Source organism: Haliotis cracherodii, unplaced genomic scaffold (assembly GCF_022045235.1).
Source record: "Haliotis cracherodii isolate W230 unplaced genomic scaffold, xgHalCrac1.p SCAF_1, whole genome shotgun sequence".
NCBI lineage: Eukaryota > Metazoa > Mollusca > Gastropoda > Lepetellida > Haliotidae > Haliotis > Haliotis cracherodii.
In genome coordinates, this window is record NW_027266264.1 from 41,305,045 (window position 1) to 41,449,223 (window position 144,179).

Sequence of the window (144,179 nt, forward strand, 5' to 3'; positions counted from 1 at the left end):
AAGACGAAATCCCCTGCTGTTTCCTCCATCCATGATTAAAGACTACAGCCCTTAGTAAAGAAAAAAAGCTCTTCTTCTTCTTCATCAGAGCCTTCATGAAGTTGATTACCTCCATGAATCCAATATCATAATTATCCACAAAGGGGTCTACGAAGTCAGATTCTACAGCTCAGAAGAAAGATACTTACACACGGCCCTCCACCTCTGTGTAGCCTCAGATGTTCAGGCTCAGTCCTTCGTACAACCTCAGACAATCGCGCAGATTCCTGCGTTCGTGCAGCCTGTGTTCTACACGCAGGACTTATTACCTACATCGTCCCTGCACGCAGCCTACTCCTCCAATGTCATTTTCTGAAAAGACCTCTCATGTTTCTCATCATTGCTCACAGCTCCTAACCCCAATGCTTCTTAACTCCATCAAGATGAGGATGTTTTTGAGCCAGAATAATATATCTCCAGTCGAAGAAATATCCCTCCATTTATGATGACAATGAATTAATGGATTGGATAATGGATAGATTCCCCATCTCCTCCCCTTCTAGGGATTCTTCCCTCGCTGATACTTATTGTATCAAGGGCCAAGATATTGACACATTAACAATCCCACCGCTTAAGCCGATCTCCCAGATAGCAAAGAACCTAGATGCTTCTTTTTCTGAGGCTACAATGACTGAGGGACTACAAACTCCTAGCTTCATCCTAAAAAACTTCTCATGCATGGCATGTCAGCATTTCTCTGAGCTCCAGAAATTGATGAAGACAATACTGTCACGCAGACACTACGAGCAAGACTTATCGGGTATGATAAGAGGCTATCTCAGCTGGATACAACTGCCAGACATTCCTTCAATGGCCTTGCTTTGTCACGCTCCATCAATGAAGCAATGTTAAATGATTTGAAGAATCGTCAGACTGACCAAGAGAAGATATTTCAATCGGCAGTGGTCGTTCAGAAGAAAAGTTTATTTCTGAAGACATCAACTCTGCCTCAGCTGGACTCGCTCTACTTTATTGCCAGGATAGGGAATTCACCTTGTTGTGATCTTTATACTAAGCCAGTTCTGCATCCATATTTGACGTCCTTATTCGCAGTGTCAACAAAGTTGTCCAGGACTAAAGGATCAAATGTTAATCAAGTCAGTTCAGACTATGAATTCTATGTATAAACAATATATGCAGAGGACACAGTTCTAAAATCATTTTTCATAAACTACAAGGCAGACCACGTGCTCAGTCCAGTTGTGGCCGAGGATCCAGGGGATCCAATGCCTATGGCTGAAAGGGTGCTGTTGAACAACTTGGAACTTCCACCCCCAGCTGTTAAAGTACAACAGTAGTCTGCAGGTGGAAGGCTCGCAAGTTACTGGAAAAATTGTGACCTGGGTCCACTTGCACAAAGCGATCTTAGCGCTACAATTATTGCAAATCCTTAAGATCGCGATCTTAGGCTTCGGACACAATCGTCATTCACTTGCACAAAGCGATTGTAGGCTAAGATCATTGTAAGCTACAATCAAAACTTACAATTGGTCCGCACCAATCTTAAGTAGCTAAGATCGTTCTAGTCCCTAAATAAACTTGACAAAATGGCGTGCAAGACTTGGTCAGTTTCACATAAATAATCTGCTTTATGTTCAAACATTGCCTCTTTTTCTTGTTAAACTTTATAATTCGAATCAACACTATAACAACATGAAGAACGTACAACAGATTTAACATCAGAAATATTGTTAATTACCATAGTTAAACACGTAACTATCGAGTCGATAGCTAAAAGGAATATTCCCATCCAACTCAATGCTGAAACAATGTGAAACAACATACCTTTTCACTAAACAAGGGAAGGATAACAACCTAAGTTGTCCCGCAAGCGATTTGTAACGTCTGTGACCTTTTCGATAAATCAAGGGCAACTAATCTCAGTTTATACTCTAGATGGGAGTGGTTTCCCTTTGTTTTAAGCCCGTAGAGTACGATCTACCTTACCCAGTGTATCAATTTTGTTGAATCGACGAGCTCCCCCTATATTTCTTTAGGGTCACATTTGTGTCAGTTATTTTGTCTATAGTTTGTCATTAAATTAATCTTGAATAAATACAAGCTGAAGAGCAAATCATACATGTTTAAATCTAAAATCAAATGGGAAGGGGACGAGCGGTTAAATGTCAGAATTTAAAAGAAACAAAATACAAGTATTCATCAAACAAGCAAATATACATGATGAAACATTTGATTTTTTTGCAAAAAATCCCATAAATAGCAAAAACAAAATCAACACTTCTTTTTTAAAATATATGAAAAAAATTTAATACCCAGTGAATATATATAAACAATTGCTTTCTCGAAACATTATTCATTATTCTTATTTCCCGTCTATGCAATTTTGAAAGTACCCGTCTTTCTGTGTTTTGAAATGGTAGTCATAACATCTTTTGTTGTAGCAACGAAATGAAAACATGAAGGATATAAATTATTTAGCATTTTACGAAAAGCTCCCCCAAATAGATGACGACATTGCATTTACTCGTTATGTTTTTAGGAAATATTATTATTTATTTTAATTTTCATAATATTTGTGTTACTAAATAATGTATTTATTCGTATTTCAATACTTTGAATAAAAACATGAGTAGGTATTTCTCTTGTTGAAATAGAAAACAATTCCTAAATCACGACAGTATTAATGCCGACAAGAATATATGCCTTCATTCTAGTAATCGTTTCCTTCAAATAATTGGGACCTTTCTTGAAACTGTTCAAAGTGCGTTGGAGGGAGGTATGTGTTGTGTGTCGTTACCGGTTCCACTTATGGTATCCGCAGCAAACTATGTGCGTTTACAGACAACTGTAGACAGGAGTCGAGTTTAAAATATTCGTCCTCCACCGTTGAAGATTTCAATCTTAGCTAAGATCACGATCTTAACTCCAAGCCGTCTTACAATCGCGCTAAGATCGTTTTGTGCAAGGTCGAATAGGACAATTGTGTGGTGAATGTAAAGTTGATTGTAGCCGCCTAAGATCGATTGTAACTAAGATTGTTCCGTGCAAGTGGGCCCTGGACCTGGATGACCCATTTATCTCTCACATTCTCAAGAAAGGGACCGCCTCAGTGGTCTAGTGGTAGAGCGGAAGGTCCGGGATTCGATCCCAAGCCACGTCATACCAAAAGACGTTAAAAGATGGTACTTGTTGTTAACCAGTCTGGCCCTGGGCATTAAGGGGCTTAAACAAGGACTGGTTGGCTCGGAGACAGTATACTGTGTCTGTGTGGGGTATTCAGGTTAAATTGTGGCATGGTATCTCAGTGAGCTGGCACTATAAATCGGCATCAGTCCGCACTAGTACAAGCAGCCACACACACACACATACATACACACGTGCATGCATGTAGCTATATAATTGCTATAATCTTGGACGTTAAACCCAATTTTACCTCACCTCACGAAGAAGGGTTACAATCTAGCCATACGCAAGGACCACCCCCTCCCTCTTTCTCCACTAATTGTTCAGTATTTCAAGTTTCATTTATTCTACAACGTTCAAAATCTATCATCAAAAGCCTGACAAGTTAAGAATGATCAACTTACCACAACAAAAGTACATGATTATCTCGTAAGCATCGACCTTCATGATGCTTACCTTCATGTCCTCATTCACTGAGCCTCTAGGAATTACTTTTCCTATACTAAGGGCAACATTACCAATGGACAGTCCTGCCCTGTGAAGTCCAATGGTTGCTTATATGGGTGAGTAAAGCAATCATGGCTTTTCGGCGCAACAGGATCTATTGCACGACAGAATTCAAGCTCATCAATTAGTAGAGCTACTCAAACATCAACTTAACTTCATTTTGAAATTTCTGGTGTACCCGCCGTGATATTGCTGGAATATTGCTAAAAGTGGCGTAAAACCATACTCACTCACTCATTTTGAAATTATTAACCCAAGTAGGATGGTTAATCAACTATCAGAGATTAGATCTTCAACCGTCCTAAGATCTCAAGATCCTAGGCATAATATATCTGATGGGGCAGAAGGATCGGTGGATCAAAATTCAGCATTTTCCAGCGGCTATTCCCAAACGGATTTCAGTCAACCAATGGCAAGTGACATTAGGGCTACTCACGACTGCCCATTTGTTGACAGTATGTGGCAGACTACATCTCGTCCCATTCAGAGGTTGCTGAAACCGTTCTTAAACCATCAACAACAGTAGACTGGTTCGCAATCAGGTTCAACAGACAGATAGCAACCTTTGTTTCCTTAGTACCAGACTCATATGCTTGGGCCAACGACGCACTGGCAATATCATGACTTCATGTACATGTATGCCTTCCCTCAACCAGCACTGCTACCCCTGATATTACAGAAGAGCATGCATACAAGAACCTGCAACTGCTTTGCATTGTGCCCTATTGGCAGGTGAGAACATGCTATCCAGACTTCTTCTTCTTCATTACAGGAAAACCAACTCTAAAGCTCCTGAACTTGTCAAATCTTCTCCTACATTCTCATTCAAAGCATGTTCATCCAAGACCGGATCTTAACAAGCTTCATGCATGGAGCATATTACAAACAGTCTCACAAGATGAGGATACCTGACCAGCGCACCTAAGGTTCTTTCCTCAGCCCTCTGCAGATCTATGAGGAATTTATATGATGACAAATGGAAGAGTTTTGACCAGTTCACAAGATCTAAAGGATACACAGCATCTAAAGCTACTTCACCACAGGTATCCTATTTCTTGTGTCATCTACGGAGCAATAGAAATCTTCAAGGGTTCAGCTTTAGGCACTTACTTGCCAGCTATGAGCTCCATCAAACTTAGTAAAGTTCCCTAATTGATAGCCCTGTTAAGATCTTACAGAATTGAGGATCAACAAAAGTAATTTAGAGCAATGGTTATGAAGTATTAGGACAGGCTGACTTCGAACATCTGACACAATAGACCTTATTTCTTCTGCCACTAGCCACGACAGCCAGAATGTCAGAGACACATGAGATCGACTTTAGTCAAATCTGCCCATCTCAGCTTGAGGTGGGATTTCATCGCAAAGAATCAGCTTCCTGGGCAACCAGATAGACAATTTCATGTCATGGTGTTCTCATCCATTCTGGGATCAGAGGACATTTAGTAGTTGCACAGAAAGTAACAGTACCACCAGAAGATAGACTACAGCTACACTTACACACAATCACGTTGACTTGATGTCAGGTTACTGTTCCTTATCCACAGATCTAAGGTGTATATTCCATTGTTTTACTACCTATTTCAGAGCATGGGTGATAACGACTGTGTTAAGTTGATGTTCTTCTCTTAATCTTAATCTTAATCTATAATCGTTTCAAAGCAAACTGGAATTATTTCTATGCAAGCCTCATCAAACCAACGAAATCATAAGATCTGCTCCTTTTTAACCAAAAAGGAAGTGGTACCCCACCATAGACAGAAGAGGATCCAACCTAATGTCTAACCCATGGGGTTTACAGAACAGGTCACGACTGAATCACACAAGCAGGTGGGACACACAGCCAGCTGTGAGATTCAAACAATTAGTAGGAGTCAGGATAAGGTAAAAAATATAATTCATACTTATCCTGACTCAACCGCTAGAGTACCCTCCCAGCTGATCTCCCCTGATTTGTTTTCAGACCTTTAAATAGGAAAATGTAGATAGTGATGAGCCAACCCAAAGGTCAGGTGGTTCGGGTGTGCCTACACTGGACAGAGGTGCGTTCAGGTAGGATGTTTTTTTATGTTCTCTGGGAACACAGCACAGGAAGTTCCCACCACTTTTCAGAAATAAGAAGAGATAAGCAATTAGTATGAGTCAGGATAACTATAAATGGTATTTTACCCTCAAATGTATTTTTTGAATAGCATTTTAGTGGATTATGTTATAATGTAATCTTAGTAAACAACTAAAAGAAAGATGTGTGTCAAGTGGAGACGTGTGTGTGTTTGTTCTGAATTCTGCATTTGGCACTTTCTCTTGTTTTCAAAAATGTAAATATATGTTATGTGATTATTTTAATCCTTTAAATTGTACCCAAGCATGATTGAGCTTCACTATAAGTAGATATATATTGGTGAAGTTAACAACCATCGGATTTGCTAAATAATACCTATATATAAGTTAAAGTGTGGATGGGTGTCTAATTTAAAAAACTCTTATATGGTAAAAATGATTTATGTCTTTCCTGTCGCATTACACAAAGGCTTTTCACTTGCATTATAAACTATAGTTAGAGTGCTTTAATGTAGGTATCTGAAGACACTGACATCACTACAGAACATAACCGAATTCATCTTTTTATGTTAAAGCATAAGTATGAACTAAGCCGTCCCTGCAAGTCCTTGTGTATTGTCATGTTTCTTCATATGATTATCGCTGATACATTCTGTATAGTCCTTTGACAGTTACCACGGTTACGTCTTCATTCATGTTAACACAAATTATCAAGAGAAAAGGGTGGACAAAGCAAACAAGATTGTGGTTAAGTGGTTCAATATGTAATTATGTTAAACACTGATCCAGCTATACAATTCATCAAGTTTCAGTAATAGCATCAAGTTCATCTTTGTGTTTCCGGTGTATGCATGGCTATATGTCTGCGCAGGTCACTGTTCCCGCGGAAGATCTTGGCACACACTCTGCATGAGTACAGCTTGTCATTGGAGTGGGTTAGCAGATGTGTCTTCAGGTTGCTCCGCTGACTGAAGGACTTCTCACAGCGTGGACATGAGTGACCGGATAAACTCTGTAGATATACAAAGAAACAATACTAATGAAAAGCGAAATATTTACATGTTGATAAAAACCTCATTAATCAATACTTGTAAAGCGGTCTAGCTATCTAACTTGTCAGTCGCCATTTTGAAAAAGTGAGAATATGGCTTAATGCCGCTTTTAGCAATATTCCAGCAATATCATGGCATGGCACACCAGTAATGGGCTTCACACTGAACCCATGTGGGGAATTGACGCCGGATCTTGGACTTGACGAGCAAATGCTTTTACAACTAGGCTACCCCACCGACCGCTTTTTGAAAAGAATCAGTCCACTGGAAATTGATTTCTATCTGATGTATGCAGTATGGGACCATTATACACAGTTTCAGTATAGGATTGCTTTATTAGGTCTGTGGAAAGGTATTAATTATCATTAATAATGACTAGCTATATTGAATCTCTGCATAATGGCCTCATGCTGCCTACATCGGATAGCAAAAAATTCCATCGCACCTGTCTACGATAGACAGTATTTGAATAAAGGTCAGCTTGAACGGTTGACTATCAGTCCTGACAACTGACACACAATTGCAAAAATTTGCCATTCCACAGATTGTAACTGTTACCATAAATCACTACTTTGCAACTTTCCACCATTTGGCGGAATCGTGTAAGATGAATTTGCAGCAACATGGTTTGCAGTTTGTATATATTTCACCTGCATATGAAGAGCCTTGTGAACAGCAAGTGTACGGGACTGACAGAAGCCCTTTCCACACTCCATGCACTTGAAAGGTTTCTCTTTGGAGTGGATATACCTGAAAAGCAACAGTTGAAAGCATGAATCTCTCTCTGGAACATTGTCCAGGAAGTCGTATTAAGAGAAATGAAATCCCAAATCCAGAATATGTTAGGAGTTATGTAAGTTAAGTTAAAAGCATAGTAAAAACCCTTATATCTTGAGCAGGAATATGGATTCATATATGTCCAGAATGCAAAAATAGGATATTGCATGTGATTGGAATTACAATAGATTTTGCTTGGTTGCAATGTATACAAACACTTAAATGGTGTAAATACTAGGGCTGGTCAAAACGTTCTAAGCCTGACTAACTTTCAACTATGGGCCATAACAAAGTGAACTGGTCAATGTAGTACATTGTTTGAGTAGTTCATTGCAAGTGTATTTGGTCTGAGGCCGTTTGTGTACTAGTGACAGCCAGTTGAACATGATAGGGGTCCAAATGGACATAGAAATGAAAAGAACTGAGCAGTCATCAAGTTTTTGACTTGTGAGAAAAGTACTCGCCAAGACATTCATGACACAAGTATATTGAGATAAGTGCCCTAGCTATTCCACTGTTACACGTTGGGCAGCTATGTTTAAGACTGGCAACATTCCACTTCTCCGGCACCAAAGAAGTTCAAGTCTTCAAGATTAGTGAAGAAATTTATGACCACTGTATTCTGGGATGCAAAGTGTTTGATCCTTGCAGATAACTCAAGATGTCAAAAGACAATTACCGGTGCATACTATGCTGATTTGCCTCATCCTTCGCCTAAGAGAATCAATCAAATAAAAGCAGTGAGGAATGCAGACTGTGGAATCATTACAATGACTTTTCTCACACCTCTCAACTTGCAAAGGCTGCTGTGCAACAATGTGGGGTCGAAAAGCTTCCTCTCCCTCCATACTCGCCAGACCTGGCACCAATGCATGCAAATATAAAGTCCCATGCCTGTTAAGGTAGCAATGCTTCAGAAACTTTCAGTTATATAACCATATCAAAATCTGAATGATGACCTTGACATGATAAATGCATTAATACTTTTTGAGAAATTGCACTGTATTTGCTAATTATTTAGTGTCTTTGATAACATTAAAAAGCCCAGATTTTCCTGATTTAATTCCAAATTTTGTGACCACATGTGACCTTGACCTTAAAAGAAGGTAAGAAAATCATATAATAATAACATTATCAGAGGTGTATCGGGAGTGAAGTCTCTGACACCTGTCATGTCCGTGATTGAGGAAACAATTTGTGGAAGCGGAGCTCATTTGAGCAAAACGCATTACACAACTCGAAGGTGGGATACAACGGACCCCTCAACGAGCCAACCCATGATATAAGGCAGGCAAGTTGGGTTTTTTTCCACAGTCAAGCATAATTAGCGTTTTCAAGAATGTATGGGGACAATTTTTTTTTTTTCTATACAATCCCTTACCATCAGTCTGAGCTGCTCCCTGTCACACATACCTTTATTTCACGTTTTAAACAGAGATACAACCTTTCAATGAGATAAGTATACCTTAATCTAAACAAGGTCGTATTAATTAGGAGATAGACATTACGTCCGTTCCAGTTCGTGGCAGGTGCAGTTCGGTCCTCCACAAATCTATATTCTCTGAAAACCAAATGCACCGAATAACATCTGGTATACACATACTGGTTTACAACACGCCTGGGAGTCCATAGCGATTAATAGGGGTTAGTATCGAGACATGGAGAATGAGAATAAGACTTTCTCCCGCCCACGATGCACACAAGAGATCAGCCATGTTTGAGTGTATACCCCGTGGGACCGAGGCACAGGGGTGAGTTATCGACTCATGGAGACATTTATAGTGCTTTACAGTGAAGCGAGTCTGAGTTCAGTTGTGCTTCTCACACATTGTCAGTTGTTGTTATCAGGTGACATAGAGCTTAACCCGAGAACTACAAGCCAAACCAAAATCCAAGATGGCATTTCAGGGAAAGATGTGATTTTACACAAACTTCGAACGATGAAAGGTAAACTGTCCAGAGAAAGAGAGACATTAAAGCGGATACCAGGATGATAAACAGGTGTGTGAATAAGATACAGATTGACATCCATAATATGCCAGCAGCAAATACTACGCCTCGATCTTAACGCTGTTGTTGAACGAATAGATGGTACTGAAAATAACTCAGTTCCAGTTGACCAAACTTCATATGGAGATCTGACAAGAAACGTGCAAGACAATGAAGATGTGTTGACAAATTGGAGCAATACAGTCAAATGCAGAATATCTTGCTTTATTGAATTATAGAGAAGGCACCTTGGTGTTGATGACATTGATTTATTTACAGACAAGGTGTAGCTTATTCTTATTCTTATTCATTATTTGCTTTAGCTCAATAGTCAAGAAGATTAAAGTGATTGGTCTACATCCACAACTGAGTGAGAATGGCTGTGGGGTAGTTAACGACCTTACTAAAACACAGAGAAAGGTACTAAAGAACCTGCGACTCAACAATAAGAGAGACTATTATAACAAGTATGAAATACTCATATCCCCCGCCAATATGACATGTCCGGTTGTGTGCAATGCATTAGCTCCTGTGAACTAACAACGCGTGTCGGTCCGACGTTGATTTATGAATAATTTGCATACTCGTATATGCAAGGGACCGACGTATGGTTCTCAGTAGGAAGTGACAACTTGGAGACGATGGCTTGCGGTACTGTTTTACTTTATACATGTAGATATAAACATACAAAAGACACTATGTGCCAGGTCAGCACATAGTGGTTGTGGTTGTTGTCTTGGTGCCCCGGAGCACCCAGCCTAACCCTAGCTAGGCTAAGGGTAAGACCTTTCTTCTTCTTCTCTCTATCTCCTCTGGACCAAGGCTTATATAGCCAAGGTCACCTGACATTTAGTAAGTAATAAATATAAATGTAAACAGTAAATCATCAGTGACATACTTGCACATCCTGTTCAGGATGGCAGACGGTCGATGTACACAAAAATGGGGATTAACAAATAGGATTAGCATCTAATAAATAACAGCAATTAAGTGTTTCAAGGCATATAGATGTCATGGCTTCAGGGTAATGAGCCTTTGCAATCAAATGTTCTTCAGACAATGGATTTCGTAAATCAGTCGCTATGACAGAACTATGATCACTGGACCTTTTTGTGAATGGCCTGATTGCAGCACTAAAGAAAGTTATTACTGGTGTTGTTTTGCCATCTGAAGTTGATGATAGAATACGTAACTGTATTTGAAATGGATATGTAACATATGGATGAACAACTTCTTTATTACAATTAGGAGCGACGTTTAGGTGTAGGTTCTAACACTGTTATCAAGCAAGTGAAGTACAGAGTATGGTTGACAAGAATAAATACAGAATAGGAGGCAGTGTTTATACAGTTGAGTAAGTTGTTCCCTCCGTTACGTGAAGCTTGGACCCCAAGCTTACATGAGTCCAAATTGATATGTGTGAACTTTATCACCCAGGAAAACAACCATGCAAATGTGATCAAAATCAGTTATATGAAATCCTTGTGCAACAAATATATCTATGCAATGGCGGTATGAAAGTGATCATCTAGCCAATTTGAATTAGTGCCAGTTTGAAAACTATGTGATCTTTGTAATTTGCAATTTCACTACACGTTAATTTCCGCTTTGCACAGATTCAATAAATATATCACTGAAGGTTCTTTGAATTCAGGAGTCTGGCTTGGCGGTGCGACTCAGTACCGAATAATGATAATGATTAATGTCATAAAAAGTACAAATTAAACATCTCAGCAAATATTTCGCATAAAGAAATTTGAAACCAGGAGTCTAGCTTTACCGTGTGACTCAAACGGTACTTGTGGGTACTATTGCCCTTTTAAGTACAATGGGTGCTCTTCCCGTGTCTTTGACGGAGCTTGCCCAGATATTGTGGGTGCGATGCCCAAGAAAAAAAATAAAAATCCTTAATTCCGACATCAAAACTCTGAAATGCTGAATACTGATGTGCTGTTAATTACTTAATACTGACATACAATAAACATATGTGTAGGGGTGGCTCACCCAAGAATATCCCTAATCTGAATTCAAAGTCCTAGACAATACATTCAGTTTTGTACCAGAATGTGCACATTAATTACTTGTAACAAATGACAAATTTTGTCGTTTAGATTTTTGAAATTACGAGTCGAGCTTTAAGGTGTGACTCGATAACCCTACAGCTTAGGTTCGTCTGGGCCCTAGCTGCAACTATATGTCTGGCGTGGCCTGGAGACATTTCAAAGATTCCCTACACAATAACTTCAAAGATCTAGCTTGACTAAAGATGTAATTTGGAGTATGTTGCACATATACAAAACAGAATTTTGGAAAGACACATTTTGGCATTAATATACTGGCTTTGATTAATCATACCTGGTTGCACTATTCAACAGTCACACAATATATATCCTTGATTGTGTCCATGTAAGTAAACACAAATTAGTAAGTCCCCATGAGATATCTTGTACACAGTGTCCATCTTGTAGGTGCCCGTGAGGCGGTTTCTGTATTTATGCAGGGTCTGCATGAAGATGGCTGTGGTCGGGTCTCTGTGGGATAGGCGTGTAAACTTCTTTTCTTAGGTCATGTGCAGGAACGACATCTTAAAGGGGAAGTCTTAGCAGTGTCGAGCAGGGAAGGTTTGGGATCGGAGAACTTGTTCTTGATTGGAGAGGTTCTTGTTTTTTCTTCAATTTTGTTAAAGGCCATTTCTTTGCTCTTGGTGATTGGCCTCCAGGAAGGTAGTATATCCTTTTAATAAGAGACTGTCACTTCCTACAGTTTTGTGAACCATATGCCATGCTGCAAAGAGGTACAGGAAAGGACAGACTAAGAAGTCTGTCATACCCGATAGCTCCACCAAATTAACAACGCGTGTCTGTCCGACGTCGATTAATGAACAATTTGCATACTCGTATATGCAAGGGACCGACGTATGGTTCTCAGTAGGAAGTGACAACTTGGAGACGATGGCTTGCGGTATATACAGTTATACTTTATACATGTTGATATATACATACAAAAGACACCATGTGCCTGGTCAGCACATAGTGGTAGTGGTTGTTGTCTAAGTACCCCGGAGCACCCAGCCTAACCCTAGCTAGGCTAAGGGTAAGACCTTTCTTTTCTCCTTCCTAATCTCCTCTGGACCAAGGCTTATATAGCCAAGGTCACCTGACATTTAGTAAGTAATAAATATAAATGTAAACAGTAAATCATCAGTGACATACTTGCACATCCTGTTCAAGATGGCAGACGGTCGATGTACACAAAAATGGGGATTAACAAATAGGATTAGCCTCTGATAAATAACAGCAATTAAGTGTTTCAAGGCATATAGATGTCATGGCTCCAGGGTAATGAGCCTTTGCAATCAAATGTTCTTCAGACAATGGATGTCCTAAATCAGTCGCTATGACAGAACTATGATCACTGGACCTTTTTGTGAATGGCCTGATTGCAGCACTAAAGAAAGTTATTACTGGTGTTGTTTTGCCATCTGAAGTTGATGATAGAATACGTAACTGTATTTGAAATGGATATGTAACATATGGATGAACAACTTCTTTATTACAATTAGGAGCGACGTTTAGGTGTAGGTTCTAACACTGTTATCAAGCAAGTGAAGTACAGAGTATGGTTGACAAGAATAAATACAGAATAGGAGGCAGTGTTTATACAGTTGAGTAAGTTTAAGATCAGTTACACTGTTGTATTTGTAATGAGTTGTGTTATTACTTAAACAATAATCAGAGAAGTAAGGGAGTTCTTGCTTTGCTTAGAGATCATTGAGAGCAGGTGTCACCATGAGGTGGGTGTACTGAGAAGTACAGCACCAATCATCTGATGATCAGTAGTAGACTGGAGTCTGGAATGCTACAGCACTGGCATGATCAGTAAACAACAAGTCCAATGTAGCTCCAAGAGTTGGAGAGTGAATGAGTTGGAGTCATTTTCCGCATGTAGCAGGACATGCCTTTTGTTGACGGGAGAGTATGTTGCAGGGCGTGGAGTCATCCCACAGATGACATCCTTACCTTGTCAGCTTGCTGACGGGGTTAACCTCTTTGGTCATGTGGACAAGGCGTCCGACCTCAGATCAGAAGGTCCGTGGTTCAAATCCCATCACAGGACATGGAAATTTTATGGCCGCTACACGCACATAAAAGAAATCTTCAAGTTTCAGTTTTTCACTCATCACAGTTGAAATCCCCAGTAACTAGGACATGTTCACATTTATGATGCTTGGAGAGATCCTGAAGTTTCTGCATGAAGTTAGTAAGTGAATACGTCCATGACACTTTTGGAGGAACATACACACAAGCAATGCAGAACTTGCCAACAAGAAAGGAAATGTATTCAATACTGCGAGATGTAATGTGCCAAGTTTGGTGAAGAAATATCATACGGTTTTCAAGATCTGCTCCGGAAACGAGGACTACCACCATTTTCAGTCTAAGTCAAAGTTGTTGCCATGGAAACTCGAAAAATATAATTTTAAATATTAAAGGCTATTTTATTGGTAAGATTGCTGTGTATATTATCCTCGACAAGAACTTTTTTGGTGTGGAAAAAGATTCTTGTCGCATGTGTATATATCCATCTCGATGGATCAACAAGGTATGTCAATGAGACATGTATTAGTATAATTCTTGTGAATACCCTACCTCTACTACATCATAGCCATAAATTCCTGTTTTGTGCAGTAACAACAAAACAATTGAGTACAATCAAATGTTTATTATATACAATACTTGGCATAAAATTCGGGGGCTGACTCGGTGTTGGAAAGATAACTTACGCTGCTAGTGAGTAGTATAAAAAGGCAGCCCTGCGGGTTGCATAAGTGAATTTGAAATATATATGAAAATGACTTAGAACCCTGCGGGTAGATCTAAAAAGATAAAATGAAAATATGTAGAAAGGGTGATACCCTGGGGGTATGAGTGAAAAGGAAAATTCTCTGGGGGCTGCGAGCCATATAATGATAGTTTACAGAATGATTGGCTTGCAAAGCCCCTTCCGAGCCAGCCCCTTGGTGGAGATGGGGATGGACGGAGGGTCGTAATGACAGCTGAGAGAACAATGGAAACAGCTGAACGACATTGAGGCTCTTGTTAATATAGGAAAACAAAATGACGTCACATCCGTAGTACTGCGCATGCCCAGGGAAAAATATATTGCATTCTGGGATAGAAAATAGTAACTTGATACAGAGAAGAAATGTCATCGTTCACAGACGATTCTGAATGATAAATGACAACTGCAAATAAATGGAAAAACCTTATGTAGGTGACAAATATATACATCTGTTGTGTAGACATCAATGTTAATAATAGGTGAAAGGATATGTTGATCACTGCACAAACAAAAATATAACATTAACATTTTGTGCAGTGACAACAAAACAATTGAGTACGATCAAATGTTTATTATATACAATACTTAGCATAAGATTCAGGGGCTGACTCGGTGTTGGAAAGATAACTTATGCTGCTGGTAAGTAGTATAAAAAGGCAGCCCTGCGGGTTGCATAAGTGAATTTGAAATATATATGAAAATGATTGCGGGTAGATCTAAAAAGATAAAATGAAAATATGTAGAAAGGGTGATACCCTGCGGGTATAAGTGAAAAGGAAAATACTTTGGGGGGCGCAAGCCATATTATGATAGTTTACAGAATGATTGGCTTGCAAAGCCCAAAACGAGGTAAAAAACCGAGAGCCCCCAAAGTGATAAGAAAGTATAAAATGAGTGAAGATGATAATGGTAAATATATACATATGAGAATTAAATACTGAATCCAGTGAGTTATAACATCGAAGTAATGTCACAGAACTAGATTGAACGGTGTCAGGAAGCACTGATGAGTGTTAGTAGCACCGATAGGAATAACAGTTCAGTCATGTGACTTGAGGCATTTGATTAGAAGCAGAATAATGTAAGTCATAACACACACGTTGGTCAAGCCTCTAATGGAAGAAAGAGTCACTCATAGAATAATGCTTGTTGGGCTTCCTTAGTGTCTCTTCTGGTGTTCTGATGTATCTGGTGAAACAGTCTGAATTTCACCTGCCCAATGTTAATCCATTGATCTCCCACACTTGCACTAGCAGCTGTAGTTGCTGCACCAATGTGGAATGAATGTCCAGAATAAGCACTGGATTCTAGCCTGCCCTGGTGAGAGAAAATGTTCAGCCGGGACAAGAAGACAGTTCTAGTTGCAGCTCTAGAGTTGATTCCATGAAAGAGGATCACTGGATTTTGCTCAGTTCAACTTCCTAACTTGAAGCCATGTCATACAGGTCATGTAGGACACCCAGTCTTAGATGTAGCGAACAACGCTAGTTGCATACCCTATTGAAGGGATCTGTTTGGAAGCTTTAAGGTTAGGATGCACTATGTTGTGTCTGTTCAAATTGCACATCACTCACTGTTAGATGTACATCTGGATCAAACGACGAGGCACAAGTAAATTTTCCACGACGGAGAAATCCAAAATAGGCAGTTATGCACATACATTGCATAGCCAGATCATTGATATATCCAAACACGCCTACTTGTAACTGAGCCACTAGTTTACATAAAACACTGTAAGTAATAGGCAAGCGCTACTTTGTAGATATCGATTGCATTTCTTGTAACCTCCAAATAAAGTCTGTAGTCTGTGTACAGCTCCTGAAGATACATCGTCAAAAAGGGTCTTGATACCAGCTTGGGGGTACATGAACTCGATACCGGCCAGATAAATCCACAGTGTCATGTTTCAGTTTTAGCACTCCAAAAAAACAATGGGCTACGAAATATTGTATATAGTCTCACTTAGGGTGAGAGGATGAACTGGATTCACAGGTTGCTGACCATGCTGAATTTCAACAGAAAAATTACATAGCACATGGAGCCTGTAGTGTATGCAGGTTTAGTACCCTGACTGATAGCTGCTGCCACATGATGTCTGAGCTGGGTGGGCACTGTTCCGGCAGTACATCTGCCTGCGGCACCACTGCGGAATTCACCATGTGGAACGGAGATAGAGAATCAGCAAGTTCGTTGTGTATTCCGGGTACATGTTGAGCTAACAGAACAAAATTATTCTAGCTGCCGTCCTAGTCAGTGTTCTCATCAAAGCCATAATCTTCCTGCATTGTTGATCGACCTTTAATAATTAACACGCTGGCCTGGTTGTCGCAATGAAATAGCACTCGTCTCTGTGTCCACTAATATCCACAAAGTTTAGCAGCAACCATGATTGGATACAGCTCCATGAATGCCCTGGATTCGTGCTCCAGGAATGGCCATTTCTCTGCAAACCAGGCCCCATTGAATATGTTGAAGTATCCACCATGGCCAACCGTTGCAGCAGCGTCAGTATATCGGTTCATGTGTAAGGCGGATGTCATTTCAACATCATGAAATACTGCTATGCCATTCCACTGTGAGAGGAAAGGGTTCCACATGCGAAAGTCGATTCGAAGGTCTTGAGGCAGCTGAATATGATGATGCAGTTGGCTACTTTGGTTGATAGTCAGTAAGGTAGGACACAAAGGATCTTCAGGGGGATCACACGACAAGCAAATTTTAAGGATAGGTGTTCCTTGCGGGTATGGAATTGGAAACTGGTGGCTGTGCCGGACCCGGGCCCTGCCAGCCTGCGAGAATAGGGATACCCTGCGGGTATAGGGGTGGAAAGGGAGCAGATCATTACCGAATTGAAGGAGAGGTGTACCCTGAGGGAATGGAATTGGAAACTGGTGGCTGCGCCAGACCAGGGCCTACCGGCCTGCGAGAATGGGGATACCCTGCGGGTATAGGGGTGTAAAGGGAACAGATTATTATGGAATTGAGGGATAGGCGTACCCTGCGGGTATGGAATTGGAAACTGGTGGCTGCGCCGGACCAGGGCCGTGCCGGCCTGTGAGAATAAGGATACCCTGCGGGTATGGGGGTGTAAAGGGATCAGATTATTATGGAAGTACCCTGCGGGTATGGAGTTGGAAACTGAATACGTTGAAATTGAATATGTTGAAGTATCCACCATGGCCAACCGTTGCAGCAGCGTCAGTATATCGGTTCATGTGTAAGGCGGATGTCATTTCAACATCATGAAATACTGCTATGCCATTCCACTGTGAGAGGAAAGGGTTCCACATGCGAAAGTCGATTCGAAGGTCTTGAGGCAGCTGAATATGATGATGCAGTTGGCTACTTTGGTTGATAGTCAGTAAGGTAGGACACAAAGGATCTTCAGGGGGATCACACGACAAGCAAATTTTAAGGATAGGTGTTCCTTCCTTATGGAATTGAGGGATAGGCGTACCCTGCGGGTATGGAATTGGAAACTGGTGGCTGTGCCGGACCCGGGCCCTGCCAGCCTGCGAGAATAGGGATACCCTGCGGGTATAGGGGTGGAAAGGGAGCAGATCATTACCGAATTGAAGGAGAGGTGTACCCTGAGGGAATGGAATTGGAAACTGGTGGCTGCGCCAGACCAGGGCCTACCGGCCTGCGAGAATGGGGATACCCTGCGGGTATAGGGGTGTAAAGGGAACAGATTATTATGGAATTGAGGGATAGGCGTACCCTGCGGGTATGGAATTGGAAAACTGGTGGCTGCGACGGACCAGGGCCGTGCTGGCCTGCGAGAATAGGGATACCCTGCGGGTATAGAGGTGGAAAGGGATCAGATTATTATGGAAGTACCCGGCGGGTATGGAATTGGAAACTGGTGGCTGCACCAGACCAGGGCCATACCGGCCTGCGAGAATAGGGATACCCTGCGGGCATAGGGGTGGAAAGGCATCAGATTATTATGGAAGTACCCGGCGGGTATGCAATTGGAAAACTGGTGGCTGCGCCGGACCAGGGCCGTGCCGGCCTGCGAGAATAGGGATACCCTGCGGAAAAGTGGAAAGGGATCAGATTATTATGGAAGTTGAAAGACTGTAAAAATCTGACACTGTGTCTAAATTTCCTGATTTGGCAGAAGAAGCAAGGCTAGATTGACATATTACCTTGTATCTCAGTTAAGAGTGAATGAAATGTGTGTATGTGTGGCCGTGAATCCGAGGGTATGTCCCTGTTTAGCTGTCTGGGAAAATCTCTACTTGCTCCTGTGGCTTGTCTTGACTCCTCTCTGGGTTGTCATTTTCACTGGTGGTGGTAAATGTACTTGTAGGAGGTTGTAATTGTTGTCCCAAGGTCATGACGATAGACTTCAGTTCAGCGATCTCCCTGTAATGAAACACTGTCACTGTGTTTTCTGTAACACTAGCAGAATTATCAGAGCAAAGTCCTGTGAATTGTCTCTCTGCAGCAGCACATCACTGCCTTGATCTTGACTGACTGGATCGGTTTGAGGGATCGTAGTGGTGGCGACCGTGCTGTTGGTGCCTGTCATCACCCTCATATTTCAATTAAACTGCATTAATGTCCGTCTGGACCAGAAAGTGGGCACATTGACACCCATGTCTGGCAGCCGTTGTCGATTATCAGCAGCTGTCAAAAAGGAGAGCTTCTGTTACATTCCTGTGAGAGGAAACAGGGCTAGACGCTTCGTCACGATCGTCGCCATTGTTGTTTTCATGCAGGTCACAGGTCGTATCCTGGTTAATCCTTCATGTTGATGGCGATCTGGCTGAAATTGTCATCTGTGAGCAACAAACAGTTGTACTGCATACACAACAGGATAGCAAAGGATTGTGTAGATTTCCTTGAAGGACCGTGATTCGTAGTGACAGCTGAGGGAACAATGGAAACAGCTGAACGACATTGAGGCTCTTGTACACACTCTACCAAATATATTGCATTCTGGGATAGAAAATAGTAACTTGATACAGAGAAGAAATGTCATCGTTCACAGACGATTCTGAATGATAAATGACAACTGCAAATAAATGGAAAAACCTTATGTAGGTGACAAATATATACATCTGTTGTGTAGACATCAATGTTAATATAAGGTGAAAGGATATGTTGATCACTGCACAAACAAAAATATAAAATTAACATTTATGCTGAGAACCACACTACAAATTTTTAATAAATTTTCAAAAGACGTCCTCTTCACTGCCAACATATCTAATAGTTGTGAGGGAGAGACGCCACTGCACATGCGCGAGGCGGGAATCACCTCACTTCTTTCCTGTGTGTCCAGATGATAACAAGGAAATATTTTTGTTGCATACATCTGTACACATGATTGCTGTTCCACACTTACAAGCCACACTAGACCATCTCAAGCAGTGAGCAGCTCTACAAGCAGAGAACAGGGGTATAAGAAGGCTGAAGTTTGTGGGATGAGGACTTCATCCCCAAAACAGACGCCTGTCTGTTCAGGTTGTGGGCAACATCAGATCCCTGGTGACCCTCACCATAGATGCCTATCATGCAAGAAAAGCAATTGCACGCAAAAATCAAGGTGCAATTATTGTCAACCTTTGTCTAAGGAGAAGTTGAAAAACTTTCTAAGGCATGGCACAATGACCCTGATTATAAGACGAACACTAGAGCGTCGGCAAAATATTCATCTGCTTCATGTAAGAAAGTGATTAAGTTCATTGTGAAACCTAAAGATAATCACAAGGGTAACAAGCGAGTGTCGCGCGAGGACGCCGTCTCGCCTTCTGAGGAGAAGAGATCTCGTCGCTCATCCCAATCTCCCAATATAGTGAAGGAGCCAATGTACCTTTCTGGTTTTAATATTACCAGTCATGTACATCCGGAAGCAACTTGTAAGGTGGATAATCTAGGCTTGGAAGAAGCAACCGATTTCCACTCTATGCCACGCTCCCCCTTTATCATAAAATTAGTTCACGGAAAAAAATAACCAATTCAATGTCTGTAATGATTGACAAATACGTTTGTCAATCATTACAGACATTGAATTGGTTAAAAGAATCCGTCGCACAACACAAGATTCAAAAGAGATCTAAGGCTGAATATGACAGGGCATCCTCACACAGCAGACATGCACAGAGTCAAGCTGAATCAGATTATTATGAGGACGGTAGGAGAGTCATAAAAAGAGATCGAAAATCTCACAGATTCCCTCCCTACCACGCACATCATAGGGTAGATCGTGAATCAGGGACATTGCATTGCAGTATGCACAGAAATACACACAAGTCACCCTCTAGCCACTATGATAGACGTACTGACAAAGCTCGTGCAAATCAGGATAGAATTCCTAAGCGTGCGCCATCCCATATTGTCACACAGTCCAGTTATACGGGCGGGGAAAGTGAAGTGGATGTTACATCACAATCATACAGTTACAGAGCACGTGATTCCCGCGCCGCTAGCCTTAAATCAGATGACTGGGATTACTCTACCCCCAGCCATATGTCCTACCCCCAGCGCAGCCTGAGTAGGGGCTGCACTGGTTCTTCATGCAATGGGGACTCTACTACGGGGGATAGTTACAAACCAAATAATTATTCCATTAAAGATATCATTGCCGAACTTTATAATCTGATGCCGGCCTTAAAACCAGATAACAAGGACAAAACGGCTGCCAAACCCTTGTTAGAACGTGCTGGGTATGAAGAACCTGTCAGCAAGACTGAAGAATTCTTACCTTTCCCTGTCCGTCATATATTGATGACGTCATCAAATCAATCGAAGCATCATTGAATGCTTCATCGGCGCATAATATCAGACTTGGTATGCCAGCTATTAATAAAAGTGCTTACAGGACACATGATGCCCCCTTCGCACAACAGCCTAGTATTGATGAAGACTTCTACGATCGACGAAACCTAACACCAGGATGCACATTGACATGGCCAAAATCAGGGAATTTGACTAGTCATCCATCCCACTGGACCCCGATTCCATCTATCAGGACGAAAGTTAATTGCAGCAGAAGTAGCCATACGAAAACTACTTTCAAAGAGAGTCAGACACCACTCACAGATTCTACTCCCCAGTATTCCTGATACCGAAGAAGAATTCTTCAGAGATGCAATTAATCATAGATCTATAGGTCCTAAACAAAGATTATCTGGAAAATCTCCAGTTCCAGATGGAATCTATCAAGAAGTTGAAGAATGCCTTAAGGAAAGCAGATTGGATGACAAGCATACACCTCCAAGACGCCTATCTTCACGTTCCCATCCATCCAAGTCATCGTCGTTATCTGCGCTTCGCAATCAACGGTCAGAGATACCAGTTCAGGGTACTTCCATTCGGCATATCCATCACCCCATGGCTATTCACCAGGATCACCAATCCCATCATCAGATTCGCCCATATAAAGCTCATAAGGCTACACAGATATATAGTCGATTTCAGGACAAATCGCAAATCAGATTAAATACAGTGTGCCTTATTCAACTACTAACACACTTAGGTTTCCTGGTTCACCCTCAAAAATCAGAATTAGTACCCACACAGGACATCACCTACATAGGCGCAAGATTTCTATTCAACAAAGGCATAGTAGCGTCTCCAGAGGACAGATATTCAAGAGTAGAAGACATGATATCAAGCACACTCGATCAGCCCATCAAATCAAGACGCTGGTGGATGTCTTGCCTCAGCACGCTCACCTCTATCCAAGATCTAACCGAGGCAGACTACAGTTACGTCCCCTGCAAAATTGGATGAATACCACCAAAATCTAGAGCTGGAAGCCTTCATCCAACCCCCACAAGTTCGAATCTCAGAAGCAAGATTGTCTGCACGACTCGTCAGTAAAGATTGCTACAAACAACTCAACCGGGGTTGCTTACATACAGCACCAGGTGGCACAAAGTCTCAGCCTTTATTGAAGGACGCTACACATTTATTTGCCTTGGTAGACTCAGTGAGTTGCAGGATCGAAGCAAGACATATACCAGGCAAGTTAAATATCCTAGCAGATTACCTATCCCGGAAAAACAAGATACTACCCACGGAATGGTCACTACATCCCAAAATATTCAAATGGATAACCTTCCTATGGGATACTCGAAACCTAGATCTATTCTCCACATGTCTCAACAACAATCTACCAGTCTACGTCAGCCTTGTACGAGACCCGCTAGCTCTCCAGGTCGATGCTCTATCTATGAACTGGGAGGGAATGTTTGCTTACACATTTCCCCCATGGGCTCTTCTAGACAGAGTGAAGAAAATAGAAGAGACAGACTGTGTCATAATTCTCATAGCCCCGGCATGGCCAAACAGGGCTTGGTTTCCAAGGTTACTACACCTCCTTGAGGAAGAACCTCTGAAACTCCCGGTACGTCACGATTTACTGATACAACCGAAAAAGGACATGTTTTACGGCCGCCTCAACAATCTCCACCTTCACGCTTGGAAGTTATCTCGAAAAAGGTGCAAGCCGCCGGTTACTCTAAATCAGCTGCATGAAGAGTGGCAAGCTCATGGCAACCAGCATCATCTGCCCTATTCAATAACAGATGGGACAAGTTCGTCGAGTGGAGAATAAGAAATTATTTAGGCAAGGAGATAACGATACCTATCGTTGCTGAATTCTTGCTCTATCTCAGAAACGACAAGAGATTACGACATGGCACTATCAAAGGCTATAGATCTGCCCTGGCATCAGTGTTACAACACGATGGCCTATCTATAGGTACACACCCAGTACTGAATCGACTCATGAAGTCTTTTGCACTGGAAGATATTAAAACACCACGTATATTTCCAAAATGGGTCTATCAATAGTATTGTCAGCATTGATGAAACCACCTTATGAACCCAGGAGTAGTGCGACATTAATATTAGTTTCCAGGAACACCGCCTTTCTCCTAGCCATGGCCACTGCAGCTCGTTTATCAGAATTACACGCTATTGACATTTCCACTGTAACTCATACCCAAGAATGGAAATCAGTGTTGTTCAGATCACTTCCAGATTCTATTGCCAAAAACCAGTCGTCAACCTTTGGCCCACTCGGACACAGGAAATATACAATACCAGCCTTAAGTAAAAGTGTGGACTATCCAAACAGATTACTTTGTCCCATAAGAGCCTTGAGATACTTCATTACAGCAACTCAACCCCACAGAAAGCAGAGAAAACACCTTTTCATCTCTTGCAAGCCCTCGTCAGAAAAGGACATAACCAAGGGTACTGTAGCGGGATGGCTCAGATCGGTTATTGCAGATAACTATAGACTGGCACAAGTCTCCACACCAACTTGGGGAAGCTGCAGGCCTCACAAGATCAGAGCCCTTGCAACAAGTCTAGCCACATCGTATACTGTCTCCATTGAACAAGTCGTAGCTAGCTGCCAGTGGAAGTCCCATAACACGTTCTCAAACTTTTACTTACGAGACATACAGACCGATCTGGATGGACTATACACACTGGGACCCTTGGTGGCAGCCCAGGTGATAGTCTCCAAGTATCCTTGTTCCCCCCTCTTCTCGGGAATTGGAGAAAGAGGTGGTGTGTGTGTGTGTGTGTGTGTGTGTGTGTGTGTGTGTGTGTGTGTGTGTGTGTGTGTGTGTGTGTGTGTGTGTGAAGATTTCAGAATACCTTATGAACTCAGGGTAAGTTGACCTTTGTACTTAGTTTGCTATTGGATAGTAGACAAGTCAAGTGGTAACACTGAAATCATAGATCGAAAGGATACAAGTGATATACGGTTTCTACATGATAATCTAGTATGTATGATGTACTACCACTGGAAGTGACTTCATGGGAGACCTCACGACTGGATTAACATCAAACATACATTAAATATCACTATCCAAAAGAGCATAACGGAAAACTACATCAAAAGGTGATATGAGATCATAGAAGACATATAACGCAAACGAGGTCATTGAATGACAACCGGAAGTGACGTCACAGGTGATGTCATCACCGGAACTGACGTCATAATATGTCTAAGTATCACATTTGTGGCTAAATATGTGTATATTATATCCATGATATGACGTGTTTTCTCTATGTCTAGCCTCGAAAGTAGGATATTAGACATATTCCGTCTGGTCCCTTTTGTTTACAATCCTTGTATTCCCACTTCACAAAGCCAAATATCTAAGGGATGCTAGATACCAGATCCCACCGGTCCCTATGGTGTATACTGGCTATGATGTAATAGAGGTAGGGTATTCACAAGAATTATCTAACAATAGTTATCTTTGTGTATAATTCTAAGAATACTACCTCTATTACATGAGGAATTAATCCCTCCCACCTCCCCAAATATCTGCATCTAGTTGATGAGGATCATGGGTTGAAAGAAGTGAGGTGATTCAATCCTTGCGCATGCGCAATGGCCTCTCTGGTGAGGGATAGGGTTTCCCACACAACTATTAAATATGTTGGCAGTGAAGAGGACGTCTGTTGAAAATTTATTAAAAATTTGTAGTGTGGAATTTATGGTTATGATGTAATAGAGGTAGTATTCTTAGAATTATACACAATGATAACTATTGTTAGATATTGCTTGAAACACTGCGAGATTTAAAACAAAAGTTTGGTGATCTTTACATCCTACTTGGTGGCTATTTAAATGGGTGAACAGGATCATTGCCAGAAGTGGTTGATGATGATGTTGCCCATCGACTTGGAATACAAGATTTTTCAGAATTATGTGACAGTGTGAATGTTAAACCGTCCTCCTGTGATCGTAGTGAACAAGTATGGGAAAACATTACTTAATGTTCGCACTGCTTTGAGTTGGTTCCTATTTAATGGTCGCTGTGGTACTGACGTCGGGATAGGTGACTTCACATTGTTCCCAGGCCAGAATCTGTATACATGCCACTCACTTGTACTGTTCACTCAGGTGACCACATCACACCCATCCCTTGTGACCATGATGCACGTGGACCAGGTGACAGTTACCTTTAGGTTCTACTACACCAAATCAGAACTAGTTTGGACAGTGCTTTTTTCGTAGGGAGCCTTCAGTGCAGATAGAGAGATATCTGCAGGCTGTGATTGGAGGATATTCTGTAAGATTTTTTTGTCTTTCAAATGTACATCCATCCAGTTATTAAAACTGACCATGTTTTTCTATATTTAGTACTGTCTTTTTCAACATGATGACTTATGCTGAATGTGACCACAGCTATTTTCAAGTAGGCGACATTTGGTGCGAAACTGGGGGTGGTGTGTTTAGCTTCCTGTACTTGGAAAAGGAGCTGACTAAGCTAGTCATTTTTTAATTTTTTATTGCTGCTCTAAGGCCAAACTGAGCACACACCTACATGTAATAGCTGTTGAATGCTTAGTTATTTTAAAAAAAAATATAACGTTACTATAGAAGTCTATGGGAAAACATTTGGTTGTGTGTAACCTTTATGTGTGGAGCGAGGACAGGGCAGCTATGTTTAAAGACCTGTTACTCTCAGTCGACTCTGTATCCAGGCTAACTGTACTTAATTAATCTATTCGAATTCACTGGATGAAGCAGTACAGTTATTTAGTGTTATATAATGTGTTCTGCAGATTGTTTGAAAATAAGTAAATATAGTTTTGCTCTTAAGCAACCTTGGTTTGATAAGGAATGTGTTTTGTTTTAATAATTTGTTTATTTTGTCAGAGCATTTACACAATTTTGCATAACAATATATTCAAAGAAATAAAGCATTACAGCTTGACCAGAGCTTATAAAAGTAAACTATATTACAATTAGTGATGGAAGTGTACTTTGTTAACTTATAAAATTCAGTGAGCTCCTGTGTAAATTGAAATGTTGGTGGATAGGTTTAAAGGATTGTTATTTTTCAAAAAATAACCGAAGGAGCATTTTCTTTGGATATTGTTACCAGGCTTTGCATTTTGTGCGATATCCAAATTTCCATGTCACGCCAGATGGAGCTCACTTTGTTGCATTCCCAAAATATATGTTTAACATCTACTGTTTCATTAGAACAGTAGCTGCGAACAGTACTGTCTACAAGGTAGAAACAATTTTATGCATAACAACTTCTTTAATAATATAAAAAGCTGTTTACAGTATTAGAGAAGTTGTTATTCATAAAACTGTGTCTACCTTGTCATCCGTCAACTTCTAAGTAATGCCTTTGAAAAAACAAAATAATACTGTATATGTATCCCATTTTATTAAAAAGACAGTTTGTTGGCAATATATGATGTAAAATTTGATACTGGAACCATTGAAGTTTAGTCACGTTCGTGCAACTGAACAGGATAGAATATTGATACTCTTCCTGTTTTGTTCTTCAATATCGTGTCCAAGTTCATACTTCCATTTAGCAAAATGTTGTTTGTTGGTACAGATGATACATATACTAGTATATGAAATGGTAAAAAGGGAAACTGTAGGATAATGGCAAATGTTGGCTTTGACAGTATTGATTAACAGCGCGTAGAACAAATGTGTAAAATTAAAAAGTTGGTTTTCACATTTAAAGGTTTTGAATGACAAGAATTGTCTGTTATTATCTAGAAGATCAATAATGAAACATCCCTTTTACACACCATTTTTGATCAAATATACTGGTATTTCCTATTTTTATGTTCTCGTTGTGCCATATATATTGTGCTGGAATACCCTTATAATTTCTACTATCGAAGTTGATCTTATCTGTGAATTTTCAACAGGCCTTAATAACGTCATTGTGGTATACATTTTTTATTTTGGTTATCGTTTGTAATCGTTATGTCTTGCAGGTAATTTCAAAAACATTATGGGGTCCAGAACAAGGTATATTTACCATATTTGACGTAATAAGCACCCAGGGTGCTCTCAAAATTAGAAACAGGGGGCTCTTATAAGAATATACTTAGGGTGAAAAAAAAACAGTTGAAAAATCGTAAATTTCTGGGTTTATGTACCTGAAATGATACAAAAGCGTATTATACACGACAGATATATTTTTCCAGAATTTAATTGCCCATAAGTAAGGGTGCATTTTACACACGGTTGCGTATTATACACGAATAAATAAATCTTGTGTACATTGATCAATAGGAAGAGGTGCTAATAGGGATTGTTCACTTGCAATTATATTAGCAAATATCACCTAGGGCGCTTATTAGAGCAGGGCGCTTATTACGTCGAATATGGTATATAGAATAATTGACACCACTTTGATATTGATTTGATGGTCCACTTACCATTGATATTTTTTTGCACATGTATTAATTCTAGTATTTTGGGACATTTTATATTTCAATCTGATGTTTACATATAATTTGACTTCTCTAAATTTTGTCAGGTTTACCTCCTCAAATGGATGAGAAACATTTCTTATCATTACTGCTAGTATTTCAGCACATAGTATAAAGATATAGGGAGAAAGTGAGGATCACCTTGTCGGCAACCCTAGATAATTTTAAAAATGGAGATCCAAAGCCATCAACTGGTACAGATGATTGAATTTCATTGTAAAAGCTTTTTAATCCATATTTTTATTGAAATTCCAAAACCAAAAAATGTTTAATGTATTCTATGAATTCCCAATCAACTGTATCAAATGCCTTCTCAACATCTAGAAGTGATAATGAACCTGGTATCTGTTTGGTATCGGTGTAGTCTAGTAGATCAAAGATTTGTCTTGTTATTTTACCAATGTATTTTTCAGCCATAACTGATCCTTTTTTTCCCTAGTTAATCAGGAGGTGTAACACAGATTTTACCCTTTGTGATATTTTATAGACTACTGATAGCAAGTTTATTGGTCGCCAGTTTATTCGAGTGTTGCTTTGGGGTTTTTCCTTATGGGATACAGGCTATTAGTCTATAGTGTCTGAAACACAACAGAGTAAACTGAGAGCCTTAAGGGCCAGCAAATTTCAAAAACTCTAGGCCCAAACATTTTAGTAGCTGAACATCAATAATATCACAGTAACCTCTCCAGGAGTACATTCATAGTTGTAACATTCAATTTTATTGGATAGAAGTTGGTTTCATTCATACTCATGACATGTTTAAAATCCTTCGTGAAGATTCAGTGTATTTTAAGAATATATATATATCTGCCGTGAAGATGTGGGATAGAATAAGAGGTAGCTAAAGCAGGGAGACATATCCTTGTAATATAAATTACAAACAAAACCAGTTCCCAGAGAGTGTTGTGATAGATGAAGCCTCCATTTATCAAGGAAATAATTGTAAAACATCTTTGTTACTACATGTCATACACCATTTGAAAGGTCTAAGCCTACTGTTCAAAATTTGAAAGTTATGTTTATCAAGTTAATTAAATAATGCAGTAATAACTTAATTAAGTTCGTTTTTAACATTAAATCTAACACATTCATAACGTCCAGATAAGGCACCAAGAAAGCGAACATTTTGGCGATTTTCGTAAATTTTAAGATTTCATAATACAGCTATAAACTAACATTATTTTGTTATTTTCATTGTTAAAGTAATTGGAACATGATGATAAAAAGAATTTTAAGTACAATCTATCATCACATATTTCCTGATAATAGTGGCTTTCCACTCTCGAAAATACCGGGAAATGCCTCAAAGTTTTGTATAAATAGTACGTGCGAAGATTCATTTGATGTTTGGTATCGTTAGAAAGCTCTGAACATCAATAATACTACAGTAACCTCGCCAGGAGTGTATTCGTAGTTGTAACATGCGACTTTATTTGATAGAAATTGGTTTCTAATGACGCTTTTGCCACCGTCCTCATGTATGATTTATTTCATATTTAGACGAAAGTTTTTGGTTAAATTGTGTTATTTTGATCGTTTAAATTATGGAACTTCGTGGACATATCGTGGTAAGCAACGACCTGTGACAAATATTTCTCATGCATATATTTTGGCATTAAACATCGTGTCGGAGCCTAAAAATCGAGGCTACAAATGCCAAGTTGTCATTCAACTTACATTACATGATCGCACAAAAAGGTGGAAATAATAACTAAGATGTATTTGTCTGGCATTTTTAGGAAATATGTTTGTTAATTTAATATATTACTTTTTAAAATGTATTTACTATTTGCTTGAAACGTCTATATATTACTCCTTTACATGTTCGATATGGAATCGTTGTCGAAGCATGTGTCCCGAATTATTTGTTTTTCAATAACAGTGTAGGCATAGTTCACAATTTTAAATCTATTAATAAATTTATGAAAAATTGAAATGAAATACGCATTTTCTGACATTGTGGTATATTAAATAAATGACCGATATGACAGGTAGGATCATGAAACTATATGTTATTTTGTATTTTATTTGACGGTGTGGTCGGTACATCGCAGGCCGGTGTTAAAAGAGTTAAGGAGCGGAGAACTTTGAAGTTGGACCCCGTTTCACTAAGCAAACTGGTATTGACAATTGTCCATTATTGTAAGCGTCATTTAAGGATTTTGTTAGACATTTCCCAAGGTCATATTCCAGAAAGAACCGAGGTTTCCGGATATTTGAAGTCCGTATAAGCGGGGCATGACTGTATTCTGTTTATTTTAGGTATTTGTGACTTTGAATATTATGCGCAGGAAAAAATTACACCGTACCCCTTCAGCGAAGTCCGGCAAATGAACGGGTGATGAGAAACTTCGTCAGTATACAAATTCAAAATTTGAGATAAAAAAATCACCAGACATGTTGATTTACTGTTTAAATTGTATTTTTTGTTCAGCTAGGCATCGTTTTATATCCAGGGATTAAGATTACCTTGTGTATTTTCTCGTAAACTAAGCCGGACACAGCAATCAGCTGTACACACGTTTTCTTGGAATCTACCAGTGATTTGGTCAAGACACACCCAATGATATAATTTTACAGGATTTTAAATGCAACGATCGGCAAAGGTTGTATGTGAAACTATTTTTTTATCAGGAATAATATATTCCAATATCTTGTTAATTTAGATGCAGCTTTTACTAAACATATTTAAAATAATAATAACCCTAAGCGAAGCAGCTGATCGCTATTGCCGGGTATTATTTTTTACATGGAACCAGTCTGACCAGTCACCATCAAGGATCCCATGCACGTGATCGCGTGATCGCGAGAATTACGTGTTGACATAGAATCGTCCAACAAAAACAAATATGACTTAACGATTCAAAGTATGGCATTTATGATATATGTATCCATTCTCTGTCAACTTAAGTTCGTTTCAAGGCGTCAATAGTGGTAATCTGACCGTGGTTGCTGTAAATAACGGCGAGTTGTGCGATCTTCCGATCACTTCACACACGATTTCGCCGAAATTAATTAAAACAATATTAAAAGGAATTTTGAATAAAATTAATGAAATAAGTTACAAACAAAAGTCCAGATATACAAGGAACACTTTTTATAGCCAGACGGTGTAATAACATGAATAATTAGCGAACTTCAGTATGGATTTGTTGACATGGTGTTTCCGGTGTTACGTGCTCACAGTAATGTCTTTCCATGGGGGAAAAAACATCAAACTCATTAATTTGTGTATAATGCGCACCCCCTTCTACACAGCTGTGTTTTTTGGAAAAAAAGTGGCACTATTCTCAAGAAAATACGGTAAGGCTTACTGATGAATTTACGCCAATTTGATCTGAATTGTCCCCAATAAGCACCCACTCTTTCTGTCTTTTTTTAAGAGCCCTGGGCGCTCAATGGGTCGAATACGGTATAGACTTTTACTTCTTTTAATATATCATCTTGTGATTCAATCATTCTGCCATATTCCTGTTCTATTTTGTTTATGGATTTATTTAGATAGTTTCTTGTTTCCAAACTTAAGAAATAATTTGTTGTTTTTTTCCCCCTGTTCCATCCATTGTGCTATCCAAATATGTTTTATTCATGTATGGGAGGCCAAATCATTTAACAGTGTTGTGGTAAATGTACAAAATGAAGTATAAACATAACATTAAAAACATTTAAATGAAGAGACATAACATTGTGAAAAGTGAAAGCTACGCTTGCCCAGGAATTTCATGCGCTTGGATTACATCAAAAATTACCATCTAGAAATGGTCGCGTTATTAGATTTGAAAAAAGAAATTGTACTCCAAAGGACTGTCCAAAGGAATATGTACATGGCCTGGTAAATATATACCGGTATAGTCCGATGCGACATGACAGGACAGGGCGTCACATCACATCACAACATGAATGTTGCACACCAAACATAAAGCATATATGACTCAAAAATGAGCATAAATGTTTCACACCCACACACATGGCTACATACACCCACACTTTGGGAAATGGCGACCTCGCCATTAAATAGTGGCAGTGTATAATTACATCCTCACACCCAGACACTTTGTTTTACAACAAACTGCCCATCTGTCATCCACTTTGGCTTTGTTCGGGTTCGTCCAACTCCCCGAGGTTGTGGCTGTGGAGTTGACGGTCCTGAGCCAGGGATAGTACTGGTTGGTGCAGTTGGTGCTGGTGTGGCTGGTGAAACTACTGGTGACACTTGCAAATGGCGGGCTAATTGGTGGCAGTGCTGACACTGGGGATGATACCGACACTGGAGAAGGAGAACTCTCAATATCCATGTTGGTTGTTGAGATCTCCAGTGTTGTGTCAGTACTTGTGTCCTTAAGCTCGCCAGAAGATGGTGTTGAAACAGAAGTAGTAGTAGTCGTCGTCGTTGATGTCGATGGTGTGCGCCGTGGCCTGGGTATGGGCTGACCATTCGTACCAATGGGAAGGAGTAGATTACGGTGAAGTACACGACATTCTCTGGTTCCTTCCTTATGAACTTTAAACACAGGAATGTCGGCATGAGGTTGAGAATCAACCACGTTATACTCCTCTTCCCACCGGTTAGCCAGTTTTTTTTCCTACGTATGTTGACGTTACGCACCAATACAACGTCACCAACCTTGATTGTGGCTCCGCGTGCCTTAAGATTATAGGCTTTGCGTTGTTTAGCTGAGCCCTTTCAAGGTTTGCAGCTGCAAGCTCATATGCAGTGTGTAATTTGCGCTCTAGATCAGCAGCAAACTGCGTATAAGCTGGTGATGAAATATTGGCCAGTGATGTACCAAAAGCAGTGTCAACAGGCAGCCTAGGTTGTCTGCCAAACATGAGGAAGTAGGGAGTGAACCCCATTGACTCATGGAGGGAACAGTTATAGGCATGAACTAAGTGAGAAAGGTGATCTTTCCACTTTGCCTTTTGCTGCTCCTCCAGAGTGCCGAGCATCCCTAAGAGCGTCCGATTAAACCGCTCACATAAACCATTACCCATTGAATGATATGGAGTGGTCCACGTTTTGAGAATACCCAATATGCTGCACACCTGTTTGATGATATCACTCTCAAAGTTCCGGCCTTGATCAGAGTGCAACTTCTCTGGAATGCCATAGTGAACAATGAAGTGATCAAACAGTACTTTGGCTGTAGTACGTGCCGTTTGGTTGTGAGTGGGAATGGCAACAGCATATTTGGTGAAATGGTCCGTAATGACCAGGATATTCTCATAACCACCAGAGGAGGGCTCCAAGCTGAGATAGTCCATGCACACCAACTCCATAGTTTGAGTGGTTTGGATGCTAACTAATGGTGCACGCTCAGTTTGGTTAGGAGCTTTACGAAGTATACACCTCTGGCAGCAGCGAATCCTTTTCTCCACATCCGTGATCATTCCCGGCCAGTAAAACCGTGTCCGAAGAGCCACGGTCCTGTCCCTACCAAGATGTCCCATGCCATCATGTAGATGGGTAATGACCTCATCTCTTTAAGACTGCTACACCATCTGAAAATTGTTGCCTGTGGAGAAGGCCATCTTTGACAGTAAGTGAGTCCCACTGCCTGAGAATGGATGCAGTGTCCCGGTCCATGGATTTGAGAGCCTCCTTGGTTGGACGCGTATCATTACGGTTGAGGTCCAAAATCGAACAGATTGAGGAATCAGCTTGCTGATATGTTCTCATCTGTTGGCTAGCGACAACGTCAGAAGGTTCCTTACCATCGACTGCCAACGCCTCCTGATTGAGGGAGAGTGTCTCCACGGCACATGATGAGATGAGTTGCCCATTACAGAGAGCAGACACACTTTGAATGTTCATGGACTCACGCGGCAACCTGGATCAAGATTCCTTGCACCCGGAACATACTCAAGGGAGAAGTCATAAGTAGCAAGTTCTGCGAGCCATTGATGCCCAGTTGCATCCAACTTAGCAGAAGTTAGGACATACGTGAGGGGATTATTGTCAGTCTTTACAGTGAATGAGTTGCCATACAAGTAATCATGAAACTTCTTGGTGACAGCCCATTTTAGAGCCAAAAACTCTAACTTATGAGCAGGGTAATTGCGCTCGGCTTTGCTGAGACTGCGACTTGCATAGGCAATCACTCGCCTTTGATTGTCTTGGGATTGGTACAGTACTGCACCCAAGCCATACCCACTTGCATCGATGTGCAATTCAAAGGGCAGAGTGAAATCAGCAAAAGGCAAAACGGGGGCACAAGAAAGCATAGTAATAAGCTCACTGAAAGCTGACTGTTGAGCATCCCCCCATACAAATGGTTGGTTTGACTTGATCTTGCGCTTGGATCTCCCACCATGTCCAGCAAGCAAACTGGTTAGTGGCTTTGCAACTTTAGCGTAGTCTGGAACAAAATGTCTAAAGTAGCCGGAGAATCCAAGAAAACGACGAACATCTTCGACATTACGTGGAATTGGCCAGGTCTTCAAAACTTCAATCTTCTCAGGGTCTGTTTTTATACCCTTCTTGGAGATTATGTGACCTAGGTACTTAACGGAGGTCTGCAAGAATTGGCATTTTGACGGCTTTAGCTTGAGCCCGTTCTTGCGCAATCTTTGAAAGTGCTCGTAATCTCTCAAGATGCTCATCAAAGGTCTTAGAAAACACAATGATGTCATCGAGATAAATGAGGCATTGGAGAAGATGAATGTCGCCCATACACCTCTCCATCAGGCGTTGGAAAGTAGCGGGAGCATTTGTCAGTCCAAAGGGCATAGAGTTACACCCGTAAAACCCAAGTGGGCCAACAGTAAAGGTAGTACGGGCCTTGTGCTCCTCATCCACTTTGACTTGCCAATATCCACTCTTAAGGTCAAGACAAGAGAAGTATTTTGCCCCATGTAAAGCATCAAGAGTTTCCTCTATCCTTGGTAGAGTGTATGAATCTCGAATTGTGAGACTGTTCAATTGTTCAGAAGCGCAGACTCGAGTCATGTTTGCGAACCAGGACAACAGGCGAGGCATATGGACTAGCAGATGGACGGATAACTTTAGCATCTAACATCTGCTTTATATGGTCCTTGACCTCTTGATACATAGAGGGTGGAATACGTCTATGTCTTTCCTTAAATGGAGTCTCATCTGTGAGTTCTATTCGATGGGTGACCAAGTCAGTATGTCCCATGTCCATATCAGACTTGCTAAACACATCGTCAAACTCATTCAGTAGAGAGTGCAATTGAGTTATTTCATCTGGAGTGTGATTATCACCCAGAGAGTGCAGTTCAAATAACTGTTTGGGTAGTTTGGTAGGTACAGAGCCAGTATTACTGACGCGATCCTCAGGGGATAAGCCGTCCAACACAGCAACTTGTTCCAAATGACAAAGTACTGTTTTGGCTGGAATTGTAACAGCCTTGGAGGACGGGTTAGCGACCTCAACCTTGACCCTTTTTGTTGAGTGGGTAGACTGAAACCCAACAATGCCAGTTATTAGGGTAAGTGAACCAGGAAGAACGGACTGTGTGGCGCAAAACTCCATACCAATCTGTGGAGCACAACCCCTGCAAATACCTGTTATAATCTGGTTGCAAGACGGGGGTATAGTTATAGATTTAGTTGTCCACACATTCTCAGTTCGGTTCAGGTCATTCCAACACCTACTGAGCCACTGAATAGCCATGGTCCAAGGAGAAGAACTCCTAGATACCCTGTCACCAGGGTTGCTTTCACAAGAAGCACGCAGGACATTGGTCCCGAGGATAAGAGGTACCCTAGAGGTGAAGTCAGTAGTGGGCACCACAAGAATGAGTGCGGGTACCTCCACTACTTGACCCATGAAGTCAGGGGGTATAGCAATAGTAGCCTCAACATACCCCAAATAGGCTAACTTGGCTGCCCCAGCTCCATGCACCTCTAGTAATGAGCTGATTTGGTGGAGTGGCAAGTGAGGGAGGTAAGCTCTGTAGAAGTTTTCAGGGATATTGGTGACCATTGAACCAGTATCAAAACTTCACAGGCATGCTCCTCTACCTTCACATGCGCAATGTTTGGGTGCCCAACTAAAATGAAGGCACCTTTCGTTGAGCACTTTGGTTAGAGTCCTCAGACCGCTCCATAACTGGGACTCTTAGAAGTTTAAAGCAGGGCAATGCTGGTGATCCCTTTTAAACCCTGGGCTTCCACGATCAAAACAGAAAACTGATGATTGTTGTGGAGGGGGTTTATCATCGACCTGCTTTACTAAAGGTTTATTTGTCTGGGCACCTTTGAAGGGAGCTTGGCCTTCACTCCTTGTGGGTGGTTTGTAAGAGGAGGCTTGAGCAGACCTGAGCTCAAGAGAATGAACTTTGTCCCCGATAGACTTTAGACTCTTATCAAGGTCTTTAACCCTAGAGAGCACATCCTCCATCTCCCGACCACATGGTACAGGAGTGGTAATGGGACACTGATGTGCCTCCTTAGGGGTAAGCAGTTCCTCCTCCACCCGACGTACAGCAAGCAGCAGTTGGCTGTACTTGTCAAAGTGATGATGAGTTGCCTGCTTCAAAGCATCCTGGGACAACCCCATCCAGAAACGGCTTCTAAGCAAGGTCATGGCAGCATTTGGTGGGAGCATTACTGAGACTTCGATCTTTGAGATCAAGTCACGAAGTCTACAACTCCAAGCTGCAGCAGACTCATTTATTTCCTAGCGAGCTGTGTAAAAGCGCATCACATTGCCAAAGACAATATCCAACTGCTCTAATGCAGAATTGTCTCAAGGGTTGTCTCAGCAGGGAAGCCACTGAGAAGATCTGCAGCAGAACCCTTAGCTGCTGTCCGCATGGCATTGAATATGGCAGTCTCAGAGTGAGCATTTTCACGTCGACACCCCAATATTTCAAGGCGCCACTGACTATATTTCACATCACCCTTTGCCCTATCCCCTGAAAATGTTGACAACCGGGGACTTGATGCATTGATTATTGGCATGTACGAGGTGTGTGATATGGGCATAGTTGAATGCGGAGTTGCCAGGAACTGACTAGGCTGAGCAGTTGGAGTGTACCCAGGGTATAGAATGGGCACAGGTACATGTCTGTTGGGCCAAACCTCATTTGGTGCCCCAGTCGCACGTATAATGACACGCGACTGCTGTGAGTAAGGGGTTGATGAACCCTGGGGTTGATTATAGCTAAAGAGTGACCCGTAGGGCCTAGGCAAAAATTTCGGCAATTCTATCCTAGGGCTAGGGTCTTGTGGGGGTATTGTCCGCTGGGAAGGCTCCATGGGTGACCATACATCAGGGAACAACCCTTTGGCTATCCACAGGAGGTGGAGGTAGATGCGGCCAAAAAAACGTATCTCCAGACCCAAAATCAGCTACAAAAGTGGTCTGAGGTGGATGTGGATTAGCGTCATCTGCTAGAAGGGAGAGTAAACTAGGGCTGAAACGATATACCGGGACACCGATGCATCGCGATTCACTCCATACGATTCGGTGTGCGATTTGTGAGGTGCTGTATCTCGATTTTTCACGATACGTTTTTTCAAAGACGTATATACGTACGTCTTTTTTGGGTTTGTAAATAAACTTTTATCACAGATATGTTTTAAATGTGTTTTAACTCTTTCAACACCGTAGGCCAGTAAACCGGCCAAGAAGCATCGAGTCCCCAGGCACCGTAGGCCGGTTAACCAGCCAAGCCGTAGTCACGTCAAAATAGTATATAGTTTTAAGAACATACCTGTCATACCATTCATTTATTAAATCTATCACATCTCACAATGTCTGAAATACGTATTCTCTTCCAATTTATCATTTTTTATCTATAGATTAAAAAGTTATTCCCCATTTCCCGCAATGTCATTGAAAATATAATTCTCGGAAACACTTCGACAACGGGTGCACATCGAACATATCAAAAAGCAAAACAAAGACGTCTCAAGCAAATCGTTAAATATATTATACAAAGTGATAAATAAAATCAACAAAAATATATCTAAAAGTGGTCAAACTTACAGCTTAGTTATTATTTCCATCTTTTCATGCAATCGTGTGTAATGTTAGTCAAATGACATCTCGGCTTTCGGCGCCTCGAATTCTCAGCTCGGACACGATGTTCAATGCCAAAATATATGCCTAAAAATTCTTTGTCACAGCTTTTAACCTAACATGATACATCCACAAAGCTCAATATTTTTAATATAGATCGCGATTACCTGCTTAAAATGTTCAGAATAACACGATTTAACCAAAATATTTCGTAAAAATCTTAAATTCATCGTACACGAGCATTTGTTATTTGATTGCCTGCCTCAGGTCACGTGCTCAAATTTGACCAATCATGAACCTTGTAGCAGATTCGGCAAGAAAGCGTCATTAAAATCCATTTGTTATCCAATTGAAATCTAATGTTATAGCTACGAAAAGACTCCAGGAAATGTTACGAGCGTGGAGATGAAAAAACAAGCTTTCTAGCGATGTGTCATATGTCAGTCTTTGACGAACGTGTTATTCATACGAAGCTTTCGAAAACGGAGGTATTTCTTAATGTAACTGAGCAAACAGCCGCTGTTATCTGGAAATGAGTGAAAACAGTTACTATTCATATTTCTTTTTAAAATAATTTTCCAATTACGTAAACAATGAAAATAAAAAAGAAATGATAAGCAGATCTTTTGAAATTTTATATTTGCCCCAAATCAACAAATTTTCGCTTCCATGGTCCTTAATTTGGATGTTATGAATGTGTTAACTCACATTTTTTTAATTTACAACGAACTTAATTAAGTTGTCAATACATTATTTAAATAATGTGATAAACATAACTTTCATATTTATAAACACTAGGATTAGACCTTTCAAATGGTGCATAACATGGCTGTTGCTATAGATACTTGTTTTTAACTGTTTCTTTGCCTTTATACATGAAAATGGCACATCATTAGTTACTGGACACTGGTACATTTAGTATTTACTCCTACCATCTACGCAGAACTCATAAATATGTAGGACTGTTACTTTTGTGTTTGCTAGCCATTACATGGAAATGGCAGATGATTCATTAAGTTGAAATACTCATTACAGTATATATTTTATGACTCATGAACATTCATTCAATTTCATTTAATTTTTCATTTTAATAAATTAAGTTTTATTCATTTATCTCTTGTCTTCTCTTGTCACTATGTGTATCATAGTGTATCGAGATACTTATCGAATCGTGATGTAAGTATCGAGATACGTATCGTATCGTGACCTAGGTGTATCATTGCAGCCCTAGAGTAAACTAGTACGGACTAAGGGATCAAGCTGATGGATGAAATCCACAACCTGATCAACCTGTGATCTAACATCACTGTCCGACTGAGCCATGATGTGTATGATAATACAAGTATGACAAACCTCCAAAAAGGCAACAAGGATCCTATACGTTGGGACCCAACAACAATATTATGAACCGAGGCAATCACAAAGTGCAAAAACTCCTAAGTATTAGGAAACCAAGTGCAGGGCTCCTACAAAAGCAAGGATACAAGATGGACTATGGTGTGATATGGGTAGACTTACAACTGAGGGGAACTAACCACTACCCCAGGTAAGCAGCAAAGTTCAATAGCAATGCAAGTAGCCGAACAACAATCAGGATGTGGTCACCTGAAGGACAACTTATGCATGCACTGAGGTCAGGTAAAATGAAACACTAGCCAGATGATCCCAATGGAAATGAAATAATCAAGCAAGCAAAGGCTACTGGGTGAGACTAACCTGGCAACAACTACAACACCAGATTCAAGCAGTAACTGCAAGTACTACAGACCAGACAACCACTGGAAATAAGTCAAGATGCAGCAACAACTGAGTTGTACATACAGAAAGTAAATGTAACAGTAGATACTGACTGAACTCCACTGTCACATATGTAACTTACATATGAGGGGAAACTATACAAATATCTCACATCACAGATATACTGTTACTTGAGATAATAGATATGCAATTGAGGGAAATACTGAGGACATAATCACTGATTGTGTTCAGATATTTCAAACAGAAGATCTAATATGACTGATGATAGTGATGAAGCCTATAATGGGATATGGTATACGATGAAATGAAGAAACAACACAAGACAAGACAAAATACCTATGGTAAACATGTTAGTGGTTTGCTGAAGAGAGATATGTCCACAGGAAAGACAGCAGGAACAGCATGGAAAAAGAAGTACTGAGGATAGAGTCTGGCACAGGTAAAGTAAGAAGGGTATCAATGCAAATATCAAAAGTACCGGGTATTGACAGAAAATATATCAAGTAAAAAAAAAAACTTTGGATTTTGAAATTGAATTGTTTAAGTTAATTTTAAATAATTTCAAATATAAATTTGGAATCAAAGTCAAATAATTACCAGCTACACTTAATATTAACCTGAAATTTTGATCAGTGGTGAAATTTTGAATAGATATGAACTCCAATTAATTTTTCAGAATAACTTGTCAGTGAGATGAAAATGAATCTATACTATATATATATAGTTTAAATAAACACTGTAGACATAGAAATGTGGTAGAAATAGAATTTGTACTATAATCAATACTCTGTAAAAGTCAATGTGATTATAAATTTCTGAATTTGTGAAACACAAAAATCAAAAGTTAAAAGGTCCATACACTTCATGAAACAGTATGATGAATGAACTATTCATCCAAGAAAGTGTATAAGATGTCCTTTGAAACTGCATGAACTGTTGTATATTCAATTCCATCTGATGAATGATGAACTGCCTCTTCTCACTGTACAAGTGATGATGCTGATGAAACTAACAGCCCCACATTGGGCGCCATTTTGTAGCCGGGTGTGGTGTGATGTGTCCAGCCACTGGGCTGCCAGTCAAAACATGAGGCAGTTCTTGGATGATGATGATATTTAATTCTTTGTAGTAGATGGTGGGAGGGAAGCTGTAAAGAAGAGTCCTCCCTCCATAAAGAGTTCATGCAGAATTGTTATAATTTAACTTAAGCCAAAAAGGAAAAAGATTAATTTATAAGGATACATTGGGTAGCACATGGTTGAAGACCATGTGCTTAATTAATATTACACAAAATGTGTGAGCTGGCAAATATTTAGATATAACAAATTAAATAATAATGCAATTAAATATATTTTACTTTAATGAAAAGCTGTGGTACCCTTACTATGAATATATTTGTTTCCAAAGCAGGATGGAAAGAGATAAGAATATTGAAATGTTTCTCACCTGTAAAGAAGAGTCCTCCCTCCATAAAGAGTTCATGCAGAATGCATGAGTAGGGCAGGTGAGAAAGGATGTTTAAAGAAGTGGACCAAAGGGCCAATCAGAAGAAAGGTAGCATCTGACAGGTATTAAAAGGAAGTCAAGATGCTTCAGTCACATTAAGTGGTGGACATATCTAAAAATAGATAGGGGGAAGTCCAGGTGAAGCTGGAGAAATTACAGAGGCTGCAAAAGGGTATCAGGGTTGGTGTTAGTTGGCTGACATTCAACTGCAGACAAGGACAACATATAATGAACACAGAATGAAGTGATGGTGATAATAGGTGAACATGTATATATGTATATAATGAATACTAGGGGGTTATAAGTGGGTGGTACTTATGTGGCTATAACTCATTAAGAGTTAGCACCACCACCCGGCTACACTCGGCAAGTACAACACTGGTGAAAGCACGCAGGTTCCAAATGGATTGGTCTAGAGCGCAGAAAAAACAACAACGACAAAAACAAAAAACAAGCAGCAATGGGCACAGCAGTTGCATAAAGTTGTGCGCACGACCTGTGCTTATTATTGTATTATTTGATCCTACAAAGGCGAAAGAAATGTAATATATTCATTAAACTATATATACATGTTATTAGATACCCAATGTGGTTTGTGGATTCATGGCATCTTATTAACAGATTAAGATTAACAGATTAAGATATATCTGTGAACAGGACACGCTTGTACTGTTTTCCTTCATAACTTGTCACAGGTAAAACATTATCTAGCACACAGACAAAACAAACTGAGGGAATTTGTTGGTTTGGAAACATCGAAATTTTCGTTGAAAACGTTGCGTTAAACATGAATTGCAACAAAATAAATGTCATATATCATTATGTTGATCTGCTAAATAAGTGATCTATATACAATAGTAAATTATAAACTATTGGCAATAAATGTTTATGAATATATATGTTAATCTGTAAGTTTGAAAACATTAGTAATAATATTTCACTTCTCCAACAACTGTCCAACAAGACACCTAATGATAAAGTGGGCAACACCCACCACTTAATCCCGATGTTGTCATATCCCAACCAATGTTGGGAAAGTGGGGGGGACACCATATGGACAGTAGTGCTTTGAATTTATTCAAGAGACCTGTGAAAACAGCACTACTTTATGATGAAGTCAAAGCTCAATTTTTACTTCTCCTGGCAGCCATATGTTCACGTCTACAGGTCTCTTCCTGCGTTACAGCAATAAGTAGAACCCTCTCCCTGAAACGTATCTTCCATGATATGACCTCTTCTCATTAAGTAAATGCAGCTCTTTGTCAGCATCACGGCTACCGCGCTAAGACAAAGAGTTCCAATCATTATAAAGTAACTAGGGTCCAATAAAACAATGCTCCGCCAAACCAAATAAATATAATCACCGGAAGTCATACTACAGACGTTTAATGTGTTTCAGGATCACATATTCTTTTTACACCATCGCAGAAGATCCTGTAGTAGCCAATGGTCCTACAAAATCACATCTAAAAAGGAGACATATCATAAAATGGCTTGTAATGTAACAACTTCTTTAATATGCTAAAAAGCTATAGAGATCAATATACACCACGCCACTATGGCAGTGAAGATCTTAACTGGCGTAAAGCTAATGACGTAGACTTTATGATATACCGATATGGCACTGAAAACTATTTAAGATGTGCTCAGTTTGACGAGACTCCTGTATTTAGTAAACTGTTTGAAAGACTCCTGTTGAATAAAATTGAAGAGTGGGCAAACAAATTTAAAGGTTTCCCCCCACCCCTTTCAATTTGGATTTAGGAGAGGGGCTGGGACAGAAACTGCCCTTTTTACATTAATAGAAAGCACAGATAATTAAACAAAAGACAATCTCCAGTTCATTGCGCTTTTCTCGACGAAAAAGCTTTTGACAGAGTCTGGCTTAATGGTCTTTTTTTTCAAACTGGAAAATTATGGCGACTTTTACGTACAATATGTACCTCAATGCAGTCATGTGTAAGCATTGGGGGTTTAAACTCAAATGTGTTCATGTTAAGCAAGGTGTTGGTCAAGGTTGCGTTTTATCAGTATGGCTTTTTACTCTTTATATTAATGACTTGTTGTGTTCACTTGATGATTCAGGCGTGACTTGTGTCTTCCATGGGGTAATACACCCGGAATCCTATTAGCAGACGATACTACGTTGCTGAGCAGCTCCCCTGACAGACTGCAATGTCTACTGATTGATATATGCACATATGCCAAGAGATGGTATTTGTAATATAATGCCAGTAAAAGTGCATTTCTACTGTTTGGGAATATTTGCAAATCTGTCTGTCAACGGGTCTACATTGGTTCACAAGTACTTCCTAACAAGAGTCATCAGAAAGATGACATATCCCCCCGGCAGCTGTCTGTAAAGTAACCACTAGTAAATGTGCAATTCTGTATGTAATGAGTCAACAGTTGAATGTTCTTTAAGAAGCATACATTGTTTACCCACTGAATTGTTTTCGAATTCTGGCCCGGAAACGAACCCGTCCCCAATGGAGTCTAGGTCCAACTTCTTTCCATAAAAATTGTGAAAAATTAAAAATTCGTAAAACAATTAATATCAAAAGGCACCACTTCAGTATGTGCCTGATAGCTTTGCCAAGTTTCGATCAAATACACTGAATGGTTTTCAAATTCTGCCCCGGAAACGAACCCCATACCCAATTGAGTCTATGTCCAACTTCATTCCATAAAAATTTTAAAAAAGTAAAAATTAGAAAAATCCCAAAATATCAAAAGGCACCACTTCAGTATGTGCCTGATAGCTTTGCCAAGTTTCGATCAAATACACTGAATAGTTTTCGAATTCTGCCCCGGAAACAAACCCCATCCCCAATTGAGTCTATGTCCAACTTCATTCCATAAATATTGAAAAAAATAAAAATTAGAAAAATCCCAAAATATCAAAAGGCACCACTTTAGTATGTGCCTGATAGATTTGCCAAGTTTCGATCAAATACACGGAATGATTTTCGAATTCTGCCCCGGAAACGAACCCCATCCCCAATTGAGTCTATGTCCAACTTCATTCCATAAAAAATGAAAAAAATAAAAATAAGTAAAATCCCAAAATATCAAAAGGCACCACTTCAGTATGTGCCTGATAGATATGCCAAGTTTCGATCAAATACACTGAATGGGTTTGGAATTCTGCCTCGGAAAAGGAAATGATTACGGACGGACAGACGGACAGACGGACAGACAGACTGGCTGATCGCTATATCCCCCCGCATTATATGCCGGGGGGATAAAAAGGAAAATGTAACTAATGCTGGATTTCTTTTAAGAACATCAAAGAAAACCTTAGAACATACCCATTTAATATGTGAAATACTCAGAATGTTAGTCAATATAAATTATAATCATGGGCTATATTTTGGTGGTTTAAACCCTATCCCAGCTGTTGGTATATGGGAAAGGGTAATATTACCATGTGGATTATTTGCTTGTAGTGTATGGTGTAAACTGTCACCAAAGGAATACAAAATGTTTGAAATTATTGAACGTTATTTTTGTAAAAAGATTCAAGGATTGTCTAGATGCACTCCTTCCGTCGTCACCAGAGATTGTCTTGGTTTAACTTCTCTCAAGGCGTACATTGATCAACGAGCTCTCTTATTCCTTGGAAGACCATGTAATAGTGACATTAACTTTGCATTTAAAAGACTATTACAGCACAGACTTGTTCAGTATCAACTCATACAGTTAAAGAAAAAGATGATGAAAATAAAATGTCACACGTATATCACATGCTATCTCTAGTAAACAAGTATGAACTCAATAATGATATTAACACCCATACCACTCTTCTCATTTCCCCAACAAACAAGCATGGGCGAGTCGAGTTAAAGAACAAATAAGCGTATGTGACCGTAACATAATATATGCAGAGTTTCATTTAAGAGAAAAACTAAAATGATACTACCTTATATGATCTCCTAAGGTACACCGACTATGGTTACTAACAATTGAAAGGCTGGAACACTTCAATGATTTAGCATATTCATTATGTCTTAGCACCTACAGTATACAATCTGTTGAATGTTTATGTGGCACATTTGCTTTTGATATGATCAAACATGTGTTTATGTATTGTTAAAAGACTCAACAACAAAGAAATATTCTTGTTGAGTCTATTATTGATTTACTACTGGTAGATGTGACAACTTTTTCTAGCATCTGAAATGATGATGACGATACCTTTCCGTCCTTTTTACTTGGCGGCTTGCCAACAGATAGTACTATGGCTATTCAATACAACTTATGGACAAATATAAAGCTCCTTGTATGTAAAATTATTAAAATGTTTTGGTATGGTTTGTTTGTTGTTTAACACAGCACTTAGCAATATTACAGCTATATGACGGCTTTCTGTAAATAATCGAGTCTGGACCAGACAATCCAGTGATTGAAATCATGAGCATCGATGTTAAAATGTGTAAAGTCAGAAATATTATATGATAAGATGTGAAACTGCCTGTACACACAATATATCCCCTGTTATATATGTTCATTGTTAGATTACCATAATATCTGATATCAATGTATCTTCATTACTTGGAGGAAATAAAGACGATCTATCTATCATCTTAAAAGGAGACATCGGCAAGTACATATCATAAAATGGCTTTTAACATTTTTCATCAGGATATCAAAAATTGCTCTCCTTGTTAATACCTCCAATTTCAGCTTAACATGGGTCCTTCTTCGGTCAAAAGATCATAATTAACAAAAACAGAAATTTAATTTTGCAACCATATGATGGCCAGAGAACACATGATGAGGAAGCCAATTAAACAAGATTAAGTAAACATAAGTGAGATGATTGGTTTGTGGAGATGTAGCTATTGCTTAATGAGTTCATAGGCGGATGGGGATGAAATAGCCTCTATAACTTCACTAAAGAAAACAAACAGAAGCAGTCTAGATACGCAATCACAAGCCACCAATCAAGAGATCGAGGATAGTTCATCCCATCCTTCTGCTATGAACGATAACTTACTTGTGATCTCGTAGGTGATCCTGCCTCCTGAAAGCCTTGCCACAGATGTCACAGGAGTATGGCCGCTCGTCTGTGTGAGTGCGCTCGTGTATCAGTAGATTGTACGACTTGCTGAAGTGTCGGCCACAGTACTTGCATATGAATTCTTTTTTCACTCTGAAATTATTTTTTTTAATTTGGCATCAAAGAGCAAATACAAATTCAGTGTTAAATATTGTTGGTTTTCAGGTTTAACCAGTAAAATAACTTCTCGATGTTAGGCCTTATGTACAAATACATATATTTCTGACTGAATTACAAATGATGGAGTTCAGCTATACAACTTATACAAACCTAGGTCCATGTCTCCGTGTTTTTTTAACATGTGAGGGGCTGGAGAAAACACAGTACTTGCTACACGCCTCTTCTTTCTGACTGAAAATATACTGATATCCATATATGCCATGCACAACAGTTCCTCTGTGATTTACTGGGTCACGTGTATGAAAATATTGCACAGAAGAAAAAAAATTCAAGAGGTGTCAAATGTCAAATTTATGATCTTGAAATTGACTTTGAAGGTGATAGTGCACAACTCAAAACTAATTACCTAGAGTCAAATTAAATGTACAAGTCCTATTAACAGACAAAACCTGTAAACAAGGTAATGTCACACATAAGGAAATCGTCTAAGTATACACATATAACAAAAGAATTCAGCATTTATTCAACACCAGTCCAGTCGTCAACTTTAGTAAAAGTATGTGGACTCATATTCGAAAGTTTTAAGCCCACATGGTCAATGCAATGGTCGCAATTGTTACTGACATGATAATAGTACAAGCGATCTCATATGGGTAGTATAGTGGTTGGGAGGACTTTCTATGGAAACAAGTACAAAAATGTTTGGTTACACAATCAGATGCCATGGAATAAATTCCCACAATGTTGATTAGACGATACATAGTGTGTATAAGACGGTACATGATGTTTGTAGCGCTGTACAAACTGTATAACACGGTGCATACATTTGCACAGTAAGTCACACACTGGTGATTACACAGTACATACTGTGCATAAGACAGTACATACTGTACATTTAACTGTACATATTGTGCGTAAGAATGTACGTGCTGTAGATGAAAGTATGCATACTGTGCAGAGGTAAATACTGTATATTCTGTGTATAGGACAGCATACACTATGAATAATTAGGAAGTTACATACTGAAGTTACATACTATGTATAATTAGGAAGTTACATACTGTGTATAATAAAGAAGTTATATACTGTGTATAGGACATCAAACACTATGTACAATTAGGAAGTTACATACTGTGTATAGGACAGCACACATTATGTATAATTAAGAAGTTATATGCTGTGTATAGGACAGCACACACTATGTATGGTTGGGAAGTTACATACTTTGTATAGGACAGCACACATTATGTATAATTGGGAAGTTACATACTTTGTATAGGACAGCACACATTATGTATAATTGGGAAGTTACATACTGTGTATAGGACAACACACACTATGTATAATTGGGAAGTTACATACTGTGTATAGGACAGCATACACTATGTATAATTAGGAAGTTACATGTTGTGTATAGGACAGCACACACTATGTATAATTAGGATGTTACACACTGTGTATAGGACAGCACACACTATGTATAATTTGGAAGTTACATACTGTGTATAGGACAGCACACACTATGTATAATTGGGAAGTTACATACTGAGTAGTATAGGTAATGATGGTTCTGGACCACTTCCACTGGAGCCGGATTTATATACCTATACCACCACTACAGGGGGAATTTTTTATGCCAAAATGATTATGCGATTCAACGATAGTCATAAGATTCAGCTAAATTGACTCCAGTTCACCACCACCTTGAGCCAATGATATAAATTTTTATAGGTAATGATGGTTCTGGCTCACTTCCACTACAGATGAAATTTTTTATGCCAAAATGATGATGCGATTCAACGATAGTCATGAGATTGGCTCTAGCTCACCAATACCTGGGGCCAATCATTGCTTTAGATGAGTCTAAATGGTAATAAAAATATTCTTTATTATTTTTATCGATAAAGCGATATTCAACATTTTTATTAAGTTTTTTGTTCATTTTACTAGGAGACCAGACTATATAACTACACTCTTTTTGTAAATTGATAAGAAACAATTGATAACCGTATTTGGTTGGTTTGACATCACTGATATAATAAAAACCTTGTGGTAATTCTCTCCATTTAATAGCTTTCTCCATTACTATATACTTATGTAAGCATTTGTCTAAATGTGATCAAACGATAGTAAGCAATCTATTTTTAATCTCCAACCAGTTCTTTGGTTTTGGCACGGAATAATTGACGCGCTTGTTGCCTCCCCTGTTCTATGAACTTTTTTTTCTCGTCTTCGCTAATACCATTGGTCTTACGAGATTTTGAACGAATCTCCTGCTTCATTTCATTGTATTTGGTGAGTTCCGACAGCACTAAACGAAACTCATCTTCGGATATCTTACAATCGGCCATTGCTGTCGAAATATGATCCTCAATGCTGTTCAACTTTGCTTCGGCGAGTGTTCGAATACTATTGTGTTTTAATGCTTTCTTTTGTAACCTACGAGAAATGAATTTTATCGCTATTCCTGCCAGTCCCGAAACTCCGGCGGTTATTTCCATGCCGAGCACGATAGGTGCGACGATTATAGTTGATAGTAAACCGACACCGGCTACACCGAGTCCCATGCCAGCCACTACAAGAGTGGTGTCAACTCCATCCAGAGCATTCACGGCTCTGCGATACTTTTCATACAATCCAAGTCTCAACTCCCTATTCTTTTCTATTCGATGTTTTATGTCGCTTATTTGATGTAATCGAAATCCATCAACAGTTTCCATCTTTTCATCGAGCGCTGGATATAAACTCATAGTGTATATTACGAATATATAATAGTCTTTAATTGGTCTTGCTTAAATGTTTTGAGAGTATATATCAACCTTATCAAATGTATATTATACGGCAAGAATATCTTAGAAAGAGAAATACTACCACTTTTAATAATTTGAAACCCCTCGAGGGTTGTAACGGGTGATGCACCGACATGAATAATACTGCAACGTTGACGCTCGTGTTTCTTGAGCCATTTAATCGATAGACCTGGTAATATTTCGAAGGCATCTACCGGTGCATCTCCGAACAAGACTTCAATAATAAGCGTAGAAATATTAGGTATTGCACTCAAGTTAACTTTAATATCATCGAATTCTGTTACCAAATTTAAACTAACATTTTGGATTGCCGGACGACTATATAACATATGACCTGGTTTTTCTGGCAGGGGAGTGACTAACACACTTTTTCGTTTTGACGGGATATAGGCCGCGAGTACGATACCACTATTTATTATCTTAGTTAAATTATGTCCCTTACCCATCATCGCATAAGGTGGGGTAATGACGATATTCAGTAGCCACTTGATGTTTGCTTCGACCATAGTCCATTTATTCTCACTGTTGTAAATAATATTGTACGAAGTGGTTTTAAGGAGTCTACTAACGTCGACATCGCTTAAATCTTCTAGATTTTCCGGGAATATAACTTCTTTCCGCTTGTATACATTATCGTGTAACTGTAAAGCGTATAACTTACCATTGGTACCGGGTTTACCGAATCCTTCCGTGTCTCCGAGATCGGAAAGCGCAATTGTATTACATTGTCTTATCGTTCCAGGGCCTGATGCATCAACCATTATTTATAATATGGAGTGTTACACTTAAGTATCCTATATGTACAGGTTGGTGTTTTACATCTAATACAGAAATTTTGAGGTCTGAAATAATACCACGCTTTAATTTTTTATATTGTAATAACGAGAAAGATTCCGTTCTACCACTATTATATATTTCATTTTTCACTGGAACACTCCTGAGCAGAGTTGAAGGACTTTCTAGTTGAATATTATCCGTCGTGCTGATTTGATCAAGATGGATGAACAACTCTTTAAAGGGAACTAAATCAGGTAATTTAACATCAGGATGTGTTTTGTTAGAATTTATAATTCCAGTTGTTCTAAAATCAAATCCAAGTGTAACTTTTAAGTATGGGACAAGATATACAGCTCTTTCTCCAGTGTCGATTTTCAGCATTCCAGTCGACTCATTCCAATAGGCTTAAAAATTTCATCATTGAGTGAGCATATGCTGTAATACCCATCAGGTATAGTGATAATTTTAACTGTAGTTTTGCCATCTAATATATCTATCCTATTATTTCTTTTCGCAGAATTTATATTGGTCCACAGCGGGTAATACGTTACATCACATAGAGCGACTTCGAGTTGTCCATCCGAGTTATCGATAGTATGAAGGAGTTCAATAGACTGACCATTTGTTATTCCCGGGAGTGTAACATACATATTAAATATACAATGATACTATATCATAACTTAAATATGAAATCGACTTACATTACTAATCAATCAATTATAGTAACTGCCTCTGGTGCTGAATTTTTCGTTAAATTACCCGATATCTTTGAAAAGTACAGGGTCACGGCAACTAGCGATAAAATGGTGCACGATTGGTTTCACAATCCGATGCAATTTTGGCAGAATCAGTTAAACTTTGCCATATGGTGTGCCACAACGGGATGTGGCGTATCTCTTTATGCTCCAGGATTTGAACTGAATAAGTCTGTTATAACATTTCACGTGTACTATCAGATTAGACGTATACTTAAAGAAATTAGTGCTCCATTACCGCAGGATCGAGCGTGGAATTCCACAAATAATAATTATGATAGGTCTGCGTATGAGCGTATTTGTCAGGAATTTAATGTTTCTACGAGTAAAGATTGGCGTATTAAAGGAGCAACCATGGCCTAGGTGTTCCTTACACAGAGGAAAAAATATCCGTCAAAGAAGAAAGTGATTATGTGTATAAAGAACTTAATAAACTAAATGTTAATTTTGGTAAGTTGTATAGCACCAGCAAACTTTACGCAAGAATATATGATCATTGGCATAAAACCGGTCATTGGTATAAAGGCTGGGAACTTTATAGTAACGATTGGAGAGGGGATATTATGAGTTTTAAGAGTGGTTTAATTTATATTGTTACAAAATTTATACAAATGAACGATACCGAAAACGCTTGGAATGAATTTCTTAATGATAAAACGGAAAATAATTTTACTAACCCAGGATTTGTAAGAGTTAATGAATCGATAAGAACTTATGTATGGGCAATTCTCGGAGCGCAATCGCAAACACGAACGTCCATCATCAGTTCTGGGACGGCGCTCGATGCACAAAAACAGTTTGTCTCAAACGTGGAGGACGCCATTAATTCACCAGTTGACATACCATCGTCTATAAAGCATTTTCAAGATGCATTACAGTACGCTCAATCCAAAGTGGACTTTGTTTATGCACCGGGACTATACATGTCTCTGAGTAATATGGAACTTAAGATCGGTCAAGTGATCGGTCATAATAATAAAATTGTTATCGCTACCGATCAACAAAAAACAGGTATAAATTCAGATATGAACGTCGAATTAATAACGCAAACGATCAAGGGCGAAAAGGGAATAGTCAAGCCACAAACACCATCTAATAACGCACAAACATCCACTGATGCACAAGTGTCACCGCATATTGTGGCTAAAAATCAACAACATATCGATGAAAAAACAGCACTTGTAGTGGGTGGAGTCTCGGTTGGATTACTCATGATTTGGAAAAATAGTTCTTAGCGAATACGTACAACAGCCCTGCAATTGCTACGATCAGCCCCCACAAGACTAAGCCAAGTGGTGGTCTTAGCTAATAAATTCAATAGCCAGGAAACTATACTCCCTATTATACCGGGAAGTGCGGCCGCGGCTTTCTCAGCTAGCTTTCCCAGTGCTGAACCTAATGCTTTTAAATGCTTTTTTATCCACTCTCTTATACCATTTTTATCGTTAGGCGGTGTACCACCACCTGTTAACGAGAGAGTCAAAGTCGATATAATAAATCCCAACGCGGTTAAAATACTGGTAATTGTTATTCCCTGTTCTCTGAACAATGTTTTAATTTTATCGGCCAGTGTAGTGTCATCGTTGAGGACTCGATCTATAGTTTCTCGAATTCTACTGATTTGCGAACGAAGTGCCTTTCTATTACTGGAAGCCGCTTAGCGGGCCAATCTTTCGTCTTCTAAGTCACGTATTCTTTTCGCTACGCGGCGTCTACTGAACTCACCGCCCGCCTGTTCGAGTTTTGTTTTCTCGTAAGCTATATGCTTGTCGAGTTCTGATAGCTTGGCCGTATTATTGGTGAGTTCTCCCCGCATTGTTTGCACTGCGTTGTCAAGACCTCGTAATTCCCTAATATCGTTCTCTAAGGATGGTGATAACTCTAACTGAGGATCATTAATGGTGGCCAAGATTTCTCCGAGTCCGTTCGAGGCCACTCCCACATCATCTGTATTACGGAGTTCTTCCCGCACAGCCTTAAGAACCTTAGTAGTCTTTGCGGGTGCTCGTCCGTATTCCACAAAACCTAATTTATCACGAACAAACTCGCGGCTATGTCTGCCGACTTTAGTAGACAAGGCTAGGGGCTTACAAGTACTATAATGCATGAGATCAATATTCGGAGAGTCACGCACTCGCAATGTTCCTTTACTATCTAGCATAAACTTTGAATAGTCACGACCTATTGGGATTACATAATTTTTATCTTCTTTTAAGGCATCGTAATAATCATCGACGGTTGATTTTAATATTTCATCGTTAAGACTACTTAACCTGGTTTCATTAGTATCTTCGATTGGATTCTGGTTATCAAAGTCATCAAAGGTATCTAGTTCAAAATCACCCATTTTTATATTAAACATATGGTTATATAATTTCAATATAACAATGTCTTCGCAATACAGACGCAAGTTAAACCCACAACGTAGACTTCGAGATCCATTAGGGGTCAAGGCAATTCGTCAGTCTGTTACTATAACTAATAACCCTAGTACAATCGATCAGAATCAAACGCTTCTGGTTCGCTTTCCTAATCTCGGCGCACACGATGTGTTAGTTCCGGGAACTGTCCGACTAGCATTTACGATTGGTTTGACTTCTACCGACGTTGACAGGGAGCCCGTTCAGAACATAGGTCGTGCTATCGTTAAGAAAATCGCTATTAAAATTAGCGGTAATGAGGTTTTGAGTATCGACGATAGCGATGTATACTATTGCTACATGGATCTCTGGAGAACGGATAAAGAGCGAGAAAACTTACAGTACCAAGGTATTTGTAATAAGAACACATTGAGACTGCGCGTAGGTGCTGAAAATGGTGTTGATACCAACGAAAAAGATAAGGCCGTTGCCGACGCATTACGTAACCGATTCTATGTTCCCCTAGACTTTGAATTACTAGATTCCCACATGCCTTTTTATCAAGCATCCTTAGGCGATAGGTTAGAATATGAACTCACTTTTAACGACTACGGTAGAGTAATCAGAGCTGCTGAAGATGCTAGCTATTCCATTGACAATATCTCGCTCGAGTACGATATGATAACGGACCCCGAATTAGCCAGACAAATTCGTAACCATTATTCGGGAAGTTTAGTTTTGTACGATCACGTGCTGCAACATCGAAAGATAACGAGGGACAAAAAAGATACGATGTGGAATATCAATCTAAACGTCCCCACGAGGTTGTTGAAGGGTATCTTAATGTTGTTCGAGGACCCCTCCGATGCATTTAAAAGAAATACCGAGAAGTTCTACAATCCCAAGATTACAAAAGTAGAATTGACTATCGAGAGCGTTCCTAATCAACTATATAGCCAAGGAATGCTAGCGTATCACCAGTGGGATGAGATTAAAAAACTTCCTTCTATAAAACCCTCCCCGGAAGTTAACGCGGTCGTGAAAGATCTGTCTCTCGGGAGTGTATCGATGGGTGAATACCTCACCACGAAGTACGCGCTATGGCTAGACATGCGAACAACGGACGATGACCAACTACACGGCTGTGGGAGGAGAACAGAAAATGCTAGCGAGGGTGTCACCATACAGATAACGAAGCATCAGGAATCGGCTGGTAAATTAAACATATATTTGTACGTGATTATGGATGTGCAACTTAATATACAGAATGGGAGATTCGCGCAAGCAATCTATTGATAATCTTTTACCTAAAGATCCGCACTGCGCTATCATATGCGGGCAAACGAGCTGCGGAAAAACAGCTTTTATTCTAGATATTTAGAAAGTCATTATCGGGACGTTTTCGATCATATTATTATTCTGTGCCCGACTATAAGCATTAATAAAACATACCTATCGAGAGATTGGGTAATGAATGACGACGGGGTACACAGAGTCGATCCGGGCGATCGTTTACAAGACTGTCTCCGAGTATGTCACGAAAAATACAAAGGAGAATCAACCCTTTTCGTAATAGACGATTGCAGCACTAGTAAAGAATTAACAAAAAAGAAAGATATGCTTTCGTATTTAGCATTCTCCGGAAGGCATACTCAACATAGCGTTTGGGTACTTACTCAAAAATACAACTCTGTCCTGAAAGATCTAAGAGAGCAGACCAAATGGGTAGCGCTGTTTCATTGCAAAGACCGAGATTCATTCGAGGAATGTTTACGCGAAAATGATGTCATTTATACCAAGGGTGAACGAGATAAAGTCAGAAAAGTGTTAGCGGCTACGAAGCACTGTAAACTCGTATTAAAAACCGATCAACCAGCTGCTTATGCAATTGCTTAGCAAAATGTAGCAAATTGTAGCAAAATTATAGCAAAAAGATAGCAAAATTATAGCAAATATAGCAAAATTATAGCAAAATGTAGCAAAATGTAGCAAATTGAACATTAGCGGTTAATGTAACATAAAATGTGGTTCGAAATCATCATTCTTTCGCAACAGTTCATTATTACGGGATGTATTGGATATGTCATATTCCATTATGTTAGACTTAAATATCTCCTTAGGTATTACATTATGGAATGCGACGAACTCATCGAACAAATGCTCAAAGTGCCTGATGTAGATAAATCTTTAGATAAACATAGAGAAAGACTCGCGGCTTTGGTAGCCGGTGGAAAATGTTCCCAATATTTGGGAGAAAATTATACCATCGAAAAAATTGATAACATGACTGACGAAGAGATTAAAAAACTGTACGCGCGTTAAGAGTCTAGACTGGGAGCTACCATGACTAAAACGATAGGGTCGTCTATATTACAACTATACACAGTCGTAGCTGGTACGTTTCTCCCCATCCCGGCAGAACATCGCATGTAATTATGCGAATCTCTAGAGAAAGACCCATTCATCGAACACGCTATAAGCTCAGTGAGCTGTGAGTTTTATCATAGATTCGGAATGTTCTTAGCTCCGTTCACCACAGCTTTAATAACGGCTAGGTATTGTCAATTTAAACATACGTGTCCACTTAATAATATAAATGGAGACTCAACAGATTGTGAAAACACAATCACAACAGGTGACACCACAACAGATTGTGAACACGCAACCACAACAGATTGCGGAAACGGAACAACAAGTGAATGAGGAACCACCACATGTGAATGAGGAACCACAAAAACAACCCAGAGTTACTAAGAACCCCAAAAAAATAGCTGCAGGAAGAAAGGGAGGGCTGGTGCGCAAAGCAAAATTAATAAATAATTCAAATATTAATCCGATTAAAACATGGGCACTAGTAGGAGTTGCTGGTATAGCGGCTGTATGGTTCTTTTATAAGACCAGAGAAGAGAAAACGTCGTCCCCGCCGCAACAACAAGTTCAATTAGAGGTTAGTCCTCATATAATGCTATAAGAAGCATGACTACTCCAGTTACAGACGGTAAAATGTTGGTAAACGCGATGTATCATTCAGCGGTGGTCACCGGCTTGGCCATTGGCTATGCCCGTATGGCTAAAATGATTACTAAAGCCACACCTCCCAAGCTAGATTTTAATGGATTTGATATAGGTATGATGGTTCTGGATATTGGATTAGCAATGGCAACGAAGGATATGCTCATCAAACAAGGACTTATCCCGGAAGACATAATGAAGTAATTAAACATTTGAATATTTATATTCATATAAACATTTGAATATATTATATTCATATACCGGTACTATGGCAACAATTGCGATGATGGTCGGTGGAGCTGTTGTTAATGCTCTAGCTTTTTCGGGGAGTAATTATTTATTTTCCAGTATGATGTCCAGTATGGGAATCAAACGCTAAAGAAGTTGAAGAGGAGCGTAAACGACATAACGAAGCTTTAGAACAATACCAAGCAGCCCAGTTACAATATACGCAGCAGAGAATGAAGAGATTAGACTTTATTCATGAAAAACTTCTTAAGGAAGGACATTCAGTTCAAACGTTTAAGGATGTTGAATCCGCCATGCACGAATACTACCTCGTTTATGGGAAAAAACTCGACCCAATACCTAGACCAACAATGAGTCAGTTTTATACACCGTCAGAGGCTCAGAAAGACCGAGAGGATACATCAATTCAGAGGATACAGGAAACTTTAGAACGCTGGACTAATAGAGGTTCGGGTTGGGGTGTGGATAGAATCGATAGTTTATATTTAGATATAGCAAATTATATGCCTTTCAAAGGTGGATCTTATATAGATTTGCCCCCGTATTATAAGAAGAAAAAAGCCATAATTAACGTAAAAAATAAATCTGATGACTGTTTAAGAATGATGATAAGATCTGCATTGTTCCCCGTAGACAAGCATCCGGATAGACCTTCTCGCTATCCCCAAAACGATGGACTCAACTTCGATGGTATAGATGAACCTACACCAATATCATAAATTGATAAGGTGGAAAAGCAAAATAATTTAGCTATAAATGTTTTCGGACATTCTAAAGGAATTGTTGTACACAGGATAAGCTCCGCTCCGGAACATATTCCCAGAATCAATTCATTTCTGATCGAAAAAGATGGTAAATATCATTATACGTGGATAAAGAGTTTAAACAGGGTGCTATACGATCAAACAAAACATGCTAGAAAGAAATATTTCTGCGAAAGATGCCTGCATGGGTACAGCAGACAAGATCTATTAGAAGCGCATAAAGAAGACTGTAGAGGTGTTGGACAGATCGCTATCAGGATCGATATGCCTAAAGAGGGGAAAAATATATTAAAATTTGAACATTATTGTAATCAAATGCCAGTACCGTACGTAATTTACGCCGACTTCGAAGCGCTTATCAAACCCATAGAAAATACCAACAAAGATAATAATCAAGGTAGTTTTACCTACAAAACTCAAGAACATATTCCTTGTGGGTTTGGATATATAGTTGTAAGGTATGATGGGAAAACAAACCCGCCCGTGATTTACAGAGGTCCCGATGCAGCGGGAATGTTCCTAGAATATCTACAAAATGAAGAGAGAATAATCAGGGAAAAATTATCGTGTAAGAAATCCATGCGTATGACGATAGATGATTGGAGGGCCCACAAGAAGTCAACGAGTTGTCATGTTTGTAATAAACCCCTGGATGGGGATTCCGTAAGAGATCATTGTCACGTCACGGGTAATTATCGGGGAGCCGTGCATAACGAGTGTAACTTGAAACTAAAAATGAATTCTCAAACAATACCCATCCCCGTTGTGTTTCATAACCTTAGAGGATATGATTCACATCTCATTATGCAAGCTATCTCAAAGACGGCGGTTTAACGTGCATTCCTAACAATATGGAAAAATACATATCGTTCTCGTTGACTAAACCTATACATTATAGGGACAAGGATGGGAAATCTAGAATAAAGCAAAGTAATGGGCTTAGATTCATAGACTCCGTACAGTTTCTGTTATCTTCCCTGGACAATTTAGCTAATGCGAACAATCCCGATGACTTCGCGATAACAAATAAATATACCGATAAGATAACTCGTCATTTGTTGCTGAGAAAAGGTGTATATCCTTACGAATATATGGATGATTGGTCTAGATTCGATGAAACTGAATTACCACCCCTCGAATCATTCTATAGTAACTTAACAGAATCTAAAATAACAGATGCCGATTATGAACATGCTCTGACGGTCTGGGATAAATTAGGTTGTAAGAATTTAGGCGATTATCACGATCTGTACTTGAAAACCAATGTACTGTTACTCGCCGATATATTCGAGATATTTAGAAAGACGTGTTTAAAACAATACGGCTTGGACCCGGCATGGTACTATTCCAGTCCCGGACTATCGTGGGATGCATTGTTGAAGAAGACCGGCGTAGAACTAAAACTACTCACAGATTACGATATGCACTTGTTTATTGAGAAAGGATTAAGAGGTGGTATATCGATGGCGGCGAAAAGGTATTCTAAGGCTAATAATAAATTAGTGGAAGGATACGATCCGAGTAAACCCGACACGCATATATTATATCTCGGCGCTAACAATTTGTACGGATGGGCTATGAGTCAACCTTTACCCACGGGTGGTTTTGAGTGGGTCGATGATATCCATAATAATGATGAGAATAAAGGGTACATACTAGAAGTTGACTTGGAATATCCGAGTTCCTTACATAAAGACCATAACAGTTATCCGCTAGCTCCCGAAAGATTAATGGTTAATAAAGACTGGATGTCGGAATATCAACACTCCTTGATTGATATATAGTTCACTACAGAAATCTCCAGTTGTATCTATCGTTAGGTATGAAACTAAAGAAAATACACAGAGTTCTAAAGTTTGATGAAAGCCCTTGGATGGAGCCCTATATAAGGTTGAACACAGATTTAAGAAAGATAGCTACCAGCGATTTCGAAAAGAATCTGTATAAGCTCATGAATAACTCGGTATTCGGTAAAAATATGGAGAATCTAAGGAAGCGTGTTGATGTTAAATTAGTCAGATCTAATGAGGAAGAAAGACTCAGGAAACTTAGAGCCAGTCCGGCTTTTAACAGAAGCAAGATATTCGATAACGACTTAGCCACGTTGCATATGCAGAAAAGTAATATAAAATTCAACAGACCGGTGTACGTCGGTATGAGTATTCTCGACTTGTCAAAACACTTAATGTATGACTTTTATTACAACGAACTTAAGGAGTAATACGGCGATAGATGTGAGGTTTTATATACCAACACAGATTCTTTGTTGATGGAAATACAAACCGAGGATGTGTATAAAGATATGGCAGAAAAAATAGATATGTACGACACGAGCGATTACCCAAAAGATAATCAACTGCACAGCGTTGTAAATAAAAAGGTGTTAGGTAAGATGAAGGATGAATGTGCTGGGACCCCTATAGCTGAGTATGTAGGATTAAGACCTAAGATGTATTCTATAAAGAAGTCCGATAATGGAGAGATAAGAAAAGCTAAGGGCGTTAAGAAGTATGTTGTAAAAAAGCATATCAAACACGAACAGTATAAAGAATCATTATTCAACGGTAGAACGTTCAAACACGAGATGAACTCTTTAAGAAGTTATCATAGGATATATGGACAAGACATCATTATCCCCCTTAGATACAAAGAGATGGATTGATAATGATGGTGTAACTACCTATGCTTATGGTTATGGTGGTAATACCGTACCGTCGGGAACTATGAACAACTCTTCTCGTACAAATGCCCTACCCGGTCCATCTTGAAGATAATAAAGAATAGGCTCTCCTTCTTTCGTAACCAATCGACTAATGTTATACGTCTTAAGGGACCATATGGGATCGGTTGCCCGACGTAGGCCTCCCTCGAGTTCACCGGGCTGGTATAAATATCTTACTCTTACTCTATCCGGAAGTTTTTGTTCTTTGCCTCTCCTCGGTGCTGAAGATTCGGAAGTCACAGATTTCAATTTAATCGCATCGGATGGTTTCTTCCCCATTAATCTCGTTACTTCATTATTCAGCGCTGATAGAACGGCTGATAATCGTGTCACCCATTCGGTTGATCTCAATCGCTCGGATTTCATTTCGATCCCATACTGATAGCCAAACAAACGTTCCGCTAGAGTCCGGTTAAATCTTTCAACAATGGCTTGACTACGGTGGGCCTCTCTTTCACCACGGACGATTTCGACATTGTGCTTTTTTAACAGTTTTGTTACCGATCCCATAAATTCGCGACCGGGATCTACTTGAAATAGCTTAGGCCATTTTAGCGGTCCGCGTTTATATATGCGGCTACAGTGCACTAGCTACCTTTGTTAATTCTTTCGATGTTAATGGCTCAGCCTCTTTGTATCGACTAGCCACATCCACTACTGTTAAAGCGTATTTATACGTTTTGCGTTTTAACTTATCGTGGGGAAGAAACAAGAGGTCAGTCAGCCTGATGAACTTCATTCGTCGTAAAAATATCAAACTTCTTCCTCGGTATATAACGCGGTGCCGGTAAATATATTTGCCACAACGCTTGTTTCTTTAACCAATCCTTGGCAACATCTTTAGATACCTTAGCCGCGGTGGCTAATTTTTTTATTGCTCCTATACCTTTCCAATATCCTTGTGGGCTATAGTAAATTTTATTCATTATTAATTAATATTGATGTTTCGTTTAATACAAATCCGGCTCCAGTGGAAGTGGTCCAGAACCATCATTACCTATAAAAATTAATATCATTGGCTCAAGGTGGTGGTGAGCTAGAGTCAATTTAGCTGAATCTTATGACTATTGTTGAATCGCATAATCATTTTGGCATAAAAAATTCCCCCTGTAGTGGTGGTATAGGTATATAAATCTGGCTCCAGTGAAAGTGGTCCAGAACCATCATTACCTATACTACTTACTGTGTATAGGACAGCAAACACTATGTATAATTAGGACGTTACATGTTGTGTATAGGACATCACACACTATGTATAATTGGGAAGTTACATACTGTGTATAGGACAGCACACACTATGTATAATTGGGAAGTTACATACTGTGTATAGGACAGCACACACTATGTATGATTGGGAAGTTACATACTGTGTATAGGACAACACACAATATGTATAATTAGGACGTTACATACTGTGTTTAGGACAGCATACACTATACGTATGATTGGGAAGTTACATACTGTGTATAGGACAGCACACACTATGTATGATTGGGAAGTTACATACTGTGTATAGGACAGCACACACTATGTACAGTGGACATAAATTTTGGGAGCCATGCGTTACTGCGCGTAGTAACCGAGATAGCGCTTTATTGAAGAGCACAATAGCGAGGGATCACTGTAGTACCGAATTATCTCTCATCCTTAGTTTCAAATAGAGTGTCAGATGCAAGTGATTATAATTTGAGAAACAGCTCACAGCTGCAAAACATAAAGAGTAAAACAAATAATTATGCCAAATCCTTTATTCCAGATACAGCTAATACTTGGACCTCACTACCTTCATATTTAACGGCTGTAACAAATCTTTAAAATTTTAAAATCAGTGCACAGTTTTATTCTATCTTCTTGCCGATTTAGAGAATTTATGTGAGATGTTGGGCTTTGCTATATGATACTGCAATGTTGTTCCGCTGGATGTAAATAATAACGTAGTTCTAGTTACGAAAGATAATCCTGTAATTAAATACCTACAGAATACGTATAGCTTGCTATGCACGATGTGTGCCGTGCTATACACAATATGTACCGTGTGGAACTCAGTATGTACCATCCTATACCCAATAAGAACAGTGCTATACACAGGATGTGCCATCCTATACACAATATGCATGGCCCTACACAAAGAGTGTGTCTTCCTATACACAATATGTACCGTACTGTACACAGGGTGGGCCATCCTATACACAATATGTACCATGCTGTACACAGGGTTCGCCATCCTATACACAATATTTACCATGCTGTACTCAGGATGTGCCATCTTATACACAATATCTACCATGCTGTACACAGGGTGTGTCTTCCTATACACAATATGTACCCTGCTGTACTCAGGGTGTGCCATCCAATACACAATATGTACCGTCCAGTTCTCAGGGTGTGCCATCCTATATACAATATGTACCGTGTTGTACACAGATTGTGTAATCCTATAAACAATATATACCGTGCTGTACTCAGGGTGTGCCATCCTATATACAATATGTACCGTGTTGTACACAGATTGTGTAATCCTATATACAATATATACCGTGCTGTACTCAGGGTGTGCCATCCTATATACAATATGTACCGTGTTGTACACAGATTGTGTAATCCTATATACAATATATACCGTGCTGTACTCAGGGTGTGCCATCCTATATACAATATGTACCGTGCTGTACACAGGGTGTGTCTTCCTATACACAATATGTACCCTGCTGTACTCAGGGTGTGCCATCCTATATACAATATGTACCGTGCTGTACACAGGGTGTGTCTTCCTATACACAATATGTACCCTGCTGTACTCAGGGTGTGCCATCCTATATACAATATGTACCGTGCTGTACACAGGGTGTGTCTTCCTATACACAATATGTACCCTGCTGTACTCAGGGTGTGCCATCCAATACACAATATGTACCGTCCAGTTCTCATGGTGTGCCATCCAATACACAATATATACCGTGCTGTACACAGGGTGTGCCATCATATACACAATATGTACCATGCTGTACTCAGGGTGTGTCTTCCTATACACAATATTTACCATGCTGTACACAGGGTGTGCCATCCTATACACAATATGTACAGTGCTGTACACAGGGTGTGTCTTCCTATACACAATATGTACTGTGCTGTACACAGGGTGTGCCATCCTATACACAATCTATACTGTGCTGTACTCAGGGTGTGTCTTCTTATACACAATATGTACTGTGCTGTACACAGGGTGTGCCATCCTATACACAATATGTACAGTGCTGTACACAGGGTGTGTCTTCCTATACACAATATGTACCGTGCTGTACTCAGGGTGTGCCATCCTATACACAATATCTACTGTGCTGTAATCCGGACGTGCCATCCTAAAGACAATATGTACAGTGCTGTACAGAGGGTGTGTCTTCCTATACACAATATGTACCGTGCTGTACACAGATTGTGTCATCCTATACACAATCTATACTGTGCTGTACTCAGGCTGTGTCTTCTTATACACAATATGTACTGTGCTGTACACAGGGTGTGCCATCCTATACACAATATGTACCATGCTGTACTCAGGGTGTGCCATCCTATACACAATATGTACCGTTCTCTACACAGGGTGTGTCTTCTTATACACAATATTTACCGTGCTGTACACAGGGTGTGCCATCCTATACTCAATATGTACCGTGCTATACTCTGGGTGTGCAATCCTATACACAATATGTACCTTGCTCTACACAGGGTGTGCCATTCTATACACAATATGTACCGTGTTGTACACAGATTGTGTAATCCTATACACAATATTTACCGTGCTGTACTCAGGGTGTGCCATCCTATACACAATATGTATCGTGCTGTACTCAGGGTGTGCAAAATATACACAATATGTACAGTGCAGTACTCAGGATGTGCCATCCTATACACAATATGTACAGTCCTATTTACAGCATGTACTGTACTATATACAATATGTATCATCCTATTCACAGCATGTACAGTCCAATACACAATATGTACAGTCCTATTCACAGCATGTACAGTCCAATACACAATATGTACCATCCTATTCAAAGCCTGTGCTGTTCTATACACAACATGTACAGTCCTGTTCACAGTGTGTGCCATCCTAAAGACAATATTTACCCCTCTATACACTGCGTGTGTCATCCTATACACAATATGTACAGTCCTATTCACAGCATGTACTGTCCTATACACAATATGTATAGTCCTATTCACAGCATGTACTGTCCTATACACAATATGTACCGCCATTTACACAGAGTGTATCTTCCTATACACAAAATGTTCAGTCCTATTCAAAGCATGTGCCATCCTGTACACAATATGTAAGTCCTATTCATAGCATGTACCGTCCTATACACAGTACGTACAGTCCTATTCACAGCGTGTGCCATCCTATAGACAATATTTACCCTTCTATACACTGCTTGTGTCATCCTATACACAATATGTAAAGTCCTATTCACAGTGTGTGCCATCTTAAAGACAATATTTACCCCTCTATTCACTGTGTGTCGTCCTATACACAATATGTACCATCCTATTCAAAGCGTGTGCTGTTCTATACACAATATGTACAGTCCTATTCACAGCATGTACCCTCCTATACATAATATGTACAGTCCTATTCACAGTGTGTGCCATCCTAAAGACAATATTTACCCTTCTATTCACTGTGTGTGTCATCCTATACACAATATGTACAATCCTGATCACACTGTGTGCCACCCTAACGACAATATTTACCCCTCTATTCACTGTGTGCCATTCTATAGACAATATTAACCCATCTATACACTGCGTGTGTCATCCTTTACACAATATGTACAGTCCTATTCACAGCATGTACTGTCCTATACACAATATGTACCGCCATTTACACAGCGTGTATCTTCCTATAAACAAAATGTATAGTCCTATACACAGCATGTACCCTCCTATACACAATATGTGGCATCCTATTCACAGCATGTGCCATCCTATAGACAATATCTACCCCTCTATTCACTGTGTGACATCCTATACATAATATGTAGAGTCCTATTCACAGTGTGTGCCATCTTAAAGACAATATTTACCCTTCTATTCACTGTGTGTGTCGTCCTGTACACAATATGTACCTTCCTATTCACGGCATGTGCCCGTCCTATACACAATATGTAAGTCCTATTCATAGAGTGTACCGTCCTATACACAATATGTACAATCCTATTCACAGCGTGTGCCATCCTATAGACCATATTTACCCCTCTATTCACTGCGTGTGTCATCCTATACACAATATGTACTGTCCTATTCATGGCATGTGCCGTCCTATACACAATATGTAAGTCCTATTCACAGCGTGTACCGTCCTATACACAATATGTACAATCCTATTCACAGCGTGTGCCATGCTATAGACAATATTTACCCCTCTATACACTGCGTGTGTCGTCCTATACACAATATGTACAGTCCTATTCACAGCGTGTGCCGTCCTATTACAATATTTACCCCTCTATTCACTGTGTGTGTCGTCCTATACACAATATGTACAATCCTATTCACAGCGTGTGCCATCCTAAAGACAATATTTACCCCTCTATTCACTGTGTGTGTCGTCCTATACACAATATGTACAATCCTTTTCACAGTGTTTGCCATCCTATAGACAGTATTTACCCTTCTATACACTACCTGTGTCATCCTATACACAATATGTACAGTCCTAATCACAGCGTGTGCCATCCTATAGACAATATTTACCCCTCTATACACTGCGTGTACCGTCATATACACAATCTGTACCGTCCTATTCAAAACGTGTGCTGTCCTATAAACATTATGTACCATGCTATACACAGTGTGTGCCGTTCTATAAACAAGTTGTATTTAGGTCTAATTGTTACACATTTGTTAGGAATATGATTATTACATACGTCAATAATTGTCCTGGAAAAACATTCCGCCATGACGTCAACATTTCTGGATGATTACAAATGATCCCACTTTGTGTCACTTAAACTGTCAATCATTTCTTCATTATCAGCCATGATGTATTTGTAGATTTTTCTTGAAAAATTTGCATTACTAGGTATGTTTTCCTGAATTTTTTCGAATATAGGACAATGATCACTGCATAAAGGATCACATACACCCGAACTCCACTCCACGGCACACATTAGTTAGTGTTGTTTTAACTAATGTGTTACGAACAATAAATTAATCAAAGTTATGGAGGTAGGTGTAATCCTGGTGGGCTCAGTTATAATTTGGGTCAACCCATATATTGCTTGCAAGTCATTTAATTTGTAATTCAGTTTCTCTAAAAATATCTAGATTAAAGTCCCCAGCTATAATAGTTGGTATATTCAAATCTATTACATTACATATTGACTGATCTATCAACTTGCATCTTACCCATAATGCTTTGAGTCCATTTAAGCACAGATGATCCATGTTTTTAACACATAAATTGTTTTTTACAAACATAGCTACATCCCTTGTCCTTTAAACTCCTTACATTTAGATGTACAATCTTTAAATTACCATATTTTACTGGCCCAGGGTTTGGGTGAACATCCCCGTAACATAGGAGAAGTATCAATACAATACTCGACGGTCTTAGCTTATAGATACAACAGGAAGGGACAGAATCAGCAAGAGAGAGAAATTTGCAAGATGCTTTGCTATAAAGACTAGAAGCAAATAACCCCACCAGCTGTCTATAATGTGCTATCTCAACCGACATCTTGTTTTGCAGAATATGTTGTTTTTTACAGTGGACGGCGAGGGGGTTACGAGCGAAGTATAAATTTGCAATGCTGAAGTGCACTAGATATAACCAAGAACTGACAACAGAAAGCTGACTGAAAACTACAGAGAGAAAGAATGTCACAACACTCACAGACAAAACATGACAAACACAAAATGAACTTTCGAAACCAAATCTATATACATCAACCGAAATTGTTGGTTGAAGAATCACAAAACTGAAAAAACAAATAATAAAAAAAACAGATTAATTGGGTAGATCAAGATCAGCGTGGGTCCATCTCAAGTCTGCTTGTTGAACTTCCTAACGGAGCCTGATGATACCACTGTCATCAGCGCAGGATCCTTGGAACGAGATTCTACCTCACAGCCAGAGGGTGATGATCTGAGGGTAGGCAGCCATTCTTCTAGTGGCGACGGCCACATGCCACGGGAATCAGAGAACCCCGGTACAGGAGAAGCGGATGCAAGAGAAGAAGAAGTAGCAGATGCTAATGTCAGTGAAGAACAGGACACAGACCCAGTGGTAGGAGCCACTGCTCCTGTCCCATCAGATGACTGACCAAGGGCAAGACCCAAGCCACCACCAAGGACATCGGAGTGGCAGCGCTCAGGAGATTATGTGATGAGTCAGACAACATCAGAGGTCAGGGATGATCGAACTCAACTCATTGAACAGCTTGCGGCTGCTGGCATCTTTGAGCGAATTGGTGGTGCGATGTCACAGCTCATTGTCACTTTACTTAATAACACCAGCAAATGACAAGGACTTCATTTGGGTGCAGGGGGAAGTATGTGGCAGGCTCAAGACCTTATGTACATAACTTTTAGTTAAGATATATTTGTTAGTAGTAAGGTTATATGGCCTTGTTACCATTTTTACTAATTAGTTTATATTACAATATCTACATTATAAGAATATATAATTAGTTATAATATTAGTTATGTTTTATACCTTAGTATTTTGTACCTTAAACATTCATTCCATAGCTCTGTAACATTAAATAAGCTTACTCTCAATCTAGCTTCCACTAATTGTCACACTGCATGCTTTTGACTTACAGCACTCTTTGCCCCAGCATGCTCCGGCCCAGTCTATTGTCTTTCTAATAGGCCAAGCTGGCCATAGCTACAGCAATGTTTTGTTGTTGAATTTTACAAAATCAGTTGCTACTGTCACCTCACAAGGAAAGACCATTTATTTATTGCCGCATTCATTTCTTATCATGTGAGGATTTGGATGTGTGAAGGAATTTATTAATACTTAAGGTTAGTTGATTATTTATTTTATGATGTTGTGTATATGGATGGTTTCTAATTATTGAGATTAGAAATAATATATATTGTAGAATGCATTCTAAATTTGATTTATTAGAAACATAATGCATCTTGTATATATTTATAGTTCTTGATGAACTCACAGTACAGTAAGTTTTATTATCTGTATAAGACAGTATTAAACACAAAACCTAAATATATATATAAACTACCTATGGAACCCCCATTACCTATACTAATAAGTATTATAAACCCCTCTGTACAGTAATGGAAAGTAAATGTATGTCTGTATGCTTGATGTATGTTGGTAAGTGCAGGTGTATGAGTGTTGTATGTCTGATATGAGTGGCTGTTGTACTCTATATTTTTATACACTATTTTACCATAGGATATCTGATAGTATTCTGCATTTGTATTTCTTTATTATGCAGATTTGTCCGTGGCAACGTTCACCATGCAATCATTGTTACCGGCATGACCAGTACAGGTTTCACCTATCTAGTATGTTATGTTCAATATCACTTTATTGATGTATTGTACGGATACGTCTGATGTATTGTGTAATGTAAAGTAAGTGCTATTCATTTAATGGAAGTGATATCTATATTTCAGAAATTTAAAGAGTAACTATAACGGATTGTATATATTTATTTCTATGTTATATTTGCTCATGTTGTACTTTCATTGTTTCAGGTTGAATGAAGTATGTATGTACATTCGTACCTAACAATAAAATACACGTCATCAGCCTCACACCCCAAAGCTGTTTGTAATTATTTGGCCAGTAGATCGCCTATTCTACTATCGGCCAACACAACCACAACCACATCAAGCACCTAAAGGAGCAGACACATGCAAAGTTTGAAAGTAATCGGACAAGCGGTTGCCAAGCAATAGGGCAAAATTTTCCTTAAAAAATACTTGTTTCTCAGTTATCTGCCCTTGGTCCTTGAGCCTACGGCCTTGTGATTTTTGTGGTATCTAGAACTCCAGTGTCTACATACACATACAAAATTAAATGCAAACGAGCCAGTGGTTACTTTGTTAGCTCTGGTACAAAAATCGGAGGATTAATAATACATTATAAATCGGCCGATTACAATAGGGCTCGGAGCCCTAAAAATCGAAGTCAGTGCAAAATATTCATAGCATGGTACATATTGTGTATAGGACAGCACACGCTGTGTGTGGGGCTGTACTCACTGATTATAGGGTTGTACACACTGTGTAAAAACAAAGACTTTTTATAATGTGTATTGGACGATACTTAAGGTACAACACAAACCAAGAAGAAGACAACAAGGTGTAAATGTATACAAGAAGTACCTGGCGCCACAATAGTTTGCCATCACATGACTTATTATCTGGGCATCTCTGTTCTTGTGCATTGATTGAGTCCTGCATTCATTTTCTTCAGACACTGATTTAGCTAGATGAGCAAAGTCGAATCTTGCCTTCTTTTTTTCCTCCTCAAAACCTGAAAGTGAGTTGGCCTGTACAATTAAGCAATGTGCTCACATTTTGAAACCAAACTCAACAAAGTATGATTATGTATGTTATGGTAAAGGAATACACACTTTTATTAAGAAATTAAATGTTCAACAAACAAATGTTTAAACTTATCCTATTTCACACTATGCATTTCTTCTTATTCTTCGATCTTGGTGTGGAAACGCCCTAGAACAAAGTTTCCATCTTCAAGAAACACCAATCACCCCAACATATCCCATACATCACCAAATCACCACTGTGATCATGGGTCACGCACCACTAAAATCTCGTGCGACGCGACACCAGCGACCTGATCACCTGACATATCAAGCACCCTCATTCTCAATTCTATCGCTATGGTGTTCGGACGCTATACTCGGAACAGAGAATTTTGTTTTTGTTTCTTTATCTTTATAAAACTTAAATAAACGACTTCACTTCTAAAGTTTACCATTTACCACGAAGAGTGTGTGGTATTAATAACGATGTTTACAGCGTTTTACCTCGTCAGAACTGGATTATAACTTATGTTACAGGCGACTGTTCGTCGGTTTAAAGCGTTGTCTACGGTTTTCGTGCATGCCTTTTTCCTCCGCTTTGGAACCCAAACGAATGTGTTACCCATGCGGATGTGCCTTCGTCGTCCTGCTTAACAGGATATTAGTCCATTCGGCGACGGTTACATCGCTTTCCGTTGAGGAGGATCGCTCTCCGTGTCGTTGGACTACCGCGATTCACACCTCTGTGCTGACCACGCCCTGTGCACGTGTCCGCTCCCTATCATCTACAGTCGTCTGTACCCTTAACCTTGACTAACTGTTAGTCAATGAAATCTTATTAAACACATAATTTCCCGATGTTGATTTCATATACTATATAAAGTTCCTGTGACGCCAATATTTTAGTGTATTTTTCAAACAAGTAAAGTTTGGTTTTCAGTATTGTAGTACATGTATGGAATCAAGTCACAAAAACGCAACTGCTACAGAAAAGCATGCATTCCATGCAAAAGTTGACTTTTATGCAAGCCCCATGCATTTCACTATCCAAGAATGGGTATAAAAACATGTGCGTTAACGGGATTCCATATGCATTGTTTAGCATCGTGCAAGAAAGAAAAAACATTACGCAATTATTCAACATCACGAAATGCCACGCCTGTCTGAAAATGAGCGTCTGTGAGCCATTGGTATGCTTGAAGCAGGATCGAGTCAGCGTGATGATGCAAGACAATTTAACGTCCACAGAAACACCATTTGGTGTTTATGGCAACATTGGCAACAGACGAATGCAGTCAGAGAACTCGGAGTGGCAGGCCACGCGTAACCAATAATCGACACGAAACTAGATTCGAACAACCAGAGACCATATAATAGATGGTCTCTGGAACAACTCACCTACGAAATCGATTCCAGCCAGCAACAGTGACTGCAAGAAGTATCCCTGGCCTTCGACGAATATCTTTACAAACCGTACGTCGTCGCCTCAGATGTGCAGGGATTGTCGCCAGAAGACCCGCCAGACGTCCCATTTTGACAGGAAACCACCGTCAAGCACGTCTATAGTTGTGCAGACAGCGTCTATACGCTGGACGGCCATGCAGTGGGGACAAGTTTTATTCACTGACTGAGTCTCGTTTTCACCTCAACCACAGCGATGGACGGATTCGAGTGTACCGACGTCGAGGTGAAGGTTACTTCTTCAATCATTGTGTCATGGAAGATGATCGGATCGGGGGCGGCAGCGTTATGGTATCGGGTGGGATTACAGCAAGACAGAGGACCCGTTTGAAAGCGGTAGAGGGAAATCTCAGTGGACAGCGCGACGGCGACGAGATCATCGGCCCTGTTGTCCTACCGTTTTTGTGTCGTCATGGCCTAGGCATTACCTTTCAACATATTGTCAATTTACAAATCAAAAGGGTGTGTGTCCACCTCTGGTTGTGATGCAAGAAACACATCTTCGTCTCATGGAATGGACCAGGCGTCGCACAAAGTCCTGTGGGATATCTGTCCATATCTGCTGGAGCATGTTTCGAAGTTCCTGGAGTGTCTGTGGAACACGTGGTTGACGTCGAAGGCGCCGATCCATCTAATCCCACATGTGCTCGATTCGTGAGAGATAAAGGGAGCACGACGGCCAGGGGATGACATTAACGTTGTTTTGTTGAAGAGAATCCTGAACAAGTCGAGCATTTTTCGTGTTCATGTTTCTTATGAAATCACGCATTTTCTTAAGTCAGTATGGCAAATTAAACCATTTGAACACTCACAGGAGTCTTTTATCTGTTGCAAACCGAAATTCTTTTAGATTTGGTCTTCTTGTATGTATTATTTGTCACAAGAACTTTTGTTATATATGGATTAGAGCTAGCTAGAGCTGACTTGATATGCCTTTGTATACATAACTAGTTCGTTGTTATTGTTTTGGGTTTTTTCTCTCATAAAATAAAAAATATTCCACAGTCATCGTGCAGGACAACCTTTTACTCAGTTTTGGGAAGTCGAGCCGCCAACTGAGGGTTGCCTCTTCCCCCTATCCGCTTCTTACTCGGTCATCCTCGCTTCTGCAGCGTTCTGAGGATACAGCTTCACCTCTCCGGCCTTCTAATGGAGACAACCCTTCTGGCCGAAAGCAGGACAGTCGTCGATAGATCGACTTCATTGTCGACAGGTCACTGCTCTTGGATGGACAGTTCGCCAGATTGTACCACGGATGATCGACAGTTTGCCTCTTCTACAGATGGATACCCGAGGGATCTCCACTCGACGATACACATCGATACATCGACATATCGTCCGATCAAGAACTCATCCGCTCGTACAACTTTACCTGCAGGTGGGTTACCATGGATAGATATATGAGAAACCTTTTTTGTCCAAACACTGTAAAAATACTTTGTAACATATTAAAAAGATGAAACTTGGCAAAACTGATCATCAAGGTTGAACTTAAAGTGTCAAATGTTCTTAAAGTGAAACAAAACACTAGTCTCTGAGAAAAGGCTTCACAAGTCAGTATCTCGTGTGTCTGCCATGTGCATTGATGACTGCCGTACAACATCGATACATGATGGATGAGGCAGTTGATGAAGGCCATAGGCACTTGAGCCCACACTCTAAGGAACGCCTGACGCAGTTCAGCTGCAGTTGTCGGACTTGGTCGGACGTCATTCAGCAGTCTTTTAATCTTGTCCCACATGTGCTCAATGTGATTCAAATCGGGACTGGCCACTGCATGGTTCTGATGCCATTCTGATGGAGAAAGTCTCTTGTTGCTCTCACAGTGTGGGCACGGGGGTTATCATGCTGAAACACGTGGTTGCAGCGACGTGCCAAATTAGGAATGGCGTGTTTTCTCAAGACAGACCAGACCACAACACTACAGATGACCGACCACGTTGTGGAAGACCAAGGGTCACCATCCGACGTAAGGATCTTCAAGATCGCTTTGTTACTGCTGCGGAAACTGTTCGACAGACCATGGGGACACAGCAGCGACACATTAGTGCGAACACCGTGCGTCGACGGATGACGAGTAGACACCTCCACTGTCACAGGCCACACCGAGGACCCATTCTGACACCACGTCATCACCGGGACCGTCTTCAGTGGTCAACAGAGCACCAGCATTGGCGCCACCAGCAGTGGAGAAGACTCCTCTTATCAGACGAGAGCCGTTACTGTATCTCAACAGCAGATGGCAGAGATAGTCTGGCGACACCGTGGGAAACGTTATTCGGATGCTTGTGTTGTTGAGAGAGACTCGTGCGGTGGTCCGAGCATCATGGTGTTGGATGGTATTTGTCTTGCACAGAGGGTCGGCCCTGTGGTCTTACAGAACATCGGTCTAGAGAGAGGCAATGGTGTCACAGCAGCTCGGTACATTCATCAAGTCTTGAGACCACACGCCATACCTCATTTTGCACGTCAGCATGATAACGCCCGTGACCACACTGCAAGGGCAACAAGGGCAACAAGAAACCTTCTCGAGATTCAAAGATGGTTGAATGATGTCCAACCAAGGCTGACGACTGCAGCTGACCTGCGTCAGTCATTCCTCAGAGTGTGGGCTCAAGCGCCTAAGGCCTTCATCAACCGCCTCATCCATTCCATGTATCGATGTTGCAAAGCAGTCATCAATGAACGTGGCAGACACACGAGATTCTGACTTGCGATGCCACGTTGTCAGAGACTAATGTTGTGTTTCACTTTAAGAACATTGGACACTTAAATTGCAACCTTGATGATCAGTTGTTCCAAATTTCATCTTTTTAATATGTCTCAGAGTATGTTTACAGTGTTTGGACAAATAAGGTTTCTCATATATATATCCATGGCGACGTTTCTTTTGCGGTTCAGTATATATCTTTAGCCTCGTTTTCTACTAGATACAACTTCGAGTTTATCACACACCCGGCCGTCAAGATTTTGCTATCGGTTTTAGAACACATTATTTGTGTTCTATGTGCTTGGACGTCGATTTAGAGATGAACTCATGTACACGTCAACAACATGGAAGTTCAACGTTCTATGCATGGTAATAGCTATTACACTTCGGACGACCTCTCAGATACCCCATATTCCAACCGTTTCAAGGCAACAGACGACAGCTTGAACTTTCACAACAGGAAGGAGATAACACACTTCATTGTCCCTGCCGGTACACTATCCTTTGGAATTGCTTGGACCCCCATAGCTATGTACACGAGTGACTAAACCAATTGGCGTTCGTCACACAGGAATCTGTGATACATTTTACCTGGACAAAGGGATTCAATCCCGGATATCAACAATTACTCAGACCACAACTGAGTTTCACTCTGAAATGATTAACTCAACTAGGTTGATTAATAAATTATCAGAAGTCCGTCTTACAATCATTCCAGGATATCCATTCCTTGGGATCAATTCCAAGGTTTCTAATGAGCCAGATTAACATCTAAGCACAAGAACACATTGAGGATACACCTCTTCTGATGGATAGTGGAATCGATTGTGTGCACAGGAATTTGTTTAAACAAGCCTGATTACGACAACCACTTAGCCACGGATGCCTCATTTCAAGGTTGGGGAGCTCACTTCAACGTTCATCAGGCCTATGGTCAGAAGCAGTAAAGCTCTACCACATCAATCATCTGGAATACGAGGCTGTAATCCGTGCAATATTTCATTGGACCAAACAGTCAAGAAACCAATGTCTGATGATCAGGACACACAATTCAACTGTGGCATACACTATTAATCTTCAAGGCGCGATGTAATTAGAGACCCTCCTGCAGTTGACTTTTCATCTTTGGTAGACAAGCTGACTTAACGATAAAGGCAAGCCATTTACCTGGAGCGGCAAATGGATTATCAAGCACCTTATCCAGACCAGCCAAACTTTCACCAACAGAATGGAAGCTCTACCAAAGCATTCCAACTGGTAATAAAAGAAAAGGTCCACTATTGACCTATTCGCATCAGATAACAGTGTGTCACCAGCGCTGAACCCACTGGCCTGGTCAGTCGATACTCTGTCAATACCATGGGAAGCGTATTCGTTTCCCCCACCAGCCTTGATACCACCAATACTACACAGATCCTAAACACAAGCTACCTACAACTGCTGTTAGTAGCGCCTTCTGACCGACAAGCACTTGGATTCCAGATCTCGTCGAACTAGTAGAGATACCAAACTGGACACATCTACTGCTACATCCTCCCTCCAATCAGGTCCATCCAAGACCAAAACTATACGAACTTCACGTATGGAGCATATCAAGAACAGTCTCGTAAGAGGATATTCTATTAGAGCAGCTGAGGCAGATTCCTTAGCACTTCGTCAATCATTGAGAATCTCTATGACGATAAATTGAAAAGTTTTCACCAGTTGTGAGATTCAAGGTTTTTCTGCCAAGGTACTTACCAGCAGATTACCTATGTCACTTATAAATTAAAGGAATCTTAAAGTTTGACACTGGGCACTTACTGGGCAGTGATCAGTTACTGACTACTCACTGATGGGATAAAACTTACTATATTTCCCGAACCGATAGATCTACTCAGATCTTTCTGACTGCGAGTAATTCAGTCGTCACCATGACTTCTAGCTCCAAGATTTCCGCTGTCATCGACCTTCAGACATTGATTCACTCATACTGCCTTGTGGACCAATCATCCAGACTTTGCCCTCTTGGCTGAGTATGAACACTTGTGTATAGAACCTCGAACTCTTACGTTCCAGACGGTTTTCCTCCTTGCCCTGTGGGATTCGTGCTGAGACGTCGGTTGAGTCCGGTTCCAGCGTCTTCAACAAGGTCTACATGTAGGTATCTCAGACCATCCGTCGCTATCGCAAGCATCTTTTTCATCCCCTTGTCGACGGCTGCAACTTCTGAGGTATCTTGATCCACCATCTCAATTGGCTGCGTTCTATCATCCTCAGGGCCTACACCTTTGAGGGATTACCACCCCAGCTGCTTCCAATCTCTCATGAAACGAGGGCAGTAACTTCCACCTTGGCGTTGCATAGTAATTGCACACTCTCGGCCATCACGGAGGGATGTTTCTGGCGTTCTGATATGGTCTTTGCCTTTCGGAATCTCAGTCGCCAACGTCCAAGGTCACAGCAGTCAAACAGCGCAGAGGAGGATGCACAGCAAACTACAAGTCCCAAGTCTGGTATCCTGTATTTACTGCAATTATTTCATTTATTGCTTATATTAATCGGGTTTCCGAGACAAGCTCCCAGAGGGAGGGTATATATGCTTGTCTGTTGGGACTTCGGTCCACGTCAATAAAAGCCACCATCCGGTGCGGCCATTTGTTTAAATGGTGTCCAGATCTTCTACCTGCTCATCTGTCTTGCGCATGTGATGTCTCAGTGGTTGATTGAAGACCTGTGTGAAAAACGGGTATCATCGTTCGTTTCCTCTTCTCGTTCTTACCTTATTCAATCTCTTCGTGAGTTTGAGAGGTTGGCGAAGCGAAAAAAGAGATGCCAACGTCCTTGGGAGCGTGTGTGTGAGGTCTGTCTTGTAGAACCTGCTGGCCGAGGACTTGGTGTTTGTACAAAATACCTCATCCTGTTCAGGATGAGGTTGAAGTCGTGACCGAGTAGGTGTCGCCTTGCTCTTAGTTACGCGGTCGTTACTTAGAACAGGGTCCTGTGTGAAACCATGGAACACATGATTCCCCGATGTCATGATGTATATCTCTTGGTAGCACAAACAGGGCTTTTTGAAGCAACCCTTACACGAATTTATCACTAATCCTTGTAAAATCCTTTGAATTTTCTTGATTAGTTCCAGCTTCATCGTGTACATCTCACGGTTGAGGTCCTTCCATGGTAGGGTATCTGCGCCCCACCAGCCTGTACACTCCAGATTGAGAATGAGGGGGCTGGATATGTCAGGTGATCAGGTCGCTGGGGTCGTGTCGCACGAGATTTTAGTGATGCGTGACCATGATCACAGTGGTGATTTGGTGATGTATGGGACGTGTTAGGGTGATTGGGGTTCTAGGGCGTTTCCACACCAAGATCGAAGAATATGAAGAAATGCATAGTGTGAGATAGGATAAGTATATAAATATACAATTTATTAGAAAATTTACAAATGTATAATAATACACTTTGTACATGGCAGCAGAAGAGTAGTCGTGTGCTGAGGGTAACAATACAGTATGAGCCTTCTATTTGAAGCTAAGACTCCTACACGCGAAACTGTTATCTCAGCATGAACGAATGAATATCAAACCCTCTTTTCTTTATTGTCGACAGCAGTGTCATCAGCCTATCTCTCACACATGCTTAGCAACAAGCAAAAGGTTTTATTGCATTTCAATTTTTAGTGTGGTAATTTATCCCGCCATGTATGTCTAAACACGATAGAGACAGAAATCACTAACTTCCAACACCTGGTCTATAGTGGCCGAGAGGGGGACATCGCTTTCTCGCGGAACTGCAATATCCACGCTTGACCACTACAGGGTGATATCTGTTTCAATTGGGAGAATATGTTGAAATGTTTCTTTATTTACATAACCATAATTTAACTGTACAGACGTAGGTGATTTTATAACAATCCACGGATTTCTGCGTAAAATGTAACTGATTGATTTATGGCCCTATTTAGTTTTCTGTGACCATCACGCCAAAAGCGCGTGGCGGGTCGTGGCAATAGGCTCTCAATAAATCAGGTTTAAGTCTAAATATTTACTTTTCAAAAGAAGTTAAGAAGACTTTGGTTAATCACTTATTACTGATTGTATTTGAAACTACAATCTCATAATTGTTGGTGTTCTGTAACTTGTTTTGAGTAGTATATGATGTTACAGTATGGCATACTGTTGTCCGTAGATATTCCTTTTGACATTTGATTTATGATCATATTGTATTGTGTTTCTTGTCTTGTGCAAATCTACAAGTAGTGAGTGAGTGAGTCGCTTTTTACACTATTCCAGCAATATCACGACGGGGAACACCTGGAATGGGCTTCACACATTGTGTGTGTGTGTGTGTGCGTGCGTGCGTGCGTGTGTGTGATAATTACGCCAGAACGCACAATTGTTAACAACCATATAGTTCAATAGATAGAGAATTGCTACATAAATATGAATATTCCTGCTTGACCAAAGATCCTATACTGTAATCGGACATCTTGTCTCCCCTGGCGGGAAAGTTAAACTCTATTTTATAAGCTCTTTAGCATTAAATGTAATTCCCGAAAATAGTTCGATCGAAAGGAATGATAAGAAACGAGTAATAATATTTAAAACGTATTACATTTCTATTGTCCAAGGAATGAGGTTACGGGTTAAGGACGGTCTCAAAAGTCGTATATGTGACTTAAAGTAAAGAAATATATCTTTTTCGGCTTCACTCCAAATCTGTTGACCTTCAAAATAATTCTTTGGAAAATGCGAACAATACAAACAGCGGCTGATAATACTGACAATTATTTGTCAATGTACATGTATGACCTATATGTAATTCATTATTTGTTCCAGTTCAATGTATCCTTTAAAGTTTTAGTTTTAAGATTGAGGGAAGAATGGGGTAGTATTTTGAATAAAATGAAAATATGAATAGCGACAATTCTATTGTAGTCTGTGAATTTTGCTAATTTACTACACAAGAAAATGAACACAAGCTTGTTTACAAACTAAACGTGATAGCATTCTGTTTTTATATCTAACTTATTTATCTTCTACAAAATTTTGAAGAATTCTAGGTATAAAAGGCAAAATAGCGGTGAGCATTATAGGAATTGATAACTGTAAATCTGCCCAAAACATTTTAATGTACGGCATTATGGGAAATATCGCCTTGTCGCTTTCTCGCTCTATGCGCTATCCTTTTCGCTTTATCGCCTTAACGCTATATGGCTTTATTGCTATCTCTCATGACTAACAATAGTCATATGACTGATTCGGGTGTTCTGTAACTTCTTTTTAATAGTATGTACTGTAAATATTGAAATTAACGATAGGGTTAATTAAATGCAAAAATGCGAATGGACGTAATTAATTAAACTTTGCATTTATGTCTCATAAATTACTGTTGATAAGACTCACTGCAAGCACAATTTGAATAGCGGAAATGCCAACTTAAATATAAAAACAAACAACTATCTATTTCCACATTACGGTTTATTGAGAACAATATGTCATTAAAAAATCCGTGGAATGTTTAAAATCCCCTGCGTCTGTACAGTTAAATTATGTTTAAGTAAATAGTGAGAGAAAGCGAGAGAGCGAGAAAACGATGTCCCCAATCGGCAACCCGCTCATCCATTTACCTAGTAACACAACCGTTTCGTAAGGAGCGAGAGAGAGAGAGAGAGAGAGAGAGAGAGAGAGAGAGAGAGAGAGAGAGAGAGAGAGAGAGAGAGAGAGAGAGAGAGAGTTTTTACGTGCGCTTTACGACTTTACGCGTTTTTCGGGTTCCTTATCTAATTTTGGGGAAATTTTGAATTTTGAAGAATGCCATGCCATAGGTGGGGGAACTGAGGGGGTTTGTGTGTTTGTGTGTTATTTGGGATTTTTGTATTTATTTATTTATTTTTATTTATTTATTATTTTAGTTGTTGTTTTTTAAGTATATTTTTAAAATGTCTTTTAGGGATTTAGTATAGTATAGTAAATAGCAAGATGTTGTAGTTTATTAGATGCAGCCTTGTAGACGTGTTTTAATTAGGAAAATGCCTTATGCCTTGAAGTTTTGTAGGTCGTTTAATGGGTTTAGAAGTGTTGCCAGAGACATTGTTTGTTACAGTTTATTGTGGATTTGAGGGCTGGTCTGTGTTGTTGGTGGTGTGTGCAGAGTAATAGTGCGTGTTCAGGTGTTTCTATTTGGTTACAGTGAGGGCATTTACCTGTTAGGTGTTTTCTGATTCCATGTAGGTGAGAGTTTGGTTTAGTGTGCCCTGTCCGTAATTTGATTATTGCCCTGTCGATTGAATTCATGAAGAACTTTTGTTTTTTTATTGGCTTTTGGAGCACCTGTTTTAGTTTACAGTTTGATTTCTGAAATTGGTTTTGCCACTTTTGGAGGATGTTACTCTTAGTGATACTTTTAATCTCGTTTTGAGATATTGGTAGGTTGATGCTTATTTCTTCTAATTGTAGTGATGCTTTAAGCTGCTTTGTCGGCGTCTTCGTTACCAAACACTCCGACGTGGGCAGGGATTCATACCAATTCTATTTCTTTACCTAGATTGCGGAGCTTTGTTTGAGCTTTTGAGTATTTTATTGATTTTAGGTAAAATTTAGGTAGATTTTTAGTGTTTTTATTTTTGTCAACTTAATGAGTCAGTAAGGATTAGGTTTTTGGGGTATTTTTCTTAATTTGGGGGTTATGTAGAGCTGTGGCCATCCCAATTAATTCGGTCGTGAAAATTGATTGATTATTTGCGAGCCTATAGCATTTAGTTTCTTTGGAGGGTTGGTATCCCATGGATGCCGAATCCTGTGTCTTTCGAGGCCGGGTCGGCGGACCCGTCTCTATAGATGTGACACCAATTTGGCCATTTTTCGTGTATGTGTGATAGTGCGATGGCATTAGCAGTATCAGGATCGTTTTTTTAATTCAGTTTGGAGGAGAGAGTTGTGTCTATATTGAGAATTTGTAGTTTTTGTATGAATATGTTGTTTGGCTTTGTGTTTAGTCTTAAAGCTTTTAGGTTGTGTATGTTTAAACAGTTGAGTGTGCGTTGAGAGATTGGTGTTAATAATGAGCTTTTCCGTGTTTGTGTGTTTTGTGTTTTAGGCTTATATTGTTTTTAAGGATGTGTTGGATTAGGGTCTTTTGTTGGGTTGGGGCCCAGAAATTTATTGTTTGCAGTTTGTGTGACTGTTTGCAGTGTCTTTGTAGACCGAGTGGAGGTTTACCTTGCTGGGCGGAATAGTAGGGTTTGGCAGATGATGACAGGTCCATGGCCGAGGTGCCGGTGACAGGTGGCGCGGCCCGCCATTGAGACCAGGTGCTGATGGTGTAGCTGCTGACACACTGAGATGGAAACGTGTAGTAGCGCTGTCCCTGCTGGTCTGGCATGTGTAGCAAGGGTGTTGGTGGGGCGGTAGTCCACGGGTAGATAGGCACAGGAACACATAGTGATGGATACTGGGGAACCGGCATTGCTATCACACCTGCCATATTTCAGGCTTCTGGGAACCTTGAACAACGCCATTGTAAATAAAATCAGGATATCATCTAAACCTGTACCACGAATGGCGAGTCGAACAAACTGGATATTTCATCAAGTCTCCTCCAAAATCTTTAATATGCCGATGGAATATTTCATACACACTTATACTTAAATCAAGCTTACATAAATACTGTTCAAAGCGGGGTTAAATCCACCTACCTAGATACCTAGATAACACCTAGATACTCGAATATAATACTAGATACTATAAATGATAACGCTATGCAATGCCAGGCCTGACATTGAATTCATAGCTTTCCGTTTTCAAATAAACCCTAATTATGTCTTCGTTCTAAGTCTTAAGAACGAGATTGAGATTGTTGACGTATATAAACATAACAGCCACGTCTGTTATTTAAAACCAAGAGAGACAAAGCTGGCTTGACATGACCATGCCTTGTAGGGCAAGTGGATCTCAAGGAGATGATATATTGTTATATGTAAGATAAACGAAATATTAAATTTCACTGTCAGTCAGTGACTGAAACTTTGTATTAACAAGTATTGTTAATTAAAGTTCACTTAATAGTTCAGCAATAGTTCTCTCAAATCCCATTTTTCAGTTATTTAAAAAAGTTACGTATCAACTATATTAATTGTTTTTCAGTTTCGAGAATGATATTATCAGCAAACAATAACATGACAATTTCAATTAAATCTGGAAACGATTTCACGCAATGTTTTCCCTCACGTGAAAGTACAGTTGACAGTTCGCTTATAAACAGCTTAGGTGGTAACAGCTTAGGTAGTGACATACAGCCCTTTCTAAGTCCAATGGGACGATATAAAAAAAACACCAGTTATATCTGGTAACTGTGGTGATTTAGAGCGACAACATCTTATACTTAGGATAGGATGAGATGGTAATGTGGCTGTTCTAGCGCCTCACAGGCAGCTTGGGTTGTATACTCCCAAGGGAGATGAGAATGAAACTCGAGTGCTCACTGATCCATTGACCTGGGTAATAATAGTGTAGTGCTATGAGCATCTACTTGGTGAATGGAATCTGGCGCATTATTATTATTATTATTATTATTATTATTATTATTACTTGTGGTGTTTAAGAAGGCCATGTCTCACGCTGTGGTGATTCAGAAAAAAACACATCTCATATCTGTTAAGAGAGAGCACATCTCATACTTGTTCGTCCATATCCCCTCTCTATCTGTGTGACTTGTGCGTCCATTCCCCTCCCTATACGCGTGACTTGTACGTCTATTCCCTTTCCTGTCAATATGGCTTGTACGTCCATTCCACTCCCTATCTGTGAGAATTGTACGTTCATTCTCCGCCGTATCTGTGTGACTTGTACGCCCATTCTCCTCCCTATCTGTGTAGCCTGTACGCCCATTCTCCTCCCTATCTGTGTAGCCTGTACGCCCATTCCCCTCCCTTTCTGTGTGACTTGTACGCCCATTCTCCTCACTATCTGTGTGACTTGCACGCCCATTCTCCTCCTTATCTGTGTGACTTGTTAGCTCTCCGGGTCCGAAGGACCAAGGTGAACTTATGACATACCGTGGCGTCCGTCGTCCGTACGTCGTCCGTACGTCAACAATTTATTCACTTCTTCTTCTGAACCACTAACTGGAAATTAACGAAATTTGACTGGAAGCATCCCAAGGTGGTGGGGATTCAAAATTGTACAAATGGTGGGACTGGCCCCCAAGGGGCTGAGGATCGGGGCTAAATAGGAGTAATTTGGCGTTATTGTTTTAAACGACTTCTTCTCTGGAACTAAGAAATAGATATCAACCGTATTTGGTTGGAAGCATTCTCCGGTGGTGAGAATTCAAAGTTGTAAAAATTTAGGGACTGACCCCCCAAGGTGCTGAGGATCGGGGCTAAATAGGAGTAATTTGGCATTATTGTTTTAAACGACTTCTTCTCTGGAACTAAGAAATAGATATCAACCGTATTTGGTTGGAAGCATTCTCCGGTGGTGAGAATTCAAAATTTGAAGAAAAAATTTAGGGACTGACCCCCCAAGGGGCTGAGGATCGGGGCTAAATAGGAGTAATTTGGCATTATTGTTTTAAACGACTTCTTCTCTGGAACAAAGAGATAGATATCAACCATCTTTGGTTGGAAGCATTCTCCGGTTGTGAGGGTTCAAATTTGTACATATGGAGGGGCTGACCCCCCTAGGGGCCAAAGGGGCGGGGCTAAATGGGGGTAATTTGGCTATATTGCTTTAAGCGACTTCTTCTCTGGAACTCAGAGATGGATATCAACCATATTAGGTTGCAAGCATCCCTAGGTGGTTGGGATTCAAAATTGTACAAATGGTGGGGCTGACCCCCAAGGGGCTGAGGGGCGCGGCCGGGGCCAAATGGGGGTAATTTGGCTATATTGTTTTAAACGACTTCTTCTCTGGAACTAGGAGATAGATATCAACCATATTTGGTTGGAAGCATTCTCCGGTGGTGAGGATGTATATTTTATGATTGCGTAAATATCCAGATGAGCGATACAGGCCCTGTGGGCCTCTTGTATGTTTATTCCACTCCTATTCTGTCTGACTTTTACGTCCATTCCCCTTCCAATTTGCGTGAATTAACGTCACGCAGATTGAGAATGGAATTGACGTACAAGTCACACAGATAGAGTGGAGAATGTATGTTCAAGTCATACAGATTGGTTACACAGATAGCGGGGGTAATTGACGTAAAAGTCACTTAGATAGGGAGGGGACGTACAGATATGGAGGTCAATGGGTGTACAGGTCACAGAGATAGCGCTGAGAATAGATATACAGTCACACAGACAGTTAGTGGAATGGACGTACAAGTTACACAGATAGGGATAGGAATGGACGTACATGCCACACATATTGGGAGGTGACTGGACGTACAAGTCACCCAGATAGAGCTTAAAAAGGACGTACAAGCTACACAGATAGGGATGAGGATGGACGTACAAGCTACACAGATAGGGAGGAGAATGGATGTACAAGCTACACAGATAGATAGAGAGGAGAAAGGACGTTCAAGCTACACAGATAGGGAGGAGAAGGGACGTACAGGCTACACAGATAGAGCGGAGAAAGGACGTACAAGCTACACAGATAGATAGAGAGGAGAAAGGACGTACAAGCTACACAGATAGGGAGGAGAATGGACGTACAAGCTACACAGATAGAGCGGAGAAAGGACGTACAAGCTACACAGATAGAGAGGAGAAAGGACCTACAAGCTACACAGATAGGGAGGAGAAGGGACGTACAGGCTACACAGATAGGGAGGAGAATGGACGTACAGGCTACACAGATAGATAGAGAGGAGAAAGGACGTACAAGCTACACAGAAAGGGAGGAGAATGGATGTACAAGCTACACAGATAGATAGAGAGGAGAAAGGACGTACAGGCTACACAGAAAGGGAGGAGAAAGGACGTACAAGCTACACAGAAAGGGAGGAGAATGGATGTACAAGCTACACAGATAGGGAGGAGAATGGACGTACAAGCTACACAGATAGGGAGGAGAATGGACGTACAAGCTACACAGATAGAGAGGAGAATGGAAGTACAATCTACACAGATAAAGAGTGGAATGGACGTACAAGCTACACAGATAGGGAGGAGAAAGGACGTACAAGCTACACAGATAGGGAGGAGAATGGACGTACAAGCTACACAGATAGGGAGGAGAATGGACGTACAAGCTACACAGATAGAGAGGAGAAAGGACGTACAAGCTACACAGATAGGGAGGAGAAAGGACGTACAAGCTACACAGAAAGGGAGGAGAATGGATGTACAAGCTACACAGATAGGGAGGAGAATGGACGTACAAGCTACACAGATAGGGAGGAGAAAGGACGTACAAGCTACACAGAAAGGGAGGAGAATGGATGTACAAGCTACACAGATAGGGAGGAGAATGGACGTTCAAGCTACACAGATAGGGAGGAGAAAGGACGTACAAGCTACACAGATAGAGCGGAGAAAGGACGTACAAGCTACACAGATAGAGCGGAGAAAGGACGTGCAAGCTACACAGATAGAGCGGAGAAAGGACGTACAAGCTACACAGATAGGGAGGAGAATGGACGTACAAGCTACACGGCTAGAGCGGAGAAAGGACGTACAAGCTACACAGATAGAGCGGAGAAAGGACGTGCAAGCTACACAGATAGGGAGGAGAAAGGACGTACAAGCTACACAGATAGGGAGGAGAAAGGACGTACAAGCTACACAGATAGGGAGGAGAAAGGACGTACAAGCTACACAGATAGGGAGGAGAATGGATGTACAAGCTACACAGATAGAGTGGAGAATGGGCGTACAAGTCACACAGATAGGGAGGAGAATGGGCGTACAAGTCACACAGATAGGGAGGAGAATGGGCGTACAAGTCACACATAAAGGGAGGGGAATGGAAGTACAAATCACACAGATAGGGAGGAGAATGGATGTACACGTCACACACGTCCTTTCCACTCCCTATGTGTGTGACGTGTACATCCATTCTCCTCCATATCTGTGTGACTTGTACACCCATTTCCCTCTCTATCTGTGTGACTTGTACCTCCATTCTCCACTCTATCTATGTAGCGTTCATTCTCCGTTCCGTTTGTGTGACTTGTACGTCCATTCCCCTTCCTTTCTGTGTGAGTTGTACGTCAATTCCACTAACTATCTCTGTGAGGTGTACTTCCATTCCCCGCGCTGTGTGACCAGTACGCCCATTCCACTCGCTATCTGTGTAACTTATACATCCATTCTCTGTGCTATCTCTGTACGTTAATTGACCCCCTTATCTGTGTGACTTGTACGTCCATTCCTCTCCCTATCATTGTGACTTGTACGTCCATTCCCCCCGCCATCTGTATGACCTGTTCGTCCATTGCACTCCCAATATGTGTGACTTGTACGTCCATTCACCTCCCAATCTGTGTGACATGTACGTCCATTCCACTCCCAATCTGTGTGACGTGAACATCCATTCCCCTTCCTGTCTGCGTGACTTGTACGTCCATTCCCCTTCCTGTCAGCGTGACTTGTACGTCCATTACCCTGAAGATCTGCGTGACTTGTACATCCATTCCCCTTCCTGTCTTTTTCACTTGCACGTCCATTCCACTCCCAATCTGCGTCACTTGTACGTTAATGCCCTTTCCTTCCTGTGTGACCGGTCTGTCCATTCCACTAACTGTCTGTGTGACTTGTACGTCCATTCCCCGCGCTATCTGTGTGACTTGTACGTCCATTCCCCTTCCTATCTGTGTGACCGGTCTGTCCATTCCACTAACTGTCTGTGTGACTTGTACGTCCATCCCCTCACTATCTGTGTGGCTTGTACGTCCATTCCCCTTCCTATCTGCGTGACCGGTCTGTCCATTCCACTAACTGTCTGTGTGACTTTTACGTCCATTCCCGTCCCTTTCCGTGTGACTTGTACGTCCATTCCACTCCCTATCTGTTTGACTTGAACGCCTGTACACTTACAACAACAATGTCAATGTGTGACTGGCACGTCGCTACTCCATACTTATCTGCGTAACTGGCGGCCTTATCTGTCCCGAAGTCATTACAAGCTCGCCTGTCGTGGGAAAACAATACCCCCCATCTCGTCCTATCCCCCCCCCCCCCCCCCCCATCACCCCACAACTCTGTTCTAGTCCAATTCGGGGGGTGGGGGGTGGGATGGGGGGGTGGGATGGGGGGTGGGGGGGGCTGTCTATTGCACATCAACATAACCTACACTGCTTCTAGGGTAGATTGCGCGACCAAGACAGGAGGCGCTTCCGAATACAAAATACGTAGCATGGTATTCTGGTTCTCTGGTTCTGTCCCATATCAAAAACACCTTTTTGGACTGGTACATGAAAGAACGTGCCCGTGCGGCAATATGCTGTGTGAAAGAGGATATTATACCTCACATACATTTTAGAGGTTTTGTCTGAAATAGGGCCAATCGCTCTTGAAAACAACAAATGTAATAAAACAAAAAACAATTGCACTGTTTACGACTTGTAGTTTATCACACAGTGTAACTGATTAGGATAGATGGGGTCGTTAATTCGTTATTTTCAAATAATTGAGTGATATGTACTATCTATAATCTGAAACAAATAGTATTATTAATAACACAATTTTATTTCCATTTAGTTCAATTAGAAACACACCAGTTTACTATGATTTTTAACGTACGTTGACCAACTGAGCTGTCACTGATATCTTCATGACTCTACTAACTCAGCCTCAATGCATTCTTAAGAAGTGAATAAAAGCACACAACAGTGATCCTCGAACATAACGTCTTGCAACATAAGAGGCACCAGTTTAGCAATATACTACATGGACCCAATGTATTGAGATACATTTCAGCGTGACTGTGGCGGCTACATGAGTAGAATATCAGGCATGTGTTTACAGGACAGTGAGGTTACCCTTGTGCAAGGAGTATAGAAGCAATACTTACATTGTTTAAGGTCAGCTTAAATAATACCATCATATTTATCTTGCCGAGCTGCTGGTTTCAGTGATGAGATGTGTACAAATTATTTGTACATGATGCTACACGTAGATTCAAACCCGTTTTAAGTGTCTCAACATCATACATTGGGCCTAAAATTTTTACCATGTTCCAGTTGACAGTAATGGAGATGAGGCGGATATTAAGATACAATATGAAATGGTAACCAAGTGGATACAAAGCGCTAACAGTTGAACTTTTTCTCATCAGTGTTTAAAACCAGAACCAGACAAGTTAGTTTTTGCATTGATTTGACTGCATCTTGTACGGGTTTGAAGCTTCTTTCTCATAATAATTGTTTTTGTCAGCAAGTAGAACTGCATGCTGCATACATACCTGTAGTAAGCTGCCGTCCAGAATAGCGTTGTGATGTAGTAAATGGGCATATAAAGAGTAGTGATGGCCTACTGTTCGGTCTGTTTGCTGTGGTGGACAGTAATGCCCCCACACCGCGTCTCGCTGTCAACTCTCTGCTGTCCCTCCACTAAAACAATGCAATTGGAATTCCTCACCAGAAACATGATATGCCTGCTCATGAAAGTACAAGTGGGTGTCGGAGCCCGCAATTAATCTTTAATCAGAATACACGGTTGGGTCTGGCACGATATGACAGTGCAGAGGGATAGGCCGGGACCCCTCATTCACCCTACTTCCATCCAGCCTGGCCCCACCCACTCGTCATGACGTCAGGATATTGTGTGCTTGGCGAGCTGCATGCCTTATGTCAGTGGTCATACCACACATTTGAGCCTACCCTAAGTACGCTCTGTAGTGCGCATGCCAACCTGGTGCTTTCACTTTTTTTAGAAATGGGCACAATGAAGCCTAATAGTTCGGACATCCTGCTTTCCAGGCGGTACCTGTTGGGAATGTCTATACCAATATACAACGATTTCACTGGGATCGTTGTCATTTGGATTAACGTGACCAATGTACCTGAGACCGCGGCATGAAACTTCGCACTTTGTAACATTTTTAGTTTTGTTTTTGACTTTTCAGTTTATGTCATGTCTTCAAGTAGGTCTGGCATTGAAAACACTCGCATTATTCATTAAATCTGCTTCGCGTATATTCACTTACTGTCACAATCGTCTTGATTATGGCACGTTAACAGTAGGTTATGTTAAAAATATTTATCATCCATTTTGGTAGAATTCATATTTGAAAAAAATGATTAATTATTCTTCTTTGAAAAATTGTAACTGCACTAATACAGAACTTTAAGAGAACTTTCACAGCATTTAATCTTCAATTTGAAATCCCAATGATCTGTCTACAGGTACGTCTTTAAAAGGAAATTAAATTTTAAGAAGACTCTTATTTTATCTTGAACCAAAGACAATGTTAAGAAACAGTCAGTTGTGTACATACTTGGAGGACGCAGGGTGTAACATGACAAGTCGTCTATAGCTACGTTCCATTATGCACAGTGCATTTTCTTGATGCTGACACGTGGTGCAACGAGGTGGGAATACATTTGTGAGAGGCAGCGAGTGAGGAATACAAACGCAGGGTTCAACGAATTGGGAATGTGTGAAAATAACGGCGATGCGAGATTTCCTGTTTTCTTGATTTCAATGTTTGTCCCGTCGTATAGCTAAAATATTGGTGAATGACGTGTTAAAAAAAATCGACATCAATAACAACAAAGATAATTCAGATTTGAATATTTCGCAACGTCGGACAAAATACCGTTAACAGGGGGTGATTAAAATACATATAGACTCACTGTTCATTTAACCGTAGATAGGCCGTTGAGTAGAACTATATGCACGTTCAACGTTAGCGGGTCGTTACCGCTGGCTTAAAACCAGCCACTTAACAAGTACTTATTCACGCTTGTGATGTCAACAGTATCCAGGGCAAAGTGGCTGGATAACCATTCGCCGCTCGAAGAATTTTCTTCATAAGACATCATCGACATCCGTAGTCCAGCGAGCGGCTATAACATACCCGTTGACTAGTCATATCAACTGTTATATTGTTCACTTTCATTACAACATATACCTGACTACGGGAGGACACGATCAGGTTAGGAATATAAGAACAACAATACATTCGCTGACCAGGTAAACGGTTCTTTTGTGCATGATTCGATGAAACTAATCACTTTTGACACGATATTCATTGACTGCACTTGAGTGACGTTAATCTCAAGGATGAATCCCATTATCGATTCCATCACTTTCTATTGAACGATAAACACTTGACACTTTAATTAAGTGAAAGTTTAGCTGTGAACAACAAAGACATACGATAATTTAGCCAGTTGCTGCATTAATTACCCCAGGGTTGTCGTGGCAAGGAATTAATTCAGGTACACGCTTGTAGTGGCCGCTCCTAGGCTATGGGGACGCGGGAAAGAGGTAGCCGATGTGATTACACCAAGGGTCAGGAAAGCGTGAGAATCAGTAAGCGTCTTTAATGTTGTAGATGTAGCGGGTAGATAAAGTGCCTTGACATTTTCTCTGTGAAGCATCATGCCAATGTAAGGAAGTTTAAGTAGCGTTATTTTTTGTTGTGTGTTGAGTCCTGATATAAATATACTGTACAAATACTTGTGTTATGTAAACTTCTTCTAAGTTTATGTATGATGTCGTCTTTGTGTTAAATTATATGGTACAGTTTCGGTCCGTGTGTTGATGAGTATATATACTGTGATTAATGTCTTAAGGTACTACCGTCGGTGGTGAGTTTTGACAAAAGATATACTAAAGTTAGGGTCTGCATGGTGCTATGCCCATTTCGAATTTTGAGATAGACCTGACTGTTTGCCTGCCATTAGACACATCCTCAGATGTTGTCCTAAAACCACAAGTCCTTTATTTTATCCGCTTTAATTCATAAGCATAATATTACGTTTCAGATTAATAGTTCGCTGTTTGGGGTGCAAGTATGCAAATGAAACAATTTTTAGGCTAATATCGCACATATCCAGGGGAATGCTTACCTTCCATTGTAAGGGCATGATCATCCGTCTTCTATGACAGCAACGCTTTACCGTCCTATTATGAAGGCTTCCCCTAGATGGCCCGTACTTAAACGAATTCCTAAACAGTAGGACAATAATTGACCTTAATGCCTTTGAATATTAATTGTATATGTTAGTGGGCGTTGGCATCTTTGCGATTTCAACGACAATGTCATGAGACAAACGATCTAATGATCGATCACAAATTTGCCTTCTTACACATATGTGTAAACATTGCCCCAAGGTTACCAACAGTCTTCAAAGTTATCCCCTACTTTCTGTGAGTGACTGAGAAGAAGTGTTGCTAACACTAACAGGCAGAGAACAACGATGTACATACACATGTATACTCACTGGCCCAGTCACATATGTGGTGCACGAAGACATCTAATATACGCGGTGTTGTTGTGCTGTTGGATAGATTGAACGCGTTGAAGAGTGTGTGAATGTTAATGTATGTGTGTGCGCGTGCGTTCGTGCGTGTGTGTGTGTGCGTACGTGCATACGTGCGTGCGTGTGTGTGTGTGTGGTAGATTGTTAATATGGGTGAAGAAGTGTATGTGGTGGTAGTGGTGTGTTAACGGGTATGGATATGTGCTTGGTTGTTTTGTGTGTTACTGTTAATATGTGCGAGGAAGTGCGTGTAGCGGTAGTGATGGTGTGTTAATGTGTGTAGTCGTGGTGTGTAATGTGTTTGTGTGTTTGTGGTGGGTGTTTATTTGTGTAGGGCAGTGTGTATGTGGCTGTGGATTAGTGTGTGTGGAAGTGGTAGTGATGTGTATGTAGTTTACTGTGTGTGTAGTATGTTTATTAGGATAAGGTGCGTGTATGTGTGTGTGTGGTGGCCTGGTGAAATATTGGTGTTAAATGTGTGTGGGGAAGTGTTTGAGATGGTACAAGGTGTTAATGTGTGTGAAGAATTGTGAGTTTATGTGCTACAGTATTTGCAGTGGATTGTGTCAAGAAATGTGTATGGTGTTGTTTATGTGCTAATGTATATGTAGTGGTTTGTGTGGGGAAGTGTGTGTGGTGGTGGTGGTGGTGATGGTGTGCATGTGCTTATGTGAGTGTGGAAGTGTGGTGTGGTAGTGTGAGTATGTGTTACTGCGAGAGTGTGTGTGTGTGGTGGTGGTATGTGAATGTGTTAACGTTTGTGAGAATTGTGTGGGGTGGTAGTGGTGTGTATGTGTTAATGTGTGTGAGGACGTGTGTGTGGCTGTGGTTTGGTGTGTGTGGAAGTATGTCTGGTGGTGGAAGTGTCTGTGGTGCTGGGAGTACTGTGTATGTGTTTATGTAGGTTTGGTTGTGGTGCGTGTGTGAGCGTGCGTGTATGTGTGTGTGTGCGTGTATGTGTGTGTGCGTGTGTGTGCGTGCGTGCGTGCGTGCGTGCGAGCGTGCGTGCGTGTGTGTGTGTGTGTAAGTGGATGTGGTGGTGATATGTGTAGGATGAGGTGTAGAGTGTGTGGAATTGTGTGTGAGGATGGTGTGTGTAAATGTGCTCATGTTAGGGTAGTGGTGTGTGTGTGCATATGTGAATGTGTGTGAGGATATGTGCGTGGTGGTGGTGTGTGTATGTGTGTGATGAAGTGTATGTGGTGGTGGTGGTGGTGTGTATATGTATCAATATTTGCGAAAAGGTGTGTGTGGTGGTGGAAGCAGTGTGTGTGGAACTGTGTTGTCATGGTGGTGTGTGCGTTAATACGTGTGAGAAAGTGTGTATGGTGGTGGTGATATGTGTTATTGTGCGTGGCGGTAGTGGTGTGTATGTGTTAATGGAAGTGTGTGTAGTGGTGCGTGTGTGCAGTGTATGCAGGGCAGACCCTGCTCAGTTAACTAAACTTCAGATCGATGATGATCTATACAAGCAGTTAACCATAAACTAATACACTTTAAACGTATAACACCACACTCTGAAGAGAAAACACAGGACTCCGTTCAAAGACATAGAAAAGAATAATAATCTGGCCCATCTGACAAACACGATGATGGAACAGGTTTGTGATGGAATATTGACCGCTTTGAAGTCAAAGTTGAATGTTCCATTGTTCAATGAACTTATACCACAACGCATTGGTCTTATTGAAAGCAGCGCCAATGAATCTAATATCTTTACATTTTCGTATATTCTCACAGTTCAGGAACCCGAGGGGTAAACACATGAATACAATTCGTAACTCTCGGGTTTTGTTATTTCAGATAAGAGATGAGATATTTCACTTGTAAACAGTTATTTACACTGACTCTGAAATTACACTGAGTTAGAATGCGACCATGCAGTGAAACACCCTTAATAGGTCTTGTGCCTATTGCTTGAACCTGATGACATAAAGGTGGAATGTTAGGAATGTTATTCTGGAATACCTGTTGATTTGTTAACGAACAATGAGATGTTACAGTTGTTTAGTGCAATAGTTGTATGTGGTATATATCCTGAACAGTATATGTGGTATAATACTTCCTATCTTCAAGACAGGTAGTCCCAGAGACCCCATGAACTATAGTCTCAATACTAATCTGAAAGTGGCAGGTAAACTTACACAAAGAAGTTATGCATGCCCTTATATATTTCATAATTGTTTGGTCCCAATATTCGCAGTCATGAAAGATATAATTAGGGGAAGAATTGTGTTTTCTCGAGATGATGTAATCAGTCATGCGTGACGAAAGCTCACGTGCCATGCATGGAATGCCCGTGCAGCATGCCCGTTCAGTATGCTACCCTCGAGTATTTCTTAAGCTCGGTTTTAAACAATTATTCCATGACACGTTGTGACCATGGCACGAAGGTGACGATCAAACGCCACAAGATGGCAAATAATCGACATACATAACACAGGAATGTCTTGTAATGCCATTGGTCGAAATTTGGGGTATCATCACACTGTCGTAAGCCGTTTAGTCGAGAAACATGCTCAGACCGGTAATGAGCAGGACCGTCCCAGATCCGGTAGACCCCCTGTGACGACACATCGCGAAGACAGGGACCTTCTTCGTCTCATACGCCGAGAACGCTTTTTAACAAGTAGTCATCTGAAGCATCTGTGGTTGCCCAATCGTCGTTTTAGCACCAGAACCGTCAGGAACCGGCTGAAAGCAGCAGGACTGAGGGCTAGACGAGTCATAAAGCGTCCCTTGTTGAGAGATCACCACAAAGCTACTCGTTTAGCATGGCGTATTGCGCGATAGAACTTGATTCTGAGAACTTGGAGACGGATCCATTGTTCAGACGAAAGTCGCTTTCTGCTCCACGTCACTGATGGAAGAACGAGAGTTTCGAAGATTAAACCGACTGTTGCATACGGCGGGGCCTCGGTAATGGTTTGGAGGTGTATCTCTCATGATTGCAGGTTGGATTTGGTCACCATAAAGGTCAACTTAACAGGGGCTCAGTACATACGGGACATTTTGAGGCCAGTCGTCGTTCCTCATTTTGACAACCACCATGTTGCTACTCGACCTCAGTACATGGATGACAATGCCAGGCCTCACCGTTCGCATGCAGTCGTGGATGACATGAGGGCCAATGCAATAACGACTCTACCCTGACCAGCAATGAGCCCAGATTTGAACCCACTTGAGTATGTTTGGGATATTCTGGGGCGGCGCATACAGGCACGAGATCCTCCTGTACAAGATTTACGCCAATTGGAAGTAGCATTGCATCTGGAGTGGTTGTTGTTGACCCACCAACAGATCAAAGGTCTGACTGGAGGCATGCGACGTAGGGTGGAATGCGTCATCCGGGCACGTGACAGTTATACCCGCTATACTGATCCGTTTCACGTGTCATGTCAACTAGAGACTTTAAGGAACATTTTCACATGAAACTTCAAACGTAACTCGTTCACTTAATCCTGCAGCTCAATTTTTTAGGCATTGTCTAAGGTGAAAAACAGTACCTGTATTACCATGATGTTCCCGTCAGTAAATTTCAATCACAACTCACCAATATCTTCTTTATTTGTTGTCAAATGTTTGTTCTATCTGATGACATTGGTATCGCCCAGCTCCTGTGGTCAGTCATCCCATCCCATTTTTTCTTTGTGTATATTTGCAAAAGTTATTTGTAGCAGACCAAAGCATGGTCTTCTATGTATATCGATATTGTGTTTATTCATAGTACTGAAATGCAATAGGCCTATAGTACATGTTATAAAGTAATGGGTGTGTAAACAATTATTAGGTTTGCATATTTGGAACTTCTTAGGTTCATAGCATGCAATATATACATTGGCATTTCTTTCGTTACAGCATTGTTACTTGACTTTAACGAAACACGCTTCTATAAATTAGGATACTGCATATACGTGTTGTGGATGCAAGACGACAAAACTAACACTCGCATCAACAGGGTTTATTTCGTGACGTTTAACGTAGTACAGTTTATAGTTAGAGCCATGGCTTTAGGAACAATTGGTGACAGTTGATGACAAGTTGGTGACGAGTTGGTGACGAGTTGGTGACGAGTTGAAGCGTCGACAAGTTGATGAGGTTCAGAAAAATGTGTCTTTACATGGCAGCATGGAGGTCCAATACACACTGGTGAGCATGTGCTTCGAGCATGTCGCGACATGACCTGTGAGCTTTGACATTGCACGTGAAGGTTAAGGTCACGAGGTAGTGGAAAGTTACTGAGAACATGTAAACATTGTATACACGTATCTTAGAATTGATAAATATTACGTGGAAATTGAACTTAAGAACATTGGTGTAATAATAAAGTGTCTTAATCATTGGACCACCATGAATAATAAGTTAAATGAATTGTAATAATTTTAACTTGATTTCATGTCATTTCACAAACAGTTCATACTTTGAAACAGTAGGAAATCTTGCATCTACACGCTCGGCCTCTTAAACATACTCACGGTGTGTTTAACAGCAAAAAAACAGACCTACAAAAATGCAAGATGACACTGTTATTAACAAGACGTCAAATATACATTTTAATCAACTGTTTGAGGGAATGAGTAAAACGAGTTTGTGAATAGGTCTTCGCAGTTCAGAGTCTTTTGTTTTCAATATGACACTCCTGGCATATCCGCTTTCATCAGCCTCAGTTCCGGTCACACGACCCATAGACCAAGTGCTTCGGGGAAGTGTATCATCTTTTATGAGCACGATATTTCAATTGGAAATTGCGGTTTGGAGTGTTCCATTTTTGACGTTGTTGTAGTGTTACAAGATACTCTCTTTTCCAACGTGAACAGAAGACATTTGCCAGATGTTGAATCCGTCTCCAACTTTGACATGCATAAACATCGTTCAGCTGAAATTCGCCAGGAGGGGGAATAAAAACTTTTGATTTCATCATGAGAAGGTGATTTGGCGTGAGTGGACCAAGATCGTCAGGGTCACTAGAAACTGGAGTAAGAGATCTTGAATTCAAAATTGCTTCTACCTCGCATAGGGAAGTTCTGTACATTTCATCATCCAGTTGCTGACTAAACTCATGAAGTAAATGATTCAGGACAGTGCGGACAGATCTGATCAGCCTTTCCCACACTCCACCCATGTGACTTGCCGAGGGTGGATTGAAGTTCCATCTAATGTCTTGCTGAAGCAGATGAGAATTAACTTGGACTGATCCAAGTAATCTATTGCTTGACGAAGTTCCTTGGCACCGCTTTTGAAGTTTGTACCGTTGTCACAGTGGATTTCTTTACCTGGACCTCGACGAGCAATGAAGCGCCAAAGAGCACTAATGAAGGAATCTGTGTTCAAAGAATTTGCGGTTTCGATATGAACGGCTCTACTGACAAGGCATGTAAAAAGTGCACCATAACGTTTGACATACTTACGCCCTTCTTTCATAACATGTGTCCCAAAGAAGTCAATACCTGTAAATGTGAAAGGAGGCGCTGGGTTGACATGGTTGGCTGGAAGTTCTGACATTAGTTGTACACTTGTAGGCATTTTATATCTCCTGCATACAACACATTTCTTGAGAACTGACCTTACAGCTGATTTTCCGTTTGGAATCCAGTATGTTTCTCTCAAGGCAGGCCACACGTGATTACGACCTGCATGGCCAAGTTTATCATGGATCTGTTGAATGATCAAGGTAGCTACATGACATTTACGGGGCAAGATAATTGGATGTTTGACAAGATCAGGCACATTTGCTTTGCTTAAACGACCACCAAATTGCAGTAAACCATCGTTGACGAAAGGATTAAGCTTTTGAATGGAACTGGTCTTTGGTAGTTTGACATGTGCTCGGCCTCTTTCCTTTGCTGTGGTCTTCAATTGGACAAATCTAAGAATGTTTCTTTCAGCTGATGCAAGCTCTTGGACGGTGAGTGGTTCATTCATTGCAGTGGATTGATTCTTCAGAGCGCTTGAGGATTTCGATTTCTTGACCTGAAGAAAAGCACAGAATCTGCGGTAAATTGCAACATCTCTTTTTAGACGATACCATGAAGAATAATGATTGATCAAAGTATCTACTGTCTCACTATCAGCATTGACAGCTGACTTTACCATTCCAGTGTATTCATGACAATCAGAGACTGGCCATTTGTCTTCAGGAGTTCCAAGAAACTGTGGTCCATCAAACCAGAGTGTTGACTTGAGAAACTGCTTACAACTTGAGCCTCTAGAAGAAATATCTGCTTGGTTACCTTTTGAATCAATGTACTTCCATAGCTGGGACTCACTGTAATCTCTGATCATCTTCACACGGTTTGTTACAAAAACTGGAAATCTGTTCCGCTCCTTGCTGTTATAGTGAAGAACTATTGTGGAGTCTGTATAATAAGTGACTTTATCAATGCTGATGTCCAACTCGTGCAACAAAAACTGACCAAGTTTAACTGAAGCTGTAGCTACTGTCATTTCAAGCCTTGGAATGGTCATAGTTTTCAAAGGGGGTAGCCTAGTAACAGAGCAGTGTGTATGTTATCTTGGTCATCACATAGTCTAAGGTAAGCTGAACATCCGTACCCGGTAGTACTAGCGTCAGAAAAGATGTGCAATTGTCTGGAAACAATTGTGCCAAAAGAGGAAGGCTTGAAGCAGCATTTAACAGTTAAGCCTCTTAACAATTCCAACTCTTGAAGCCATTGTTCCCATCCTCGTTTGTGCTCATTGCTGACTTCATCAGCCCAGGCCAAGGACCTGTCCTTACATAAGTTTTGGAGGATCTTTTTGGCAAGTAGCAAGACTGGTGATACAAGGCCTTAAGGATCATACAAGGAAAACATTGTAGACAAAATTCCTCTCCTTGTCATTGATTTCTTCGGCAAATCTACAGAGAATTTGAAACTATCTGACTTTATATCCCATTGCATATCAAGTGCTCGTTCCATTGGAATGTCATCATAATTCAAATCAATTGTTTGGATTTCCTTAGAACAATGTTCTGTGGGAATGGATGCCAAAACATTTTGCTATTACTAGTAAATTTGGTAAGATTAAATCCCCTTTCTGCGCATGCAGATTGCAAATTGGTTATCAGCTCAACAGCTACTTGGTTTGTTTTCAACAGACTTGAGACAGTCGTCTACATAAGAGTTCCTTTCTATGGTTTCGATAACTTTTGCGTCATATTTTGACTTTGCATTTCTTGCAGAAGCTTTCAGTGAATAGTTTGCTATAGTGGGAGATGACACTGTTCCAAAAGTTCAAATCGCCTTTAGGCCACCACAGAAACCGGAGAAAGTCTTGTTGTTCTTTAGGCACTTTCACTTGGTGGAACATTGCCTCTACATCACCCATAAAAGCAATATCATCTGAGCAGAATCTTGTGAGGACACCAATCAAAGAGTTGGCCAAGTCAGGACCCTTTAGCATTGCAGTCAAATACGACGCAAATTTTATTTGGCCCTTTTGGGTGATAGACACCATGATGTGGTAAATACCAGGTTTTACCTTCTTGTCAGTGCAGTTCATCTTCAAGGACCTCACAAGATTTTCCTTAAGACAATATGGTGTCAATAAATTTAACATAATCTTTATGGTACCTGTCATCTTTTAGAATCTTTCGCTTTTGTCAAAGGACGCGTTTAAAAGCTTGTTCCCTGTTACATGGGACTGGAGACTCATCTCTAAATGGAAGAGGAATTTCAAAATGGCCATCAACGAATTTGAGATTTTGTTCAGTGTCTTTCATAAAACGACGATCTTCAACAGAATAGCCTTGTTCGTTTGGAGTCGATCCAAGATCATGCTCGTTGAAGTCTAACTCAAACAATTTCAAAACTGTTTCAGGGAGAAATGCATTCTTTTGACTTTTGCATTTCTTTCAGAACAATTCTATTACATACTAAAGTGTTGTTGGAAAGATTGTGTTTGAGCTGTATTGGACCATTAATTGTCCAACCATGCCTATAAAGAACTGCAAAGGGTCCTTCACCTAGGGGTGGAACAACCTCTAATGGCAGTAACACAAGTGAACAGTTGCTGCCTATCAGTAAACCAATGTCAAGATTAGGCATGTGTACTGGTAATTTGTCAGAAACAGTTTTAAGATGAGAAAATTGTTTCAGTAGTTCAGGCTTCGGAATGTGATCATGATCTACGGGCATAACATCTTTGAAAAATGTACGTGGCAAATCTACGTGCTGCGTGTCGTCAAGATCTGAAACCACAAGGTCATCTACATCAGATGTCATGACAAAATCTATACCATTCATTGTCTGAAGCTTTAATACAGTAGGCAAACGCTTGGCACCAAGTCAATCTCATAGATCTTCCGTGATAAAGCAGCCTGTACTACCGTTATCCAACATGGCATATGTAGTGATAACCCGATTACTTCCCTTCTGTTTCACATTTACGGGAAGAATAGGTTGAAGAACAGTTTTGATACAGTTGTTTGACTTTGAGGTATTACAACTTGCAGCAGCATGAACCTGTTTGACAGGTTTTACATTGCTTGTTACTTCTTTCAGACACTACTTCGTTTGGCTTTTTCAGTGGCTGGAAGTTATTATCGTACATAGCGATAGGATGACATCTACTACAGGTTTTGCAAGTGCGTCTTTTCAGACAACCTTTAGCAGAGTGATTGAGGCCATAGCAATGAAACATTGGTTACTTTTCTTTAAGAAGTCACCCTTCTCGCTGAGAGACTTTTGTGCAAAGGATCTAGTCATCAAGATCGTGAGGCTGTTTGCACAAATAACAAGTTTAAGAAAATCGTTTACCTTGTGAATTGTCGTTTCCAACTTGAGTTGCTAAACTGGTTGACTGATTCCTGTGAGACATCTGCTTGGGCTTGTTGTGGGTCCCCTTGTGATATGATGCATCGTGTAAGTTGGTCAAAGCTTGCTTACCGAACGTTGGTTCGTTTGCCGACTTGGCTGCAAAGCCTATGAAGTCGACCAGGTCTGGAAAACCAATGACGTGGTTTCGAATCCTTGCTTGGGTTACGCGATCCCTCCACTTGGTCTGCAGATACTGTGGAAGCTTTAAGACAATTGCTTGCATATGTGGAGCATGATTAAGACCGAGCATGTGTGAGATGTTTTGCATTACATAGCAACATTTAATTTGGAGAAAGGAGAACTCTTTAAGTCCCGCATAGTCATCAATTTTCAATACGGGTCATGAAAGAATTTTGTTCAAGTATGCTGTACAAACTTTATATGGGTCACCATATTCTTTCATCAATAGATCTCTTGCCTTGCTGCAGCCAGTATTTACATGCATGTAGAGACATCCAGAAACAAGATCCTTTGCCTCTCCCTGCAACTGTTGATCTAGGTAGTAAAGGCTATCAGCATCGGTCTGCGTGTGTGGAACAATCCGGGCATCGAACGCCATCAAGAAAGCCGCATATTCCATTGGGTCACCCTTGAACTTGCTGACTTCCGGTTGTGGTAAAAACATGGCGTTGGCCATTTGTCTTTGAGTCTCTAGGAAAACATGGTTTGATGAATGAAGTTGATTATCAGATACACATTCATGATCTTGATCAAAGTTCATTGAAATATTCCTATTTTCTGGCAGAAAGTCATTTGCATTAGGATCTAACCTTGGTTGCGAGGAGTGATCAATGTTGTAATGTACAAGATTGGAACAAGGATTCGACAGTTGCCAAGAAGGCCGGTCAGTGCAGTGATTCGCAGGATCGGATCTTTAACTTCATCTCTGTTGTTGACTTTACCTCAGCATCGGCAAATATTTGTTCTCTTGCACTGGTCTTGGCGATCTCCATGTCTAGTTCAAGCTCTTTCTTCTTCAACTGTGTTTCATGCATAGATGTCTGGGCCTGTGTCATAGAATGCAGCATAGCCTTTTCTGGACGGAGCTCAGCAAGTTTCGCTTTCTCAAAAATATGAGCAGACCTAGTAGAGCTTAGATAGCCCACTGATTTACAGAATTTTGTTTTGAAATGGATTCTCTGTTAACTTGATCAGACAACTCACGTTCAACACGTTGGATTCAACTCACTACCAATCCCTGAAACCATTAGCTTCATTCAGCTTAACCACAGCATGCTGAATAGACTTCACTTTCTCCTCAGGAGTGTCAAGTTCACTGGAATGGATCTGAGAGCTATTTTCGTAACTGGAAAACAAAGCAGCAAAATTATCAAGAAAAGATTTAACTAAATGCAAATTATCATGATTGTTCATAAGAGAAACAAGTTCATTTTTGCACTGATTCAACGCAAAAAGAGCGGCAGTATTCACTTTTGCCATTCTCCGTAAGAATTCTCTGTCGTACTGGACGTTGTGAAGTGTCCATATTCTCTTCACCTCCCAACGTGTCCCAGTGTTCGTCCTCTTCTACAGGATTGGGGACGTCAGAGTAATCCCTCATGTCTCTTCTAGCCATTACTCTTTAACTTTTAAGAATACAGATGTCACTTTTCAACAATTAACACCTGTTGTGCGATAAATTGCCACACGGTTAAACGTTAAATCCCTGTATTGTTAAGCAATAAACAGTTCAAAATCAACTTCAAACGTATCCCGGACTGTAAGTGATAACCGTTTTGAACAGTCTAAGATGAGTGTGTATTGGCATCCATTACGGACGTTGAATATACTGCAATTTTACCAAAAATTACACCCTACTGTCTGTATATTTTTCTGAACTAATGTGGATGCAAGATGACAAAACTAACACTCGCATCAACAGGGTTTATTTCGTGACGTTTAACGTAGTACAGTTTATAGTTAGAGCCATGGCTTTAAGAACAATTGGTGACAGTTGATGACAAGTTGATGACGAGTTGGTGACGAATTGAAGCGTTGAAAAGTTGATGAGGTTCAGAAAAATATGTCTTTACATAGTTCAAATATAGGAGGCAGTAAGGTGAGAACCTGGCAGCATGGAGGTCCAATACACACTGGTGAGCATGTGCTTCGAAATGCATGAGCTTTGAAGAGGTTGCGACATGACCTGTGAGCTTTGACATTGCACATGAAGGTTAAGGTCACGAGGTAGTGGAAAGTTACTGAGAATATGTAAACATTGTATACACATGGACAACCATGAATATTAAGTTAAATGAACTGTCATAATTTTAACTTGATTTCATGTCATTTCACTAACAGTTCATACTTTGAAACATTAGGAAATATTGCATCTACACATGTAATATGTATCAGTGAGCTGTTATCTGAGTTCAGCATACAGCGGACGTTTTAGTAAGAAATGGTACTCATGTTCAACAGTGTTTAAATCACAAAACTAACAATTCTATGTTCTCCTAAGATCCCCATATATCTTCCCGTTTCGATAATGAATTCGTGTGAACTACATCTGAATCTTGCAAGTGCAATTCGAAATGTTTTAGTGTTACATTACATATGTATTGCCCTCTACAGAAACTGTTTTCAAAGAGGGAATAAGTTGGCAGTTTACTGGATAATGATAGGGGGAAATGTTCATATCTTTCGAAGTCTAAGTGAAAGTATCTATGAAATATCCGTGTCCTGTACTGTCCATACATTACCACATGAATACCACATGAATAAAGCTGATGGTTAACAGCAGTTGCCTTGTTAGTCTGCCCTTGTTGACCATCGACTAATAGCATGCTTTAACATTTCTTTGGGTATCTTGTTTTAGGCATTTTAACTAATTTAAACCAGTATTTTGTCAACATTCCACATTAAAGAATGTACCATAGGATATATTTTCAATTAAGATCTTAGCTTGTACAGCAGCTTGGTTACCATGCATCTTCCATGACAATCGATTTGTAAAATATACACCCAAGTGCTTATAGAATGATAAGACATCTAATGCATTCCCTGGATGTCACCATTTTTCTCTTCTAGCTAGTGTAGTGTTCTTACACACGAAGAATGATTGTAGCACTGGACTGCTTGCTTGCTTGGACGAATAAATAATAGGGAACGACACGTGGTGTTCCGTCTTTGTTTATTGCCATCATTACACGGGTGGTATATACAGTAAAAAGACTTGACTGCCAAGGTAGGTAACTCTAATATCTTACACACCATCACAGCAATTGATGGCATTATATACTGAACCGCAAAAGAAACGTCACCATGGATAGATATATGACAAACCTTAATTGTCCAAACACTGTAAACATATTTTGAGACATATGAAAAAGATGAAATTTGGCAAAACTGATCATCAGGACTAAAATTAAAGTGTCAAATGTTCTTAAAGTGAAACACAACACTAGTCTCTGAGAAAATGGCATCACAAGTCAGTATCTCGTGTGTCCGCCTTGGCATCAACGTCGATAGACTGAATGGATGAGGCGGCTGATGAAGGCCATAGGCACTTGAGCACTCTGGGGAACGCCTGACGCAGTTCAGCTGCAGTTGTCGGACTTGGTCGGACGTCATTCAGCAGTCTTTGAATCTCGTCCCACAGGTGCTCAATGGTTCTGATCCATTCTGCTGTAGGAAGTCTCTTGTTGCTGTCGTAGTGTGGGCACGGGCGTTATCATGCTGAAACTCGTGGTTGCAGCGACGTGCAAAATGAGGTATGGCGTGTGGTCTCAAGACTTGATCGATGTGACGAGCTGCTGTGACACCATTGCCTCTCCCTGGACCTATGTACTGGAAGATCACAGGACCGACCCTCTGTGCAAGACCAATTCCACCCCACACCATGATGCTCGGACCACCCCACGAGTCTTTCTCACCAAAACAAGCATCCGAATAACGTTCCCTACGGCGTCGCCAGACTCTCTTTCTCTCTGTCATCTGTTGTTGAGATACAGTAACAGCTCTCGTCTGAGAAGAGGACTGTTCTGCAATGCTGGTGGCACCAATGCTGGTGCTGTGTTGCCCACTGAAGACGGTCCCGGCGATGACGTGGTGTCAGAATGGGTCCTGGGTGTGGCCTGTGACAGTGGAGGTGTCTGCTCGTCAATCGTTGATGCACAGTGTCTGCACTAATGTGTCGCTGGTGTGTCCCCATCGTCTGTCGAGCAGTTTTTTACGCAGCAGTAACAAAGCGATCTTGAAGATGCTGTCGCACAATCTGACGATCCTGACGTCGGGTGGTGACCCTTGGTCTTTCACTACATGGTCGGTCATCTGCAGTGTTGGTGGTCTGGTACCGCTGCTGCAGCATGTATATGATCCTCACGTGGACTTGAAATGCATTGGCTACTTGCCGGGCGGTTTGTCCAGCTTGCAATCGTCCAAGGACTTGGTGTCGCTGTTTTCTTGCCAATCTCGGCATGTTGTATCAATTCAATAACGAATGAATGTTATCCGATCTGGGTGGATTTTTCAGGGCAAGAAATGGGGGAACGCATGTGCATTTCAATTTGCACGGAACTCATGTGCATCGGGTTACCATGGCCGTTGCCATTATGCATTTTGGCGATCGGTTTTATTTTCTTCTTCTTTGTTTTTTATCATCAAATTTCATTTTTACGGACAAGGTAATGTTAAATTTTAGAAACTTGGACAAAATATACCCAGATATTCAAATGACAACTTTTCATGCAATGTTACTTTGGGTGACGTTTCTTTTGCGGTTCAGTATACAATAATGACAATGCGTGAACTACGGAGCACTGAAAATGGCAACTGTAAAATAGATGAGTAGACACATGATATTGATCATATTCAATTAATTCAGTCATACCTGGCACGTGAACAACTTGAATTAACAACTACGCTCTTAAAAGCTGATTATAACTTGTTACAAAAATTGTAGTGTGAAGTGGAATACACGAACCTACTGTGTTCGCCTGCTGTTTAGTCTTACAACCATAGTGAGCTAAAACTGGTAAACACTACACTGAGGTAATAGTCTTGGGTTTGACAACTCGACCCGAACGAGTAACATATTGCTTATTGGTACTGTCAATAACTTTCCTGGCGATGTGATTGGTGATTTTACAGGGTCATCTGAGGGTTTGACCTCAGGGATATCATGATAAGTTGTACCAGGTTTGTCAGTCTGGTGAACACTCATATTAGGTATGTCATTTGACACGCCTTAGTAGGTGACGTCGATTGCAACGACATTCTGCTCCATTGCCGTGTGAACAGTGTAAGACCTGGAATTGTGCTTCTTTGTGACAACTGCAGGTGTCCACAAGTCATTGTGTTGTCGTACACGAATTGCTTCTCCTGTTTTAAGGGACAACAAGAGCTTGGCAGTACTATCGTAGTAGTGCTTTTTTCCGATTTAGGTGTAGTACCTCCTGGTACAGAGAATGATCACAATATCCAGGCAGTAGTTGGGCACTTGGTAAAGTTGCTGAGGAGCTGAGAGAGTGCTGAGTGGGTGATTTGCCTCCATTAGGGAAGTACGGTACTCTAGAATGCCAATGTGTGGATCTCTGCCATCTGTTTTTTGTTTTGGAAAGATGCGCTTGATGGTTTGGACAGTTTTACAAATTTCAAATTGCAAATTGGGTTTTGTGAGGAGTATCAGGGGCCATTGTCAGATACCACCTTATCCGGTATCCCATGTCTCATGTCTCAAATACATCCTTGCCTGCTGTGAACAATGACTACAAAATCATGGTTGTCCCATAAAAAGAAGTCTGTGGCCGACAGGGAATGTCATGCGATACGAGGGGCTCCTTGGGATTAGAGTAACTTCTCTCTTGACATACAGAACAGTTGAGTACAAGGATTGTGATGTCATTTGACATCTTGGGCCCAAACAAAATGTCACGTCGGAGGCACTTGTCGACTCCCATATGTCTGTTGTGAATTGTGCCAAGCTAACCTGTCCATAGGGGCTTGGGTATGACGACTTTCTGACCCTTGACTATGATACTATCCATGATGGCTTGCTGGTCTCTGAAGTCCCAGAATAAAAGCATCGTCCCTAGACATTGCTTGCTATGTTCAGGCCAACCTTCTATGATTGTTGTAGGTTTGGTTGAGTAAGGAGAACTGAGGATCAGCTTCTGTGGCTCGTCTAATATCCTCTATCTTCTTGTCACTGACAGGAACATTGGCTATTACCATATGGACATGTGCGTCAATACCTTATGGAAGGTGCGGGTAGGTATCAGGCACAGACTTGCGTGAAAGCTGCTACTATTTCCTTCCTAGGTTTGTGTTCAACTGTAAGGTCGTACTTTTATAGTTTCAGCATCATACACTGTAACCATGCTTGGGCGACAGCGAGAGGCTTCTTCACAATAAAAATGTGAGGTTTATGATCAGACTTGACCTTCACGACCATGCACATACTGATGGAAACGCTTACAGCCGAACAGGATAGCAAACATTTCTTTTTTAATTTGCACATAATTGACCTATGTGGGTATCAATGACTTAAATGCACATGTGACAGACTTCCCATGTAAGAGAGTGGCACCAAGACGATACTGGGATGCATCAACTTTAAGCATTAGATCCTTGTCTGGGTCATATTCTCTATAACGCTGTGGACTGAGGATGATCCCACACAAACTCGACATCTATTGGAAGGAGCAGTCGCAGAGGAATGGTGATATGGGACAGATTAGGAGCAACCTCAGCTAAATAATTCACCATTACAATACTTGTTTCCCATTCAGAGCGGTCACGTGTTGGATCCACTGAGCATAGTAGAGATCTTAGTTGGGTTTGGTCAAGATATGTCCAAAGCACTCGATCTCTGTAACGGCGACTTAAAACTTATCTTTGTTATGCTTAATACATTTGTCACGGGAGCAAGAAAGCATATTCTGCAGGTTGTGATCATGTTCATATGGTGTACGTCCGTGCACCAGGATATCATCAACTATGGATGCAACGCCATCTAGTCCTTCGGTGAAATTTTGCGCTGAACGTATCCAAAAGGGTAGTCTAAGAAATCTATAACGTCCATACCGGGTGTTGAAAGTTGTGAGAAATGAAGATTCCTCAACCAGTCTGATAGTCCAATATCCCGATCTCAAAGTCTCTTACGATGTACGACTGGGACTTTGCGTGGTGGGTGAACAAAAGGGATAGCACTTGGATCGATGTGTATGTACACTCACCTGGAAAGAACCCATTGCCCTCAAACACATCAGCATATTCTGAAAGAATGGTGCTCTTATCAAGAGGTTTTCTAGATTTCTCAACACGAATTGAACGTGCAGATTTCGATCGACAGTAGGATTTGCAAAGCAGATCTACCCTCAACTGATCGACAGATATTTTCTAAAACTTTGTATGTGTTTAATCAAGGTGTTCAATGATTTACTTCACTTTAGACGCATGAAATGCACAATTTGTAGCTAGCAGTTTTAATTTAGTCAAAAACTGATCAAAGTGAGATGACCCTTGGACTTGTACCTTGTGAAAACAGAGTTCTGCTTCGCAAGACGTATACAGCCTATCAAGTGTAGTAACTCTGAAGAAACTTTTTGTCATCATCAGAAATGCCTGTCCATGTATTGTAAACATCTTTGCCTTTTTCTCCCACCCAATGTAGGAAATATGAGCACTTAGATTCTTCCGATTTTTCCGCCAACGGTCCGTCGAATATCAGTTGCACATGCTCCTTAAAACACCTCCATGCATCAGGCAGGTTTGATGATTCCGAGTCCATAGATGGGGTTGGGATTCCGGAAAGATCCATGACTCTTACATCCTGTAATGTTCTTACACACTAAGAATGATTGCAAAACTTGCACTGGACTGTTTGCTTGCTTGGACAAATAAATAATAGGGAACGACATGCGGTGTTCCGTCTTTGTTTATTGCCATAATTACACGGTTGGCACATCCGGTAAAAAGGGGGTCCAGTGACTTGGCTGCAAAGGGAGGTAGCTCTAATATCTTACACACCATCAAGTTGGATGCCATCAGAACAGCTTTGCTGACTTTTTTTAGCTGATTCGTTGATAAAGAAGAACAAATATGGATTAAAAATGCACCCTTGTTTAACGCCAATATACTATCAAAGGTATACCGTTATTTCACACACAACCTTTTACCGTCTCATAGATAACTCCCCAAATGTACTGCTGAGACCTTGATTTTAAACGTAACCATAATTTATTTCTGCTAACAGAATCAAAGGCTTGAGTAAAATAAAAAAATATAGCGTATAATTTACCACTTTTCTAACTACGTTTGTAGTATTGTTTGCAACATAACTATACCTTACCAAATTAAAAACTTCACAATCCTAAAATTTTAACATTTTGACCAGTTATCATTGTGGGCCCTTATGGTGTATTTAAGCAGAAATGGCCACGTATTGTCCTCAGATAACATCCGTTTTTGTGCTGGGAAATCGACCAAAATCATGTGCACAGCACTATAGTGGCAAAAGTGTTTTTTCACGTGCAACTGGTCATGTGGCCATAATACCGCACGTGTTTTCATCCATACTTGTTAGCAGTCACTAACAAAAAAAGAAAAACACAATAAAAAAAAAAGTTTTTACGGCCATTTGTCATGCCACGCCTTTTGTGCAACGTGAACGTGCCATTGGCATGTTGCAGACGGGAACGTCCGTAGCTGAAGGCGCAAGGACAATGGGTTGTAGACGACGGACTGTTTATGATTTACAGACGCGTCTACAGCAAACGGGTACCACCGCTGATCGCCCTCGGCCAGGTCGACCACGTGTGACATCGCATGCAGAGGATCGTCAGATTGTCTTACGTCACCTCCGTAACCGATTTTGGACGGCTACATCAACCAGAAATGAACTGTTTAGGGGTAGACTGAGTTCGAAACCGTCTGAGAACTGCTCACCTTCAAGCACGACGGCCATACTGCGGGCCGATTCTGACTCAATAACACGGACGTCAACGTCAGTTGTGGGCACAGCGACACTTACGATGGACTCAGAAGAATTGGAATCAAGTCGTCTTCAGTGATGAATCCCGACTCAAACTTCGATTTGCTCATGGTAGGGCGAGGGTGTGGAGGCGCCGTCATGAACGTTACCCCCTGTGTTGTGTACAGGAAGTTGACAGATTTCGAGGCGGAAGTGTCACGGTGTGGGGTGCTTTCTGTGGCAATGCACGTTCCAGGCTTCTTGTCATCCGTCGCAACCTCAACGCTGCTGCTTACCGCGACCAGGTACTGGCACCAGAATTTCTGCCTTTTATGGCAGCACAGGGACCCGGTTTGATCTTCCAACACGACAATGCCAGACCCCACACAGCAATTTTGACAAGGAATTTCCTTCAGAATGCGGGAGTCAACGTCCCGACCTCAATCCCATTGAACACGTCTGGGATGCTCTTGGCAGAAGTCTGCTCACTCTCCAGAACCAACCACAGAATTTGCAAGATCTTGGCACCATTTTGCAGCAACAATGGCGTCGTCTTCCCAATCATGTGTTCACAAGCATCACAAGGTCCATGCGGAGGCGTTGTGTGGCAGTTATCAACGCACATGGTGGCCATACACGCTACTGAACTTGTGTGCCATCAGATTCTCGTGCTTGGGACTTATGATTTAAACTCTTGATGTTATTACCGAATACCGTGCTTGGTGCTTGGAACCAATTATAGTTACCACCGTTTATTAAAATCCTTCTTTGGACATTAATGATTAAGAATTACCTTCTCTGATACATTTGTCCCTTGTATATCATATATGGGATTACTTTTAAAAATGTGAAGTTTTTAATTTGACTCAGTATACTAAAGTATATCATCAATTGTCGTGTACCCTTGCCTGAAACCAGATGGTGACTAACTAATCTTTTCAAAAGCATCAACCCAGAATACTTATCTTTTGATAATGATATATATGAACACTTTGTTAAAAATGCTTGATAACACCATGTCTCTATTTGTATCATTCACTGAACCTCGTTGACCCATGAAGATCCCGTTTCGAATAACCATGCTTGCTGTAAAAGGCGACTCTGCTTGACATAAGAGGCGACACACAGGGTCGGGTGGTCAGGCTCGCTGACTTGGTTTATGCATTTCATTGTATCCCGATGGGGGTAGATCGATGCTCATGATGTCAATCACTGGATTGTTTGGTCCAAACTCGATTATTTACAGACCGTCATATAGCTGGAATATTGCTGAGTGCGGCGTTTAACAACAAACAAACAACAAACGAAACCTTGTTTGTGGAGAGGGAAGATAATACCAAATCTCCAGTCTTCAGGAAAGTATGATGTTTCCTGCATTAAAGTAAACTCAGCCAGATAAGGTACAAGGCTATCTGTAGATTGTTTTAACAAAAACCTCTGAAATAAGGTCTGTGGAAGGTTATGTGATACTAGTGCAGCAGGCTCGAATCAATCCCTTAAAACATCACTCAAGAATGATTTGATCCTTGCCTCAGGTCACTCTCCTCCATTGGACCCCTCTGTCGCACAAAAAAACTGATTCTGTGACGTTGTCCCCAACAACAAAATAGCCCCTTTCACACTTATTTGTTCTAATAATAATGCTTTTGTGCTTAAGCTCTTATTGTGAACTGTCCGGATCTTATTTAGAACTTCGTGGAAGTGTGCGACACTACTTGCCGCCATTTGTTTTATGATCTTTTGTTGGGCTGAGATTATATATGGTCTTCTCTGTTCGAGTTTAGCCTTGGGTGGGCTAAGTTGAGGTTGTTTTTGTTGGGGCAATTAGACCAGAGGGCAGGAGAATCGATGTTTTCTTTGGTTGAAGTTGAAGAACATAAATCTGTCCTGAAAACGGTCAGAGTAATTCAGTGTGGCTTGATTACAGTGAGTGAGTGAGTGAGTTGGGTTTAACGCCGCTTTTAACATTATTCCAGTTATATCACGGCGTGTCAGCTTAATGTGGGAGGAAAGCCCTAAGTGATGCAGGTCTCAGACGTTTACCACTTCGGTGAAACCCACGAGCACGGGTATGGTGCTGACAAACCTAGAAACATAATCGGGGCGAACCGGGATTCGAACCCACAATCATAGGTTTCTGGCGTGCCCAAGGGACGCAACTCTGCACAGCGAATCGCGGCGCCTTAGACGACTGGGCCACCCGTGCCCCCCGGCTTGATTACAGGTCATGGTGGCTTTCCTCTTAACATGAAGAGATTCCCTTCAGTTCGGTTGCGTTGGGTGTTGAGCGGGCTCTAAACAATTGTAATTTATGAAAGTCCGCAATCTCCATCTCTGAGTTCATATTTGTCAGTCCAAGGGGCCTGGTTGATTGACTACCGTGCAATTTGAGCTGGTGAATGAACTAAGCTTAGTGGGCAAGGGATGTGGTGTGAGGTACGTACACAGTACGGGACCTGTGACATAACTAAGACCTGTTGGTGTTGCTTTAAGTGTTTAAGAGGTCAACTTCTGTGTTTGCAATTTTCAGCTGACCTGCCCCACTTTGGGACCACATTACGTGTCGAGTCCAAAATTGAAACAATTCGTTAATCCAGAAATTTGTACGTAAAAGGATTTAGTGTGAAACAAACAAATGGTATAAATCAACAATTGGATTATACCAAAAACTAGGTTTTCACATCAATACAAATTACTGCACGGCAGTAAAAATAGCAGTATGCAATAGAAGGGTAGTTGAATATTAAATAGCCGTATTAAATACAAAATATGATGATAGGATGAACACCAGGGTGAAAGTGATCTTCACACGAAAGCTAGTCTTGATGTAATGTCAGATGAAATGTGAGATAAAACAGGGATGCGTCCTCCTCAACTTATATTTATCACCAATGATAATTCTGAAACGTCGCCGTTAAGCCTAGAATCGTTTAAAATGTTTTGGAAAATACGAAAACACAAACGCCGAAGTGTACTTTCTGCCATAATGGATAGTGTTAGTGTTTACAAAATCACATTACAAGGATGCTGGTTATGAGACGCCTATTACATGACGTATATTTCAATCTCAGACGTGGGACCGCCTCCTTGGTCTTGAGGTAGAGCATCTACCCGGAGAGCGGAAGGTCCGGGGTTCGATCCCCGGGCTCGTCATACCAAAAGACGTTAAAAGATGGTACTTGTTGTTGTCTGGCATAAAGGGGCTAAAACAAGACTGGTCGGCTCGGAGTCAGTATACTGTGTCTGAGTGGGGTATTCATGTTAAACTGCGGCATGGTATCTCAGTGGGCTAGCACTATAAATCGGCATCAGACCGGACTAGTACAAGAAGCCACACACACACACACACACACACACACACCACACAGACAAGTGCATGCACGTCGCTATATAAGTGCAATAATCTTGGACACGACATTAAACCCCATTTCACCTTGCCTCACCTCAATCTCAGCTGCGATACATATATCCCTGAATTCTTCATAATGTCAAATGGCCTTTGTCACTCATACAAATTATTAGGATGAAATCAAGCAAAATAAATTAGGTGTGGACGCGAACGCTGGGTTTGGGCAACTTTACTTGTTTGAAATATAAACAAGGCGAAATTCAGATTTTACACTGTGTAGCATTGTCTCCTATTTTGAGAGATCCATTCGACTAGTTGTTGCATATATATTGGCTCACGTGTTTGAGAATATTCATGGAAAGAGTATCGTAACACGAGTTATGGAATTAAAATTTATACATTACAATGATCAGGAAACTTCAATAGAAATTGAACGACGACAGTAGTTACCTGCATTACCCCACTTATTCTCTTGGTTACATTGGAAAACATAAAAACAAATAACAGTATGCTGATTGTCAGATTGATTCCGATTGGTGTCGGCCCAGGAGTGCCAAATTTGATAAGTAGGAGGAAAAATCCTATTGGTATTCTCGGGACCAGTAAGGACACGGTTCAATGACACGGGTTTGTGTAGTCAATGTCAGACAGATGGTGTTTGAGGAGGTCGTCCTTCAATGATCTGAGGTGTGCGTTGATCTGGCCATAACGTTTCGGGGAGTAGCAGAGGGATTGCCGTTCAATCTCGGGATGCTGATTTCGGTGATGGACTACTCTCTCTGAAATAGCTGAACCACTCTCATAGACGTTAGGGTGGCTCTTCTGGTTCATCTTGTGGTGCCACCCTTCAAGATTGTTATTAGTCTGGTGGCCAAAGTTGCCAAAGTGGTTCCAGATGTCAGGACTGAACTGATTCCCTTCAACGCAAGATGTTGTCACAAAGTCCATGAAGGGGGTAATCTTAGGTCCTGCAGGGATATCGGCAATCGTCTCCGACCACACTTCTTCCCCCACTCGACACATCAGGGTCTGCCTTGTAGTTGACAGCCAGCCCTGCTTTTCGCACACGTCTCTATATACTTTGCGTGTGATGGAAGAAGCACCCTCTGACAACTGTGATTGTTGGAAACCCACTACAGGAGGGATTGTGGATAGGCAGCTCGAAATCAAGTTGAATAACCTTTGGAGTGAATTTTAGGTTCAAGTCAGATGCCTTCTCACGCAAATATTCGAATACCCACACATGTGTAGCTTTTGTTTAATTGGGTAGGAGGGTACACACTAAGGGGAATATGTGTCCTTCAAACTCAGCATGAAGGCAGTAGATCTGCTCAAACAGGCGTGGAGCAATAGAAAATGTATCATCACAGTATAGAATATAGGACACACACAGGTGTTCAATATTCTTAGTAGTGGTGAATAGAAGGATTTCATGGTTGATTCTGTACAGAATCTGGTCGCCGCCTTTGGTGTTGGAGAACTTGTCTTCAAGCTGTATCTCGGGACGGAAGGCAGGAAAACATGGGATGGTCTTGTGGCACTCCTGAAAAGGATAGTCTTCATGGAATTGATGGACGGAATCTCCCTTAGCAACACCTAACTTCATGGTGACGTCTTAGTGTTGACATTTCATCTCCATAGATGGTAGGTAAGGGGAGATGAGCTTGGCCTTGAATGCTGCTACTTCCATCTCAAATGGTTCAGTAGGATGAATGTTGTCCAGTTCTTCAACCTTGTTGAGTCTGTCTTCATGAGTTGAAAGGCGTGCAGTACACCCGACGAGAGAACATCTCTAATACTTTGTTGCATTATGTACACTTTTGCAACGAAATCTAAACCTGCCATAGCACAGTTGCTGTCCGCCTCTCACACTCTCTAGTAAAGTCACTCTCACTTGCGCATTTGCCATTTTGGTGGTATTATTGTTGTTGTTGCTTTAAGTGTTTAAGAGGTTATCTTCTGCCTGTGCAATTTTGGCTAACCTGTCCCTCTTTAGGACTTATGTGAGTGAGTAGGTTACACATATATATTGTGAGTTTTAGTATTCATAGAATTTCTGTGTTTGTGTTGATATGATATCTATTTTCGTATATTGATATAATTTCACTTTTATCTTTAGCTTATTGTTTATATACATTCGAGTAGCTGTCCATCTCTCATAAATAGAGTTAGTTTGGCCTTCGCTGTTGTATCTCTTGGTTTTGGAGATCTACCACAGATAGAGGATCAATTCTCGTTAAGCTGAGCCTGGGCTGGGTCTTCACATTCCAGTAACAAGTGAGCAATAGATTTAGGTTGATTGCAAGATGGACAAACCTTGTCATAGTGTGTTTGATGACCGAGTCTGAAGCCTGTGATGGCAATATCAACTTTAATTTCATTTGTGTATGAGTATGGTTTTTGGTGGTTCTGGGGTTGAATTTTGTGTACAAGTCTGCCGATGTTACTTGCGTCTCACTTGCGTAGCCATCTAGGGGCTACGGAGGCTTGTATTTGGCTTTTTATTCTCTCGTTTTAGTAAAGGGAATAGGCTGTATCTCCGCTTTGTATAGAGCTGGTTTCGCCAGTGTGTCTAGATCTGCCTTTTCATATCATGAATATCTGCGTGAGATTGGATCCAACACAGCTCCAACTGTTGCCCTTGGTCCGATAGTTTTGTATATTCGTCTAGAATATTATTGACTTAGTTTGGCCTGGAGTTTGAGTATCTGCCACTGATGGCTTGAAGTGCATTTAGCGAGTCAGATAGCATGAATTTGATTGGTTTGCCTTTCATGGAGAGACGGGGTATCATAGCATCTTTCCCCCTGCGTTTAATGACGCACTTAGCAATATTCCAGCTATGTGACGGCGGTTTGGAAATATGTAAATCTGTGCCAAACAATTCAGTGATTGACATTTGATATACTTATACATTTTATATAACAACCCGAAGGTTTACATAAAAAGTCAGTTCTATCGGGGAATTGCCATATCAAACACTGTACGGGACCGGCGGATGCTTGTAACACATAGATAACGAACAAACATACACAGTAGATATAGAGATTACTACACGAGTGTCTGTCAGATACTATTTATCTTACAACGAGTTGTTTCAAAACGCTTTGAAAGAACGAGTTGTAAGATAAATGGTATCTGACATGCACGATTGCAGTAATCTGTTTCTTACCCACCCTAAAATCGCACCATTTTAGCATCGAATGCATACATTTTGTCTATTCACTGGTGCATTTATACATAACACAACGGTCCTGAGTGACGCCATCCTACGTACTGTTAACTACTCATAAATAATGTGACCCTACAACAAAGACTGTACTAAATGTTATTTATTATAAATATTTATCTAGCCAGTTTTTAATATGATGTTTTACCCATTTGAATTTCATATTATAGAAACATATATCACCAGTTAAGCATTAACGTTTAAACAATCCAATAACCGCCGTCACCAATATGACAGGCAAGCATTAACAATTACACATTCCTGTTATTGCCGTCACCAATATGATACTCAAGCTTTAACATTTACACAATCCTATAACCGCCGTCACCAATATGACAGTCAAACATTAACGTTTACACAATCCTATTACTGCCGTCACCAATATGACAGTCAAACATTAACGTTTACACAATCCTATTACTGCCGTCACCAATATGACAGTCAAGCATTAACTTTTACACAAGCCTGTAACCGCCGTCACAAATACAATCTCATTAAAAGCATGACGTGAGCCGTAATGGGATGTCCTCAGATCTTTGATCACCAATATCAAAGTCAAGCATTAACATTTACACAAGACTGCAGCCGCCTTCACCAATATGACAGGTAAGCATTAACATTTACACAATCCTGTAGCCGCCGTCACCAAAATGACAGGTAAGCATTAACATTTACACAATCCTGTAACCGCCGTCACCAATATCAAAGTCAAGCAGTAACATTTACACAAGACTGCAGCCGCCTTCACCAATATGACAGGTAAGCATTAACATTTACACAATCCTGTAGCCGACTTCACCAAAATGACAGGTAAGCATTAACATTTACACAAGACTGCAGCCGCCTTCACCAATATGACAGGTAAGCATTAACATTTACACAATCCTGTAGCCGCCTTCACCAATATGACAGGCAAGCATTAACATTTACACAAGCCTGTAACCGCCGTCACCAATATGACATGCAAGCATCAACATTTACATAAGACTGCAGCCGCCTTCACCAATATGACAGGTAAGCATTAACATGTACACAATCCTGTAACCGCCGTCACCAATATGACATGAAAGCATCAACATTTACACAAGCCCGTATCCGCCTTCACCAATATGACAGGCAAGCATTAACATTTACACAATCCTGTAGCCGCCGTCACCAATATGACAGGCAAGCATTAACATTTACGCAAGACATAGCCACCGTGTGATAACGATACTGAGAAATATGTAAGGTAAATACCTTAATCCCAAATATTCACTAAAACCAATTTGTTGTATCACAAATACTGAAAGGCGAATGGAGATCACGTTTTAATGTGATCATTCTTGTTAAGTTTTCATTTGCGTTTTATTTAGCAGAACGTCAATTTTACGTTGTTACATTAATATTATATTATTTGTCTACCATTACATTATCTCTACCTGCACATACGAGGGCTTGTCAAAACGTTCTAAGCCTAACACATGCAAGTGTTATTTTATTTTTTAACATAATCTCCTTGCTTTTCAATACACTTCTTCGTATCATTCCAGTCAGGAAGAAGTTTTCTGAAGCCACCCTCAAAAACCCATTCACGGCAGCATTGAGGTCATCGTTGTCGTCATAGCACTTTCCACGAAGGAGTTCTTTCAGTTAAGGAAACAGGTTTTAAATCACTTGATGTTAGGTCTGGCGAGAATGGAGATTGAGGAAGCTTGTCATGAAGTAGTAGAACTTCAACAGTCAGTATTCCTCGCCGCTTTTCTTTTGTAAAGTCTTATCACCGCTAATCATTTTTTTCCTTTTGAGAGAATACAGTGGCTATAATTTTCTTCACTGATCTTGAAGACTTGAATTACTTTGGTGCCGGAGAAGTAGAATGGTGCCCTGCCGTGGATTGATATTTTGACTCGGGATCATAGTGGTAGACTCATGTTTCGTCACCCCTTACTAATCTATTTCTTAATTTGACGAAATCCTCCTCTATTAGCTCCAAATTTTCTCTGGGAATGTCAGCTCTGTTTACCATAAGATGAGAATTGAGAAACTTTGGTACCTAACGAGAAGATATCTTATTAGTCTGTGAATGAAAAAAGGTTTCAATGGTTCCATCTGTTTCTTCCTCAAGTTGAGCAATGATAATACGTCTAATTGATAGTATATATGTTTTTCCATCTCCTTGATTGAATCTTCATTGATAGAAGTTGAGGGACGTCCAGTCAAGGCTTGTTCTCCCAGCCTTTAACATAGCTGCCCTACGTTTTACAGTGGAATAGCTAGGGCACTTAGCCCCATACATTTGTGACATGCGGTCATGAATGTCTTAGGGAGTACTTTTCTCTGATTTAAAAAAACCCTTGATGACTGCTTGGTACTGGTTCTTTTCCATTTCTGTGTCCATTTGGACCCCTATCACGTTCAACTGGCTGTCACAAAAATACAAACGGTGTCAAAACACCAAATACACTTGCAATAAACTACTGAAACTATGTACAACATTGACTAGTTCACTTTGTTATGGCCCATAGTTGAAAATTTGTCAGGCTCAGAACTTTTTGACAAGCCCTCGTAGTATTATGTAATAAATGTAGATAATGATACAAGGATAAACAAAATAACGCTAAACATTAACCAGGTTTCAACACAACAGACACCCTATATGTATGTGTGTTGAGTTGTACATCGATACATTACTATTCTTCTGAGTGGAGTGCCAAACGTACAGTTTCAACATAACAGTTTTATGCATACGGAATCCTTACTTCTTGTTATTTCACAATGATACAAGCAGGCATAACCGAGAAGTGGGCACCAAGTATATTTGCATTGTGGCTACTGGGTTATTACAATATAGTATGAAATCAGAATAGAAACTCAACAGATCATATTGTGCATTCCGATAATCAATATTCCCATCCATGCAGAAAAGGCCAAGAAATATAATTGTTGCAATGTGGCTGTCTTGACGGTCATGTTTGAAATCTGAGTGAAGTTACGTGAGTAATTATTAGTGATACAAAATGTAGGACCTTCAGATATATTACCGCAATTTGAAAACAAACATCATAATGACAGGTGTGCCCAAGATTCAAGAAGACATCTCCTCGGCATTAAGTCGTGATTCAAAATTTGCAAGTGGAAGATAATGCACGGCGCACAATTAGTATGTAATTTCCGTGTTTGTTGTGAGCGAGATACTCACACACGCGGTTCATGAATGTGGACAGCACACAATGATTGTTTAGCTATCAGCTGCTCATAAAACATTTTTGTTTTACCGGATGTGACTATGTAGACATAATCTCATTTGTGTTTGTCAATTATTTTTTTACAATTGTCATTGTCATTTTGTTATATGAGGGACACATGGAAATGACCAATACATTTTAGTTAAGATAATTAGGTTTACCATAACAACATTGCAAATTGTCCCTTCGTCTGATGACTTCCAGATGTAGACACTCTGAACCCATCGCCCCTAACAATTGCCACGGCCACAGAAAACAGAAGGACGCGAAACAGATAAAGCCTGTTGTTGGTCACCACTATCACTCTTAAAGGTCAACACGATACATCCAACTGGCCGCTAGTGCCAGACAGGGACATGAAGCTGGAGCACACTGTGTTGTAGAAATGGCCTGGTAAGCCAGCTGTTATCAGCCGAGTCAACGCAGCTAGACGTAAAGAAGATGATGAAGAAAGTTATTAGAGGCGTTGGCTACTGAAGTTGGGAAACTGTTCCAGCAGGCGAGATGATAAGCGCGGCAGCCACCCTTTCATCTCTCTCTCTCTCTCTCTCTCTCTCTCTCTCTCTCTCTCTCTCTCTCTCTCTCTCTCTCTCTCTCTCTCTCTCTCTCGTTATGTACAGTTGAATAAAAGTGTCTTTATGAGCGGCTAATAGCCAAACAACTGTGTACTCTTCACATTCATGAGACACCTGTCTACCATGCTCCTGACAAACAAACAAACATACTAATTGTGCGCCGTGCATACATACATCTTGCAAAATGTGAATCACGAGATGTCTTCATGAATATGTATTGAAAGAGTCATTATTTAATTCCAGAATTAATATCATTTTAAATATGAAGCGCAGTTATTTTTTTCTATTAGTATATAAAAACAATGACTTTAGATGTGACTGATGCAGAGACTATAAATATAAACAAACTGTCGTCTGATGCACAGCTGCACAGTTTCTTTTTTCTGTTAGTATAAGTATGTTGACCGTTGTAAATAAGAAGCTGACGGATAATCTTCTATACAACCAACCCAACAAGTCGCAACCAACCTCACATTGAGGATACCTTGATGATGGTTTTATATGTTGCGTTTATGTGAAACGGCTAAGTTTAGTAGTTGTGTTGGTTGTTATGGGTTATGGTGACATAACATGATAAAGTATGCTTTTGGTAAAAATAAGCCACAGGACTGCAGTCAGTGCACCCTACATTGGCAGTGTTGGGACTGCAATAAGTTGCATCCTACAGTGGCTGTGTTGAAAGTGCAGTCAGTGCACCCTACAGTGGCGGTGTTGGGACTGCAATAAGTTCCATCCTTCAGTGGCAGTGCAGTCAGTGCTACCTACAGTGGCTGCGTTGGGGCTGCAGTCAGTGCACCCTACAGTGGCAGTGTTGGGACTGCAATAAGTTGCATCCTACAGTGGCAGTGCAGTCAGTGCACCCTACAGTGGCTGTGTTGAAAGTGCAGTCAGTGCTCCCTACAGTGGCTGTGTTGGGGCTGCAGTCTGTGCACCCTACATTGGCAGTGTTGGGACTGCAATAAGTTGCATCCTACAGTGGCTGTGTTGAAAGTGCAGTCAGTGCACCCTACAGTGGCGGTGTTGGGACTGCAATAAGTTCCATCCTTCAGTGGCAGTGCAGTCAGTGCTACCTACAGTGGCTGCGTTGGGGCTGCAGTCAGTGCACCCTACAGTGGCAGTGTTGGGACTGCAATAAGTTGCATCCTACAGTGGCAGTGCAGTCAGTGCACCCTACAGTGGCTGTGTTGAAAGTGCAGTCAGTGCTCCCTACAGTGGCTGTGTTGGGGCTGCAGTCTGTGCACCCTACATTGGCAGTGTTGGGACTGCAATAAGTTGCATCCTACAGTGGCTGTGTTGAAAGTGCAGTCAGTGCACCCTACAGTGGCGGCGTTGGGGCTGCAGTCAGTGCACCCTACGTTGGCAGTGTTGGGACTGCAATAAGTTGCATCCTACAGTGGCTGTGTTGAAAGTGCAGTCAGTGCACCCTACAGTGGCGGTGTTGGGACTGCAATAAGTTCCATCCTTCAGTGGCAGTGCAGTCAGTGCTACCTACAGTGGCTGCGTTGGGGCTGCAGTCAGTGCACCCTACAGTGGCAGTGTTGGGACTGCAATAAGTTGCATCCTACAGTGGCAGTGCAGTCAGTGCACCCTACAGTGGCTGTGTTGAAAGTGCAGTCAGTGCTCCCTACAGTGGCTGTGTTGGGGCTGCAGTCTGTGCACTCTACCCTACAGTGGCAGTGTAGGGGCTGCAGTCAGTGCACCCTACAGTGTCAGTGTTGGAGCTGCAATAAGTTGCACCCTACAGTGGGTGTTGAGAGTGCTGTCAGTGCACCCTACAGTGTCTGTGTTGGGACTGCAATTAGTGCACCCTACAGTGGCTGTGTTGAAAGTGCAGTCAGTGTGTCGGGACTAGAGAAGGTGTTCCTTCCAGTCGATGTGTTAGTGCACCGGTCTATTCTTTCCACAGTCGGTGTGTTAGGGTTGCAGTCTGTGTAACCTACAGTCGGTGTGTTGAGGTTGCAGTCTGTGTAACCTACAGTCGTTGTGTTAGGGTTGCAATCTGTGTGACCTATAGTCGGTGTGTTAGGGTTGCAGTCTGTGTACACACGGTGTGTGCTAATAGTCGGCACCGGTGTGTTTATGCTGCAGTTAAAGAGAAACCTTTGAAATATGATCTATTGAACAGAAATAACTAACCTGCATCCTTTTTTGAAATCAGTTGGCATATTTACGAAATATGAGTAATACGGAATGGAATGCCGACTTACTCCGTGACAAATTATGATGACAGGTGTTATGACAACTGCTGGAAGCCCTAATGACAACACTGAGATTACCTCTCGCCCCATTCATCTATTTGAGATTCCGGAACAGAACAGGACCCCCGTACCACAATGTCCTAATCGGTATCAGAAACTGAGTGAACTGGAAGAGCGTTTGTCATCGGAACCCGACGTTGTTACTTTGATGATTCTCTTAGCAGTTTCGTCTACGCCCGATGTTTGAACAGTTTCATTCACTCATCCATTTGATATCCATCACACTAGTGACTGACTGTATTTTTTGAACTGGGTATTGTCACATTTCTAGCAGTAGTATGGTACTGGTCACCTATGTCATCCCGATTCGATTCTATGTTCACTTTTCACGTATTTAATCTCGCAAATTGCTGACGTAATACAAAATCGAGTTCCTCCAAAACCTACAGGAATTAAACAAAGCATACGCAAATACATTATGTCACCACTGGTTATGGATACTGGGTTTTCCTTGACAGTAATACCTTGAATTTATTGGCAAAATGTTAAACATAGGTGGTGTGAAATGATCGTTATTACGTAAATGTGTCCGTGTCCAGGTACATCGTAAAGGAGTTATCCCCCTTGATATATGATACCATGCCAAACCATAGAGGAGTTTAGGATGTTAATAAGCGATGTGTTTAGTCGTGTATTGAAGGATGTTAATTATTAATGTGTTTAGTTGTGCATTAAATAGTGTTTATCACTTATTGGTGGATCTTAATGAGTGATGTGTTTAGTTGTATATTGAAGGGTGTGAATCATTGATGAGTTGAGTCGTGTGTCAGAAGATGTTAATAAATACTGTGATTACACGTGTATTGAAGGGAGCAAATCAGTGTTTAGTTTTGTATTGAATGGATTTTATCTGTGATGTGTTAAGTCGTGTATCAAATGAGTGAGTGAGTTGGGTTTAACGCTGTTTTCAACAGTATTCCAGTTACATAACGGCGTGTCTGCTTAGTGTGGAGAAAAGCCCGAAGTGGTGCAGGTCTCAGACGTTTACGACTATTGTGAAAGTCACGAACACAAATATTTGTGCTCGTGGCTTTCACAATACTGGTGCTGACAGACCTAGAATAATTGGTTTCTGGGATGCCCAAGGAACGCAACTCTGCACAGCGAATTGCGGCGCCGAAGACGACTTGGCCACACGTGCCCCTATTCGTGTGACGAATAGGGTAACCTCCCATTTGTCCACTACTCAGAGAATATGTAGTAAAAGTAACAGAAATGGTGTTGAAGATGGGTTCCATTTTGTTTTGATGTGTCCTGCACACTTAGACCTATATACCTCAATATAATTAGTAACTGAAATATTGGTTAGTAAAAACAGAAAACTATTAGGTTGTTATACAGTTGTGTATGAAGCATTTTGTTTTTGGCATTCACCAAGTGTACATAAGATAGGTAATAGAACATCTCAGGAAGAACTGTTTGATAGGCATTACTTAGAAGTTGACGGATGACAAGGAAGACACAATTTATGAATAACAACTTCTTTAATACTGTAAATAGCGACGTTTCGGTATAGATCTTTATACCGGTGTCATGCAAGACAGAATGAGGGATATTCTACAGAATATATATAGTGGTGGTCACAACATGATGGACAAGCATAATCTTATTAATGCTTACAAAAACAAAAAACAAAAGTGGGGTGTGGGAAAACTATAAAGTCATATCATTTGTCTCTCAACATGACAATAATATTTTAATTCATTATTGATCTGTGTCTATTTTCTAAGATATGTTTATTACCATAAGCGATAGTGAGTAGCCTTAAACCATATATAGACAATGCATTTCCTTGACTGTGTCATGTTTGGTTTCGAATATAAGCGCCGGAAGTGGAGAGTTTTCCCTCAGGGGTTTCTAATACAGTCTAGACGGGCCTCTGTTCACGACCTCTTCCCTATCTACATCGACAGCTTCATTGTGTGTTTGACGTCGTTTAAATGCAGCAAAGCGCTCGTTGGCACAATTGAGCATTTTAAATCAGCAGCATAATTTTCCACTGTATGAACAGCAAGATTTGGTGTAGCAAGGAGGGATAAACAGTCGAACACAGAATGACTAGTCACCCTTAGAAACCCTCACAGGGAGAACAGGTCATTGGTAATAAATAACGCAATGTCCATACAGACGGAGCCTTTAGGCGTCTATTCAAGGGCGTACACGCAATACAGTGATGACTGCTACATGTAACATTGCTTGGTGTAACGTGCATGAATGAATGACTTTTGTATATATCACATTTTGAAATATACCCTTTGACGGGGGTTACGTATAGGTTAGACCACGAGGACTGAGTGCAGCGCCCAGTGGATTAATCAACCATTTCAAAGATTAGACACTGGGGTCCGAGTTGTCTAACACACTTAAACCATGCCCATCATTTCTAGCACCGAAAATGCTTAAAAAACATTGTTTTGCTAAAGGTATTTTGAAAGATATTCAGAAACTCGATGCACATCTGTGAGAACACTGTGTGAGTCGGCTCATCCATATCCCGAGGCAAATATACCATACATTTTGGACCAACTCCAGCACATTTATCACCCAAATATTACTTGCCCATGTTGATGGGCCTATTATGAGCAAACACAAGCCCTGATCGAGATAATAGTTATTTCGAGGCTATCTGTTCGTTTCCTTGAACGAAAAGCTACACAATGTACAGAATCACAAATACTGTACAATTACTAGGATGCACAGAGTAACTTACTGCATAAAAATTGCATAAAACATATTTCACTGTTCATTAACGGATCAACAAATAGTCCTGAAATAAGTAAATATCTACTTGACAATGTTACTTTTCACAAGTTCAATGTCGCCGTGGCAGAAGACTACATTTGTTAGCCCTCCGTACGGACTTCGCGGGTTCGAATCCCGCTGGCGACAAACTTGTTATATCATGAAGATAAATGATAGAGAGAAAAAAAAGCTCCAAGTGGTGTTTAACTAACAATTCAGTCAAAGACAAAGGAGCCATGGTTTAAATGTTGGTAATACGTCTAGTTGTTCTCACGGTCTGCATTATTTTCAAATTGTCAAATTCACAGTCCTATGCAATGATCTTAACATACCGTGGTGAAATACCAGATTATACCAAACAAGAGGGAGTAAATACTCTTGGCCGTCGTTGCAACACAATTGTGTGCCCTCCATGTTCAAAACATTAATACCTGAACTCAGGGCTGGTCACATTTGTCCGAAATCTGTTTCTTTGCCCATGCTGCTTAGTAATTCTGAATATCCATGCACCTTATTGGACTTTCAAACACCTTTTCAACAACTTACCTACAAATTATCCCTAAGAAAATCCACTTTAACGGCATTTTCACCATGCCACCTCGGTTTCGATTTTCCATCTTTCAGCCAAACATACGCCTTTCTCTGCCCCAAACCAATCTGAGGCTCATCCCAAAATATAATCTCCAATAATGTTCTACATTCCTGTTCAACTTTGATTACAACAAATGTCTACAAATACAATTCTGTTAATATATCACACGTTCTTCCATCACAACACTTTTTATAACGCTGAAACCGTAAGCATTTATTAAGAAATACTTTGGACAATGTGACACTTAATTACCCGTGACAGACATCGTCCTTGTCACGGTTTTCGATCGTACACAAATATCATCAGGAGGCAAACTGTATATTTTAATAACGTTAATATTAAATTGTTATGGATGATTCTTGTTTTCTAAAGTATTTATCGGAGTTTGACATTTTGTATATACTTGGAACATTCAGTGATCAGTTAATATCAATTCCATATGTATCAGGTTATACTACATGTATAGCAAAAGCACATGAAACTGCCCGACATGGACGACTGTCCATGGACTGTGCACACACGTAATGTGTGGTTTAAAATAATTCTGTTGCTCTGAGAATATCTTAACGGGTACTGCACAGTAAGAAAGATATTTTCTTGATGTTTTACATTTTGTACATCACATGGGAAAAGCATTGGCATTGAACTCCTTAAACAATGGCTGGTTGACAACCTATATATTCCAGCTAACTTTTATGTCATGATCACTGGTGATCAACCAACCTGAGAATTTTTTCTGATTTTATCGGTACCGCTTCATATTTGCAAATCAAGAGACAATGTAACCAATATATTTGGAGGAATAAAATGTGATGTTATACACAGTATACTGATTCCGAGCCGACTAGTCCTTGTTTTAGCGCCTTTATGCCGAGCGCCAGGCAGGGTGACAACAAGTACCATCTTTTAACCTCTTTTGGTATGACGCGGCCGGGGGTCGAACCCCGGACCTTTCACTCTCCGGACGGACGCTCAACCACTAGGTGAAAAAAGGTGAGCCTATCCTTCCCCAACGGTGGCACCTGTCCCAAACACTTGCAAAGGCAAGCCAAGTAGTCACCTGCAAAAACAAAGTAGGTGAGGAGAGATGAAATGGGGTTTAACGTCGCGTTGAAGGTAATTGCAGTTATTTAGCGACGTGCATACAGGAGCGTGTGTGTGTATGTGTGTGTACGTGTGGTAAAACACAGGAACATATGGTACAAGTCAAAACAGGGAATTGAATTGGGCATCATTTGTGTCACTTAATGCGTAAAATTTCGAAATGTCTTCCTCGTGACTAACATAACACTTTGAAATCTTGGTAGAAATAGCATAGTCGATTGTACCTCAAAAGTTGGAGCTGGAGCTGCTGGAATATTACTCAAAACAAGAGAAAGTTTTGGAACGTTGAAGTCATCCCTCTGGTCATACAGTCTCATAAAGTGTTGGTTAAAATATACCAGAATGCACGAAGGGCGTGTACCCCGAAAACTATTTAACATGTTGATGTTCTTTGACAACATTGGTCATAATACTTGGGTGGCATCTGTTCGTAACATTTTATTTGCGCGTGGTTTCTTATTTGTATGGTTACATTAGTTCTTTGGAGACAATATACTTCATAAGACAAGCCATGTATAAATTTGGTCTAATACCGGAATCGACTTTGCGACTGAATGTTATAGTTTTGGTCTTTTCAGGATTGAATTCAACTTGTCATTTATCACGGGCCCATGTTTTACGTTTAGGTACGTGAGTTGATATGATGTTGAATCACCTGGCATGAATACTTATTGTAAATTCGTCAGAAGTTAAACACGTATTTGAATATACCCTTTTCAAAACTGCAGGACAAAAGAAACGACGTTCGTGTGAATCGCTTTTTTAAGAATTGGCGTTACTGGCGCTTGTTTCCAAGCAAGTTTATTTTTTAATCATCAGTTGAATAATTTTGTCAAGTTCGGAGCTAAACAAGTCGTTGTTAATTTAGGTAGCTTGTTTTCTATACCACCTGGTCCTGTTGTCTAAGTCGTATCTACAGAAAGAAGAATATTACGAATTCTTTCAGATTTAAATTCACAGATAGTAATGGATCATTGATTGTGCAAGTCCAGTAAATGGAAGATCAGAATGTGGATTCTTTTACTCTTGATTGATCGACGAAGAAATCATTAATAATTTTCTGTGTGCGTTTGACATTTCTTTATTCCTGCATAATCTAAAGTTTACCTGATCTGAAGGTCGATTTCGATTGTAGGCAATTTTGTGAATATTATTCCATTCTATTATGAGAGAGCGTGTCTCATTATTTATTCACAGATAGAGCGATAATCTTATTCGGTATATAATTATCGAATATATAAGTTTACAAGTTATACTTTCGGTGTTTGTATTAATATTATCAGATGAGCCGAGTCAATATAATTAATATCTTGATTTATACCAACCGCATCCCTTAAGGGATAGAAATATCTTTTTCTCTTATATGTGATTTCTTGTGGTATAATGTCTTTCATATTACCATCGGTGAAGGGCAATAATCGCTACAGATATGATATAGAACACCAAATATACATATATTGTTTACAAAGGACACACACACACACACACACACACACACACACACACACACACACACACACACACACAAACGAATGCTTAACAATCAAGAAAGAATGAGACGGAGAAAGAATGAGTAAAACAAAATAGTGTTCTCGGATAATGCATTACATAATGTGTTTGAGAGACACATTCGTATTTGTCAAGACCACATGATCAAATCCCTAATAGGATCAACCGAAGATGGTCACCACAAGATTTATCTTACAATGAGTCCATGCAATGATGTTCTAGTATATACTAACTATGCACTAACTGTTTATGAGAACATTGGTAGTCACAACATGCTCATGTAAATGGTCCTGAAATATGACCAGTTTGTAAGCACAGTCAGTAATCACATGCTCTTATTTTACACATTCCTAGGAATGCATATTATGAAAACATTTAGTTTATATGCACATCATCAGTCACCATTTGGGTACTTATGTATTAGGGTTTAGCTCAGCTATATAAGCATTTTAAGTATGTTTTTATACAATTCCTGTAAGTGAGATTTTGTTGCCACTTTTATGAGTTTCCACCTTCGAATTAAACTGGGATGAACCCTCAAGTCACCAAGGTTGATTTCATCTTTTGGTTGATGACGACACGAATTTGATGACATGTTCTTCAGTTTAAATCTGTTTGCGAGTAGTTCTAGCTTGGTAGCGTCGCTTATAAACATCACTTTCGTGACTCTGGGGTTAGACAGGGGAGTTGGTGGGAATCACGGCACTCGGTGACTGATGTCGATATCCACCAGGGATATATCCATGACATTGCTCCGCCTTGTATACTGTTACATTCAATCTAGCTTATTCAGATTCAGATTGTATATTACCCCATCCTTCTCCTGTATTTTGATCTTCAGCTCTCTCTCTCTGATTGCTTGTTTTGCTAAATACATTGAGACATCTTGGTGACAGCCATAAGTAGTGGAATTTAAGCAATGAGTTCCTATTACTGAAGAGCGTGGATTGATGGTGCCCTTATAACAAAATAAAACTGTTGGTGGTTCATGAAATTTGAAATAGTGTGGAAAATTATAGGATATTTGTGTATGAATATGTTACATAATTTACAAAGCATCCATTCCCGTGATCCATCCCACTGTCCCAAATTCAGGAACCTGCTGTCTTTTTCCGTTTAAGTGGTGCCTGTTTCTGTTTTGGCAAACGTTTCAAAACCACATCAAAAACTATACTGTCCATTTGACACTGTGTGTACTTAGTTGATTTTTGGGGCATCCATCAGCAAATGTTTCTGGAGTAGGTTGATTTCTTTCAACAACACAGTAATTATTCCTGTTTTTAGTTGTTCAGGCCCAGTGGTTCCTGAGGGAGGGGCAGCACATCTTCAAAAATCAATGGTATTATTTGGCCTAGCTCTTTTCTTGTGACCACGGCTGCGGCGGCGTAATAGAGTGACATTGTCAGTTCGTTCTTTAGAATGACTGTCAACGTGTTTTATTTTTGTTATTACATCCATATAGCACTGTTGGACAGAACAATCGAATCCAATTATTTTCTTTGGACATCCCATAAGGTCGGCTGCATTTAAAGCTATTAGACGGATGCTATATTTTCTCTAGTTATGGTGACTTTCATGCAGTGTAATGATTTTAAGAATTGATATGTTCGTAGACACAATTGGAAACATTTCTGCTGATGCCTGGCTGGTCTTCAAAGGGTTTTGTAATGTATGGTATTGCTGTAAAGTTAATTTTGCAATGTTTGGGTCCAATTAAAGAAATACCGTATGGACATGGGTTCGGAAAAATTGCCCTCCAACTTTTTTGAAAATTTTAAATGATGTTAGTAAATGAATCTATGTTTTTGTTTACAGAAGTCCTGCAGTGTAATATAGTCATTTTGTTATTTCTTCCAAGTTTGCTTGTGATGAATATGTCTTGAGATTATTCGTCCATCTTCTATTCGTTGAAGATTCCATGTAAACATGCCTCGAAGTCAACACTGTATAGTGGAGGGGTTCATGTTGTCCGATGCAAAGAACAATGGTGATGTTCTTTACTAGGAGGAATATCCGACAAGCTATTGAAATCAAGCTTGGATCTGATCCAATTATTATTATTTCTGAATTTTAACTTGTCTATTTTTACGAAAGGCTTACATGGTCCGAATGCATTGCATACAGGGCTACCAAATATAGCAAAATAGCAAATCTCCTAAAATCAATGACAAAATAGGGAGATGATAAGTCCTCCCGTTGCTTATATGATATTCAAGTCACTGATTGTATCGAGGCTGGACTATAGTTGCCAAATATTTACAAATGCCTTCAAGTGTCATTTATCAAAACTTGACGTTATTTAATCAGAAGCATTTAAAATTATGTACAGGGCCCTTTCCAACAAATCCATGTTGAATGTTCCAAAATGGTTCTAAGTATAACGCGCCACAGTGTTCTTGACGATGAATCATTGCTAGAACGGATGGAACTTTATGAAACGTCTTTGTCAAAACATTTGAATTTTCAACTTTGTAAATCTCTTTCCCACATAACAAACTTAAAGCCCCACCCTGACTATAAATTGCCCGCAAGGTGTTTCAGTTTCGAACAATGACTGACAATGTAAACACAACCGAGTGTCGGGAGAAGCTTTTTGAAAACCATACGGGAACAAGATCACCATTGACCGTCAAACTTCGTATCAACTTGAGCGACAAACCCTGGATACCACAAGTGGCTCCATATCTAGATGTAAGTCAATAAACTTTCTGTAGTTTTATCATAAAAAATCGAATCGATCGTGTTTGGCGTCTGCATCAATCACAGTGGGCGGAGCTTATTTATATTTACGATTGCGCTATACATAGCAAAGCACATGGTCATGTGTACATGTGACACATTCAATGCATTTGTAGCCAAACTGTATTGTTTTGTATATTTTACGGCAGAACAGCAGCAGAACAACAGTTTCGGTTAATGTAACAATAACGCTACATAAATACGACATTGACGACAAGATTCTTTCAGTTCAATCCGAAAATTATAGATATTTGTTTAACATTAACTGCCTTTACATCGACAATGGATCTGGTGTAAAATAAAACAATAAACCTAAGTTATTTTGTTTTAAAAAAATGACAGTCCATTATTGCAAATGTATGTTTTTCGTTGTCAAAGAGACAGAGAGTGACAATAACTAAGTTAACTTGTCAATGTGGTACATTGCAAGTGTATTTGGTCTGTTGAGGCCGTTTGTATATTAGTGACAGCCAGTTGAACGTGATAGGGGTCCAAATGGACACAGTAATGGAAAAGAACGAGTACCGAGCAGTCATCAAGGTTTATTACATCAGAGAAAAGTACTCCCTAAGACATTCATGACCGCATGTCACAAATGTATGGGCACGGGCCCAAGCTATTCCACTGTAAAACGTTTAAGGCTGGGAGAACAAGCCTTGATGATGACCCTGGGACTGGACGTCCCTCAACTTCAATCAATGAAGATTCAATCAAGGAGATAGAAAAAACATATACTGTCGGATAGACGTATTACCATTGCTGAACATGGGGAAGAAACAGGTTTAAGCCATGGGTCCATTGAAACTAGTATTCATGAACAGTTACAGATTAATAAGATGTCTGCTCGTTGGGCGCCAAAGTTAATCAATTCTGATCTTACGGAAAATAGAACTGACATTCCCAGAGAAAACTTTGAGCTAGTTGAGCAGGATTTCGTCAAATTCAAAAATAGATTAGTTTACGGGTGATGAAACATAGGTCTACCACTATGATCCCGAGTCAAAACGTCAATCCATGGAATGGCACCATTCCGCTTCTCCTTCATAAAAGAAATTAATGTCTTCAAGATCAGTGAAGAGACTTATGACCACTGTATTCTGAGATGCAATGGGTGTGATCCTTGTTGAAAGTCAAAAGACGATTACCGGTGCCTACTATGCTGATTTGCTTCATCGCGGGAGAGATTTTACCAAAGAAAAGCGGCGAGAAATGCTGACTGCTGGAGTTCCATTACTTAATGACAATAACTCTTCTCACACCTCTAGAGTTGCAAAGGCTGCTGTGCGACAAGGTGGGTTCGCAGACCTTCCTGAACCTCCATACTCGCCAGACCTTGCATCAAGTGATTTCCACCTGTTTCCTCAACTGAAAGAACACTTTCGTGGACAGCGAGATAACGACAAGGATGACTCCAAAGCTGCCGTGAATGGGATTTTGAGGGTGGCTTCAGAAAACATCATCCTGACTATCGATAAGAGAAGTGTATTGAAAAGAAGGGAGATTATGTTGAAAAGAAAATTTAAAAACACTTTCACAATATTGTCTGTTTGTAGAAATAGAAGACTTACATTGATAGGTAAAATTACAGTAATTAAAACTGTAGCCCTTTCAACATTAGTTCATGTATTTTTATATGAAACATGTCAATGACTATTCCAAATTGAAAAAGAATAAAGAATTGTACAATGAACTGTTTTGTGAGGAGGCGGAATCCCTTGGTTCATGCTTTGACAGATGACTCAGATGTTTCCATGTCTTGATAAAGCTACCGTGCATTGCCACATGGTGATGCTTTTCCGTCCATAAAATCTTGAATCTGTTGAGTAAACCCATACTATATCCCAGCCTGTAACATATATCTATATGTAACTATTGTAATGAATAGACCTTATGACCTGAACTGAAGTGAAAAAATACCCCATAAAATATATTTTTGTTTGGTTAATGTTAAACCGAAAAATACGCCCATAACAGGCTACTGTTTCTTGATTAGTTGATAATGAAATGGTCGGAGCTTGTGTTGCATTATTGCGCTGAACGATGTCGCTGATTCCGTATTGTTGTCGGCGGTTTATTGTGTGTAAATGATTAAATAATAAATCTGTGGAGTTGTCATATTTATTTATAAGAATTTACTTCAATATATTTTGCGCTTATGGAGATATAAACGTAAAGATCAATGAGCATGTACGTGGATTTACAAAGTATATTCGCCAGTTTTTACGTTTGAACCTGCATAAACGAATAAAATTTTGACGTCAATTAATAAATAACGACTTGTACCTATCCTGCCTTTTTGAGGGCTACTGTTGTTATTTTGCATATGTGTACACAATTGTGAATGTATTGTGTAATGTAACCGCTAAATGCCCCCTCCCGGTGTCAACTGTATAACATCATCATCGCCATTAGGAATTCTATTGTTACTATTATGCTACTACCAAGATCACCAAGACTGTTTCGTTTGTGACTTGGTACTCTGTTGTCCTGGGTAAATAACAGGCGGCTACCATCTAGGCTGTCTGCAAAGGTGACCTGCCAAACTATGAATCATTGTGTGAATATTCCCGTGCATACATAATAAATTACACGTCTTGTCACAATCGACTGCTAATTAACAGAGAATATTTGCACGTTACTCGATTTGTAGCCGAAGTGTGCCGTGCTGGCATCAGTAACTCGATAGCAGGAATGTTGTTGCGGCTTGGCACACTGTCCGGCTTCTCACTATTGTTTGTCTCTTCGGGAATGTTAGGAATCATGGTGGCTGCCCTTTTTATACGGCACGCGATGACTCCTCTGCTGAATGAATAAATAAATAAGTCACGTAAACGTGACAGTAAAGAATTACGATATTTAAAGAGAGAACGATTCAAATGTTTCAGCAAAATCAAAAACAGTGATAGAAATTTACTGATTTGGAAACGGTTACACAGTGTATTGCACTGTTAACTCCTTGAACACTACGCTAATATAAATGACAAACTAATATCGTATTATGTCATCAACAGTATACAGCGGCATTGGTTTGGCAAGGGAGCTGAAAGATATATTTCAACATCTCCTTAAACGGAAATGCATATTCAGTTGGTAACCAAGCAACAAAAACAACCTCGTCTGAAACTTACGCCAGATAACTCCGCGTGACTTGCGTCAGATATTAATCCATCAGCATATAGAACCCCGTGTAGGACATACGCCAAAAAACAACCAGCTACATAAAGACCATTGCAAGACTTAAATCATTTAACAGTCCATCAGCATATAGAACCCCGTGTTTGAATTACTTCAGATAAGAACACACCTGTATATACAACCCCTTGAAAGTAGAAGCGACAGAACCATTTCATAAGAAACCTGTCCTGAAAGCAGAGTCGATTGTACGATTCCGACTATATCATAGCATGTGTTTATGAATCACCATCAAATAGTGATGATACCAGGTGTTCGCGAAATGATAGGCGTATTATGTCGTGCCCTACCGGTGGCACAAACACATGCAAAGTGAAGTGAATTGTTCACCTGTAGCCTTGATGAAACACCTTTAAGCAAGAGTCGTATGTGTTCCATAAGTCTACCATAACACTTTTTGGTAGTAGGAACATGCTCGAGTGTATCACAAAAGTTGTGAAACGTAAACACCAAAGGCTGGAGCTGCAGGAATATTGTTGCTGGACAACACCATATAATGATCGGAATATTTTGACGGCAAGCGGAGACCCAGTAAACTTACTCCTTTGCCAACCTTTTTTCATAAGGAGATATTGAAACTTTACTTCCAATGTCTGTTGAGAAAGTGGGGAATCAAAGTTAGACGCAACTGTTATTATGCTTGCTCAAGTATTTTTAGTGCAAACCTAGTTTTAAATACATTTTGGTAAAATAATTTCGCCTAATCCTTCCAACGAATCCCTCCAACGATTAGTGTGGCAAAAAGCTTTTCATTCTTTCATTTTATATCATTATTGTTTTCTTAATTCTTGAAAATAGACAACATCTTTGCCTGAATAAGACTCAGTAAACATTTCTAAAAAAACGACAAAGACTTTTGCTTGATAAGTCGTCTTTGTCCCATCTTGAAACTGTAACCACTTGTGAAAGTTTTTTGGATCATGTTGGTGGAGAGAATATAGTTATTGATGAGACTGCTTCGCATAAGCGGGATACAAGTCTGTGTGATGTGCTACACAATTGTGTCAATATTTGAACTCTCCCGAAGTCTTCTTAACCACAGTGGTTCTCAAACGTTGACCAGTCCTTCAGCTGGCTCTCAGACATTAGACAATAACAATATTCATTGAAATGCAAGCACCCAAATAGACGAATCATCAACTCACAGCAAAGGCCTTGAGGATATCAGGGTTGGCCCGATGAAAGTGATATGTTCTGTTGAGGCCATATTTGATGAAATGTGTGATGAAGAGTACATTTACACTCACACATCCGAGGGTGGGAGTCCACATGCCAGGAGGCACATTGATGAATCCTAATGAGGACACTAATATAAGGACTGTTACTAGATGATTTCACAAACAGATTAAGATTTTCACCCGCAACATGCAGCAGACTCTGCAACAAGTAGATTGACTATTTGTATGTTTTGTTCTCATTTGTGGTGCAGTGGCCTAGTAGGGAAATTTGCAACCATGCCAGCTTTAATAAGTAAAAATTATCCTACTACTAGAAAAGAGTTGTATATTGCACTGAGATATGGATAGAGACATCTAGTTCATTTCAGCTACAGTCACGTTTATACATTGTCTCCAAGTCACATATGACATACAATGCGTTGATTGGGATAAGTCCAGCTGATGTAGTAATAAACATTTTTTTCAGATACATATTGTGATAGCATCATTGACAAACAGATCACCAGACATAGTTGCAGATATAATTATTATATCTCTGATTTAACTACACCGGGAGGTATTTATCTCATTATTCCCCTTTCTAAAGTACAAAGCAACAGCTGATGGGGTGAATCTTACCAAAAAATGCTAATTTGAGGATTCATCTCAACGAATTAAGAACAAGGGTATATATGTGTTTGTTTGACAATTTTGCAACCATCTGTTGAAAACTGAAGTGTACAAGACATTCCATAGGTAATAACCACTGTAATCACAATGTCTCTCTGGCAATCCATGTTTAACACATGTTGTTGGCAGTGAATCACTCATGATCTGAACAGTGTCATCAATAAAAGTTTGATGATGTATTTGTGTCTTGGTCATATATACATATTTAAAAACACAACTTGAAAGCTATGCTGCAAAGTAGATACTCATTATAAGGCAAAATGGTTGCCGAAAAACAACATTGCATGTGGTTTATATGAACAAAACATATATTGTATTATTTGCAAAGAAGATTCAAGTAGTTTGTCTTATCTTAAAAGTGAATGCATGGTAGATGTTTGATTGTATAATTGATAACTTCTTTCAGAGGCATTTAGAAGTTAGGGTACTAGGTTAGGGTAAGATATATGGATGAATAACTTCTTTATTACAATTAGGAGAGACGTTTTGGTGTAGGTTGTAACACCGTTATCAAGCAAGTGATGTGCAGAGTATGGTTGACAAGTATGTATGGAGAGGTAGAGGCAGTGTTAAACGTGCGCTCCTAATTGTAATAAAGAAGTTGTCCGTCCACATTCCCTTACTTCTATAATTAATGTTTGATATTTTCAAGCACTTAAATATATTTTACAAAAGCTACTCTGAATTCAAATAGTGTTTTTCTTGATCTTCTTGAGACTTATTCTGGTCGGACATTAGTTTGTGCACATGGTGATTTGTTCAATTGAGGGCAAACCATGAAATCACGCCACAGTCTGTCAGCAATAGATATTTGATCCTTCATTTTATAATAATATCAATGAGGCTTTTAAAGCTGAACACAGCAGAAGAATCAAGGATCAATGCCACACTCCTTAAGATCTGTTTACTTCCTGTAAACAACGTGCATGACACTTTATCTCAAGAACACCACCAGTATCTCAATAAGTCCTCTGTATACAAAAACCATCTGGAATAGCACCTAGGTACGGATACTTTGAATTATAATAAGAACATAGTGTTCCACACAGACACTACTCGTATTTACTTTTTGATAGACCTTGCGTCCTGCGGGTTCACGACTGGTCATTCATTTTGAATAACTAACATTATAAATGTCTCTGTTGACACATACATCTCTGAGAAGATTACCTGGCTTTGTGTCACTGCGCAGCAACACAATACCATCAAATGTAGAAGATTAAAGTCTCACTTCTCATATCTTACAACAAGTCACTAATATGCTGACCTCTTGTTAAAGTCTCTTTACAATAAGTGGAATGAAGATTTTCATGACCACACAAAGAAAAAGAAATGTTCTGGAAGGGCGGCACATTCATGTTAAATGAAGTAAAAGTGTCTGTATAAAATCATTTGAGTTCTTACTTTCATGTTACTGTGTAAACCTCTGACAATTGATAATGGGTTTAATATCAGCTGCCTTTTTACACAGGTCCTATCACACTTATCATGAATTGACAAATCACTTTTCGAATTCATGCCTTCCATGACTTTAACATCTTGTGCTCTCTTCAGACTAAATTCCTCTTGCACGGTTTATTCCACTTGCTTGCTCGGGATGTGCATGTTTCCCTCCTTGTCATTACAACAAACAAACAGTGGCAAAGTGGCCCTGAAAGATTAAAAGAAACTGTAAAATAATAAACATTCAAACTCAAGCACTGGCGCGAAGGATGATCTTTATCCCTCTTTGGCGCCATTTATCAGAGATGGAATAAGAAGTTCGCCACCATGGGTATAGTGACATTCTATTTTCCAAATCCGAGCCTTCTTCTCCACTGACAGAACTCGTCCCCTCTATTGTAGATGATTGATGAGTGACTGAGTGAGTTGGGTTTAATGCCTCTTTGAGCATATTTCAAGTTATATCACAGTATGTCAGGTAAATGTGGGTGGAAAGCCCGAAGTGATGCAGGTCTCAAACGTTTTATATAACTTTGGTGAAATCCATGAGTACGGGTAAGGTGCTAACAAATCTAGGACATAATCATGGCGAACCGGGATTCGAACCTAAAATCATGTTTCTGGCTTGCCCAAGGGACGCGACTAAACCGATTGGGTCATCTTACTCTTACTGTGGAGGCTGTCATACATTATGCCTGACCTGGGATGATGGCGAAGGTCTTGAGTCACCGGTAATTCGAATGGTTCCATGGTGAGCGGAAACAGTCTGGGAAACCACAGCTTGGCCAAACCGGAAAACTATGAAGACAGACAGACAGACAGACAGAGTATACAGTTATTAGACAACATTTATAGGATAAGTATGCATATATACTAGTATATATGACATGTACATGCGAAGAAGTTCATATACATTTGTGTCATATTGTTTTTGGTGTAAATGGACAATTAGCATGTGCTATTTACAAGTGTACACTTGCTTTCAATACATACATTGTTTAGTATAAGCAGCTTCGGGTGACTTTATCCCACGTTTTAACTGCACACTCAATATTTATCATGCTTTCTGTCCATACCTTGTAGTCTAATTCATCTTCAAATTGTTCAGATAAACCTCCAAGCAGAAGAGACAGAAAGTTATCATCGTCTTTCCAGATTCTAACAAAAGTATTAACATCAAACAAAACCATGGTTTTATCAAACATGATATTTCTTTTGTTCTAATTACTTTTGACATGACATGAAAACGTGTTTTACGATATCATGGGCAACTGCTCCAAACATTCATTCCTTTAACTTTATTGACATTGAACCTACGCGAACGAGTCTAGCTAAAGAAGTTAAATAAATCTGGTCTTTCTATAACATGTTTATAACCTATGTCCTCGTCCAGATCGTATTGTGAGTACATAGGTTGAATTAACCCGCTCAGAAGTGCATTGTTTACGAACTGTTTTTCATGTAGGTGAATCTTTATTTTCAGTTTTGACCACAATCGTTGCTAGATGGCATTTGAACACATTATGTAATCATTAACCTCGTCAGACAAGACGTAGCATGCTAAAAATAGGTGATTTCACGTCCCACTTATTCTTATTAACTAGTGTTGCTTTATATCTGAACTGCCCAAGTCGGACTAGAAGCATTTGCTTGAAAATATACATTAAGTTTGATTTACATGGCTTACCACTGAGCCAAAGAATTTGTTGATCAATGTATCCTTGTGTATCTCATTCTTTCTTAAGGCATTCTCTTATTAAAACCCTGGATTTTCTTACAGAAATAGTGGTTTCGAGCATTTCATATTCCTTTTAGGTTAGTATTCCCCACACATGACATCCATATAAGCCACAGGGTATATCACTCGTTGCCAGATGAGCACAGCGGCTATATGATTAAGTCCACCAAAGGTCAGGCCAGAATCATGATTTACATTTATCAGTGTACACTCCAGCATAGACTATTCCTTTCAGAACAGGTAAATGTATATTATCAATGTACAGATGTTCAGGCGACCCTGACGACTTCCAAAAGTTAGAAAAGCACTTTTGATCACAATGTAATTCAACTGCCACTTGTCAGCATAATCTTCTCCAACGTTTAGGATAATTTGAAGATCTGTTGCGTGACAGCTGATCAAGGTCGTGTCATCTGCTTACAGTATTCCTGGGCATCGTGCCCATGGGAGACATAGTTCACAACCGGAATTGCTTAGTTCATGAAGTAAATCGTTGATATAAAGATTAAAAAGCCATGCTGATATGACACGACCCTGACCTACACTCTAACAGGGAAATCCATGTAACATCAGATTTTAAGCCGGCAAAGCTAACACATGAGTACATAGTGTTATAAGATAGACGTAGAATTCTTCATAATTTACCATTGATACCAAAGTTGTGTAATTTATAAAAAAAATACCGTCAAGCCAAACACGATTGAAGGCTTCCTCGTTATCGAGAACACAATAAGCACAATATACAGGTGAGTTTCTTTGCATTACTAAGTATGAAGTACTTTCTAGAAGAGTAAGAACCGCCGTTTCAGCACCAGCATTTTTCCTAAATCCAAACTTTAGGGGGTGGGGAAAGGCTACATTGTCGCATGTCCATTTTTCGATTCTGTTTAGAAGCATTCTTTCGAAAAACACACTGAGGACTTAAGTTAGTGTTATGCCCCTGTCGTGAGATGGATCACTTTTACTTTTCCCTCGTCCCTTATGTATGGTACGATTTCGCCAATATGAGGTGAAATGGGGTTTATCGTACATTTTCGGTATGTATTCAGTTTTAATAACAGCATTGAATAATACCATAATATGCTTTAATAAAGATCTTCCAGCATACGTTCTATGTTCATCACAATCCAAAAGATGCTTCCATGGCTCGAAAGCGTGGTAGATTGCCCTCATCTCGAGGCAATTGATATGAACATTCCTCTCACGAGACCGCCAACTCCCCTGAACGGGTTGGCCGTCGATATGTGCACCCCACCGTTCAATATGTCGCATCCACCAATGAAGTGTCTTGTTGGGACGATTGTGTATTTTTGTAATCATGCGAAGGGTCTTTAGTGCCGATCCTCTGGAGGACATTAACTTGGTCGGATGAACTAGGAAGCATAGTATCCCTGGGCATAGTAATTGGATCAGAAAATTCATATTCAGCTGGAGTTGATTCCCCTGCTGATCTACAGATAGTAAATTGTCGATGTAACCATGGAATCAAACAAGATGGATATGAGGCGCAAATCTGATGATCATGTCTGTGATTCGCTTAAACAGACCATGAGTAATCAACATGTTGTATGGGAGAACTCGAAATCCGTAGTGGCATTCCTTTACTGAAAACCAGAGATACTTCCAGGGATCCTGGACGGAGAGGTACGTGAAGATAAGCATCCCGAAGATCCAAACTGTTCAACAAGTTCCCCGTCCTCAGTGTCGTCCGCAGCTTTCTCACAGATTCCACCTGAACTAGGGTGGAAAACCTGGAAATGAAGCACCTTGTTGAGGACTCTTAGATCTTACCTTCGGTAATATTCATCCCTGCCTAGAAAATAATGCCTAGCAGAACAGGAAATATAACTGAAATGGTAAATCCTCATGTCCAGTGATGTTTCATCGCAAATTTCATATTTTCATAACCAAGTTTGTTATCGATCTTCTGTTCATTCCACTGAAGCGATGTGATGGCCTATTTGACTGCGCTTAACCTTGTACACGAAATATCAGTGAACTCTTAGCATGTGCGCTTGAGGGGAAACAAGGGGAATTAACTCTCAGCATTCAAGCATTGCGTAATATGGTTTACTAGACTTTGGAAGTCCTCAGATAAGAACATCTGAGCATATGTCGTGCATTTTGACCGCTAATTGGAGCAAAAACAGCAGGGCGTCACAATGTAACAATCAACGCTCATGGGCAGTGATTGTTAATGATAATCTACTGCTAGGGCCTGTCCCTCGGCATATGGTCTCTCCTAGCACACACTGGAAAGAAATTAAATGTCTTGCTTTGCGCATGCGTTAGAGCCTTTGGGCAGCTTGATGCTATTTCTGTGCTACAGTGATGTAATAGAGACGGGATATAAACAGAAATTATCCTTTTTTTCATGAATAATTCAAAAGCTTTAAATGGAATAAGAACCTTCTTTGTCAATTGATTTTCTCCCGTCCTCCACGCTTTATGATGACGTGGGTTGTATTCAAAAAATTATTTTATTGTAGGTTCTCTAATGCTTGTTTTGTTTGCCTTGTAATGAAAATTTCACGTAATATCTCACGGCGGATGGAGGGTGAGGCAATCGTTTTAAGTAGGGAGCAGAAATCTGATTTTCAAAACATGCAAAATAGACCTACTTATCCAACTACAAAGCTTCAGTCTGCAGAGTACATCGTGCCTGTAATCTTTGACAGACAAATCCATGCGGTGTGGTCTGGGCATTCTATATTGTTACCCGAAGGCAGTAACGGTATCATCTTGCACATAACAATAGCATCGCTGCATACATCTGAGGCAGGGCTACACTCAAATGAATGAACGTGCCTCCCCTCAAAATGAACAAAAGACGTGGCTTCATGTTCCGGAGTAAATGGGAATTATGCGAGAGGCCAATACTTACAACCCGACTATAACCAAGCTGCGCGTACAACCTTGAGTAAGACTTACTTCTGATAACAAGCCAGCTACATATACACCCCGTCTAGGACTTACTTCAGATAGGAAGCCATAAAATCACATCGCATATGCATTCCCGTGTAAGAATTACGCGGAAAAAAACACCAAATTGCATAAACATCCCCATGTAACTTACATAAGTTAAAAAAACAGGGCTATGTATAACCCTGTGTACGACTTACATTAGTGAACAACCCAGTTGCATATACAACTCGTGTAAGACATAATTCCGACAACATTTTTGTAAAAAATACAATCCGTGTAAGGCTCGCGTCAGCTAACAACCCAGTTGTTTATTTAACTCTGCGTAAAGCAAACGTGAGATGAGAACCCACGGCATATACAACCCTGTGTAAGCCTTACAAACAGACAAACAAACCAGTTGCACATACCACACGTGTAGGACCTGCATCAGATAACAACCCAGCTTCAAATACAAATGCGTGAAAGACATACACCAGAGAACAAAGTAGCTCCAAACACAACCCCGTGTAAGACAGTAGACAACAACGCAGGTTCATTCAGAATCCTTTGTAAGACTTACGTCATAGTCAGATAAAAAAACGCAGCTGCTTATACAACCCCGTTTGCGACTTACAACCCAGCTGCAACTTACGCCAGATAAGAGCATATAGCTTGTACAACACCGTGTAAGACTGACATCCGACAATAACCTAAATGTACATACATCCCTGTGTAAGGCTAAGTCAGATAATATCCCAGTTGTATATATAATTACAGAAAATAACTGTGCTTAATGAAATGTTTTATAAAATATCAAATTATGCCAGGCAATTTAATGTTCATCAAATAACTCTCTTTGGAGACGTTATCTGCAGTAGCCGACAGGTCAACAAGACAACAATATTCATTTCGTGCATCAACGACCTTAATTATGCTTCCACGTCGCCGTCAGGCACGCCTAAGTTGGTGTAGACGGAATCTAAGGTTCAGACAATATACTGTAAACAGACGAATCTAGGTTTTATCTCGAGAGCTCTGATTGTCGTACAAGGGCCTACAGGCGTCCAAGCGTTGCACGTATTGTATTGAGGCAGTATAATATTGCTGTGCTGCCATGGCCGGCTTTTCACATTCAGACCTCTCCTACATAGAACATGTCTGGTATGAGACGGATCGACGCCTACGACAGGACCAGAACCAGACGGTAACGATAGCTCAGTTGGTTCAATCTTTGGTTGACATTTGGAACAACACCCCCAGCCTTCTTTCAATCATTTGGGTTTCTTCAATGCATCGACGCTGCCTCGCCTGCATCAACGCAAATGGTGGTCACACTCCGATATCGACGTTGTCACTCTGTCATTTTTTACAAGGTATGTGTTTTGGCAATGAATTTGTTACAAATGCTATATTTGGGATAACACTTTCTTGGTACAAGTTCTGGTATTTTTGTGGTTTGAGTCATCCCAGCGGGATCTAACCCACACTCTCAGTGAGGTACATAGTTGCCAGCACACAAAGGCAGCGATCTAACCCACTCAGACACCGAGGTTTCCACCAAAATGGAATACCGATAACTGGCAGTCTAGATCACGTACTTTGCAACGACCCCCATGGCCGAAAGCTATGAATACACAATGCCTTTCAGAAAGTGGTTAAATGTGACAAATGTTATATTTGACCACTTTACCAAGAAAGTGTTATCCCAAACATAAGATCTGTTACATTTGATCACTTTCTAAAAGAGATTGTTCTACTATCATTTTTCATGGGTAATTTGATTCATGGGTAAATGTTCTTTCACCACCCTTAACGGCTAAATGACTATATGTTGTTTTACCGACATCCTTCAGTATAATGATAAACTGTAACATTTACTTTGCAAAGTATTCATAAAAGTACATTGACCACAATCCAACAATTTTATAATGCTCAAAAGTAAGGCCACAATAAATTAATCAGATGCTTGGCGCGCCTACAGCCGATCGATTTACTCCTGCTATGGCAAATTAGCACGTCTCAATCAGTACATATTTTACAGTACCAACCAACACATATAAAGACAAGGAACCTGGTCCAGAAACGGGGTTGGGTAACTATTGTACCCAACATATATAAACGTAATTTAACTGGGGGAGTAACTGGATAGGGGATCTAATGTGTTTTGACTGAACTGCCTTTTAAGCTTTTAGGTTAAATCTGTGCCTGTGTCTGGGACGTTTAATCAAAGCGCTGCATGTCGGAGATACGTTAGAAAGATACCACCATCCTTTTCCGCTGGACAGCCACGGGAGCAAGAACGATCATCTATTTGTTAATAGAGTAATGTCATTTTAAAACTCAACAAATACCGCGGGCTTGTATGTAATGTGTCAGTCATTCTTGAGCTCGTTGAACAACAACCGACCTAAACAATGAGAGCACTACCTTAATGAGGTTACTGTATGCAACGAACGCATTAACCGAGCTGAGTAAACGAGAGAAGTAATTATCCGAGTGGGAGAGTAAGCTAATTGCCACAAAGAGGTCCTCGATAAATCCCGCATTTCCTTGCGATCATGTTGCCCGGGTCAGTCAATCACTTGAACTGTTAATTGGTCGGAACTGTGCCTCACATATAAATAGTGTTTAACAGTTAAAATTTGTTGCATTAAATTGACATGGTCACCAGTGCTGTTTTAGGGGTGAGTATTAGTGTCTATATAACAAAAGTGTTTTTGAATGGGTGCTTCAACGACCGATTTCCTACGACGCTTAGTGCCAATATACACCTTCCAGTATTAAAAAAAACTATTCAAACAGTGTATGTAGCTCAGTTGTAATTGTTTAACGACAGTTTACTGTATGAGACATACAGGATAATTTTACACTTCTTATTGCAAACATGTTCGACTGTGGTTGTCAACTATTATTGGTCCCGTGAAGATTCCGGGTTAGAATTGGTCTTCGGCAACCTATGCTTGTTGTAAGAGGCAACTAACGGGAGCGTGTGGTCAAGCTCGCTGACCTGGTTGGTGCATGTCATCGTATTTCAATTGCGTAGATCCATGCGCATGATGTCAATCACTGGATTGTCTGATCCTGAGACGATTATTTACTGACCGCCGTCATAGTGCTGGAATATTGTTGAGTGCGGCCATAAACAACAAACAGACAAACAAAAGCTTCCCTTGTCTGTCTTGACAAGCAGTTGGTTGCTTCACACAAACGCTAATATCCACATATTGTCAGTTGTAAGGCTTCATCGGGGACATTACGTTATCGGGGTGGTTTGTTCTGACAAGCACATCAACATAAAACAGTCACTGGCCATTTGGTAGCAGAGGCGTGACCGGCGACTCACACAGAGGAGATTTAATGCCTAGCGACACTACAGTAAGTGGCATGCCA

The 144,179-nt window shown here is 40.4% G+C and overlaps 1 protein-coding gene and 2 pseudogenes across 1 annotated transcript; all 3 read right to left on the bottom strand.

Annotated features, from left to right (window-relative positions):
* Nucleotides 1–6,562: 6,562 nt before the first annotated feature.
* On the bottom strand, nt 6,563–87,663 carry LOC139464515 (protein odd-skipped-related 2-like). The gene is made up of 7 exons (XM_071246044.1): nt 87,584–87,663; nt 80,450–80,733; nt 68,910–69,060; nt 46,239–46,319; nt 45,906–46,061; nt 7,454–7,553; nt 6,563–6,763 (listed from the first exon to the last, which is right to left on the bottom strand). The coding sequence occupies exons 2-7, from the start codon at nt 80,712–80,714 to the stop codon at nt 6,578–6,580; spliced, it is 939 nt and encodes a 312-aa protein (XP_071102145.1). The 5' UTR covers nt 80,715–80,733; nt 87,584–87,663; the 3' UTR covers nt 6,563–6,577.
* A 7,505-nt stretch (nt 87,664–95,168) lies between these two features.
* On the bottom strand, nt 95,169–95,733 carry LOC139455764 (uncharacterized; annotated as a pseudogene).
* Nucleotides 95,734–98,425: 2,692 nt separating this feature from the next.
* Nucleotides 98,426–99,650, bottom strand: LOC139455774 (uncharacterized; annotated as a pseudogene).
* Between the last annotated feature and the right edge of the window lie 44,529 nt (nt 99,651–144,179).

Bases quoted from the DNA above. Each gene is read 5' to 3' on its own strand.
- LOC139464515 (XM_071246044.1), bottom strand. From the start codon at position 80,714: ATGGCAGGTGTGATAGCAATGCCGGTTCCCCAGTATCCATCACTATGT. The intron at 69,061-80,449 runs GTAAACCTCCAC...ACTCACTTTCAG, and splicing joins CTACTATTCCGCCCAGCAAG to GTTTTGAGGAGGAAAAAAAG. The intron at 46,320-68,909 runs GTACTTCTTGTA...GTATATTTTCAG, and splicing joins GCAAACTATTGTGGCGCCAG to TCAGAAAGAAGAGGCGTGTA.